This window comes from Brachyistius frenatus, unplaced genomic scaffold, assembly GCF_029030835.1.
Source record: "Brachyistius frenatus isolate BFR_SWC_R1_liver_20210118 unplaced genomic scaffold, ASM2903083v1 Contig_3, whole genome shotgun sequence".
Lineage (NCBI taxonomy): Eukaryota > Metazoa > Chordata > Actinopteri > Embiotocidae > Brachyistius > Brachyistius frenatus.
In genome coordinates, this window is record NW_027210602.1 from 8,605,520 (window position 1) to 8,735,716 (window position 130,197).

General features: G+C 41.8%; 5 protein-coding genes across 6 annotated transcripts; 4 read left to right on the forward strand and 1 right to left on the reverse strand.

Annotated features, from left to right (window-relative positions):
- Nucleotides 1-48,543: 48,543 nt before the first annotated feature.
- On the reverse strand, nt 48,544-76,688 carry tsc1b (TSC complex subunit 1b). Of its 2 annotated transcripts, none has more exons than XM_069705412.1 (22): nt 76,410-76,688; nt 70,808-71,023; nt 70,441-70,544; nt 68,353-68,505; nt 67,320-67,464; nt 66,781-66,935; nt 66,615-66,688; nt 66,340-66,518; nt 65,018-65,136; nt 63,422-63,587; nt 63,207-63,328; nt 62,632-62,725; nt 62,228-62,335; nt 60,295-60,964; nt 57,826-57,869; nt 55,858-56,024; nt 55,120-55,302; nt 54,876-54,986; nt 51,770-51,892; nt 51,069-51,256; nt 50,777-50,950; nt 48,544-49,532 (listed from the first exon to the last, which is right to left on the reverse strand). In XM_069705412.1, exons 2-22 carry the CDS (start codon nt 70,914-70,916, stop codon nt 48,836-48,838), a joined length of 3,885 nt encoding a protein of 1,294 aa, XP_069561513.1. In that variant the 5' UTR covers nt 70,917-71,023; nt 76,410-76,688; the 3' UTR covers nt 48,544-48,835. The 2 variants fall into 2 exon arrangements, with proteins under 2 accessions (XP_069561513.1, XP_069561504.1); XM_069705403.1 differs by having other exon boundaries at nt 48,544-49,550.
- Nucleotides 76,689-80,090: 3,402 nt separating this feature from the next.
- gfi1b (growth factor independent 1B transcription repressor) lies at nt 80,091-83,473 on the forward strand. The gene is made up of 7 exons (XM_069707184.1): nt 80,091-80,179; nt 80,595-80,695; nt 81,057-81,224; nt 81,312-81,541; nt 81,738-81,875; nt 82,421-82,586; nt 83,011-83,473. The coding sequence occupies exons 2-7, from the start codon at nt 80,602-80,604 to the stop codon at nt 83,187-83,189; spliced, it is 975 nt and encodes a 324-aa protein (XP_069563285.1). The 5' UTR covers nt 80,091-80,179; nt 80,595-80,601; the 3' UTR covers nt 83,190-83,473.
- A 6,736-nt stretch (nt 83,474-90,209) lies between these two features.
- On the forward strand, nt 90,210-95,149 carry gtf3c5 (general transcription factor IIIC, polypeptide 5). Its single transcript, XM_069705427.1, has 11 exons — nt 90,210-90,560; nt 91,202-91,400; nt 91,626-91,821; nt 91,915-92,098; nt 92,393-92,497; nt 92,856-92,970; nt 93,071-93,151; nt 93,468-93,556; nt 93,840-93,922; nt 94,241-94,383; nt 94,855-95,149. Exons 1-11 carry the CDS (start codon nt 90,363-90,365, stop codon nt 95,034-95,036), a joined length of 1,575 nt encoding a protein of 524 aa, XP_069561528.1. The 5' UTR covers nt 90,210-90,362; the 3' UTR covers nt 95,037-95,149.
- A 1,300-nt stretch (nt 95,150-96,449) lies between these two features.
- Nucleotides 96,450-107,783, forward strand: LOC138625650 (uncharacterized). Its single transcript, XM_069706703.1, has 22 exons — nt 96,450-96,515; nt 96,933-97,080; nt 97,272-97,391; nt 97,468-97,665; nt 97,774-97,904; nt 98,238-98,345; nt 98,457-98,571; nt 98,891-99,077; nt 99,237-99,440; nt 100,222-100,431; nt 100,551-100,722; nt 102,604-102,669; nt 103,631-103,778; nt 103,920-104,042; nt 104,137-104,334; nt 104,451-104,581; nt 104,864-104,971; nt 105,563-105,677; nt 105,863-106,049; nt 106,143-106,346; nt 107,278-107,487; nt 107,603-107,783. Exons 1-22 carry the CDS (start codon nt 96,450-96,452, stop codon nt 107,781-107,783), a joined length of 3,330 nt encoding a protein of 1,109 aa, XP_069562804.1.
- Nucleotides 107,784-108,757: 974 nt separating this feature from the next.
- On the forward strand, nt 108,758-121,437 carry LOC138624870 (cholesterol 7-desaturase nvd). The gene is made up of 7 exons (XM_069705440.1): nt 108,758-109,198; nt 115,114-115,302; nt 115,686-115,864; nt 116,131-116,256; nt 116,453-116,572; nt 118,333-118,509; nt 120,018-121,437. The coding sequence occupies exons 1-7, from the start codon at nt 108,793-108,795 to the stop codon at nt 120,177-120,179; spliced, it is 1,359 nt and encodes a 452-aa protein (XP_069561541.1). The 5' UTR covers nt 108,758-108,792; the 3' UTR covers nt 120,180-121,437.
- Nucleotides 121,438-130,197: the final 8,760 nt, after the last annotated feature.

The following is a 130,197-nucleotide window of genomic DNA, read 5'->3' on the forward strand; positions in this document are numbered from 1 at the left end:
GTAGTTTTTACTGCAAGTAAGTGGAAGTTACTCTGCTAGTCCTATTTTAGTGTGGGTTTTTTCTTTTTTTCTTTTTTGAGTGCAACAAATAATACACTCTGAATAATACATATTCTGGAAAAAACTCAACATACCTACTTTAATTGGCACTGTAAAACAATTTCCAAGCTCTGGGAGGAGGAGGAGGGTGTTGGTGCTCAGTCATTCTCTCAGATGAGGACTTCCGCTAATGTAAACGCAGAAAAGAAGCGGCGAGGCAGATGAGATGAGCAAGAGGCAGGAAGAAAGCGAAAAGTGTGCTTAAAAACCCAGCGCGTCCCTCCCGCGGGAACCGGTTGTAATGAGATTCAGCAGTAATGAGGGACAGAACATGGCGCCAGATGTGATTCTAATTCTAATCAAGGGGAGGAGGGTGGCGGTGATAGAGGGGGAGGAGGGGAGGGGGTTAGAGAGCATATTGTTAAATACAATTAACCCTTTTTTTCATATTTGAAGAGAACAAGGGTTGCGAGGAGGGGTTACAGGCTCAGCAGTACGTTCCCCGGCCCTCCCCTCGGCCCCGTCTTCTTCTTTGGGAAACATGGAGGTCGGCGGCCGGTGATCAAAGAGGAAGCTGGACCTGAGAGACTGGGCCAGCAGCAGAGCCTCCTCTCCACCACGGCCTCTCTCATCCCTTACATCCCCGGCCCGACAGAGGTGGGGTGGGGTCTGCCCTCCCTCTGGTGTCACTGGAGATGATAGCCTGCCCCGGGGCGAGGAGAGGGGAGGCAGCTCTGCTCCAAACACTCAGGAGATCATGAAAGGGAACCTTTTTACTTTATCTTTTTTTTTAAACCCACATTTCTCTGCTCAGTGGGGGCATTTATTGGCCCAGGACTCTGTGAAGAATCTGTATTTTTGTGGAAGAAAGGGATGTCTCCCATTTTACTAGAAAGTGAATCATTTATCACATCCTGTGCATTGCTGCAGGAAATGGATTGGACCAATGGTATAATTAGTTTAGTCTTACAGCTGCACAAGCCCGTCCCCGTTTTTAAATAAACAGCGGAAGGGCAGGAAGCAATACAAGTTACAATATCCTGTTTGAGTGAATTCTCTTTTTGTTCATTTACCTGCATTGACTTCTGCTGCACCGGCATGTAATCCATCCGGGGTCCACATGCTGAAAATGTCCTAATAAAACAGTAAAATAAGATACAAATTCATCAAACAAAAGAAGTTTTTCTTAAAACAACAAGACCAAATCCATAACACCGCGTGGTCATAAATATTACAAATACATGAGAATCAAACCAGGCACAGACGAATGCAACCCGGTATCACGCCGAAGCGTTTAATACACACACCAGTCAACTCGAGGACAATGAGTCACTACCATCTCGTGGACTGGCGGGTGTATTAGACGCTTTGCCGCAATACTAACCTTACTAAGAACAACAGACCCAGCTACATAAAAGTACTCAACTGTCCTTAAACTGTATTAAGACTGATGTAGGAAGACACATATATTCAGTCATAATATTTCACGTACTGTTTGGTAGTTGGTTCAAAAATGCCTTGTACGTCACTATGTTCGTAAGGTGATGGGTCGAGGGATTATAAGCGTTGCATATAAAAATACAGCTTTCCTCATGAAAACAAGCAGACCGGAAGAGGGAAAGCAATGCAGTCTTTTACATATCAATAACACTGATATGAATAACAATCTATTAACAATTGTTAAATTGTGAAAAAAAAAAAATCTTGCAAACCACTCAGACTAAGGCAGGTTACTTTTAAAATAAACACTACAACATTTACAAAGCTATAATTAACTTGGCTTGCTGTATTATGACTGAGGCAAGTAAATGTGTTTCCCAGAGGACTAACTATGTAACTATTGAACTTTGCTAGCCTACCATCAAGTAGATCTTAAGTTATATCGCATTTACTAGGCCAATAGCCCGATTTTGCAATAGAAATGAAGGTAAAAAATAATTTGTGGATCCATCCCGGAATTCCAAACTTTAATTGATTCTTCGTTGACTAACGCTACAGCCGTCCACCAAGTTTTCTGAAAATCGGCCGGTAGTTTTACCATAATCCTGTTGACGAACAATAACCTGGCTCCGTCCGCCTAGTGCTCACAGTATTTACTGTCTGGAAACCCTGTTCGCATGGAGGTTTACTCAGCCACTCTGAAGGGCGGACCAATCAGCAGCCGGTAGGGGTGGCTAAGTGTGATGACATTTCAGCATTTGTTAGAAAAGTTGGAAAACCATTGTTTTCCCTGCTCTCCTCCTATTATTCCCTTTACGATCTCTTGACTTTGTGTGTCAGACACGTGACAGAAATTTAGCTTTTTTGATGTAAAGTGAACTTCAAACCAACACGAATCCTCCTGATTGTGCCAAAACAGAACGACTTTGAGATCCCCCATGATTTGTGAATGAGCTGAGTGCAGCAACTAACTCCCACAGTTTAATTACAGAGTTGGTTAATTGAAAAGTGACAGCCCCTAAAAGCCTTGTAATTAGCTTTTTATCAGGCCTGGCTGCGGTAGGGTGGCAGTGTTTGGTGCCTCCGTGGCTGTCAGGTTTCTTTTTCTCAGCCTGGGGATTTTGTGCTTGGTGTATTGTTTGTCAAGTGGAAGTGGCTCCTCAGGTTGTAATGTTCCTGTCACTGATAGGTGGAGACCAGCACTGTTAGAGGTTAGCCGTGTTTGGTTGATCCTCCTCCCGCTTTAATGTAATAATCCGTCAAAGAGCATCTCCACTAGTAATTACCTGCTTCCCCTCCCTTTCTCTCCCACTGTCTTTGCTCTCAAGACTTCAAACAGGGGATTTTTTTTCTCTTTGCATACAATATTTATATCCTTTATGTCAGTGGCTGGAAGGCATAAAACATTCATGGCACCTTTTCACACCTTAATTTCATGTGATATTCCTTTTGTTTTGTTTAGACTAGATTTTGAACATGATATGTCCCACTGTATCCTCTCGAGGGTATCGATTCATTTTGTTGCTTCAGAATATTCCAATTTAGACGGAAAAACATGGCAGCTGCTTTGCTGCCGTAGACATGTGACTGCATCACCTGGCGGGATCACAACAATTTCCGGCTGACAGCTCTCACGGGTCTCCTGTTGATTCTTTTTACATTTTGTCACATTTCTGAAAAATGTTCCGGAGCAGTCTATAATAGGGTCATGTGCTGTTACAGTATACAGCTGTGGAGATTTATCTTTAAGTTAATATTTAATAGTTGAATTAGGGCGTTGTGGGCAACGTTGCAAAACCCTGCAGTCGCAGTGTTGGGGAGTAAATAGTTACATGTAACGGTGTTACGTAATTACTGGTGAAAAATGTATAAAAGTGTTACATCCAAGTATATTCTTCTCAGTAAAAAACTTATGCAGAACGTTAATTTTGTTGTTTTGCATTCTTTTCAGCACACAGGAATGACTTCTGTCTACGTCTAGATAGGCTCTACTCATTTGCCAGTGTGTGCTCACATTTTCAGCATTGTTCTTGATTGATTCTCTTTTTTTTTTATTTAAGGTGCCTCTCCTGCCAATCAAATCAATGTGCTATCAAGTCGCAACCGACTGTGACGTCATCCATTCGTTTTTTAAATGTTGTTTTGAAGCCTCAAGTTCGACATTCTGGCCATCACAATCTTGTTTTTTTTTTTTGGAGCCAGGAGTGACCATATTTGGACGAGCTGAGGAGGAGTGAGCGGCGGATCTGACTGGGAACCTGACGAAACTCTGCCCACCCACCTACAGCTGAAACTTGAACGCACCCAGGTCTGTCAATCAAACTGCCACGCCTCCAAACATACCTCTCTTTGAGGCCTAATATTTGGTAGATAATCCTTTTCAGATGGACCACCACAGCACTGAGAGAAACAGTGAATTTAGTGAATGACATAAAGCACTTGTGGACAAAAAAAATGCGTTTTAGAATGAGAGGTTTTTCGGAGCTAGATCCTAGTGGCCCACAGTGGTATTGCACTTGATGGCACTTCTGCTTTGGCTGCACTTTTCAGATCCGGAGTCTACGTCCATGTTTATATTCAGTCTATGGTTGCATTAACCTACCAGGCCGTGGTGTTTGGCCGTATCAACAGACCAGAACACTTTTTCTTGCTACAAATTATTGGAAAGAATATTCTAATTCTGAAATCATAACAGAGCTCCAACTTCAGCCTACTGTACAGTGTAAAGCTTCTTTACCTGCGGTGATTATGTGCTCAAAATCGAAATGCCTGACGTCAAACCTGAGGAAACCGCAGACAGTCACATAAAATAAACTACCTCCTGCCCTAAGATGTTAATTATGTGTGCTCAACACATTACAATCAAAAATAATCAAATGAAATAAGTTACATTACTTTGATGAAGTAATTGAAATATTTACAATGTACATTATCACATTTTTAACAAGGTAACTATTAAACTCTAACCTATTACATATCAAAAGTAGTCTTCCCAACAGTGGTGAGTCAGACTGCTGTATTAATGAATGTTGTTTGATGTAATCTTGTTCATTTGTGAGATAAGCCATAAACAGACATCCCTGTCTTGGTGAACAGAGTATTTCCAAATTGACAATTCTTCAATAAAAACCTACAACCAATCATCCGTGAACAATTGTATTCATTCGCCAATTCTTTATTAACTTTTTATAAGGCCTTCTCGAGGTTTAAAGTTTTCATCCGTCTCGTTCTGTGGTGTTGCAGCACATCAAAGAGCATATCCATAACAGTTTTAAAACAATGGTATTCATCTCGGTTCACTGGGAAATCATGGGATAAGTTTTGGGGATGGGTCATGATTTTCACATTTTTAAATAGTGTGAGTTAAGTTTGAGTTTACAGCTTTAGTGAGTCTTCGAGTTATAATTATACAATTCCCAGCAAATATCGAATATTATCTTTGTTTGAAATGACAGTAATGTCAAATAAATCAATCCTGTGATTGCCCAGCCCTACCTGACAAAACCCACTTCCTTTTCCCTCTATGCTAAATTTGGATGGGATCCAGACAGGAAGCCGATTGTCCCTCGGCTGTGAAAAAAACACGGCTGTCTGTAAAGTTTGGTCCCGAAAATACACCACAATAAACCCTTTGGTATCACAATAATCTGGAGTTGCGTCTGACTCCCTCCACGCCCCCACGAGGCTTAGCTCTTCTGTTTCGAAAGTCTTCTAAACTGAGCCGCATCCCCCCCAAACTTGTCACTGCTAATGAAGTCAGTATGCAGGGATGTCTTCCGCTCTCTCTGAACTGATGGGGTGAACACGGTTGTCTAACTGGTCGACTCGCCTCCAGCTCCCTGGGGGTTACTGGGGAGGGGGGGAGTGAAAGGGGGGTGGGCAGTGACCCGAGACCAGCAGAGGGGTCGTGCGAGGAGGATACAGGGGGGGGGGAGGTTGCATGTCCATCATTAGAGTCACTATTTGTTCGCAGCTTTAAGGGCACTGAAGTGGAACTAATACTGAACAGCAGAATGGACATGGAGAGGGAGGGCCACTTTTTACTGCTACATTAATTAAGCTCATTCCCAACACGCTCCCCGTCTCCTCTTGTTCGGCTGTAATGAAGTGGAGGGGCTGCATTGTGTGTACGGTTGGTTGAACCTTTTCTGATGTTTAGTACAACATCTCTCACTTTCAGAGGAGGGAAGTGACGGGAGAAGTGTTGTTTTTTTTTTTTTTTATCTCTACGTTCGTTTGTACAGTTTTAAAGTGCTAGTGCTTTTTCGTGTTTTCATTTTTAGACTTTAAACTTCTTCCATTTGCAACAAGAGTACTTTTATGAGGCACTATTAAATATTTGTACTTATATTAACGTTGAGTATTTTTTCCTTCCATTTAGATAATTGATTGTTTAAAATTGTAAAACTTTGCATCTAGGGTAAAAATCTTGAAATAGGCGATGACAGTGTTTCAGAATAAATAAACTGTTTTGCATATCAGGCGTTATGATAGTTGTTTTCAATGCATGACACGTCACAGAGGAGTGAAACTATTTTTCTCCAGCCGGGATATTTTCATGTTCGTAACTCAAAGTTACAATGTAATGTGTGCAAAAACCAAAATTGTGTGCAAACTGATTCGCCACAAAGGATTACCGACTGAAGGCATAATCAAAGATGGATTACCAACTGGGCAAAGCAGGCACCTGCCCCAGGGAACCCTGACCTTCAGTGGGCCTAAATGCTCCTGTTTCATTGTATGAGTTAGTTTGTAGTGATTTCATTATTTTCTCTGAGTGATGAAGAAGCAGATTTCCATACAAAAATCCCAGTTTAGCAACACTGGAATACAAATTTTGTTATTTGCTGAGTTGAGTTGACCTTTGTCAATCAAGTCTAATCTAAAGAACACTCATAAAACTTTCAATAAATAAGAACAAATAAAAATGTAGAATTTAAGTTTTAAAGGGCTTTAATAATGTAATTATTACAATTGTAGGAGCCTCAAGACAACCATCTTGAAGCTCAACCTGGCAGAGGGGCCCTGATTTAAAGTATAGTTTTAAGGCCTGTGTTATTTCAAGATGGTGCAATCTATAACGTAAAGAGCTGCTATCAGCTGTATCAGTCAGACTGTCTCCACTGAAAAGCAGCCCAATAAGAACTTTGTGGAAGCAGTTTTACACCCCATAGTTCCTCTTCATTATGAAAGCACCATCAGCAAAGGTTGAAGTGGGGTGACACAGTTACAGAGCATCTGATGTCACTGAGGGGAAAAGGTCAGAGTGAATGGGCATAATCATGTTTAGTACTGTAACTGTGATTTAACCGAACCTTTAAACTTTTACTAAATCTAACCCTGTTGTTTACCTAACTGACACCAAGGGATAACTGGGCTTCATTTCATTCTAATGGATTACATTCAGAACCTTTACGGTCATTGAAATTCTCATTGGATCTATAGTACAGGTCAAACTCCAAAAACACATGCTTAAAAATTGGATCTGGTCATAAGCCATGCCATCATACATACAGTCAGGTATGAGGGTTTACAAGTATCACGCTGAAAAGACGAGGAACTTCTTGGTCTAAAGGAGTGTTTTCCTGTCAAAATTGGACCTCCAGTTTTATGGACATTAACTATCAATGCCTCATCATATGCCAGCAATTTAAAGCCATGAGAGGAAATGGTTCCTTTGATACTTGAATGAATGCTACTGCTTTCAAATATATCCTGTTAACATATAATTCAGGACTTACTGCTACCTTTATGTAGAGGATTTAGTTCTTCTCAGTATAATGAGATCTGTGTGAAGTGTCTTTGAGTATGATTGATGGACAGTTATTTCTTTATTGCTTTTATTCAGGATTGAAACGCGGTATTTTCTGTTTTAACTCTAAGATGACAGCGATAAGCGAACAAAAAGCACTCCTGGCTCTGCATGAGGCCGTTTCGGCAGATCTTAAGTGAAACATACTGTTCAGCAGGCCTGCAAGACATCACGTAGTGTTCGTAAAATGCACAGGATGACGGATGTCTGTCTCCATCAGCGCCTGCACCGTGAAATGACAGCTCTCTGTTAACGGTGACAAGTCGGGTTCCAGCGGAGACAGATTGCCTTCAGGTGGCTCCATTTTCAAAATGTCTCCAAGAATGTGAAGCGCTTAACTTTCCTTTTGATGGCTGAAGGGCTCTCGGCGCCTTTTATTTTTCAGATTTCAGCAGTGAGAGGGAGTTGGAGGGGGGGGGCTCATTTGAGAGTTTGCTTTAATATCTGTCTTTCAGAGATCAGAGGGTGTCACGTTCTCACACCTCATTTCACAGCGTCGATCACAGGCCATGTAAAATTCCTTTATAAGTGTATTATGCAATATAATAGCAGGTTTGGGTGACATTTATCTGCCAAGGGGAGGAAGGCTATAGTTACAGACCTATTGCCTTTTACAAAAAGGATTTCATCACTCAGGGAATTGGTGAATTTCTCCCGTTTGTCGTGCGATTGCAGCTCATGACGGAAATTTGAAATGACCTTTATACCTTTCCAATCAGTATTTTCAACGTGCAAATAACTCCACCCTAAAGATGACATACAGCAAACACAAGATTTTGGGGAAAGACTTTCACAACAGTGACTTACTGTTCTAACACTGCCTGAGCAGTTGATCTAGATAATCTTCTGTGTGTCTTCATGGGAGTGGGAAATTATTTCAGGGCCTGGTTATGCAGAATTGGTAATGAGTATTTTTGTGTTTTTTTTAAAAGAAGGAAATACCGGTAATAACTATGTGCAAAACCATTAGAATGAATATTTATGTAGCTTGTTATGAAATATGCATTAAGTTGGTATAAAAAAAGACCAGCGAATGAGAATGGGGAGAGAGAGAGGGAGTGTGTTTACTTGTGTGTATTTGTGTGTTAAAATGTGGGGGGCGGGGGCCCTCATCACCTATTGCACAGGAGTACTGACAAAACCCCTGGATTGAATATCTGACATCTCTTAACAAAAGCAGCAGCAGTAGCATCATTCTGCCTTGTTTTTTCTCTGCCTCCACCACCTCTCTCTTTCTATTTCTCTCTGCCTCAGGTGATTCGAGTCCCTCCGTTCATCCGATCTCCACATCTCTCCCTCTTTCTCCACCTTTCATTCCCTCACTTCCCCTTCGTTCCATCTACCCAAATTAAGAAATTAATGAGGGATAGGTTCTTTACCAACTGCCCCCGCAATGTTTACCACTGATGAAATTATAATGTAGGCCCTGCTGTATTATTTATAAGCCAATTAGGGGAAGTGTTACTTGATTTGATGGGGAGCCGACACACAGAGTACATTTAACTAATGGAGACCAAGAGAGTAAAGGGAAGGAGGGGAGGGAGGACAGCTGAGGCGGACTATTCCGTACGATGCTCTAGGATTACGTGGCTAATTGCCCTGCTTTATCTGTCTGTCACGGATAGCTATGCATATTTTAGCGTTCCCAAAGACTTTGATTGTTTGCACTCGTGTTGGGGCTGTAACAAGTAGAGCAGAGGCCAGAGTGGAGTGTAGTTAAAAACTGGCAGCAGGGGAGGCAGGGGAGGGGTGGGGGACAGAGAGGAGGAGGAAGAGGAAGGGAAGTGGGTGGTGGTGGTGGTGGTGGGGACGAGGGGGGGGGGGGCGACCGTGCACCAAACTCACACACTGTGACAGGTGGAGGAAGAGTTTTGACAAGGGAGCAAAGGGGTGTCGAGGTGGGAAAATGTACCAGAAAAAAAAAAAAAAAAGAAGGTCTAAGCCGTTCATCGAGAGGCTGCAATTAGGTGGCAGCACAAACAGTAATTAATTTCACTTATTGTAGCTCCAAACCAAGCGCGGCTCGCTGACCTTTTCTGCATATTGTTAAAAATGATTTCAGAATTGTGTTCTCTGATTTGCATGGTTCGTTTGCACCACAGTACAGCAAAGCAGTGACATCGGAGGAGACAAAAATCTTGTCGGTGAAATGAGTGCAGCAGCAGCAGCAGCTGGAGAACCTGTGGCTGAAAACCAAAAACAGACTTACGCATGAGGTGGTTAGACAAATTGATTAGTTGGTTAAAGTATTATAATGAAGTGCCAACAATGTTCACAATAACAAAAAATTTGAAAAATTGCCAAACAAACAGCTTGTTACTCTTCTCAAATATGCAATTGTCTGCAGACTGAATGATTAATGGAAAACTAATTAACAGATCAATCGGCAGTGGAAACATTCTGGAATTGAAGCCCTATCGTGGTTACTCATAAAACAAACTCCAGGCCTCATAAATATTACAAAACAATAGCTGGTATTGATCCTGGAAATGTCCGTGCGCCGTATCCTGCAGAATATTTGATTGATTTTTGCACATTTCCTCTGGTCCTCCCGGGCAGGCCACAGGCCAAGACCCCCTGGCGCTGCATTCGACAGATCCTGGGGGAACCTGCTTAAACCCCTGGAGTGGAGCTCCGCGGAGCAACTCTGACTGATGAGCTTTTTGAAAGTTGATCAGACACTTATGCTAAGGAGGGGAAACTGGAGCAAAGGCATCCTTAATTATCTGATGAGGGGAAGCTTATCTGAACGGTTTCTTTTTCTCTCCTCTTTTATCCTGCCGGATCACATGGCAGATCTTTACATAACAAAAGAGCTGCCTGGCTGGCTCGCTCCATCCTGACCCGAGGACACTCCACATGTGTGAGTCCAGGTTCTGGTCTGAGGGCGATCCACAATAAGTCCCGGCTTAGTGTTACATAAAGCAACATATTCTGGAATTGTAATTATTCCTGAAATATTGTGAAATAAAGAGTTGAAGCCTGAGCATATTGGAGCATTTATGGGTCTTCTGCCTGCAATGAGTGTGTAATTAATTCACGATTAAAAGTATTAGTACAGGCTTTGTGTGGTGATTTATTTAAAGGCTGGTACTAATGCTGGCTCGGTTTCCTCCTTTAGGAAATGGGTAATAAGATCCGATGCCAGGCTTTCTTTAGCATCCCTCTCCACACACACACACACACACACACACACACATCCCATATTAGTGTGTCTCCTCGATTAGCCCACACATAGGCACAGGAGCCCTGTCACCACCACCGTCACAGTCACCATGTTAACTTATTCATCCCTGTTAAAGCCCATGTAACGGGATAGCTGTTAATTAATATAGCTGTCGGGTAAATGGTTGCCGCCGGACCATCGCCACCATCCATCAGTAACATAATCTCAGGGTTGTTTTCATGCCAGGCCTCAGGCTCAATTAAGATAATGCTATGCAAACGAGGTCTCTCGCCATTAGCCTCATCACTGAGGGGCCGTTAATGGCATAATTGGGGCACTCCAAAGAACAATTACCGTGGCACCTCCTCCCCACCTATGAGATCAGCAATCATCTGCGAGCATGACTGAGGAGTCACGAGTCGTGACCGCCGGGCGACGAGTCGTGGCTGCGGGTTGACCCAGAAGGTCCAACAGGAGCAGCTGGAGAACGCAGACATGACGGCTGGAGCCAAGACTGCAGGCCTGTGACCCGTCTGATGATCTGTAATTATCATAAAGCAGTGCAGTCACGCTCAAATACATGCAAGTGTTAGTATTATTAAATGACATGGAGAAAAACCAAAGATTTGTCTGAATAAAATCTGTCTTTGCGTCAAACAGTATGGTTTGTTCCGCTACAGGGTAAAAAATAATGTCAAGAACCTCATTGATCTGCACTATTTTCAATAACAAAGGCAAGGCCATTGGTGAATTCAGGGGCTACATCTTGTTAAAACATGCCTGTAATAATCAAACGAATTTAAGTAAAGCTGATATCACATGTAATTCAAGTCAGTTTTACAAGCAAATTTCAAATCAAGCAACTCTGTCTCTGAGAAATTGAGGGCGTTACCTGAAAACTGAAGAACTTGCATAGCAGACTACCATCACCCACCTGGGCTAAATCTTCCTGTACTTGAAACTGATTGTAAAGTTTGTAGACAGGTGTGTATCTGATGTCAGCATTTTGTTAATTCTGCATTATTCTGTTTGAATGGAAAAAAAATAATAAACAGATTAATTTTGTTTCCTATATACTATTATCATCATGGCATTACAACTAGCACGTATTTTCCTCTCAGTAAATAAGTAATAGGCTTATGTATAGATATTTTTTCAAACTGACTTGATTTTTTTCATCTGATGAATTTAAATCAAATACTTTGTCTCCTTGTGTGCCGTTTTACTTCTCTTTTGGTCCTTTTTCTTCTCCTATTGTGTAATGTGTGACGATAGCCAGCCTTAATTTCCTGTAATTGGACCGTAAGTCCGAACTGTCCAAAAACTGCTCTCAAATTGAAAACTAACCAAAACATGTTTCAGTTTGTTTGCACCATGCAATGGTCATGGTCGAACCAAAATGTAATCCTTTGTTCTGTCCCAGGCACCTTTAACACCTGCTGTTGTGGTTCACACCAAACTGAAAAGTCCAAAACCATGCACCAACCCAAGTATGTGTGAAAGTACCCTGAATCATCCAACTTATTTGTGACTTGCCAAATATGTTCTTTAATGACATATTTCATTGACAGAAATGTTATTAGAATACCAAATTTCGTTGCAATTACATTTTCCTAAAAAGGTATTTGCTGTTGCAGTTTAGTTGTAAAGAAATGTCATTTCTAAGAGATAAAGTTGAACCAAGTGTGTCAGGTCTCTGAATGTTGATCATAACTTTTATTTGCATCTGAACTCATCCGTGTCCGACGTGTTTTATGTAACAGAAAGCAGGTGCAATAATAAAGAATTCAAGAAGCACGGCCAATCGGGAGCTGTTGTTTAATGCGCCGACTAAGCCTTGGTCAAAACTTGAGACTTGAATGTTTTTGCTTTCAAGTCTTTAAAGAGTCAAATTTCAAAGTGAGTCAAGTCACGCAGCAGTCAAATCCAGGTCAAGTGTCAGGGGCATATTTAGTCTCGCCGAGTGCAAGTCTACAACTCTACATAACATGTTAAAACCTGACAGAAATGGTTTAGAACGTTTTTGTAGATGTCTAGAATACAAATTAGTGTCAACTGAATAGACATGACTAATTTAAATGCTGTCAAAGAAACGTAGCTTATTTTTAACCTTAGTGTCTAGTTGTATTTTGACCTAAAATCACCAAATCAAAGGCGGACTAATGAGGAGCTGGATATAAAATCAGAGAGTAAGAGGGGTTTTAAAAAGACGAGGATTGCTGGTGGCAGTGGTCCGATGTTGGTCCTGGAGTGGGGGAAGGAGGTTGGTGTTGGCAGAAAAATGTGGTTATGATGAAGGTCAGTGAGGGGGAGGGGGTCCGGTAATGAAGAGGTTTTTTGATGTGATGAGAAGGATTGAATAGAATTTGTTGCAGTACAGGGACGAGAGGGGTGACATGGTCTTGGATGATGGTGGGTGTTCAACCATAGTCCTGAATGTACTGTTGTTTATTGGTAAAAAGAGTTTGTGCCACTCTTCAGTTTCAAAACGCAAAAATATGCTAGTGGTTCTGGAAACATTGTCATATTCCTTCAAAACTTTCCTCCAAAACTGAGTTTCAAAATTAATTTAAGGTGAGAAACTGACACTGAATTTACTGTTTGAGGGTTTAACAAGGTGCAAAAGGTTACTGCAGCTTTAGAGACAGCAGTGTAAATGTTGTTTGACTAATCTGTGACTGGGTGGACTCAGTTCTAAAGTTTTATTCAGACTTAAATAAAATCATAAATCCAAATCATTTTTTTTTTGCTTTTTGCTTTGGAAGGGACGCTACTTTCCTGTCTTTGTTTATCTTTTCCTCTTCCTGCTTCACACTTCTAGTTGCAGACAGCCACAAAAATATAGGCCAGTCATTAAAATTGAGGCCAAATATTGTCCTATACAAGATTTAACATTAGTCATTTGAAAATTTCAAATAATTTGTAGGCGAGTAATAGTAGAGTGGAAGAACAGGCCCCAGAGTGTGACCATTTTGGTCTCGTCACAGAAACCGCGACTAAACATTTCCTTGGTTGCACTAGTGCGCCTGAAATTCTGCAGGTCTGGGTGTGCAGACATTTTTCTTTGAAAAAATATCTGAAACATATTTTCTGACCTACCCTTTGTCATTTTAGTGTCATACATCTGTCTGACATCACATCTGAGGAGAGAGAAGCACAGAGAGGGAGCCGGTCTGTGTTCGCAGTTGTGTTGAAGAGAAAGACCTTCACCGTTTGTGTGGTCTTGAAAGTTGTCGGCGCCGCTGGTGCTTCAGCTGCAGTGTGCAGGCTAACAGCTAACTGTGAACCAGCGCAGTGATTGAGTGGGCCGGTGAGAGAGCGGCGGCGTGGCTTCTCTCAGGACAGACCAGCCAACTGTCATTCCCAGGGCGGCAAATACTGCTGGTTTGTCGAAAACATTGGCAGAGACATAAGGTAACCTTTGGCGTCGTGACCACGCAGGTCAAAAAAAGGAGATCATGGGGTTTTGTAGAAAGGGTGACGACGTCCATGTCGAAGAGAAGGGAGGTCGGGAGTGAGGCTGGATGGAACAAACACAAGACTTTCAACCTAGAGACCAAAAACAGGACTCTCATCCAGGAGACTGGTGTTTGAGCCCATATAAAAAAAAGTTTAAAAAAAGTTAACATGGATTTCTACGTACATAGTGTAACGTGATGAACGTAACTTACATGATTAACGTAATGTTACTTTCATAAAAAAAATCTCTTATTCTAACCCAATCCATTATCTTTCGCTAACCCTACCCAAGCAGTTGTGTTGCCTAAACCTCAGCGACTGTGACATTTAACCAAAACCACAATCTTTTCCTCAACCTAACCATTACGTTTTTGTGGTGCGTAAAACGGAGGCACTTTGAGCGTTGTACGAGATGCCAAAGGGCACCTTGTGTGCATCTCTGAGTCGCCAGTGGGCAGTGACAAAATAACAGTAGTTGGTGTCTCCGGATGAGAATGGGTTGGATGGAGTTGCACTGATTGGCACAGAGCCTGGAGCGCAGTATAACCTGTGAATGTAGCTGTACGTGTACAGTATATTATGAGACACATTTAGTAATAAAAATAAACCATGCAGTCCTTCTAGCAAAGCGATCTAAAGCGCTGTAACGTTGCAATTAAGACAAAAAGAAATGAGAAGAGGCACAAAACGTCAATTCAAAAGGCCAATGCTGAATTCAACCTAAATTGACCAAGGATCCAAAAGTCAATTGATTTTAGCTGCATATTGTTCCATCAATTTTCTACAAAGAGAATTCTTCAGGATCCACCTGCCGTTGACTGCACATGTAACGGAATTTTAAGCTTTAACATTTTTTTAAGCTTACTTTTTATCAACAAATCAAATATTTGCCAAAACAGTTGTTAATCTTTTGCACCAATGATTCAACAAGGAGAATTTCTTATCCATCCAAACCTTGAAATTGTTCCAACTGTCAGTCACCCAACTCTGCGTATGTAGAGCTTTTAGCTCCAATCCATTGGACCCCAAAATGACCCCATTCATCTCAAAACTCTCGAGAATTACAAACTTAAAGGGCCATTTTGACCTAACTGAACTTTTTCACACTTTTGGCACCAGAACCAGCTAAAAGATCCACTTTTAGCCAGATGCTTATTCTGAAAAAATGTAGGACTAAATGTAAGATTCTGATTATAGCAAAAGTTTCATATCTCTCACACTGTGAACCTGCCATCCGAATTTGTACATTTCCGGGAGGCTTTGCGTGTGCTGAGTCACATTCCCACACATTTTCCTTCACAGCAGGTTTGTTATTGATTTGCAGGTTTTTCTGTCTTCAGCAGCAGAGACAAAAGCCACATCTCTGCAATACTGAGGCCCTTCCCATCTGTTGTCTGCTCACACCTCCACTTTGCTACATGACTCTCTCACGCACACACGCACACACGCACACACACACACACACACACACACACACACACACACACACACACACACACACACACACACACACACACACACACACACACACACACACACACACACACACACACACACACCATAGGCTGGCTTCAGCTCGAGCACTAGCTATAATGATTCCTCTGACACACATTGGGGCACATCATTCCACAGCACAGCACAGCTTTGCAGCTCAAGGCCTTTAAACCTCACTCACACTTTCCACGACCAAGACGCCCTCTGTTTATGTGTGTGTGTGTGTTTGTGTGTGTGTGTGTGTTCACGGCCATGGGGCTGAGCGGTGAGCGGCTCCTTGGGAATTTTAAGAGTCAAGCCCCCCTAAATCTTCTTGTTTCAACTTTAGAAAATCAATAGGATAAATATCCTGTTTGCCCCTCTTGTCCTCAGCCGCCCACCTCCAGCATGCTCAGGTTGCTGGAGCGGAGAATCTCGCTCTCACCTCAGGCTATGTTTAAAATAATCCCTGTTTTTTGAGCCCTGAATGGCCAAGGATCTCAGGTGCAGCTTTTTTTTTTTTTGTTGCTTTTTTTTTTTAAACAGGGAACAAGTACGAGAATCATGTTAACATATGCCATCAGAGAGCGCCACTGGCTAAGTCCTCCAATCGACCTGCTCGCTGTGTGATTAGGCTAGTGAAGCTGAGCCCGGCCCAGACACAGATCGAAGAGGGTACACTCTCAATATGGATGTGAGCCGCGCCTGCCGCAGCCACATCCAGCTGCTTCTATTGATTTCTTTGGCCCTCAATTATATAATAGAAGCTCTGTTCTGGATTTAAACTTAAATCACATAGTTTGGCGAGCGAGCATGTCCCATAAATCAAGAAAGCATTTTGACTCATATGAAATGGGATTTTTATCGACTGCGTTTGGCATCCCCCTCTGGAGAGATTTGCGTGACTACAGTGTGAATGTGCGATACAAAAGTGTAGATCTGTGGGGTTTTTTCTGTATGTGTGTGTTCCAGGTGATTGGACTAAAGACAAAAAGGCACTGACACAAAACTTTGGGTGTACAGTTCAGCAAGCCACAAGTCAAGCTCTCACAAATCTGTTGTGAAAAGCCCGTGGATTAGTTCTCCCAGTACACAGTTGACTCTTCTAATTGGAAGACATCCACTTTTTTATCCATTTGATCCATTGGCAACTTTGCTGTCATACATCCGTAACTCTTTATCCTTCCAGGCGTATCGGTATTGACAGGAAAAGGCAGGTTAGGAACCTCATTGTGAAAGAAAACCCAACTGGACACTTAGCCTGTTTCACGACAAAAATATTTTTCAACTCAGTCCAACAGTCACTTAAACTTCAGTACAGTCAGTTTTTGTTTTTTTGTTTTTACAATTCTTTCATCAATAACTGACCTGATCAATTTTAAATTTCTTTCACCATTGTATGTCCCGACATGTATGTTGCCATAGCTCAGGGGTTTTCCAGGAAAGCAACAGTGGTGGTAAACTACTGAGATGTTGGCCCATTTTATCAAGTGATCACTTTAGACAAGACAACTGACAAATTCATTCAAATCAATCAACAATTTTGGATTATTCTTTTGTTCAGACCAAAGACTTTGGTGAGAAGATTGGTGCAACGCTCATGTTTTTATGCTAAAATGACGCTGGAGATGGTTTGTTTGGCTTGATATTAAGACTAGAAACCGGTCATGTGACACTCCAAAGGTTTAAATCTACCTACCAGCAACACAGCTTACTAATTAACAAGTTATATTTTGTTAATTTAACAAAAGTCAGTGTAAAAGTGAAAAGCTGTAGCTTGACTGGAAGCTACAAGCTGTGTTGATCTTGTCATCTAATTCGCCACAAGAATATAAATAAGTAAATAAGCATATTTTAATTAAAATTTAAATATAATGTATTTGTTATGAGAAATGGAATGTCTGTTATTTTTCCATGCATTTTTTTTTATTTAATCAAAATATATTAACCAGTAGGATTTTTATAGAAACGGTGGGATTTGTCTGTGGTTTCCACCAGCAGATTGATACTTTGGGTTTTTGTAGTATGGGATGGCTTGTATTGGAATTTGGTAAAGACTTTCATTTTCCCCTCAGAATGAAAAATAGAAGTCACTGTAACGCTAATGACATTTTGTGATAATCAGCCAATTTTAGCATGCTAAGACACTGAGTAAATAATATACCTGCTTTGTCCATGTTAGTATTGTGAGCATAAGCTTTCAGTAAAAGCAGCACTGCGCATAAATGCAACCTCACAGAAATGCTAACATAGCTGGAGACTTTGATTTCGGACAACACTCGAGAAAAGTCTGTAACAGTGGGACTGCTTGTAGTGAGTTCAGAAAATACAATTGCAGATAATATCATCCCCATTTCCAGAAAAATTGGGACATTTTGTAAAGTGCAATAAAAGCAAGAATCTGTGATTTGTTAATTTTCTCATCTTTGTTTAACTGGCAAAAAATACCCCAAAAAATGATTCTCAAAGCTTTTACTGAGCCACTTAATTGTATTTTGTAAATATTAACAGATTTTTTTTTTTAGTTTGATGCTGGCAACACACAAAAATAAAATTAGGGAGTGAAATCACTGTGTTACATCAATTTAACTTTAATTACACATTTGATTCATTTTGAAACTAAGGAGAACTGTTGCAGTTTTGTTGGTGTCATTTTTGCCATTTCTTTGTCAGTACAAGACTTCAGCTGCTCAACAGTCCGTGGTCGCCTTCGTCTGATTCTCCTCTTCATGATGCTCCATTCATTTTAAATAGGAGACAGATGTGGACTGCAGGCAGGCCAGTCAAGCACACACACACACTCTCTCTATGAAACTACTCTGTTGTAGCATGTGCAGACTGAGGCCTGCCATTGTCTTGGGAAAAAAAATTCCCAGGAAAAGACATTGTGTTAATGGCACATGTTTTCTCCGAAGTTCCAATATTCACCTTTGGATCAGTGGTACCCTCAGACAAATGCAAGTCAGCCATGCTGTGGACACAGATACACCCTCATACCATGACAGATGATGGCTGTTGTACCTTTTGGTGATAAGTCTGGACGTTCTCTTTTCTATTTGGTATGGAGAACTAGACGACCGTTTTTCCTGAAAACAAGCTCAAACATCATCTGACCTCAGCACACGTTTCCACTGTTGTTCAGGCCATCTGAGGTGAACTTAGGCCCAAAGAACTCGGCAGGGTTGCTGTGTTGAAATGATGTATGGCTTTCGCTCTGCATGTTACAGTTTCAGGTTGCATTTCTTGATGCAGTGATGAACTGTGTAAAGTTCCCAAAGTAGTCCTGAGCTCATGTGGCTGTATTTATCCGAGGAGCATGATGGTTTGTCATTTCATGTCGTCAGAGGGCTCGAAGGTCACACACTCGACAGTGTTTTCCAGCTTCGACCTGCACAGAGTGAGATTTCTCTGGATTCTGTGAGTCTTTCTTCAGCGTTAAGTTCAGCAGATGGGGAAAGACCTGAAATATGTGCAACCTTATATTAACACATTTTATTTTTTAACTATGTGAGTTTTCTCACCAGTTGGGTACAAAGCGGTGAGCCACCCATCTTGGCTTGCAATGTCTGAGCTTTTAGTGCACACGCTCCTGTGAAACCCAATCATGACACCCTCACCTTTTACGAACTCACCTGCTTATTGTGGAATATTTCATAATGGTGCAACTTGAATATTCCATGAGCATTTCATTCGTTCATTACTTTTATCTCAACTTTATTTTGAGAGTGTAGCAGGAATCAAATTCTGAATTTGTTTATATTTACAAAATACAATTCAAATTGGTCAGTGAAAACATTTGGGAAGTTTTCTTTGTACTTTTCTCAGTTAAATACAAGTTTAAAAGAATTAACAAATCGCAGATTCTTGTTATTTTCCCAAAATCGGGTTTGTAGAAAGTGAAAATCACAAAATGAGCTGCTATTTATGCCCCAGTCAAGTAGCAAAGTTTAAAAGCATTTAAAGTTCAAATAGTATTTTAAAATCCAATTTTCACCTGGTATGTTACATTATTGATTTTTTTTTTACAATCATTTTTGGCCACTTTTTGAGTATTTAAATGCCAAAATGAGGAGCCCTCCAAATGCAGTATATTTGCAGTGAACAGACATTATTCCGACTCACTGTAACATCACATCATGCTGTTCATCAAGCCTAGTTGCATCACAGAGTGATATGACTGTCACTGTAAACCAAAGTATTTCATGCCCTATAGACCTGGTAAACTGACCCATCGTGCGCCACTCATGGAGCACAAACATCGACCTAATTTCAAGCTGCCTGTCCTTCCTGCAAACGAGAGCACCGTCATTATCACAGAGTGCCATCAGACACCTGGAGGAGGAGGACAGTGGAGAGACAGTGGCCAAGGATGGCTGGGGGTTCGGTTCTGTGGGAGGGGAGGGTAACCTGAGCCTCAGATGCTAATCTTGCTACGCTTGGGCATTTTGGGGGATAATTGTAGCCCTGGCAGAGCTCAGGTGATGATGCAGGCGATCCGCTGGAGTTAAGCCCCGTCGTACTTGCCAGTTTGCTCTTCTCCCCGTCACATGTCCTTCCCCCTCCGCTTGATCTTAATCTCTTTCTCCTTCCTATATTTTCCCCTCCTACCTCCATATGAATATTCCCCAGAACACCAGATAAACCAGCAGTAAAGAGGTGCTGGGGAAGGGTCGTGGGCGTAACTTTAGCTGGAGTAATGAGGCCTAATCCCCTGCTGACTGGGGCCTGTTTAAACAGCTCCTGGCTGAGCCACCCAGTAATGGAGTAATTAACCCTGGCGCCCTCTTCTGCCCAGCAGCTCTGGTCCTCCACCACGGACGCCCCTCGTATTTCCACTCCGATTTCATTCCTCCTTTGTCATTGTCCTGGATGTGATGCGGAGGAAGAAGGAAAAAAAAACAACAACATCAAATGATGGGGAATGAGCTGGAGACAGAGTGCAGAGTAATGCAATGCAACCCTTCTCTGACATTGTCTTTATAGTGACTTGTCTTTACGTGAGGAAGCATCATCATGCTGTGCTGTGAGAAGAAACGGGAACAGTTCAAGGTTCAAGGGTCATTATAATCGCAGGGAATCACTGGAGGCAGACGCGGCGTTCAGGTGCCAAACACACCTCCCTCCACTGATCTGATTTCCAGACAATCATACACGGCAGATTCTTTGCATTTGCTTTAGGTGGGCTCACGAAAACAATCAGCACAATCAAACAGCATACACTACACACAGGCATCCCATCAAGCCAATAGGAAAAGCCTTGTGTGTTCACGTCCACGGCCCTTGCTGTCTCTAGCCGGCTTAACGCAGAGAGGCGCTGAAGCGTTTGAAGTAAGCAGCCACCACACATTATGCCAGATGAAATGCTATCATGCGTGGTCGCTGAATGGTTTGTGTCATTAAGAGAATAAGGCAAACAGGGAGCCGAGTGCGCTCCGAACCTGCCTGCTCGCGCGCCTTTCTGAGGGGAAGGCAAGATTAAGGGGATGTTCAGAGGCTCTCGTCTGTCAAGACTTCAAAGATGCCATCGACACTCCTTGTTTCTGCCGACGCAGCGACCAAATCGCACACACTCTGCTGCCTCTGTGGCTGTCAAAGCTCCTCTGACATCCCCTTTATCAGGTATACAGGCTTTAATCCAGACACAGATAAATAAATCAACACAGAGGGGTCCCGCTCTTTCCAGCGCCTCCTGGTGGCAGGGTATCTGCACAGTCCAAAAAATATCAAGAAGTCGTTAGTTGTCTGCTGGGGACAACAAAGAAAGGCCAATTACTCGGTACAGAAAGGATAATTAATGCACTGCTGTCAAATACAGACAAGACAAGGAAAGAAGTGCATTAACCAATGAGCACTTCATTTTGTCTCCTGGCAGTCACGTCGGGTGATTCGGCGCAGATAACAAGCGAGAAATGAAATCAGCGGTGGCATCAAGGCGTACACTCGCCGAATTGGGCTCATCTCCTCCCGCACGCCTGCAATGATTTTCAAAGTCTATCTTTCAGTTTCTACAGGCAGAGAAATATGTTGCTTTGCACCTTTTTTTTTTTTTTTCTGAGCAGCAGAGATCCATTTTGACACCCCGTGCAACATCTCGAGCAGACAGATGAGAGGAGAACAGAGGAGTTTGAATTAGAGTTGACACGTCGACATGCAGGCAGACACGCCGCACATCACAGTCAGCCCTGCGCCGGGGTGTCGGGATGGACACATCAGTCTGTTTGGATACTGGCGAATCCTGAGAGTAAAAAAAAAAAAAAAAAAAAAAAACCCACCAGAGTGGAACTGCAGGAAGCAATCTGAGATATTGACAATGAAATAAATGCCAAGGAACAAACCAAAGAAGCAGCAGTGTGTATTCAATATGACTGCTTTAACTCGCGGAGAAGTTCCCAGGATGGAGGGGATAAAAAAACACGAGCTGGAGAGGCAGAGCGTTGTACCTGTCTCGGTGTGTTTCCGTTGGTTTCTTTTCATTTTATTTTAACAGCAAAAGCGAGGGAGACAGAGATCACCACAGCAGAAATATGATGTCTGAACTGAGAAGAGAGATCTGTTGCTCTATTGTTCTGTTTGTTTGTTTTGAAGACCAGTCTGGCAGAGGAAAACACATCCCTTTCAGAATACAAAAGATGCCTTAGAGGCAACATAAGTGAAGTTTTATGCTGATGACTGACTGTTTGACAAACATCGGGGGTGAAACTACAACTCTCTTCAGCGAGGAAGAAGGAAGAAGGCACAGGGAGAAAAAAAAAATAACAGGTACCTGGGTAATGTGTAAAAGGAAAAAAAAAAAAAAAAGAGGGAAAAAAAAAGGTGGTATGAAAAAAAATGAGGGAGAGAGAGGACAAAAAAAACTAATTTATATCCTATAAGAGGAATGTGAGGCACCCAGGGGGGCCCTGTAAGTTGTGAAAAATTAAAGGAGACGGATTCAAACTGTCCAATTTCCACATCAAACAAACCCTAGGCTCCATGCTCCTGGAGAGGCTGCCTCATATCCAACACATAGCCTCAGAAAAAGGTGCCCCCCCTCCATCCCCACCTCCACCCCCAGCCCCTCCTCTTCATCCCCTCCACGAGTCCACCACTGCAGCCGCTACGTTTTTTTCTACTTTATTTCATTTTGTGTTTTTTTTTTTTACTGGTGCTCTCCATTTCCTCAATAACCCTGCTCTCTAATTCCCCTAAGCACTGTACTGGTTACACTAGCCACTGTCTCTCCCCTGCCTAATTATACCCTTGTGAGTCTATTAATCAACTTGTGAATTATTTAAGAAGGAGAGCTCTTCTGCCTGTAACTGGCTTTGACACTGTGAAGGAGAGACGGAAAGGAGAAAGGCAGCGGGTAGGTGGTGGGGGGAGGCTAAAGCAAAAGGGGGGAGTGTGTGTGTGGGGAGGGGGTGAGGAAGGAGGGAGGGAAGGCGGTAGGTGGGTGGATGGAAAGAAGGAAGGGAGGAGAGAAAAAAGAAAAGGAAATGAAATGAAATGAAATGAAAAGAAAGAGGGAGATGGAATCAGGGTCTTCTCGCATCCGTCCCTGGAGGACCGGGCTGCCTCTGCAGCGCTGCACCCAGACGAGACAAAACCCCCATCAACATTCACCCTGTTTGTTTGTTTTTTTGTTGTTGTTGTTTTTTTTTCCGTGTGGTTTTTTTTTTCCTTCCCACCCTCTATTTCCATGCATAAGTTTTCATGATAAACAGGAAATTCATGAATATATGGAGTGTTGCAGTGAGAAATGGAGGAGTGTTTGTATGTGTGTGTGTGTGTGTGTGTGTGTGTGTGTGTGTGTGTGTGTGTGTGTGTGTGTGTGTGTGTGGAGGGGAGTGTGTGTGGGGGGAGGGGGCAGAGAGGTGAGGAAGAGAAAGAGGAGTGAACAGTCAAAGCCAAAGAGTGAGCTGAGACTGGGGGAGAATATATGTAGACAGCAGGATCCGCGCACACACACACACACACACACACACACACACACACACACACACACACACACACACACACACACACACACACGTTTATACATATGTACACGCACACACACACACGTTTATACATATGTACACGCACACACACAAAACCCGATGCAGTCACATACATTTACACACGCACACACGACCTCGCATTGCAGGCAAACCGGGGTCCTTCCGCTGTTTGACAGGAGGCAGCGTCTCCCCGGAGCAGCAGGTACGCGTGGCGATGATGATGATGATGACGGTTGTGGTTGTTAGCTTGTCGGAGTCTGTCCTCCTCCCGTTCCCCTGGTCCCTCCTGCTGCAGCCGCTCCTCATCAGTCGAGAGGAGAGGCCGACCCTTCTAATGACTCCCATCGACACTGACGGCCGCCATAAGCAGCCGGGGCAGGAAAAACACAAGCGTGAAAGTGAGATCATTATTATTTTCATAATGTTTTGTGCTCTCAGTTGGACCCCTTGGTGCATCGCTCGCTGCCCGCGGAATCGTAATGAACTCCAGTCTGAGGAGTGTTTGAGGGGCCGGAGAAAAGAAGTTTTCTTCAAAGACAGGCTAGCGGTTTAAAGGTCTATTTCACCCAAATCACACAATATTTGGGGTTATTTTTGCCCGAGGTTTGAAATATCTATCCTTAACAATGTAGTAAAGGCATATGGCCAGCTAGAAATCCAATCGGGGCCTTACTGCTGACAACCATTTGATAAGTGCCTAAACCTCTGCTATTGGGCCGCTCCAAAACATTATACTTATTCAGAAACAGTCAAAATGCGTCTATCATTTTGTACTGAAATGTATCAAAAGTTAGTAATGAAGCCAAAACTTGTTTAAACCTGAGTTTTTTTAGATATTGATTTCTGAGATTTGTGTCTTGACCCTCATTTAACCGATGAATGGAGGTGAATGGAATTTATTTTGTGGTTCTGAAAGCATTAACACATGAAACTGCAATATTATTTCTTCTTATTATAACTACATATTGACTGCTTTGTTTCAAATTGATGGCAATACAACATTGCAACACAGCCTTTGAGTACTGAAATCGAAACGAGCCTATTTATTCCGATCAGCTGGGTCTGACAAACATAAACGTGTTTTTGGTGCCTTTTGTTGATTTTAATAAATACACCATCGTAAAGTAACTTTTCTGATTCTGATTAGGAACTGTGAGATTAAATATTAAGTCAACAATATTTCAAATCTGACCTGTTTTGGTCACATGTTGGTTGATACCAAACAGACATTGACCACCTTCAGATCCAGTTTAAACAATGTTATCTTCTGCATTACCTTTAACTGAACTTTCAACACTGATCATGAACCATCTTTCCCTCCTCTCGCCGCTGACAGTGTTACATATGGATTATCCAAAGTACTGCTGTTTCCAGGAAAGAGATGTTTTATATATGATTTTTCAGCAGTATAACCACAGATGGAATTCCATTCACTTTCACTGTACTGGAGTACAGGCAGAAATCTCAGGGATGTATATCTCAAAACTTGGGCAAATAACACCAGAACTATCTTCATGGCTGGAAACCACAATGGGTAAGTGAGAACATGTTGGTTTTTTTTCTCCACATATTTATTGAGCAACGGAGCCTGTGGGCTGCACGATTGTGTGTTTTCAGGAAGAGTGTGCCCACTTTTTGTGTGACTATATATGTGTGTGTGTGTGTGTGTGTGTGTGTGTGTGTGTGTGTGTGTGTGTGTGTGTGTGTGTGTGTGTGTGTGTGTGTGTGTGTGTGTGTGTGTGTGTGTGTGTGTGTGTGTGTGTGTGTGTGTGTGTGTGTGTGTGTGTGTGTGTGTGTGTGAGTAGCCCATCTCATTAGGCCCGAGCAGTGCTGTTGTCTGCGGGGGTACGTACGTCCACATCGCTCCGTCTCTGTGGGATGTTTATTAAATTAATAAAAAGTTGCTCAAGGCGAGCTGTAGCGGGGAATGCCCAGGGCTCGGCCGTGATTGGCACTCTCCGCCGCCTTTGCGTTCTCTCCGGGGCCCGCCTGCGTTTGCTTTAACTAACTGGCCGTGACTGAGGAGAGCGGGCTGACATGAAGCCCCTCTCCCCTCTCCCTCTCTCTGCACTCCCCTCCTTTTCCTCCCATCTATCTCACCCCCTCGGCTGTCTGACTGGGCCCCTGCTTGCTTTGAATTGGGGGGTTACAGGAAACCAGTGAGAAGACTCAGTGAAACCTCCAGCCATTTCTTGTTTTGACAACGAATTACTGTTTAGCTAATTAATTTAAAAGTATCAATTAGCTAAACAGAATTTGGCCCAGTGGGTCCTGAACACACATCCTTACAAATAAGAGGACTGCATGGATGTAAAAGGGATGTTTGGGGGGCAAATTTGTCCTAAACTAATCTGTTTCTGAACACATTTGTAAGGACAAATTTGGTAAATGCTATCGCTGAGTTCTGATTTATTTATTTTTTTAAACTACAAACTGTAGCTTCAATATTTGTTCATCAGGTTTTAAAGTAAAATCCTCATTTAAATCACTCACTGTGTTTGTTGATTGGCCTGACTTCCTCAGTTACTGCTTTTTAAAGTAAAAGTAAAAGCTGAGCTCATGAGATTTAGGCTGGCTGTGGAAGTTTTATATCCAGATATCTGAACAGATTTGTTTTTAGAGCGTAGACTGACATGTGCGCTCTTCATCTGTCTCATTTACCTCAATTTGTAGCTTGTGTGTCTGGTGATGTGACGGTAACACCCGACTCCTCGGCCCCAGCAGCCTGTGGAGCAAAAGAGGACAGAGGTCATGGTGAGGGAACAATATCATCATCATCATCAGACCGACGGGGTGGAGGAGACTCCTGAAGAGGAAGATGAGTCTTGTTTGTTCAGGAAACAACAACAACAACAACAACAACAAATGTGTCATTATACAACCATTTCTCACTTCACACAAACACTTTATTTAGACTATCGGCATTATGTTCCAATTAAACACAAAAGAAAACTCTGGCATTTCAAACTCTTCAGAGAATCTGCATATCACCTTTCAGGAAAAAAAACAAAAAACAAAGGGAAAAATTAAAATATATTATCATCTTTTAAAAATCCTTTTAAAAATAAACAAGACAAACACAAACAAAACACAACAAAAAAGCCCCACTCTGTCTCCTTCACTTTATATCCCTCCGTCTATCTGGCTCCCTCCAGCTCGGCTGGGCGACTCTCTGAGGAGGAGGAGGAAGCCGAGAGAACTCATTTGCATATAAACTGTGAGAGGCAGGGATTGTCATCGGCGGCACATTAGACGCAAGGAGCGCGAAGGGAGAGGATTTTCATGTGCAAATTTCAGCCTCGCCAACTCTGCATTATTATTTCATCAGCGCCTAAGAAGGAAACCCCTCCGATCCCCAAACCCACGCCACCATCCCCATGGACACTTCAAGATTCAGACCAAATCCCCCCGTTGCGCCTCTTCCCCAGAAGGCCCCGCTACTGAGTAGCTGTTTACACCGGGGCCCACAACACAGGAGGAGTCAATCCGCCTCTGAGACGGGCGTGAGATCAGATGAGAGGGAGCTGCAGGAAGACGGAGCACATATACACCAGTTGTGACCAGCAATATTGGTGTTCCCTTGCATTAATTGCTTGTAAACTGCGAGGCTGGAGGCTTGCTGGCTTTCAAGTTTAAAAAGGAGATTACAGCCAATTAGCAAGTCCTCTGAAAACCCTTTACTGCCTGGGGAATAGCGGCTGATCCTTAATATGGGACAGCTGTGAGCAACAAAGGAACAGTGGCAGCGCTGCTTTTGAAAACACACTTGCAAACAGAGCACTTTCAAAACACACACACACACACACACACACACACACACACACACACACACACACACACACACACACACACACACACACACACACACACACACACACACACACGTCGCATATAATCTCACATGCAAACAAAAAGGAAACCTGATTGATAACAATAGCTGCAAAGAAGTGCTATTACAAGCATGAAAAATGAATGAGTGCAGATATGGAACCACGAAAACAGACACAAAGTAGGCACATGTTCCCAAAGTGACAAAACGGGAGCAGGCAGGGAGGTAAATATGTTTTAAAAGGTGAGGGGAAAACGTTTGTGGGTTGGGGAACGTATTTCATCCTTTTAAATCAATTTGTCAGCTTCTTCTTGGAGCCGCGTTACCAAAAGAGCCGAGTGTTTCGCTGTAAACTGCCATCTTTAATTTCTTTGTCTGACATGCTCCACTGTACCACGACACACCAGAGACCGAGCGTGAGGTGAGCAAAAGGTTCAAAGCCCAGATGGGAGCAGAGCCTGTGTACCCCAGAGCACCGTGGATTACCTCATTCACTCTCATGTCAAACAGAAGGCAGGAAGAGGAGGAACACAAGTCGAAAGATCTCCACAGGCTCCGTAATCTACAACGATTTATGCCGAGCCCCGCGACTCCCACATTACAAGCCGAGCTTGCTGATTTCCTTCTTCCTCTTTGTCTTTTCTCCTCATTTTTCATTCCACTTTCTGTCTGTTTTCTGTCTGTGTACCTTTCTGTCACGTTCGCTGTGCACCTGCACATCTTCAGCGACACCCCACCGCCGCCCTGCCATCTTCCTCCTTCTCCCTCGTCCCCGCACACACATTAGCTAAAGCAGCTGTCTGCCTACTATTGTGGCTTCAGGTAATGAGACTCAGATCCTCCATATGTAGGAAACAGCCTCACCTGAAAGAGTCTGTGAAATGTAAGTGTCTGAGATAGCTTCATTGTACCAAAAATGTTCTTTTTTTTGTTCCACAGTTAAATCTGTTCTTGTGTTAAAAAGAACATTTTTGCAAAAGCACGTCACTGAATTGTTCTCCTGCATTCAGAGGATTCTTTTCATTGACTTATCATTGAAAATGTTTGGAAATGTACTTCAGTAAAGTATTGTTAAAACCTTACCCTCCAACAGAAAAATTCAAATTACACTGAATACAAAGCAAACGGTAATATGAACAGAGTTTCCAGACTATAATCACTGGAATAAAAACAAGCTGTGAGCAATAGTCTGGTTGAGACAAGCTAATAAAACATATTCTTCTAAATTGAATACATGCAGGAGTTTTACCAACCTGTTCTAATCCCAGGACATCAAATCCACTGATATCTCATGTATATGAGCAAGGTGCCTTAGGTGTAGGCACCAAAAAGCTGGAGGACAGGTGTAGGAAAAAAAAGAATGGTTTCAGTTACATAAACATATTGTCATGCACCTTGCTTCATGAATGTTACATAAGTTAAATACAATATGTAAATTGTTAGTTAAAAGAAATCTATGTTGTCTTTTGTTTTTTTGTGGATTTGATCAATTCCTGTGTCGATCCCAACCTCCTCCCTACATGGACTTTGTCACTCTTTCCACTCCGTCACATGGCCTCCATCTTTGATCGGGTCGTCACGTGCCAAAGGGCGCCTATTATTTTTTAGAAAACAGCAGTATTTGAAGCCTCAGGAATGAGAACGGGCTGGTTTTGCCAGCCCTCTACCTTGGAGCTTGTCCTCTCCAGTGAAATGACAATGACCAGTTTACATGAAAAAAACAACCCTTTAATACCAAATCCACAAACCAAACTGACTATACTCAGTCACTATTGTCACTGACTGACACACGTGGTGACTGAGTACAGTTATTATGTTAGCCACGATGTTGTGTGATCGACAGCTCACTGAAGACAGAGACAATGACTAATGCTTACCGTTGCTGAGCGATTAACGGTATAACCAGTGGTGAACAATACAAAACCTGGAACGACCATCCAACTGGTTTTGTTCTTTGACCCTGAACAAAACTATTTCAAACACTGAAATTGTTTAAGACACATTTTCTTCTCTAATGTAACATTTCCTCGACAGTGATTGCAGATCAAAATGAATTGTTTTTTAACAGTCACATTATATATTCTGAAAGGCAATGGTAAATTACCTTCTGGTTATTTGAATATTGAACATAATGTGAGCAAACACCTAATATTTTTTTTATTCATATACCAATGAATACATTTGACTAAATTAACCCTAAATTTTGGAGGAAACATAACTGCTGCAACATGAAGAGCAACGTTCTTGTACTACACAGAAATCCTCTGGATTTGTTTGGGTTGAATGGTGGTTGTAGAAAGTTCAGGACTTTAGTTTTGGATTTTTAGACACACCCAATACATGTCCGAGCAATTAGATATAGACAAACAACACAATTTCTTTCCACTTCACTCACCTATTTTTCCAAATTTTGCATGCCAATCATATTGTACGAGTAGGTGTCCCGTGCTCTCGCTGTGCTCAGGGGAGTATTTGTTTATAGCGCGACCCTCTCAGGAAAGTCAACAGCTGTTTCCAGTCGGGCTTCGTGGCAACACCGCCATCCTTCAACATGATGGGTTTCGCCTTTTAATGCATCCCAGTTAACCACATCCTAATTAGAACTAATGACTCGCTCGTTAAAGAGCTCTGCAGCTAATTGGCACACTGAACTCCGAGCAGGGAAACACCACCAGGAGGTCAGGAATTAAAAAAATGATATGAAAGTTGTAAAACAGAGGGGGGTGGGGGCTGACCAGAGAATGCCGCTAACCTTCTTATCAAACTGCATTTTTAATTGGAGATAATCAATATTCAAGGCAACGGATTTACCACAGTTTATATATCCATCCTGGATCATAAATACTTAATGCTTTAAAAAAATCTGAAACCCCAACACTCCCAAATTTTTATTCCCCAAGTTTATGGCAATCTGGCAAATCAGATATTATTAATTATAAATTGAACTATTACAGCACACTTCAGAACCTCACGTTCACAAATTGCATCCACAACTGGGGTTGAACATGAATTTGCTCTCCTGATATTTCCGCGGCTCATATGCAAAGTCGCCGGGTCTGATTCGCATGCAGGGTCTGTTCTGCACCCTGAAGTTTCATTTAGATCAAAAAGACTCAAATAGACAGAGAATCACAGGGTATCCAGCATATCTGATCATCCCCCCTCCACACCTCACCTTGCATCTGAGCCGCACCCGAGACAATCTCATTAAATCAGAGATGTAAGAACCAGAGAGAGAAATATACAACAGGAGTAGTCCTCGCTGTTGTCTTCGCTGAAGATACGATGAATCCAGGCTGAGTGCTCAACAATCCTCCATGTTGGAGCGTTGAGGGGAGCGCTGGACACAAGTGGAAGCTTTGACAGTCACACCACATTAGTACAGTAACTGTAAAAAGGCCTTCCTGGGATTTGTTCCCCTAAAAATACTGTCATACCAGTGGAAGATGGAGCCTCTCAGGAGCTTGATTTGAAACCTTGCAGCCTGAGGACAAGGCAAGCAAAGGCATAAAATAAAAAAAAAAATAAAAAAAAATCATGCCCCCAAACCGCTCCTATTATAGACACAACACGGCAAACAGTGGAAAACAATAGAGTTATTTCAGCGCAGAGCAGAGCAGGACAGAGAGCGATGGCATCTTGGGGCAGAGGGCTGCAGGGCTGGGTGGGGGCCGCTCGGGCGGAGGTTGAAGGAGGGGTGCTCTAATGGGCTCGGGGAGGCTGGCGAGCCCTGCTGGAGGCCCACAGGAGGCCCTAGCCCGTGGTCTTGCCTTGGGCAGGCCTGCCACAGCAGCAGTCAGGTGGGCTGACAGACTGAGGGAGAGGAGGTCCTCCCCATGTGGCCTGCCATCACCCCACTCCCCCTCCCCTCCCTTTGCACAGATGTTCAGGGTTCGGGGAGCAACAAGCTGTGCAGAAACAAACAAAGACGGGGATTTAACATCTCCGAGCAGCGTCTGAGTGATACCTTTCACCGCCGTGCTCTATTTTAAGTGTTTTTTTTTTATTCAGACAGTTTAAAAGTTTTATTCAGATTAAAAGTTAAATGTTTACTCATGCAACATGGAGGAGACTGAAGTATGAGGTTTACTAATTAATGGTCATTTACAGGCGTGAATTAAACATTAACACAAGTGCTCACACGTATTAGTAACCAAGTTTGTGGAGTGTGTCAAAAATAGAAGAAAGGGCTGTGCACACACACACACACACACATCTTTTCTCTATGATGCGTTGCGGACTCACTCTGTACTTATACAGTCGACCTTTAGCCCCGGAGCTCCCTGAAGCCCCATCCATATTGCCCACTGTATGAGGTAAAGATCAGGGCGGCCCAGTCTGGACTCTCCCCTTCTGACCAGCGAGGCGTGTGAAGCCTCTGGCATGACTCTCAGCATGGGAAAAGTGGAGCTTTATCACCGCTACTCAAACATTCATCACACAGCCTCGGCTGCAGCACGCTCCAAAGGGAGACAATAGAGTCTCCATCAATTCCCATCAGAAGCTGCCGATTTAGGCAGAAGGTGGCGGAGGCAACTTCAAAGTTTTTTTTTTTTTTTTTTTTTTTTTTTTTTTTTGGGGGGGGGGGGCGGGTGGGGGGTCCTCAAAGAAGAAAAAGGAAAAGGAGAGGAGGGACAGTCGAGGAGGAACTGCTCTCTCCAGTCAGGAGGGAGGTCATTATCAGGCCATGTTTACGCCGGTACAGAGCACGCTGATGTGTGCTGCTGTTTTAACATTTGGAGAAGAGTACTGCAGCCATTACTGTAGGCAAAATAGTTTATGTTGCCGTGTGTGTGTGTGTGTGCGTGTGTGCGTGTTCGTGTGTGTGTGTGTGTGTGTGTGTGTGTGTGTGTGTGTGTGTGTGTGTGTGTGTGTGTGTGTGTGTTCGTGTGTGTGTGCGCGCGCTGCTCGGAAAGTCCACCGAGACGACACTTTAAAAGGTATTTGCATTATTTCTGCACAGAGAGGTGAAGGTCAGTGTTCCCCCAGCCAATCTCAACATCTTTGCACAAACAGCAAAATAAATACTTTATATAGTGCGGCATCAGGAGAATACACAGCAAAAATATCAGACTTAACGAGTCATTTGGTTTGTTATGGGCTCCTAAAACTGTCATTTCTTTTATAACAAACAAACAAACAACATCTGCCATCAAGGCTGCAATCATTTTTCTTGGCTACAGTAAACATGAGATTTTTTTTCAAGAATTTAGTTGACGCGAGCGAATTGATTCTCTGTGTTGTCCTGTTGAATATTAACAAGTGTTGGTAGAAAATTCTGGATACTGCACTCACCTGACTGACAGTGTTTTTCGAATTTAAGTACAACAACCGGCGTTGTCTCATTTCATGTATATATTTAATCAATTCCTGGTGGGGTCAGATGTTGCGATTCAACACGCGTAGCAACTAATGGCTTCAGTATAAATCTTTTATTTTTTTAATACCTGATCGAGATCCACGAAACGCTGCTTTTTCACGAATGTCAGAGCTGCTGATGTGTGTGGGAGTCCACTATCTTCATTCTCCCACCCACCTGTCTGCTGGGCTTGCAACAGAAACTGATATATACTGATTATGAGATTCATATTATAAGCTCATGATGAAGGGAAATGTACTGCATTATATATATCACATCTTTTTTATGTTAGTCTTGAATTTTTGTTTCTTTGGTAGATATAATCCATCTCTCCAAGATAATGCGATCTTGCCATCTCAATGCTTACTGTGATGCAAATCCAATTGATCTCCACAATATTTCCCGGGAGCTTGCAAGTTTTGCAAAATTCCAGTGATTTTTCACTTTTTGAAAAGTTTTCAATAGAAGCTCTGCTGACGACATTGTAGCACAAAGTAAGTCGTTCCAAACAAAACTTGCTTTATCAAAAAAAAAATGAAGTTTGCAGTACCCTTGGTATCATAAAAAGTGATTTCATGTCAAGAAAAAAAGGTACTATTTGGTTTTTTTTGTTTTTTAAAATTTTTGAATTCAAATTTCCTACAATTTAACCAAGAGTGCAATTTCTTTTTGCACTGCAAAGTTGTTTAATGTTCTGTATGAAGGGAGTTTACGATGCCTGACTAACAGCTAAAACGACCAGTGATCTGGCTGCTGGACAATCAGATCTCTGACTGGTCATAAAGTTTGGTTGGACGTCCATCAGTTTGAACAGCTCTGTGATCTGATTCCCCAAATGGCTTCCGTCAAAATATAAACTGGTCCAAACTGTAGTGACCTTGTTTTTATATAACGTCAGTATATTACATGTGACAAAAACAAACAAAAAAATCCAACAGTCTTATTGTCTGTTTCTCCATATTCTTCTTTCTTTCTTTCTTCCTTCCTGACAAGCGACTAATGCCGCCTTTCTTATGTTTTTTCGGTCAACAACGTTTGGGGTGAGTTCACTAAACACAGAGTTAATAAGATCGTATTGCGTCTGGCCTGCATTGCTGTTTTTGCTCTATATGGGCATTAAAAAAAACAAACAGCTGGAGTCATTTTCAGAATCAAGAACAGTTAAGAAGAATAAATGTGTTGTTATTTCCGAGCTGTTTACAGACGTGCTGTGCCTCTCCTGTATCTACAGACCAGTTAACCCATATTTCATAAACATACAGCGGGACTAGAAATAGAAAAACAAAGTCAAACTATGCCATATCAGCGATGTCAAGTGAAGTATGATGAAAATATTTGAATTGGAAATCTGGCAAAGTGACGATAACAACCTTGTGCACTCGCTCGGAAGGCGAGAAGAGGGTTAAGTGAACAAAGCCTTGAAAAAGAGTCCAATTCTCCAGCTCCTGCCCCAATCCTCGCAGTTACCCCCACAAAGTACACAAGAAAAAAGAAAATAGTATCATGCATATCATTCATTAGCAGCAAATAAAAGAAATTCTCTCTAATAGTGCCCCCAAATCCCCGAGCTCACAGCACCACGGAGCGGGGAACTAAAGAAATGGGGGAGAGAGATGCAAAAGGAAGCCGTCTCCCTCAAGTGCTTGTTAGGCCCAAATTATTATGGCGATGAATAATTTTAAAAATAAATAAGAAAATAAATAAATAAAAAAAGAAACATTTATAGATCTAAGTATTATCAGAGGAGCCGCGGGTCTGTTGCCAAGCTCTCTGGGCCCGTTTGAAATCCGCCTTTGTTTTTCACTTTGATCTTTAACTGCTAACCTATCCATTGCTTCACCTGATCCCCTGTTAGCGCTTCCTCACCCACTTCCTCCCGCTAAACTTTTTTCGTATGAGGCACGGCAACTGCCCGCACTAAGTGGTAATCATAATCGCATCATCATCATCCTCCTCGTCATTAACTTTCCCTTCTTTCGCAGCAGTAATTAACATACTGCACAGGGAGCAAGATTAGGCGGGAGGAAATGAATACAGAGCAACGCAGAGCAAAGAGATGAAGGAAGGAAGCCATGTTGGAGGAAGAAAGACAGAACGGAGACGAGAGAACGCTGCGACCAGCTTCCACTCCTCTCATCACTGTCTCTGATTTACTCCTTTGTTTTGTCTCTTTTCATCTCATTTCTTTTCCTCTTGCTTCCTCTCATCTACTTCCTGTATGACTTTGCTGCTCTTCCTTCCTCTCCTCTAATGTAATTTCCTTTCCTCGCTCCTTGTCTCCTCTCATCTACTTTCCCCTTCTTCTGTTTAATTTCAAACTCCTCTCATTTCATTTCCACTTCTATTTTCCTTCTTCCCTCCAGGTGTCCTCTTCTCTTATTCTGCCTTCTTTCCTTCCCTGTTGTTTCCTTATCTTTTATCTCTTCCTTTCTCTGCTCTCATTTTCTTTCTTTATTTCTTCTGTCTCCTCTTCCTGTGTTTCATTTCCTATTTCTTTCCTTGGATTCCTACTTCCTTGTATTTACTTTTCTCTGTCTTATTTCCTTTTCTTTCAAACTTTTCTCCTCAACATTTATTCTCCTTTCCTTCTACTTGCCTCCTCTTCTCTTCTCTTCTATCCATCTGGTTTTGTCTCATCAAATATAACTTCTTCCTCCACCCATTTCTTTTTGTCTTGTTTAATCTCCTCTTCCTCACATTTCCTTTTCTGTCAACTAATCCTGTCTAATTTGTGTTCCTCCACTTTTCTCGCCTTTTAATTCCTTTAATCTCACTTCCTGGTTCCTTCCCTCCTCTCTTTTTTTTTTTCTAAACACATTTTGTTTCCTCTGTAGTTTTCTCTTTTTGTGCCACTTGTTTCTTCTCATCTGGTTTCCTTTTGCACTTTCTTTTAAATTTCATCTCCACTTCCTGTTTCCTCATTTCCTTCTTTCTCATATCATTGTATATTTTCTTATCTTGTTGACTTTTTTCCTCTTCTCGTTTTCTTCTAGTTTCTACTTTCCCTTCATTTCCGCTCTTCTCATTTCATTTCATTTTATTTACCCCAATCAAGTTTTCTTAATATCATCATGATTTCTCTTTCATTTCCTTCCTCTCATCTAATTTTCTTTCCTTCCCCGTTTTTTCATTGACTTCCATGTCCTTCCCTCCTTTCCTTTCCCCTCATTTGCTTTTATCAAATGTTCTCTCCCTTTAATTTTGTATTTTTCTTCCTTCTTCACTTGCTCCCTCTTTTTTTCTCCAGGCTTTTTGGTTTCCTTCCATCTCATTTCTCACACTTCTTTTACTTTTTCTAGAATTTCATCTTCATTTTTTTCTCCTCATGCTATATTTCCCAACATTCCCCTTATTTCCTTCTTTGCGCTTTATTTTCTTTTTCTGTAATTTAATTTATTCTACTCTATCCATCTTGTCTAATGTATTTCCTCTTCCTCTCTTGTCATCTTGATTTTATTTTCATCTCCTTATTTCCTTGAGTATTATTTCCTTTCCTTGTGTCCTCCTGTCTGTTCCTTCCCATCCTCCTCCTCCTGAGGTTTCAGACCTCCACTAAAGGGACATCCCAACCTTGTGGTCTGTGCCTGCCCCCTGATTCGTATTTTAATGAAAATCATCCCAACATTCCGTCCTCACTGTACTCTTCCCCACCTCCCCACCTCTCATCCTCCCTGGTTCCCGTCCTCACCCCCTCTTCCCCCTTTGCTCCCTGAGCCCCTGAGTGGCTCGCTCGATTCCGTTTCATCACACATCAAACGGGCCTGACGCTCTCCACGCAGGGAGGACCCAGGGACTGCAACATCTGCACGGGGAAGCATATGTAGGGGGTTACTCCGGCGTCCGAGGGGGGGAGGGGGAGGGGGGCGGAGGGAGGACGCGCCGTGCTCTGAGCAGATGTCACCGGGACCCGAGCAGCAGGCTGGGGGGATGCCGCAGGGAAGGAGAGACGTAGCGAGGGAGCCACCCCTGCAGCCCAGCCTGGATGGGGAGGAGAGGGGAGATGAACCCGAGTCTCTCCAAACACTCCACCTCTGCTCCGCTCTCCTCTCACCTTGCAGCTCAGCTCCCCCTCCTGCTCCCCCCTTTGACAGTACAATTAGGTAATTAGTCACCTCGGCGCTAATAACCTAATCATTACTTGTCTGCGTGTGTTTCTCTCCATTTCAAAGTCAGTGTCCTCCACTGGCGCTCCCCAGGGTCCTGATGTAGAGGTGGAGGGGCAGAGGGGGCGTACAATTACCTTTGTCTGGCTACTCCCCGTGGCACAGAGAGAGCCAAGGCTCTGATCCCGACCAAAGCAGAGGCCCTTTTTAATGGAGACAGAGAGCCTGCTCTTTGGAGAGGGTCAAGATTGCTCTCACATCCATTAACACCGCAGCTATTTCATCACTGCCTCGTTCTGGCAGGCGGGAGCTGCAGGGGACTGTGATCAGCCTCCTTCGAGCACAGACGCTGACATTTCCCCAGTTAGTGAAAGTGGCAATCCGGAGCTTCCGCTGTCAATGAGTCATCAAAGGGCTTGTTTGAGAACAGCTGTTGACGTCAGTGCACTGCCACAAGCGTTAACCCTTGTTGAGATGTGAAGTTTCTCTTTTCAACTGCATGGGCATCATGCAGATCTCTAAGTTCACAGAAATGTTATCTGTCATCAAACAGGGATCATCTTCTGGCAGCATTTCTAAGAAGAATTTGGAAAGGTTGAGCAGAAAAATGAATATTAAAAATACCTTACTCTTTACATGGCTGCCCAACATTTTCCAAAGTGTACATGAAAAAAAAAAGGTGTTTTTAATTTTCCAAGAAGCGATTGAAATGCTTTCATTTCAACACAGTAAGAAGCTCAACTTAGAAACGTATGAAGCCTTTGACATCTAATTCTACTATTTGAGATTTATGTTATGATACGTTTAAAAAAAAAAAAAAAAAGGACTCCAGTCTTCACTTGGACTTGACTGCTGTCACTCAACTGAAGAGTACAGAGTCTGCAGCCACGCTAGTGACAGTGCACATGTGCTTATGTTTAGCAGGTATAATGTTGATTACATTGACCATCTTAGTTTAGTAGAAGGGAAACATTGTCTAATTAGTTGACCCTGCTGAACCTGTGATTAGCAACGTATTGGACAAACGGAAAATTCTGATGACAGCAAAAAATTCGAGCAGAACAATTGAAATAGTCAGCAGTAAGTTTGTGTGATTTGTAGTAAATGAGCTGAAATGTTCTCTAGACTTTTATTTGCCTTTCTTTTCAGAATATTTTTTTTAAATCTCCACATGCTACGGCATTCCCAGGAGTTCAGTCAAATCTGCCCATCTTTGCCAAGAAGGCGCCTTCATCCGTTCCTCATAATCTAGTCTCATGTTTTTCGGTTTTGAACGGTTTGGATCCCCCGCTGTGCTCGCAGCGACAGCCGTCGTGTCATCCTCTTTATTATTCAGGTTTCTTAGAGCCGAACAGCTGTTTTGCATGGCAGATTGAATCAGAGCTTGTCATGACTCCTGACACTCAGGTGACAGATAGAAGGACGGAGGTCTTATGCCACATTAAAACACACACGACTAGTTGCTCTTGGAAACTACTTGAGAATTGCAACAGACTCTAGTTTTTAAGTCTACTATGGGGGTTGTTAGTGTAAAATCCTCACAGTGTACATCTATACTTGTATATAAATTAAGTTTCACAATGAATAAAACATCGAAACTTCATGTGCGGAGTTTTTTAACCACAGGCAAGCGTCAAAGCGCATTGAGAGAAAATTAATCGTTGCAGCCACTAACAATATTCTCCTCCGTAACAAACTTCTCCAAATGGATTTCACAAGCAAATGTGTGGTAGGCAGCAGCCTTTATTAGACCGAGCTGAATGCATTGCTTTAGGTTGACGGCAAATTCGGTGCACTTTATCACGGTCTGGGTAATGAGAGATAACTTCCCTACGTCTGCGGGAAGCAAGTCCGGCACCACAACCCCCATGCATTTTTTATCAGCTGCAATTACTCAGAGCTTGTTGATATTTCCCATTCGTTTCATTTGGGAACATTTGCATCAGATAACCGGAGGCCTGCTGTAGGGCTAACCGAGCCATGCTGCAGTAAATTATAGGTCTCAGACTGGCGGACAACATAGCGGAGGATTTGCTAATGGCCAAGCTGCAGCACAAGAGGTCATCTGCTTCCTTTTGACATGTGTGTTGCTAACTCTCCTGGCAGAGTACAGCCCAAACTTATGAATGTTGTCTGTATTTGCTGCAAACTGTTTGCGATCAGTATAAACACACAGGAATTCTGTCTTTGGACCCATATGTCTGTTTGTTTGTTCGTATCTCAGCAACTACTCAACAGATTTTTGTGAAAGTTTGGCCCAAAGAATAACTAATTTGATTTTTGGTTCGTCTTTAAGAGTAGAAGAAACACTTTCCTCCAGATTGTTCCAGGTTCTAGATGAATCTAATGCTTTGGTAAATAGACTGCATGGCACTGGTAAATCAAAGTGCTTTATTGTGTGGCTCTTATTCCCCCACTCACACACAGTCGCACATCAGTGATGGCAGAGCTCTGGCAGGACATACTGAGCAACATGCGGGTTATTACCGAGGTCAATCTCAACCCAAGCTGACAGCTTCAGTAAACCGTAAACCTGCACTTATAGAGCGGTCTCAACGCGCTGCACAATTTGCTCCCCATTCACACACCAATGGTGACAGAGTTGCCATGCAAGGTGCTTGCCTACTATCAGGAGCAACTTGGAGTTCAGTGTCTTGCCCAAAGACACTTCGACATGTGCACATGAGGACCCGGGGATGGAACCACCAACCTTGCAATTAGTGGGAAATCCGCTCTTCCATCTGAGTCATTATAGTGTGGAAACCCTGTTCCCACGAAGGCTTGCTCAGCCACTCTAAAGGCCAGATGAATCAAGGACTTGTGGGGCTGGCTTACTGTGACAACATTGAAGTAGTTCAAACAGCGGTGGTAGACTTTCAGCAAACAACCTAAAGTATACAGTGGTTAATGCCGATTAGTAAAAGGCTGCCCTAAAGCTTTCAAAATGAACCAGAGGTCTACACAGATTAGGTTGCAAAGACTGGAAACAAACCTGAATGGAGTGTGTCCAGACTCATATATTCACACAGTGATGTTGGGTCTGGTAATACCAGGCTAGTACACATCGACTCCAAACAAACCTGCAACATTTGCACTAAAGTCACATGATGCAGTAGGAAGCCAAAAACAAGGAGTCTCCTAACATCCCCAAACAATATCTAAATATGCTGCACAAATCACTGCTGCTTCCACATTGTCTATCATTGTGTTTTTTTACACGCAGATTAAGATGAAAAATAACACATTTAGAGGATTGCGCAATGTTACGCAGAGGTTCAAACCCTCCGAGTGCTCTGTAAGTATTCCTGGTGTCCACTTAATGCAGTGTTTGCTGGACTCCTTGTTATCTTATGCATGAATGAATTTGGGATCGATCAGACGCCTCCCTGAAAGCATCGCCTGATCTTAAAATCTGAAGTGCCTAAAGCAGAATATATACAGCACATTGTGTATGCAACCAGTGACAAGTGGTCATAAGCCTGAAAATGGTCTGATAGTAATTTTAGAACTATTTTACGGTCTGTTTCTGTGCCATGCAGCACTTTGTCTCATCAATCCTAATTAGCGGCAGTTCTGCTCGATTAATGCGGCAGACCTGAGGTAGAGATGAAGGTCTGGATATCAATGTCTCGCTGACAGGACGGAGAAGATAAGAGCTGATTGACGGGCAGACTTCTGCCCTGATCAAGGTGCAGAGTCCAGGTTGGCTGCTGCCTGGTGTCTCAGATTTGTTGTAATTGACAGGTGCACAGAGACATTCGGGGGTCCTGGTGGAGCTCCGCGCCGTTTATGCAGATTAACACGTCAAAAGTACAAGTGAATAAATAAACTGGTACGCACGAATCAGGCATTTAGCCTGAGGGGATGCCATCATTAACAGATTAAACAAAGTGACTAATCACAAAAACAATCCACTTCAGAAGTGGAGGAAGTCAAAAGACGCCAAAGTTTGGGGGTAAAAAGCTAAGCCGTCTTAATTATTCAGCTATAGTCCAACAAAGATATGAATTTAAAATAAACAGAGCTCTGACAGATAATATTTTTAGTGTTTAACAGACACTATCGTTTTGATGAAAGATGAAACGCGCATCTACATTATCTAGATGTTGGCATTCAGGAGAATGGGATGTTTCTGACGCTCAAATTTCAAACTGACGCTGAGCTCGGAGGACGGGACTACAGGGACGGCACAAATTCCCAATGCAGAGAGGCAGCGTGGGTATCTGAGGGAGACGCCTCGCGGGAATACCGTGGGTCAGTCTAAAGAAAAAGGTGGGATAAGAGATAAGGAACAAACGAGACCCACGCAGGGAGTTATGACACTAAAAAGGAAATCCGGATTCCTTTGAAACCCAAATGAGCTGACGCGAGGTCCTCATTCCACACACACACACACACACGCCATGAATTGAATCCTTGGATGTTTGAGGACAAACCAGACACTGATGTTTTTCCATGGTGTTTATATACAGTAAGTCTATATGCACTGTATGTCGCTGAGCAGCCGTAACCTCAACTTCAACTTTCCTCGCTCCTGGACACAACTCAGCTGTAAACACAGCACTTCTCCTAAATTGGCCTAAAAGCGCCGCTGGTTTCCAGACATCCCTCCACGCGCTGCTGACACCAGCCTCCTTTGACCTTCACACCGAGCCGTGGCCCGAAACCTCAGCTATTGATTTTTCTAACAATCTGTTTACTCCTCGTCTGCACACTTTCCCAGCTGCTTGGAGAGCATCGTTTGCCCCGAGGCGATCAGCAGGGCTCAGCTTGTTCCAGTCTTTGATCATCGTTCAGCCAGCGGATTAACATATGCACACTCTCTTCCTCCCTTTGTCGCTGAGCTTGATAATAAATCTACAGCCCTCCTCTATCTCTCTCTCTCTCTCTCTCTCGCCCGCTCCAATATGGGACGAGCCATGAATCAATCACCCCGCTTTACGCCTCGTGTCCGACATGGATGCAAATCACAGAAGGATCTGCGGGTAAAGCTCTGCTTATTAAAACCCGACGCGTGACTCATTACGACGCGCTCATGCACATGCATGTCGCCAAGATGAACAGCAGGTAACACTCGTGAAATACAGCAACACTGGTGGAGATAAAACACAGACAGGCGAGATTAACCGATTTCTGAGACTATTATCTCAACAGAGGCCAAAAACTAAGCCTCACCCACTTTGCCAAAACTAAAAGAGAATCGAAAGCTAATGAAGTTAATTACCGAGTCATTGTGGGAGGTTAGAGCGTCGTCTAAAAGAGGCTTAATCTGAGGGAAACCGTGGTGCAGAGGCTCGAGTTCGTACCTGCCCTCGCTGTGCAGTAAGTGTACTAATTAAGGTTGGTTTGAGCCTACAACCATCCCAGTTAGCCCACTTAAAGGGCCAGGGCTTCTGGGGTTTACAACAAAACTGAGAAGGACTCTGCAAGTAGGACACTGAGTAAATATGTGTGAGCAGGGAGCAGAGCAAAGTGTGTGTATTTCCAGGTAGACAGGTGACTTTGTTTTTTCTTTCTCTGTCTTAAAAAGCAACCTATGTGGTTTCTCTAATGGCCACTGTTGAGACACGCCCTCACTCCCCGTTGCCTCTCTTATTTATTACGACCTAATTATATCAGTGTGTCAGCTAACGCAGCTCCTTGCCCTAAATGCCGCAATGCTCTCGTGGCTGAGCTCGTACTTGCAGACCTTATGTTTCCGAGCCGTGTACCATTTAACCACGACTCCTCCAGGCACACGGGGTTGCTCAGCCTAGACTTTTTTTTTTTTGTTTAACCGCTCGGCCCATCAAGAATGCAACGGACGATGCAGAGGAGCACATGCGGTGAATAGAAATACAGTAACAACATGAGCTCAGGACTGGCAGGAGGAGGAGGAGGAGGAGAAGAGAGTGAGTTTGGACAAGTTCCCCTCCTCATCATCAGCGTGTCGGCCTGAGCAGGCCTGCAAGGTGCCAGAGCTGGGGCCCTATCAAAAAAACAAAAAAACAACGAAACCTGGCTTGCAGGAGAAGACCCGTCCTCTCACCTCAGAAAAACAACAACCCCGCTCGCCCCGACAGCGAGACAATCAGCCGTGTGCTGCTCGGGGTGAGGCGGCGGTGACCCGGCGTGCCAAGATGAGGCCAGTTTCTACACATTGATGAGCGCTTTCACAGACATCAAACGGGAGTGCCACAGACCTCCCCACGACCTGCCTGCGCCGCCTTGTCTCCTGCTCTCTGCTTTTATTTGAGGTTGATACGGGCAGACGGATCGGCAAATATCGATCACGGCACGCTCGGTAAAATTCTCCCTCCGGGTTTTGAGAGGTGATTACGGGCCCTGGACCCAGCTGATGCAGACCGGGTGTGTGTATGTGTGCACGTTTAGGTCTCACCTAGCCCACCTCTCAGACAGGCTGAGGAGAGCAGCCCTGTATTCTTTGGTTCGAGTGTCTCCAATCCTCTGCAGAAGAGAGACATCTTTAAGAAAGAAAAAAAAAAACACACAAAAAAAAAACAACACCCAGATAGGCAGGCAGGCAGGCAGGCAAGCAGGCAGGCAGGCAGGCAGGCACACTGTACAACACAGAAAATAGGTTATAAAGCACGGAGAATAATGCATGTGAATCCCAATCATCGAAATTCAAATGATTTGGATGCTTCCCCAACCAGCCCTCCTCTCCTTGTCTGCCTTCTGTTGAGGCCTCGCAGCTCACCAATCGGAGTGGAGGGAAACAGGCTGCAGATTCAGAGGGTTTGCATTAGGAATGGCCCGTTATTAATTAAGCTTGTGGAGAAGAGTTTTTTGACAGCGGCTCCCGAGGCGCCGAGCGGTGTGGATCTTGGCGCTGACCTGGCCCAGCAGGGGTAGGAGCTGTGTCTTTGAGGTGGTGGTGGTGGTGGTGGGGGGAGCGGGGGTAGCGGGCTCGAATGGGTGGTGGGCGGGAGAGAAAGAGGAGGAAGGGGGGGTGCGGGGAGGCGGAGAGGGGGCGGGGGAGGCGGGGGTGGGGGCTGGCTCCATGCCGACAGCCAGGCCTGCCACGTCTGCGTGCCCGCTTTGAAGTGTCACCTTGAGGGAAGAGCCGATGGCCGGGAAGCCGGGAGGGCGGGAGCCGCGGAGAGGAGTGGCACGGTTGGCATTGCCAGACATGGTGCTTTAATATTGCATGGGCTCCCGTCCATCTCTGTACACACTCAGGACATTCCTTCTGCTTGATTTAGTTTGAAAGTAGATCTTGTTTTTTTTTTTTCTTTTTTTTTTTTTTCTTCTTCCTCTTCTTCTCTCCCCTCCTCTCTCGCCATGCTGTGTCTCGACACCTGTGCTGGTTTCGTGCTCGTTCCTGCCTGAACAAACGTCGGGTTCTGCAGTCAGAGGAACTTTTACAACTCCCTGCATTATGGAAGCTGACAGTGTTTCATTTGGCCTGCTGAGTGATGTCGAGCTGACGCATCTGGCTTATTATAGCTATTAAATTATCATACAGCAAAAATCATCTCCATTTTATCCTATCAAAGACTATATCTTGGACAGAAACAGTGACATTCTTTTTTTAATTTTTTTTTTTTTTAATTAGTGCATAGAGAATAAAATATGTTTCCATAAAAGAGCAATTGAATAAGGGTTTTCTGGAATTTACTTTTTTAAATATTGAAATAAGATTTAAAAGCACATTAAAAAAAAAATAGTCAGTTTACTGCTTAGGTGTTTAACATAGCGATTAAAAATAATAATAATAATAATGTGGAATTCAAGAATTATTCTGACTGACTTGACAGCACAAATATGTTATATTCTATGGACGTTTACACTCATGCCATCCCTGTCTTTTTCCCTTCTACCGTCGTGCAGCTTGAATCGACAACTTGAGACGACAATAATTGAAATCTGGCTTAGAAAATGAGACAAGATCATCTGAGACATTTTCTCTACTTGTGTATAAAATAAGACTGGCAGAAAGTACTTAATGAGAAGCACTTTCAGATTATTTTTTTGTGTGAGAATAAAATCGCTAAAGACCGGCGGACGGATAGTCGTGTGCCTTTGCCGGCCGACTTTCTACAAAATCTAAAAAGATATTCACTCAGTCGTTGCTAATTGCTAATGCTGCTTTCATCATTTCCTCAAATGCTGTCTTCCTTTATGAAAATGAAACCGTATCGCCTGGGACTAAACTTAAACTTTTATTATCTCTCTCCTGCCGTCGCTGCGCTCGCCTGACCTGCTGCCAGCACGGTTACAGCACGCGGCAGAGAATCAAACATGGCGTTAGTTTGAGGAGATGCATGAGAGGGAGTTTATCAACAGAGGCTGCGAGGAAGGAGGTGTTTTGAAGTGAGGAAAAACGTATTTAAAAAAACACTCACACTGCACGCACTTTCTACCCACTTTAACAACCGTCCCAGTTCACAAATAGCAGTTTTAACTCCCCTGATTAGCACTGACATCTGCAGCCTTTCATCTCTCCCTCCATCTTGTTTTTTTAATCAGATTAACCCAAACGGGCATCCTTTAATGGCCTCTTTTTTAGGAAAGCTGAAAGAAGAGAGATAATTAAAATAATTAAACCGCTGGGACCGGTCTGTGCGCGCTCATCTCCAGCTCTTTTCTTTTCTTCTTTCCTTTAAGTTTTGATTCTGCCTTGCTTACTGATTCAAGCAGCACAGAGAGAGAAAGACTCATCATCCTCACTTAATTGCATTAAGTTGACTCTCGGAGGTCCAATTTTTCCCTCAAAAACCAACAGCCAATGTAGGATGTGATCTTTAGGTGCATGTCAGCCATCTAAATGTGGAAGTAGAGGGGGGAGGGCATGTTTCTAAACAGCCTTTATGGAGCATATTTATTTAGTCAGTGAGTGTATTTTGCATAAGGCCGAAGATATAAAAAAAAAAAAGGGGGGGTGGGGGGTGGAGGGTGGTATCCTCTTTAATGATTATTTATTCATGGACTTTTAAGCTTTTAATGAGGACAAATGAAGCCGTTTTTCAGAGTGTCAGTATGTAGTATGCTTACCAAAAATATTCTTGTTTAGCATTTTCTTTTGCACTGCGTGTCCGTGAGGAATAAACACTAACATTTAAATATAACTAGGAGTTTGGAGAAAGACTTTTAAGATATCAGTTTATCTTGATCTTGCATAAATATCAAATTTCCCACAAGTTTTGATCAGACTGTGATGATGATGATTTATTAATTTTCAGTAATCCCTGTAATTGAAGCTAAATTGATTAAATGTAATTCATGACCACCGTTAAAAAAAAAAAAAAAAAAAAAGTGGATTATCGGAGTCTGGGTGTTTTTCAGAACGACAACTTTCTAATTTATTTCAAACTAAAACACACACTGTAACTTTATCAATCAGTGGCCTCCTGAACCTGACAAATATATGCTGCTTGATATCAATTATTCACTCCTGTGTAATTTATTCTCATTCATACAAACACACTTGTCATACGGTGGTATATTCTAACTTCTACACTGACAACTGATAGGAAAAAAGTAGGCTCTACCACGCCATCCGAGTTATCTTTTACATTATAGGTGTACATATCTGGAATATTATAATTACACGTCTTCAGATGAATTCAAACTTTACTTCCTGTCAAAAAGAATCTAATGAATTCTTGCATGAGGATTTTACTGAGAGCAACAGCCCCGACATCCTCCTCGGATTGCAACCCCGAACTTTACACAAGCTCGGATGTCTTCTCTCTCCCCCCCCCTCATACACTTCCACTTCATTCAGATCATTTTCACAGGGCTTCATTTCAAGTTGGCACAAAAAAAAAAAAAAAATGGGAAGAATCCCTTTGCTGGAAATACTTAAGATTTATATTTAAATTTTCATGGAATCTTTGAGAACATTGAGGAGCAATTTCACATTTGCACTGACATCTAATTTCTCAAGTACAGTCTGAAAGCACAAATTGCCAAGGATTCCCTATGTGCCCAATTATCCTGCATCAATTTCCTTGACCCTGCGGAATGCTGGTAAATTAATCATACCACTTTTTTTTTTTTCTTTTCTTTTTTCCCCTCTTTTTTTTTTGGACTCTCTCTCGTGCAATACATATGCACGCGTTTGATAAACTAATCATACTTGGTCGGAAATACAAAAAAATGATTCCGTCCCGGAAGCAGGATGAGAGTGAGCAGCAGCCAGGCCCAGGGAATTGGGAGCTGATAAAACACACACAGTCACATATGTACATACACAAACCACACACATTAAAAAAACAAAACAAAGAGAGAGAATACAAACACAAAATGACAAAATAACATTAGTGCAAAACTGTTTTTTCTACTATGATTATATTTGTATTTAGAAAAAAAAAAACTGAAATTAATGAATTGATACAACAGATTTAATTACATGAATCAAGTTGTTGAACTTTTGCTCTTGTGTTAGTTTTACTGTCTGCAGCCGTTTCTGGTTTTTCAGCAGTTGTGATATGACTATTTTACGTAAAATTACGTTATTTTGTGACAGACAATAAAGTTACTCTTATTTTCTCGCCAGGTAGCATTAAGTAAACTGAAATATTAAAGAAAAAAAAGAAATAGAATAAAAATAAAAATCTGCATTAATAGCCCTCTTTCTTAATATGATCAATACTGATGTCATATATTGACCCTAACAGTACCATTAACAGCCTAAACACGTGGATCATCTCTAATCATCAACTGTGTAACAGGACAACACCGGGCGGCCTCACCTGTTGATCCCAACGCGGCTCCAGAGACCGGTGCTGGTTTTTGGAGCAACAGTGTCCTCTGGTGGAAACAGGATAACAAACAAAAAGGAATACAAGTTAATGCAAAAAAAAAAAAAAAAGATACAGGGATATCCAATATCTGTGAGATACAATGCGTGTACCCGGTTTTTAGGATCAAAGATTTAAAATGATACGGGATATTAAAAACACGTCAGTAACCGTTGTCTGTGGGACAACATGATGTACGAGATGTTCAGACTTACAAAGACAAGAAAACGTGGTCAGACCGGTGAATTCAACGTGTCCTCAGGACCGTCCAGTGTCCTCAGGACCGTCCAGTCCAGTCACGTGTCCCCAGGACTGTCCAGTCACGTGTGTCCTCACCGACACTTAAAACCTAAATGACATGTTTTCATCGGTTTAGAGAACTTAAAACATTTCTTCAGAGGACAGGTCCTGTGCTTTATGTGTTGGTTAAGTTAGCCAAACTAAAACACTGGTTATGAAAACATTTACCTCGATATTTAAATGAGAGTTGACATTTTTGGCTTTGTTGTTCCAGGAGTTATCTTAGCTTAATTTAGCTTCGTGAAGAGCCTGGCTGACATTTTCACTGTTTAACCATCTTAAAACTTTGAACTGTCGCTTTTGCACACTTATAAGGAGCTGACATGTTAATTTGATCGTGTTTAGCAGGTGCCGACAGGTGGACAAACAAGGGTCGCTATCTGCTCTGCTCGCCCTGCTAAACTACTTTATCCCAAAATGTCCCTTAAAACAGCATTTTTTTTTTTTTTAAATAAATAAAATTGCCTCAATAAAATATAGAATGCAAATATCAAAAAGCTTCTGCTGCTTCAGACACATTTCATTCAGCACTTGAACGCACCGCGCTTTAATTACTGGCCTTTAACATCAGCTTGTTTTTTAAGTTGCAATTGTTATCGTTTTGAAAAGTGTTTGATACACAGTACTGATATTTATAGCCTTTCATGGCTCAACTGAAAAGATTATTTTCATCATTAATGAATCAGCTTATTATTTTCGAAATTAATTATTTCTGTCGAGCTTAAAGTACCATATTCAAGTATCTTATTTTGTCCAATGAAGAGTCCCGAAATCGAAGTGCAAGACAAAGAACACGTTTTGAAACATTCATCAGAAAAACAAAGCAAAACTCTGAATTATAGTGCAAAACATTGAAGACGATCTTTATTGTTCACAGTTAAACACAAGCCACTGCTTTAAGAACTTCCTTTTTAAGTCATTTTGTCCCAGATTCTCCAGCTCCGGTCAGAGTCCTGGTTTCCTCAGTTTGTGCTGATTGTACCTTCTGTCTTGGTTTGCTGTAGTTACTACGGTTGGCATTTAAAGTGGATTGTTGAACATGCTTTAGATAGCGAGGCAGAAGGAAATGACAGCAGGAGTTCCCGGTGGACAACAGGATTTATATGACTTTCAAAACCGGAGTTTACTTCAAATACTTCGGTAAAGAGGCGGCGACTGCGGCTGTTGTGTTTGTTGTTGTTGTTGTTGTTGTTGTTGCTGCTGCTGTTGTTGTTGTTGCTGCTGCTGCCGGGGCCGACCTGACCCCAGCTGACCCCTCCCTCCACCTGGCCCCGCCCCCGTTTTTCTGCGGGGACTTTCCTGGCTGGAGGCCCGCTGCTTGGGCTCAGACGGGGGCTCCTTGGTGGGCACAGTGAGAGGAGCAGCGGGGGCGGGCGAAGGTGCATCGCCGACGGGGGCAATATAACCCCGGCAGGGCGGCTCCACGCAGAGCTCAGTCTTGAGGCCGTGGGCGAGGCCGGCCAGGCGCGGCGACGGTTGTTCCTCGTCGCACTGACTCTCGCTCTTGTTGCGGAAGAGCTCGCGGGCCCTCATGCCCAGGAAGCTCTTGGCGCTGGGGTAGGAGCCCACGGTGAGCGGCGCGTCGGAGGAGGGCGGGGGTGCGAGTGGGTTGGCGTGGGGACAGGACGGGGAGGGCTCCACCAGCAGGGGCGGGGCCAGGTCCTGGCTGCCGTTGATGGAGTGGGCTGTTGACTTGGAAGAGTTGCTCGCCTTTGGTTGCCCTGGCGATAAAGTGCTGCCGTTACCCCGAGGGGAGTCGCGTGTTGGTCTGCTGTTCCTCTCCTCGTTGGTGCGAACTTTACTTGGTCCATCTGGCACCGTGACACTGTGGAGGGGAAAACGTCTCCATGTAAGGAAAGATTTATTTCAGAGTGATAGTTTTGAAAATAGTCGAGTTGTCTTTCATACAACTCCAGTGGTTGTATCAAAAAAACTAAATGTGCATTTACCCATTCTGACTTTATCATTATAAACACTAAAAACATCACTATTTCTAAATAACTACAACAGTTGTAACTCATCAGGTTTGACGGGTGTGTTCATTAACAAAATCACAGACTTTTTCCCCTCACAGCAGAAGTTATTTACTACTGCAAAGCCCGAGTAAACGTGCAAAGGATTATCTGATTTATGAATATGTTGATAATATACTATACTGATGCAGCAAATAAGATTAAACAACATGAACTCTTCGGCCACGTGAGCAGCTCTATAAGGCTGATCTGAGGACAGTGGTGCTCTGAAGTAAACGACGGCAGCATGCCAACATCTTCACTGTCAATACCAACACGTGAAGTTCAGCCGCATGCAATGTTTACCATGTTCCCCATCTTAGTTTTTTTTTTTTAAATGAAAAGCATGCCATTTCAGCTAATTATTTTGTACCATTATTATTTCCAAATCTGTGTTAAATTTTCCCAAAATTTGGAAAAGCCTGACCAGATAATAAATAAACACTTTAAAAAAAAACTTAACAACAAAACTTGCTCAGCTGTTAGAACTGGGAAAAGTCATGTAGATAGTTTTGATGCACTTCACAATGATTTTACATTCATTGGGCTTCGGTCACGCACATAATCTTTATAATGGTAGGATAACCCTGACAGCTGAGGTTGATGGGAATGTCATTTATTTTGGAGAAACTGAGAAATAAAAGTACTGCCCTGCAGTTGGCAATAAATTTAAACTGTAGGGGTCACTAAATTTATTACCATTAATTCTGAGAGGATAATGAAATATATGCAACTTCACAGCAAGCCACTGAACAGCTGTGGAGATAATTCAGTCTGAACCAAAGTGGCAAACATACATCACTGTCCCTACCATCTGCTGCTTGTATGGCTAAAAATGACAGAGCTATCCAGATAAATGCAAAATCTGCCGTTTTCTGGTGACTCTAAGATGCAAATCAACCAAATTAGCTGCATAATGCGTGAAAACTAAGTCATAAGCCAAATATGCGTCATCTTTGTAAAAAAAAAAAAAAAAAAAAAGTTTGCATAACTTTTATACTGTGTGTGTGAGATATAATATACAAAATAGTGTCAAAAAAGAAAACCGGAGCCTGACCTGGAGTCAGCAGGAGTGTGTGGGTCAGCTCTGCCCCCTGGTGGTGAGCTGCTGCAGGTGCCGGCAGGAGCCTCCATCTCTACTCTGCTGTAGAGCTGCAGGAGTTCAGTCTGCAGCAGCTGAGCGATTCTCCTCTGAGCCCGATACCTGCTGTCTGAGGCCTGCAGCTCCGCCCTGCGCAGAGAGAGAGACGAGCCAGGGACGAGGACAAAGACAAAGAAGGGACAAAGACAGTATGAAACCAGACACCGAGACAATGTGATGCGACAGCTGTAAAAGAGAAGAGACTCACTTTGCTTGGCATTTTACGTCTTCGAGGAACTTCTTTTGCTCTGCGATGAGGTGTTCTTTCTTGGAGAGGTGCGTCTCCAGCTCGGAAACTCTCTGCTGCCCCGCCTCCAGCTTCTGACCCTGAACCAGCAGATTCTGTCTCAGCGTCTCCACCTCCTTCCCGTAGGACATCTGCAGCATCTGGGTCTCCTGGGGGGAGGAAACATGTAAAGGCACAGATTGATGTTTGTGGAGACCTTTTGAAATGTACACTTAGCATAAATACTGTGCCAGCATCAACTGTACAACGGGATGTAGACCACTACATGGAACAGAAGTAACTTTGTGCATGTGTGGTGCTTGTGATGCTCAGGAGAGAGCTTGGGCCTGCGCCAGGCATGACTCCCGAGGTGAGGAGAAAAAAAACAACATGTGTCTCCATGTCTGAACCTGCCAGGATTTGTTAACGGTAAAACAAAATTCAACAACACGCTCTTTGGATTAACTTTCATATCACACAACTTCTACTCTTGATAGGTTATTGGTTGAGGAGGTGTGGCAGCAAACTCCCCCCCCCCCCAAAAAAAAAACACCTCAGTGGGACGGTTTGACTTGACACCCAACAAACCCAATTAGTGTCCCTCTTTTCACCTCAGTACGTCATCTCTGCAGTTCTCCGCATCACGCGCACACACACAAACGCGCGCTTCCTTCCTGTCGTACCTTTGTGTTATCGGCGCCTGCGTGCTGTAATTCCTGCATGGACAGCTTATGCGCTTCCCCGAGGAGCAGCAGCTGCTTGTTCAGGAAGCTCATCTGCTGCTGGGTGCTCTCGCTGTTGCTCAGCTGAAGGACAAACGAGACAAACAGTGACGACGGAGGGCAAAAGAGCCATTAGGCTAGAAATTAAAACCTGTCCAAAACTATCTGGGAATACATCAATGTTATACACGGCAGAATTAGTCTTGAACAATGTCGGTCAATTCATCAAAGTTTCAACAAAGTGATGAAAAAGGTCATGAAAATAATTCACATCACAAAGTTTTTCCTGTCTGAAGCTAATTTTACTGTGGCCAATTAAAAAAAACAAAAACATGTTACACTTTACCCTCAGCCTGTGAAATTATCTTAAGAATTCAATTCCCAGGCCAACAGATGTATGAAATATTGGTTTGATTTATTGGTCAAATATTATTAATGGCCAGTGAGTGAGAAAGTGAGCCCGACTGGTTCATGGTGTGTGAGGGTGTGTGTTGTGTGAGGGTGTGTGAAGGTTGTGGTGTGTGAGGGTGTGTGTTGTGTGAGGGTGTGTGAAGGTTGTGGTGTGTGAGGGTGGTGGTGGTGGTGTGAGGGTGTGTGTTGTGTGAGGGTGTGTGAAGGTTGTGGTGTGAGGGTGTGTGAAGGTTGTGTTGTGTGAGGGTGTGTGTTGTGTGAGGGTGGTGGTGTGAGGGTGTGGTGTGAGGGTGTGTGAAGGTTGTGGTGTGTGAGGGTGTGTGTTGTGTGAGGGTGGTGGTGTGAGGGTGTGTGAGGGTGGTGGTGTGAGGGTGTGTGAAGGTTGTGGTGTGTGAGGGTGTGTGTTGTGTGAGGGTGGTGGTGTGAGGGTGTGTGAGGGTGGTGGTGTGAGGGTGGTGTATAACAGTGAACAGAAGATCAGATTGAACGTATTGACTCAAGCTGATGACAACAATGTGCCAGTGAGGGAGATGGCGCATTGTTGAAGGAGCAGTGCGTAAGATCCTCTCCCAACAACTAGTCACCCACAGCAGCACGTTTACACTTCACACAGCAATATGGATCATATTCATTGCAAATTGTTCTTAAAAAAGAAATGTATCTCCGGTTAACGGTTTAGCTTTATTGGCTATGAATCCGAACATTAGTTGAGCTCTTATGGAGTTTTAGGCTGACATGAAGTACTTGACTTCTCTACCAGCAGTGAGTCTCTTCACATTGGGAGGAAGGAGGGAGGAGGGGGAGACGGGAGGAGGGAGGATGAGGGTGTGTGTGTGTGGGGGGGGAGGCAGAGAGCATGAGTGATGACACTGGGCTGTTAGCCAGGTTCAGACATATTAAAGGCTTTCACACTTTTAACTGGTCCAACAGTTGTTAAGAGGTTTTATCACTTTCTGCAGCCTACATACGAGTGACAAGGAGACATTAGTTTACATAGAGAATAAATAAACCAATTATACAAACAAATTTCTCATAAATGTGTGCATTTTTTATTCCAGAGATGGTGTAGAGCCTAATACTGTTGGTGTGTTGGAAAGAAATTCAGTATACATCTATAAATATATACCTATTTTCCTCTTTACAGTTATACATTCGTACAATTTATATGATCAGTTACTGGTGTGGGCTTCAGAGGTAATTTATTAAGGTCATTGTATATTTGTGCATCTAATTAAACTGAATGATGCTGTCTGCTTTGAAATGCCCGCTTCCTAAATCAGCAGTTGCGTGTTTGTCAGGATTTTGGTTCAGTCTGGGTCAGAGCAGGGAGGCAGACTTCAGACTAACCCCAGGAGGCAGAAAAACACCCAGACCTCCCGCGTCCCTGACCCAAAAATAAAGAGGGTGAGACTACATCTCCAAGGCAACCGAGCCCTGGGACAGGCTGCAGTCTGCAGACGGGTAGCAGGACGAGGACGGGGGCTCCCCGAGTCTGACCCAGCTGTCTGCCTTCCCACTTCTACCATTTAGAAAAGCAGGAGTGAGCACACAGAAATCGGTAACATTTAAATGAACAATACCGTCTTTCTGATTTACTGTAAAGCAGTTAGTCGTTAGAGGCAAAGCAATGCATGAATCGTGGCCACGTGGGTCTGTTAGCAAAGACATGTTGATCTCTGAATTTAAGCACCTGCCCAAACCGTGAAAGACAAAAGATTACGATAGAAGATGTGAAGTTAGTGGTGGACCAACAGGCCAACATTTATTTATATCCATCCGCCATTTCTGTGGTGGCATCTGGACTAAAGAACAACAAGCTAAAGAAGAGCAGCCACAATTACAATCAAATCTTGCGATAGTAACTGTCATTTTCTATGTCTTCTCAATTTCAGGGGAAATTATACAATGGAAATCTATTAGTAATGCAGCCTGCGAGAGAACTGAACACTCTTCCTCCTTCACATCCCTCCTTCATCACTGGGTGCAAATTCATTTACACAAGCAAAGAGTCAGGATCTGAATGTTATCAAAACAAACGCTTCCATGGGTCGGTGGGCCAAACTTTCATAACTTTATGGCAATGTCCGGAACGCTTCGGTAATATCAAACATTGAAAAACGTCTTGTCATTCAGTACCACATTTCGATAGCGAGGCTGCATCCACACCGACACGTTTGTATTTTGAGGTGTGAGGGAAACGGCAGTAAATTGTAGCATAACGCTCCAGTTTGCATGCGAGTGTGTTGAGGGGCATCTATAAGTTGTAGAGTGACTGATAATCTGCACGTGAGGCGTTTAGAGGACATCTGTTGAAGCTACAGAAAATAACCTGGGTTACACTCTCCCCCCTCTAACCGCATGAAAAGTACACATTTGTACAAAATGTGAATGGAAATTTCTTTTTGTTAATACGTTTTTTTTTATAAAACTGGTTTTGCAAGAAAAATGAATAGTTCATGAACCGGTGTTCAAAATCAAGGTATAAGAGATTTTTGAACAATAAACAGGCCTATACATAAGTATCTTGGTTTAAATGACATAACTCCATCAGCTAAACAGACCAATGAGAGTGTAAAGTCTGAATAGTGTTTTGAATAACAATCTCTCTCCATTTGACACTAATAAGATTGTGAGTTAAACCAGAGTATCTCTGTACCTTGATAGTCATCTGGTTGAGGAGGTGGCCGGTATGGCAGACCTTGTTGTTGGCCCTCTGAAGCTCCGCCTCCAGTTCATCCATCCTCTTCTGACACTCCTGCAACTTGCTCTGCAGACACACAACAGATTCAGATTCAATTATGTTATATCATATATGACCGATAGATTTCACTTGTAAAAAAAAAAAAAAAAAAAAAAAAAATGTATAGAGTGATGGTGTGAATGTGTGTGCCTGCGTGTACCTGCAGCTCCTGGTTCTTGGTGTAATAGTCATCGCGACCCTGCTGCAGCTGTCTGATCTGACTGTGCAGCCTGGTCACCACCGTCTCCCGGTCATCCCACAGCTGCCTGTACCGCTGCTGCTCCACCTGCAAGCTCTCCTTCAGAGACAGGATGTCCACGCTCTGCAGGCTTAACTGCCCCTTCTGCACAGACACACACACCACAACGCACACGCTTAGTACAAAATGAACAGAAGTTATCTAAACCAGAAACTCGGGAGTGAAAGATTTTTGAAACATTTGCAGAAAACGATTCGTTGTTTCAGCTGACTGCTGCGTGGATGTGACTCGGCTTTGTTTATATTTCATTGCTGGAGACAAAACAGCCTTCATGGCTTCTTTGTAACCGTCACTTGTTGAAGACTAATCCGTCTTTGTTGATCTCTGCTGCAAACCAAACATCTTCAGTTACATTTTCATTGTTATGTGCAGTAGATGACAGCCGACTGATTCGACAGCTGGCATTATGAAATGCTACAAATGCCTCGGTGATCACCGGATGTCTCTGAAGAATTCAGATGTGTTTCCTCCTCTCGCCGTTGTTCGAAATGAAAACAAACTGTTGAAGAACCAAACCAGTGAGCCCCCCCCCCCGTGTAAACAACAGCTTCACTACCCTTTGTCTAGTGAAATGCCGTTTTTGTTGAGAGGAAAGCTTCTGAAGGGTCAATCTGGGATAGTGAGCTCATGCAAACTTGCCATTGCATTGTTCTGCTCCTCCAGTGCAGTGGCGTTGATGATGCGTCGCAGGAGGCGTCGGTTGCGGACGGCGTGCTGCTCCCTCTTGTAGCGCTCGTACAGCAGCTGGTTGTGCAGCAGGAGCAGCTGGCTGCGCAGCGTGTGGAGCTCGTCCAGTGGAGCCGAGCCTGGGTCGGCCATGGTAATAAGAATAATAAAATTAACACACACACACACACTACTACAAATGAAACGAATTATTAACTACGTGTGCAACAGCATTGATAATGTCATCAAAACATAGTATCTGGCTGGACTGTTTATGAAATGGTAGAGAGCTTTTCATTTCATATCTGACCTTTGCATTTAAAATGAGAGCTTTTCATTTCAAAGGCTGGGACAAGCACCGGCAGGGATGTGGTCTCTAACAGACTGCAGTTATGTAGAAGGAGCTGAGCAGACATTTGCGCTTACGTGGCAGACGCATCCAAAAACTACTGTTGATAACTGTAGTTCCTGTGCTGTGACTACGATGAAGCTGACAGAGTTTAAGGAACTAGAAACAATAAAGACCATTTAGAAGAACATAAACCTCTTCTGACTTTTGCTTAATTAAGAGGGTCAGGAAAAACATGACGCATGTCGATTAAATAAACAAAAAATGGGTCTCGCTCAGGATCTGCTTTGAGAGAAACTTGACCAAATACAAGAAAAATATACTCAACAAAAACACAATTTTAGTTTTTGCATATTACATCAAATTAAACATCTTAATGAGCTTAATTAAAATCACCAGTGCAATCTGATGCAACAGCTCTGCCATAAATTCTACTTCTCTGAAGCCGGTACATTTTCAGTTTTTGCTGACACTGTCAGAAAGATGATGTTTGTACTTTATGTTAATTATTAGGGTGGAGTCGGAGGTTGCGGTGTACTGGACTACATCATATTGAAAATGTGCCTAATATTCTGTCTAACTACTATTTTTTGTGTAAGCAGCAGGTGGAAAAAAAGTTTTCAATTTCTTAAAGGAGGGATTTGAAAAAAGTGTTGCTTGAAGTCAGTAATGAAATCCAGACACTGAAATAGCACAAGTACTTCAAACTTTGGAAAATGATCCAACGCCCTGCTGAAATAGGAGTCTGTGGTGTTTGCGTTTCTTCTCACTTTCTGGAAAAGCTTTGGGCTAATTCCTGTAGCTACTACTAAATCTTATCACCTGGTCATTGGCTGAAAAATCCACCAAATTTCATTGTTAGTTACCAGAATATCTCTCAAACATATCAATTACACAGACAAACAGGATGGGAAGTAAAGCCATCCTGATAAAAGCAATGAGTCCTGCTGTCTACTGATAAAGCTTTTCTGAAGGTACCAACTGAGGAATCACAGAGTATTATTGACCCACATCAGATGTAATCAGCAGGTCTCTTGATTTAATTATGCTAACTTGAGGTTAACTATAAGGTATACAGCCTGATAGCCTCATAGGTTAACTATGAGGATACAGGACTTCGACATCCAGAGACTTTATGTCAGTCAGCCACAAGCAAATAGAGGAGTTTTGCTTTTAGGTGCAATTGATATTACATGACTTCCATCAGTCAACCAGGGGATCTTATTCAATTCAAGAGTTGCAATTACAAATTGGCAGAGACTTTTATTCCACTGCTCTATCTTGTTGTGAGGTGCAGCTTGAGAAAATTAGATTCTTGTGGCTTCACGTACAAAAAAAAAAAAAAGGAAAAACGACATCTCTAAAGTTCTGAATTTGAGCCGAGCAGGTTCTGCGTGACTGTGGGAACTCTGTGTTTTTGATAAACCTCAGTTGAACAAATTCCCATTCCAGCTCGATAACATTTTAACATGCTGCTCATGTCTCGGAGCTCGTGACAAATCACTAGTCATGCCTAAATAATGCTCCGTCTGCGGTCTTTATGAGAGCATCTTTTATCAGAGAACAGCTGTGTTGTGGTGAGAGTGCTTTACCTCCAAAGTGGGTCCAGTCAGCTGATTTACTAGGCAAAGGTAATCTGTGAAAGGAGAGAGAGTGAAAAACGGGTTGTAAAAATGAAGTGCTTGGCATTATTTTATCTCAAGCTTCCCCAATGTGATTCTATCAAACCAATCAAGAGCTGCTAAAGGAAACGCTGCAATCAATCTGATGTCAGCAAAGGGAAGAAAGTTCACTGCCTGGGTGAAAGGTGTTGAAAACGGCAGCAGACATAATGCCTTCCCCATATTTTAACATTGATGATTCTGTGATACAGAAAATATTAGAAAATTATCTTCTACAATATGTAAAGCGATATCTTTAAGAAGTAGTGAAGCCATACTGTAACATCCATAACCTTACAAGTTTAGTAAACGCTCAACATTATCAGACTATCTGAATTATTGTCTTTTCTAGCAAAGTATTATTACATTTTTGTATCAAAATATTGTGTTTAATAGTTCATGTCTCGGTAAAAGCAAAGTTTAAATGTAAAAACACAAAACAAAACCTGTCATACGCGACACCCTTAAAAGAACAATCTGACATCTTAGAAATATGCTCGTTGACTTTCTTTCCCACAAATAACACTGCAAGAGGCCAGTTAGCTTAGCACAAAGACTGGGAGCAAGGGGAAACGGCTAGCCTAGCTCTGTGCAACCGTAATAAAAATTGAGCACCTCTTAAGTCCAAAGTTGACCAACTTTAGAGTTCTCCCTCTCAATCAAAGTGTACATTCCCTGACTTTTACTGACTAAAAAGCTGAGATTCCAGGACCTGTAATGAACAGAAAAACATGCTGCTGTTGTGCTGAGCAGACAAGAAACAGCGACATTACTGTTAAAAACATCTCCTCCGTTTGAGCCGATACTGAAAGAATTAAATAATGTAAATCTAAATACTGGTTGCAAAGGCAAAGAAATTTGTCGAACTATAATTAATCGCAGTCTAATTAGCAACATTTTCAATTTCTGTCAGTGACCACTAATGCCACCAAACATACACATTGACAATTACTAGCTAACTAACGTAATAGCTACATACATGGAAACTATTTTGATAAAAACAAAAATTTAACATGCAAACAAAATTCCCCAATATTCCAATTATCTGACGGGAACAGTTTTTTAAATTCCCTGATATTCCCCCTACCCGTGGGAACCCTGTACATATCTCCAAGTTTGCAGCATGGTATTTCCAGGCCCAAATTCATTACATGTATTTACAAAAGGTCTGACGAGGTCTTGAGAATAGTTTCAGGGGGAGCCTGAAGTTTGTTTAAATTATACAAAAGCCAAAGAGTAATGCTAATTATACGGGGTTATATGTGAGGGTTCCTTTGTCTGGATGCTTATTAAAAGTATTTTTGAGTATTTGGTCAAATCATTAAGAATATTGTAAAGGAGAACTACTCTAAAATATTGGAAGATTTATTTTTTTGGGGAGGGGCAGGCGTCCCCCCCCCCCCACACACACACACACACATACTTCATTCCCTCCACTGACCGGTCTGACTCTGATGAAGACAGTAAATGTCGGGATGATGAGCGACTGAAATGAGTGAAGCCAGATTGTTCTGTGCCCGGCGCCGACTTCACTGACACTGTCTCTGCTGTTGTATTATTGGCTTGGAGGACCAGCCCACTCTGTGTGTGTGTGTGTGTGTGTGTGTGTGTGTGTGTGTGTGTGTGTGTGTGTGTGTGTGTGTGTGTGTGTGTGTGTGTGTGTGTGTGTGTGTGTGTGTGTGTGTGTGTGTGTGTGTGTGTGTGTGTGTGTGTGTGTGTGTGTGTGTGTGTGTGTGTGTGTAAGAGAGAAGAGAGGAGGGTGGTGGATCCTGAACAATGTCATACTTGTTCTAAACCGTGTTTCCTTTGGACTGCAGTAACAGACTGGAAACGACCCAGACAGGCTCTGCACAGTGAACAGCACGTTAAACACACTCCTGAGCTTCCTCAGTTTGATCAACATGCAGCTTCATACTGACGGAGCAAACAGCTCTGCCACAGCTACACAGTCCTCTATGCGTGTTATTTTCAGAGAAAAACAGGGATTTTTTTTTTTTTTTTTTAAATCTCCTTCAATAAATCTAAAACCTTGTCTTTTCGCAGGGTCACTCGGAGTTGAGAAATACACCCGTCAACTTTAGGTGGTTGCACACAATGAATACCCTGTTGACACGATGTGTACAGCAGCCGCTTCAGTTCCCCATGCGTGTCTTCACAGGATGTGTTCAGCCACAGTATGGAGTCTAGGTCACCCATGTTACGGCACCACTCGGGGTCCAATGCTCACTCACTGAGTTACAAGTGCGAGACTTTAAATCTAAAAGTTAAATTTTAACTTCTGCACATTTAGTGAAACTCTGGTAGAATTTAAGGTGGTAATAAAAACAGGAAAACAACCTTAAAAAAAAAAAAAAAAAAAACAGACAAACTGCAGATTTGAGTCAAAGTAGAGTCCCTCACCTCTTGAGAACTTTATCGTGGGTGTCACTCCCCTGCTGAACAAGGCGATCCAGCACCTCCAGTGGTGAAGCAGACATGACCCCTTCTTCTTCGCCGTCCTCCAACCCCTCCTCCCGCTGCAGCAGCCTCTCAATCGTCGCCTTGTGCACCGCCTCTGAAGTTTTTTGGCCCACAAAGAGCGAGGCTGCCCTGGGCAGAGCCAGGTCAAAAAACAACTCGTAGGGCACCGCGGCCGGGGTCTTGCTGCACGGGCTCGGAGAGAACATCCCGAACTTGCTCACCTCGTCATCGGGGGCGGAGGGGCTGCGGTGCAGGTGGTGATCGATGGGAGTGAAACATGACTGGAAGGACCAGGGCTGCTCGAGGCCGAGGGCTGAACCCCTGCTGTCTGCTCCTCCTGCTCCTCCCGCTGCTGCTCCTCCCCCCCGTCCTCCTTTTTCACAGCTAGAAATGCTGTTAATCACAGCGTTCTCTGCTTTGTCCGGTGTTGATACGGCGCGGTGGGTGTCCCGGGTGGGGCCTCCAGGCTGGGTGTTGGAGAGGGTCTTGTCTTGTGCCTGACAGCCAGTCAGAGTCTCAGTGGTGTGATAGAAAGGCGAGTCGAAGCCCCTGAGGCCCAACAGCTCCTGCTTATCTTCAGTGATCTTCAGCAGCTCCTCTGTGATGGCAGCTGCAGCAGAAACCACATACGGAGGATTGGGATGGAGTTAAACCTGCATGTTTACTCTGAATGCCAATGTCTGCTTAAATGTTTGTGAAATCATAAAGAGGTGCCAAATAACAGCAACACTGCATGAAAAACCTGCGGTTTCAGGACTCCTGGTTTTTTTTCCTGAAGAGGAATGAAATGTTTAAGTCTTAGCAGCTCCCCGCAGCGACAGAGCTTGTGCCATTTGGCAGATGCTTTTATTCAAAGTGGCTCACAGCAATGGAGGTGCATTTATTTTTAGTGCAAGTGGCTCAAATGGGATTTAAACCAATAACTGTGCAGAGCGAGATGAACACACAGGGATATAAACAGAGATGTGTTTGCATCCTGGATGTTTAGTCAAATGTAAATGAGCTCACACTTAACGAGAGAATCACTTTACATAATTAAAACTACCTTTTAATTCAAAACTTTTTGGTTCAGTGAAAACAAAATCTACCGACTCGTTCTGCTGTCAGAAAAGTATTTTAATAACGTCATTTCCCCCCCAAGATATTTTATCTCTACATCTCTTTACTATTTAAATGTTTTGTTGTGGAATATCCATATGTATTGCATAAAATCCAGAACTAATTGGTTGTATATGCAGGTACAATTCTATTTCATCTTCTTTTCACCTTTCTTTTCTTTGGTTGTAGATGTTAAAGCGATGTGTTTTTATCAAGTGGTAAACCATTTTAAAGGCTTGATTTCAGCTTTTTGGCCGTCGCCATCATGGTTTTTAATAACCATATATGGACGAGCTGTGGAGGAGCGAGGGAGGAATCTGACTGAGCACCAAATGACACTGTGCCCTGCCCACCTTTAGCAGAAACCTGACTGTACACCCCAAAGATAACTTTCCATGAGGCCTAAGATGTAATTAATTATGGATATATTTTCAGATGGACCACCAGAACTCTGATCAGGAGAGAATATAGCAGATGAAACCATACAGACGTGTGGAAAAAGTGGTTGACTTTATATTTCACAGGAGAAGTTTTGAATGGGAGTCTATGGAGCCAGAGGTTTTTTGGAACCAACCCCGAGTGGCCTTCACTGGTATTGCACTTAAAGGCACTTCCGCATTGGCCTCAATATTCAGACCTGGAGACTATGTCCTGCTAAATCACAGATTAGATTTGTTTTTCCAAGACTCACTCTGTGTAGAATGATTTGGATTTGTTGGATTATTTCATAGAAGACAATATGTGTCAGTCTGGCTACTACAAGTTGCATACTCACCCTCTTCCCTCTCTTTTTCTGTTCTCAGCTGGAGCTCCAGTTCCTGTTTCTTCATGAAGACCGACAGTTCTGTCAGAGTCATGGAGATGTTCTCCACAGCGCCTGCATCTGATGACAAAAATATATTAAAACTTTGGACGTGATATCAGAAAAATTAAGTGTCCAAAAAGCACAACCAGTAATACTACAATTACACCTCAGTTATGGTTTGATTATTAGAAGATGATCAAAATTTGCATTTTTAAAACTGGTTAAAAAAAATAAATCATATCAACAGAAACACTGGTAGTTATTACAGCTATTTTCACCCACAGACAGCTGTGAGGTTCCAAAAATAAGAACCCGTGAGGATTTAAATTTTTCAAATTGATGATAAATGACAAAAATTACTCCTCATGTCTAACCTTTGTTTGCGGCTACTTCAGCAGTCTTCTCTGTATCTCTCACTGGCTCCTGTCTCACCAGTGCAGGCTTACTGCTTTCTCCTTGTCGACGATCCTGAAAAGTCCCACAGTTAATCGTTTTATTATGTCATTATGATGTCATTCATTTATTGCAGGAAAAAAAATCTGTGGTTTTCCCCAGACAAAGACATGCAGATCTTATTATCCACCTATTTGAATGTGAGTGACAGTCACAGTTAGACCACATCTAATAAATCAGTTCACCTCCTGCTGTTTTCAACCAAGATCATTTTGAACTGACTGACATGTGTCATGTGTTTTTCCTGATCCTCTTAATTAAACAACAGAGGAAGAAGAATCCTGAACACTCATCCATAATAACATTCAGAAAAACAGCATACTGGTGATGAATAATGAAATAATAGAAGCATAAATATTGTAAGCATAAATTAAATCCACAAATGGGAAAGTATCCATCACAAACTTACCGTCAAGAAAATCTGTACAATTCTAAATCTGTATTTTTTTTTTTTTTTTAAAAGGACACATTTAACTACGGTGAGGAAAGAGCATACTTTTCTCGGGGGACTGGATTGGACTGTGTTGGCTGGAAAGGAGATGATGGGGAAGTCATCTGAAAGGGTAGGAGGGGGGGAGGAGGTGGCTGGAGTGCTGGAGGCAGGCGTTCCTTTCCCTCCTGCTCGGATCAAGAGAAATAAACCACAGAGCGTCACTCGGATACAACATTAAAAAAAACAAAGTAAGCCGATACGTTTGATGTGACCTGTACCCGATGTGCAGTGGAAGCGGCTGGGAAGGTGTGAGGCACTGTGGGACAGCTCTAAGTTGGGCGACATGCCCCTTGAGGAAGGGGGCGTGGCCATGCCACACAACGAGGAGGGGCTCCACAGAGGGTCCTTCCCCCCACAGGAAGAGTTGAGTTCACAGGTGGAGTTCTGCAAAGGAGACGAACCGACATGGATCCATCACAAATAAAAAGGAAGCTTGTTACATTTCACTGTACTTATAGGAATGTTTCCACATTTTGGGGAGTAGTTGCTTTCTTGCAGCAAGTTTGCTAAAAAAAAAAAAAAAAAAAATTAAAAAAAATCTCATGTCTACACACAACATATTACAGGCAGCGGTCAGTTAGCTTAGCGCAGCATGAAGAATGAAACTAGGGGGACACAGCCCGTCTAATTCTGTCCTGAAATTTGGACAAATCAAAACACCAGAACCTCCCATTACGCTCCATAAAGCCCCAACCTGTTGTTTTCACACTTCTGTTCTAAATTCAGATGAATAAATCAATTATATAACATGTTTATTAACTGGGCTAGCCGTTTCCCATCTGCTCCTAGTCTTCATATTAAGCTAACAACGCTTTCTGGTTATATTGAACAGACACATTTTCTAAAATGTCAAATTATTCCTTTAAATCGGATTAACTGCAATCTGCAATACATTGGTTATACATTTATGTTTTTCAACTTGAGAAATTCAATAGACATAAATTCATAATGATAATCATATGCATTCATATTTTAACACTGCTTGGTGTATGCAAACCCCTTTATATTTATGTGCCAAAGTTTTGAGATATTTGGACCAGAAACTTTAACCCCAGCACAATGCAGGTAAAGTGAATTTTGTTAGTGCTGCACAAAACAACTCTACAATCCATTCCGTTGCCAGATGAATGTTGGTGAATTGATCCTTTAAGAAAGCTCTGAAATCCAGAAATGTCCCTTATCGCTATACATTGATACACAAACATCAACTAAGCAGGTGGACATGGGAGCAGCGAGTTGGCATAAGATTCATTTTTTTCCCCCTAAAATGGCAGGTCTCTCGTGTTTGCCAGATTTTCCGTCTGTCTATGTCGGTGGGAGCCTAACGCAGAGACAAATCCTCTGACAGACCCCAGGGGGGCAGACAAACACCCAGACCCCTCCCTCGTGCGGCTGGCCCAAAGATAGAAAGGCAGAGACGGCATCTCCAAGGCAACCAACCCTTGGTTGTTTCTATGGAGAGGTGGCAGGATGAGGGTGGGGGGCACGAGCTGTAATTTCTGGAGCTTGACTCGACTGCCTGCCAGCTTCCTGACTTTAAAAGACTCGAAAACGTTGCTTTTTCTCCACATCTTTCAAAACGTGGAAGGTCGTAATTGTTCTGATTGAGGCCATTTGTGAGATTATTGGAGACGATCCACATCTGACGGGTGCAACATGGAGCGTAAACATGACCCTGTGTACAGCAGCTAGCAGCAAGCAGAAGCTTAACGACACGGTGCTCGGGTATTACCCTCTGATCATCAATTACTGACCGTTCCTGCGGACCGAACCACGATCGTGACAGCTTTTGATCGTGTTATGGATGGTGTTACCTGCCGTCTGGAGGTCTGTGGGCTGCGGTAGGAGGAATGTGTCCCTGAGAAGGGGGGCAAGGTCAGGGGCGGGGGTAGCGGCTGCCGTGGAGTCGAGAACGGGGTCGAAGAAGAGCTTCCTGTTGTCAAGAAGACAAACAGTCCGATCAGTCTACAAATGGATTCACACAGTAACCCTGAAGTCGCTCTCTGCACTCTGCGACAACATTGTTTGTTTTTGCCCTTTAAAACAGAGCGAAACCTCAACTTTTGATAGCAAAAATATAAACTGCATATACGAGCTCTAATTGAAAATTATTTTCATCGGTGTTTAGAATTTATACAGTTTTATATCAGGAACTATACATGCATCAAAATGTGGCCCAAAACAGTAATTTGACCTCACAGAAAACAGAACAGTTGGTCTACCACTGCCCCAAATGGTCAGTTTCTTTGTAGTATCGTGTTACTTTAGTGATGTTTTAACATGTTAACTTGTCAGAGAACAAACACCAAAGTCAGACAATAACACAGATTATGCAGCAGTTGACCAGCAGCCCCCGTGTCCCGCGAGGTCAAAATCACTGTTTGTTAAAGGAGTCTGGTGGCTTTGAAGAGTGTGAAAAGGTGCAGTGCTTCGTTGCAAAAGGCTGTCTGATGGCAAAGTAAAGTGGTGAAAATATTCTGCAGTTAAATAAGAGTTGGTTAAATAAAATATATTTTGTTGCCGACCCCAATAACAGCAGTACATAGCTTAGCTGCCAACCACTCGCTAGTCGACGTCTTTCCAGCGGAAAAAAAAAAAGCCCTGGAAAGTATTCCGTTCTTGGTGGAGCTCGACGATGGGTACTTCCTCTGGAGGGAGTCCCCACAACTGTTTGGTCTAAAAACACATCAACACTGCGCAAGTAATAACTGTTGTCATGTTCCTGCTGAATGTTGAATATCATGAAAAGATAAGAGACAAGAAAAATCTGTCTGAATTTTCTGAAGCACTTGGTATTCTCGAATTGAATTTGCAGGCTGCTGTGGGTTGTAACAAAGTGAATATTGCAGCATGCCAAGTACAAAGCCGTGTTCAATAATTTGGCAAATTTTAGTTTATCACGGATAGATACTGGTGTGTATATATCAGCCAACCATTATTGAGAAACTGAAAAACACAATTGCAAAAATATATTTGTCAGGCAGTCTATAAAAGAAGTTTTTTTTTCCTGGTGAAAAATATTCATTAGCAGATGTATGATCAGATTTTCTCTCAAATATGAATAACAATAGCATTCCTAAAAATCCAGCATCATTCGGGCTCAAAGCAGTTTGATGTGCATGAAGTGTTTTCTGACCGTAGCTGCTGTGGAGGTCTGTGTGAGGGCTGGAAGTGCAGTCTTGTGGTCGCAGGTGGATTTGGGGGTAAAAGTTCTCAGGCATGTTGGAGTAGCCCTCCTCACAGGAGGCCTCCTTGGGGTCGAGAGACACTTTGGCACATTCGATGACGATATCATGGATTTCATACTTTTTCCACCTACAGAGGAGCATTGCACCATTCGTCGAGAGGGATGCAGAAGAGAAGATAAAACGCCAAACGGTTCCTTTTCCAGGAAACAAGAATGAGACCTACCTGGTGGGGTCCAGCTCATGGTCCTTGGTTCCGGTCACCAGTTCTGGGTGTATACGGACGTGTTCAAGCATTGGCTGAAGGTCCAACACAAAATATTGTTAATAATCATTTGGCTACAAAACTTTGATAAAGAGCAACAAAGCTTTAGCAGCAACAAGATCCTCACCTTCACTACTTCCTCAAAGGTTTCCATGTTCTCCTTCATGCTGTAATGGGAGCGCAGGTAGGACACAAAGTTGCACGGGTACATGCCGTAGAGACGGTGGAAGAGTGAGTAGACGCTGGCGTGCAGGTGGATCAAGTAAACCTCTGAAACATGCCCTGAATGATAAACAAAAACAGAAACATGAATGCCAGGCAAACAAAGTTAACTTGCACAACAAAGAAAACAAGTTATCACATCTGGACAGTTAACCGTGTAGTTAGTAAGACTCTAAACGTCCTTCCAGAAGCCTCTGTTTGTTTAACTCTTTCATGTGTGATAATAAATAACACTAATAATAATAATAATAAATAATTCTAAAAATATCATCTTACTTCCCATCACAAAACTACACTTGAAGTCTGATGTAAAACAGTGTTTGGTCTTGAGCATTATGTCAGGGAGCTCAAGTCAAGTCATCCCCTTCAAAACAATGTCAAACTCTTTCAACCTCATGTAGCACCAACATATGTTGTCGTTGTTGTTGTGGTTGTTGTTCCTACCTGGATTCTTAAGGTTCCAGGACGCCAGACGACCAAAGATGTCAAAGTACTCCCACAGGTGTTGTTTCCCAGCTTGAGGGATCATCGGCAGCAGAGTGATCAGCACCAGCACCCCAGTTATGAGCACCACCACGTCCGTATCCGTCTAAGAGAAAAGTGTTCAAGTTTATGTTAACGATAAAATAAACACCCTTGAATTTGATGATGTTTATCGGGTTTATTGGTTCCCACGTCCCCCATCTCAATTTGGCATGTTAGCACGCCAACATTTGAGGATCAGAAGTACATACAAAGTGCAGCTGAGGCTGATGGGAACAGGGACAGTTTTGTAGATGTATGGCCAAAAGCAGAAACTATTGGACACATTGAATTTTGACATGATGACAGTGCGAAAAAAAAAAAGAGAATAAAATCAATAGTTCAGCAAAGCTATTACAATTCATCCTAAGGAGAAATTTATGCCTAAATAAAATTCTATGGAAATTCATCCAATAGTTGATGAAATATTTGAGTGTGGATCAGAGCAGTAGACTGACCACCCTGCTGCTAGCTAATCAACACGTTTGAGTAGCAGCACTGCAAACCTAACCTGTCCAGTTCGAGTGAAGAGGACCAACAGACAAAGCTAATCAATAACATACTGAGACACACTGGGAACGGCACACGGTCAGTGATGGACAGCATTTCATCTTTGGTCAGTAAAAACTGCATCTCCAATACACCTAGTTTTACAAAAAGGCCTGACCACCAGCTTCAAGGGTCAGAGCACATGAAAGAAATGCAAACAAATATGTGCGTCAAAAGCCGTTATTTGGTAGGCCTGTTGCTTTATGTGCTGCCACAACCTGGAAGGATAAAACATGATGAAATGTATCTTTAAAAGGAAGAGTCACGGAATATTACATAAACTCTTAACAGCAGCTGGATGACAAACCTGTAATCCATCCATCCATCCATCCATCCATCCATCCATCCATCCATCCGCACGCCCCTCAGCGTGTCTCAGTTCACAGAGTCATATCTGGGTCGTTACCTTTAGGCATTTGAGCAGCGACAGCAGCAGAGGGTATCGGGCGATCTTATGGATCCAGGACGGCTGCTTGCGGATTACATGGCCGAGCAGCGTGAGGGTGGGCAGCCGGCAGGCCTGTTTGGTCATACAGTCGTTCATCTTGTCTAGAAGGTGCTGTGGGGGGAGGGGGAGGAGAGGGGGTTAACTGTGTTTAAAGCTGCCTTTACACAAACACTGGATCGCCGAACCTATCGAGACGAGCTATATGTGACAATGCAAACGTCCGGATCAGTTGGGCCAGACATTAAACGGACTTTATCCTGCCAGCTGCCTTGTACAAAGTTTGTGTAATGCCCGATTGAGACCATGTGAATAGAGCAGGTGATCGTCTGGAGAATTTACATGTTGATGAAGTTTCTATCGTGTCTCATTCACACTCTACCAAGGTGCAAACTGTCACCTTTAACCCAACAGAGTATTTCCAATAGGTACTCTATGGATAGTAATCTCCTTCTCTGTGCTCCTTGTGTGTTCTTACATTTTTTGAAAAGATCTACTTTACGTAGATATACTGTTATGTGAGTAAATAACTGTATCCCATGGAAATTGTTGATTTTTGTTTCAACGTACAGTAGAAAGAAAGAAAACATTTGATCTACTTTAAAACAGCGGCTGCAGATTAAGGTGATACAGTTAAACAAATGACCAATACAACGGACAGTTTGTAGTTGTTTTCATCATTTCAAATACAATTAAAAGACATTTTAAAAAACCAGATCAATCACAAAGAAAAAAGTAACTACAGACCTGCACTTATATCCTCTTCACATCCATCCAACTATACATTAGGATTAGAAGCTCTTTAGGGAGTGACGTGTAGAAACGGTCTCATTTAAACCTCAGACACTTCTGGTCTGGTGTTCTCTTTGCTATTGAAGTGTGTGGTGTCATTACGCCGAGATCTAAAAAGAGCGCTCTGAAGCCTTCATAAAAAAAAATTAAAAAAACTGTGTGGATTCCTAAAATATGACAAGGGATTTCAAAAGATCTCCAAATTTATTCCACTGTGAGGAAAATCATCTACATGTGGCGACAAGATATGGAACAACTGTCAATTTGTCCAGGACTGTACTCCACAACAACTTTAAAAAAAAAACAGACTGTTTGATGAAAGAAGTCTGCATAACCCCAAAATTTCATCAAAGGATCTGCAGCTAATTCTTGCAGCATGCGATACATGTGTGAATAATCAGTAAGAGCTCGCACAAGTTATACCCTCATGGGAAGTGTGCCGAGAAAAAAAAAAAAGTTTTTGCCGTCCAAAAAGATCGAGACCAAAACTACCGTCTGCCAGTGAACATATAAGCAAATATCGTTTTGTCTTTTACACGGAAAAGTGGTCAAAAAACTAAACAAGCCAAATCAGTGACTGGTGGTCAATTAAGTAAAACTCCTGAAAGAAGTTATTTCTGCTAAAGGGGACAATACTTTTTTTTGTGCATATTTTCCATGTGGTTGTTTTTATGTATTTCACCTTTATCTGGAGGCACTGTTTCAAAGAGGATCAAATGTTTACTCCTCCAAATATGTCAAAACACCCAACAATTTGTACAGCGTGTACTTCATGTTTCACAACATGCGGTGTACAGTGCGCAGCATTTGAAACTGCAGAAAACATTAAATAACAGCAGAAATCAGCACTTTTAACTCTGACTTTTCTCATGCTGTTTTAATTAGAGTAAAATAACATGACGAAATACGACAGGAATAATGCCAATATCCTTAAAGCCCTACACATTAACAAATTCACAATGCATAGGTTACTATACAAACAAAAAAACAACAATGTGGAAGTTATTAAGAGCTGAGAGCTCATAGAATGCCTATTTCTTTTTAGTGTTTCCTGTTCCCCTAAATTCATTACATTTTAACACATTATATAATGAAAAATGATGAAACCCTACATACTGTCTATGGTTTGCACGATTAGAGCTTTGTGTTTTTAAAAAAATTTCTGATTCAAGAAGTATTATGGGTAAAGTCTCAGAGTTACATACTTACAATGTGGTGGTGATTAATAGTGTATAAATGAACGGGGTTGTTCCTCACCTTATCATGTGGCTCTCTGACAGAGGAGAGGATATGCATGGCCTGGGCGGAGTTGGTTTCTAAAAAGTAGTCCACAAGCCCGTTCAGCAGCATGGACCCTCGCTCTTCAAGGAAAAAAGGAAGCAGATTTGTTTCATGAGTTTGAAGTTTTTAGGGAAAGTTCATCCATCCATCCATCCATTATATATATATATATATATATATATATACACCCCCAAACTCCACACAGAACCCGGAACCTTTTTCGCTGTGAAGCGACAATGCTAACCACTGCACCCCTGTGCTGCCTTTCGGTGCAACTGGTGCAATCTTGATACACGATTCACAGCTGAGCACAGAAACCTGACATTAAACCAGGCAGACGTACCAGTGCTGAGCTGTTCGTTGATAAGGCCTCTGATCTCTTCTAGCTGGTGGAGGTCGGAGGTCTCCAGGAGTGGGAGGAGGTCCCCCACATTCGGCTGCTCCCTGGCCATGGTGGTGGCAGTGCTGGAGGTGGCGGCGGCGTCTTTCTCGCGGTGTCCGTCCCTGCTTGCCTGGAGGACTCCTGGGGCCCACCCACCAATACAGTCTCCAGGCACCTCTACATCACACCAAGACAAATGCACAAACATTTCCCAGAATTAGTTCGAGCTCTGATCTAGGATTAGTGCTCACGTGACAATAGTGACTCTGTAATGGGTTGCAGGCATTTCTCCTGGACAGAATAAATGGGAATGTTGCCTATAATGAAGGTGAGTGGACCCTCTTAAGATGTATCTAGAAATAATAGAAAAGAAAATGCAATTTAATGTTGTAATAGACGCATGAACACAATGTTTAGCTGTCAAGGTGTGAACATTTTTGTGGTGCCGAAACATCTTTCCCCTTACTTAGCAAAAAAGCTCTAAAAACATACTGTACACTACTTGTGAACCACCCAACAGCAGCCAGCCGGGCTATATATCCTTAATAAAAGAAATACCAGTGCCGATAACGTTACTAGGTTTTTTTTCCCCCAATACTAATTTTAGGATGTTTATGATAAGTATTACATTAAAAGTTACATTCCACATTACAGTACATATCTGTAGTTTTTCATGCAGTTCAGAAGCAGAAAGTGTAACATTGGTTATTGTCTGTAGCTAAAATTTACAGATAACACCAAGCAGATTATCACATGCTACACTTTCCAGATCTCCCCTAAACGCCTCACATCAAGGCTTTGAGTAGATGCTACAATTTACCGATGTTCTCCAAACACCTCAGATTGAGGGTATTGGCAGTACCTACCTCGGCAGCCGTGTACAAAGAAGCCTGCAGTCCCCAGTTACTGCAGCACATGCAACTCGGACAGATGTGCGGCCAAACATTAGTTTGAAAAGAGTGAAATAAAGCGATTTACTTCCGAGATATTGAAATTTGGCAATGAATGATAAGGCATTTTTTAATATCTCCTGTTGTCAAAGCTTTTTATTTAATCAGTCCTATATTCTGCAGAGATGTGCACATGCATCTGCGTTTGCAGCCAATAGGAACGCCCTCTTTCTGAAATGACCTGTGATTGGCAAGTCTTTGTTACAAGTTAGATTTTCTGAAACCCGAATACCTCATCTAACCTAGCTTTAATATTTATTAAGACACCTGGAAGATTAATATACTTGACTTGCCTTGTTGATAACATGTGTGCATATATACTGCATGTTTACTAAAGCTGCAATTATTATCAATTTGCAGCAATACTTTGGGGTGTAAAAACAGAAACTAAGCAAACACCATGACAACAAGACTTAAAGCTCAATAGTAAGTTATGCCATTGAGTGACTACATCATTTTGTCAAGCAAATGTTACTTTATGATGTCAGGAATGAAAACGTGAATGCTACGGTGAAGTTCATTTTCAGTGAGAACAGGCTTTTTTTTTTCCCCCAGCAGACATTGTGAATGGTCATGGTGGGGAGAACACGCGTGTTACTAATAACATTAATCAAGTGTTGCAGTGAGCCGTGACAGTTTCCCAACGAGCCAATCCGTTTTATTACTTCCACCTGAGCCTCTCTGACTGTGACCAGTCAAAATGGGAAAAGGGCCTGTACATTTTGAAAATGAAATCTTTTCTCAGGGAAGTAAAAACTTTTCCTCCTGAAAACACAGCAGTCTAAAGAACCAAGTTGACACCGGCCCATGATGTCCTACAGCCACCAGATAAGTGAAACACTCAACACTTAACCGTCAAAATCAAACCCGCAATGCAGGACAAACTGTGACTCTACGTTTCACTACCAGTCACAGCGCTCGGTTCACACGAGTTCAGAATACTACAACTGAACCACAAGCAGAATTAGACATAAACTGTCACACTCACTTAACCCCCTGTGGGACAAATGATGAAAAGTTCAGAGAACAGATTTGGAGCAGATTAACCAGCGTGATATATCCAAATATACAGCGTGGACCTTATCTGACCTCGCAGAAGAGAATCCATGTAAACCCTCCCCGTTTCCAATCAGGGCCTTCAAATGAAAAGTTTCATTCATGAAGTAGATTATATATTTATTATACCCCATAAAAAAAAAGTATGCTTTAAAAGCCCCAACCGGGTCTAATGTGTTTACCATTTCAGGTTATTAATCTGTTTATGCTGCCCGTGATACATTTAGGCTAGACGCTGAGTCAGTCATTCAAAGTGAAGGAGGCTGGGGGAGCTTTGCAAATCTCCATCTGAAAAACGGGCATAAATAATCCTGATAGGCAGGTTATTATCGTCAGGGTGTCTGCACCCAGCAGCTTATTCCCCAACAGCACCACAGATCTCATCAGCCCTCAAGATCTCATTTCAACACTTAGACCTCAACACCTCCTAATTTGGCCAACACTGCTTGTTTTTTTTTTTTTTTTTAAATAGTTCTCAGGGTATGAATTAGAAAACGAGTGCCGAATATTGAACCTTTCAACACGCAGGTCACGTGCAACGAAAACCAAGATAACAGGAGGTGATCTGTAGTGAGACCAGAAGACACGAGTCCATATCGAGGCATAAAAACACTGCCCTCCTGGAACAAACAGGACAGCATTAGTCTCTCCGGGATGTTGTCATTCACAGCAAATCAAAACAAGATGATAAACGTCCGCAGATGTTCCCATTTGTTGATTCGCAGTAGAAATCACAATTGTCTTCCTGTTATCAATTCGCTGCCGAGTCACGGGGCTGCGAGTCGGGAGGGGGTGTGGAAGGCAGATACAAACATGAGCGTCTTCGCAGGGACAGGTCGGACGCGTAAACATGAGCTGCCCCTCAGTGTGATCTCAGGCAGCTTGGGAATGCTCAGGAGCACACAAAGAAGCTTTATGCAGCCCGGGCGCTTCCATGTAAACACTGGAAATTACATTTGGCCTTGCGCGAGCTGCTACCAGCAGCCCTCTATTCTCCTGCGTGCATATTTAACGGCATAAAGGAGACAAACACCCCGTCTGAATAAATGATGATCGTCAAACCGAACTGATCAGGCCAGAGAGCAGATGGAAGCTTGTTGCAGAGGTTTACGGGACCAAACACAACCAACATCATCTCCAGTTTCATCCCTCTATCTGAAAGAAGATGCCCATCACAGTTTTCCAGATCTCAATGACCTAAAATTCCTTCTTTTGTTGCACTAAAGGTCAAAAGAGATTCAATTTTATGTATGGAAAAAAAATAATAGTTTTTTTCCCCCAATAACAAGTTAATCACATTACTTTCTTCCTGATTCATGTCATTTGCTCTATAAAAATGTCTTTGAATGCATTATTTTGTTTGACTCGCAGTGACAAAGATAACTATTTTAACATAACAGCAAATCCTAACATCTGAGAACACAAAATATTCAGCATTTCTTCGAAAAAATAAATGTATTGAAACAAACGATCAGTAGTTGCCAACTGATTTCGTCATACTCTGATTGATTAGCCAATTAATTGTTGCAGCTTTGTTCAATTTACCACGACATTTAAAACGGTAGCACATCTTCACATTTGAGAAGCTGAAACTTGAGTTTGTTTTGCATTTTAGCAAAGACAAAAATTATTAGTGGTTTCATTAAAACAAATATCGACTTCCGAGTCTATACATAAAATAAGGCTTCAAACTTGATGACATACAAATATAATTAATTCACAGATCAGAGAAAACTCTTTGCTTTGCAAAGTTACACGCTTTGTCAATGTGCAAAAAGTCCAATATGGTTATTTAGAAATAAGAAGGATAAAGAAGAAGTGATAGCACTGAAATGTGGCCACTTTTTTTATTTCTTGCATTTATTTTCCATCTGCACGATTGATGAAATTATGCAACAAAATTGTGGCTCACGATTAGGAATGAAAAAAAACAACCACAAAACACGCAAGAAAAACAAACTCTCCACAGTTCGGCTTGAAATGTCTCGGTGCCAGAAAACAAAACGAGCAGTGTGAGGACATCCAGGCGCTGAACGCTTGCGGTAAACTCCATTTATCTGAAACCAGCCTGCTCTCCTCAGAGGCAGTAAACACCTCAGGACCCCGAATTTAGATCAGAACTGACCCACGTTCTCTTTAAGAGGATGGATTTTTGCAAAAGCAAAAGAAAACAAAAGCCGGTTTATGTTATTCAGACTGCTGGTGATAAGAGGACCAATTAAATCTGCTTTACCTCCGAGATGTTTGTCAAATATTAGAACAAGATCGCCAGACCTACGGAGGAGGCAGGGCTGAGGCCGTTTACCGGAGGAGAGAAGTGGGCAATCTTAAACTGATCAGCAAGTCTAACAAGTCGTTTCTCCTACTTTAGAACTAAAATAAATAAATAAAAGGGTTTAGTATTTCGCCGCTTTTATTCCTGTAGCAGTGGAGACAGCTAAGAAAGAAAACAACAACAACAACAAGCACAGAATAAAGCTGAGACAGTATAACATGTCAGACACTTCTTTGATGTCTGGTCGGCCTTTTCTTTTTCTTTTTTTTGTTTTTTTAAATCCGTCTCCGGCCTCCCTGCTGCCAGATGCTCAGCGTGATCACAGATACCACGACGTGACAAACGAGCCACGAGACCGTCAAAGTGTTCGCAGAGGGGTCTCGAGCCGTGAAACGGGTGAGCCCCCCCTCCCCTCCCCCAGGTGTCCCGAGTGAGCCCCCCCCCCCCCCCCAGGTGTCCCGAGTGAGCCCCCCCCCCCCAGGTGTCCCGGGTGGCACGAGAGCCTGCGGGATGACGAGCCCGTGAAAATGAACACGTGCTTAAACAACAGGATGTGACAGCTGAGAATCAGAGTTACTTGCAGAGTAAAAGATTTAACAACAACAACAATAATAATAATAATAATAAATGTGGCTGCAAGACGTCTTACTGCACCGACATCCATCATTAAAGGCGTTCAATAAAACACGCAAAGCTCCTGATGGTCGCGCGTTGCAGTGACACGCATGAAGAGAGCAGAGCCGAGGCCGGACAGGCGGAGGACAGAGGACCGGGGACAGAGGACCGAGGCTGCAGCGGAGTGAGGAGGACTGACCAGCGGCTGCTGCCCGTCGTAAACAAGTCTCCGAGAGAACAATGGGCAGGGTTGGGTTTACTTTATCCGACCACACAAACATGAACGCGTCTGGCTCGGGTTGTTTTTTTACTGAGACAAACCGAGCACCGCTTGTACAAACTCGGATACAAACAAAAGATGGACATGTTAAAAAGCGGTGCACTAATAACCCCATCACCGGTGTCTCTCCACCACCACCACCACCACCACCCCCCCAAAAAAACAAGTCGGTCCCACCGCCGACAGCTAACGTTAGCCGGGAGCAGCGACCCGCACTCGGTCGGGATCCGTTTTCTGCGCGTCGGTCGCGTTCAATCGGCGGAGACGCGGGCGGGACCGCCGGCGTCCGCGGGACACAGGACGCACGCCTTGAGGTTCGCGGACAGGAAAGAACAAAAAAAAAAGCATTAGACGTTAAAAAATAAATAAAAAAGCGGACCTGTTTACCTGTTAGAGTAGCTGCACTGCACAGGGCGCCGCCATCTTGAACACCTCACAGCCCATCCCACCGCAATCAGCCTCCGCTGTCGGGCTGCATACAAACTAATCCCTCACATCAGCGCCGCGGCGCGTCCGCAGCTGCGACTTGTTTCAGCTCGTTCACGCAAACAAGCGTCTGGAAGTTTATTCAATGACCTCGAATAACGCCGAAGCGGTTGTTTGCATGCGCATCCGGACCCAATGCGTGGCTCTAGTGCAAAGCTAAGATTGTTTTTTTTGGGTTGTTTTTTTTTTCCCCATCTCCCCGTCGGTGGAAGGATGGAGAAGTGTGGGTAATGCGGTTTCGCGTGACCCACATGCGATAAGCGCACGCGCAAATTTGATTTTTTTTTTTTTTTTTTTTTTTCTTCCAGGTAGTGGGAACAATGATATGGAAGATCATTAATGCCAGAATAAAAAAAATATTTAAAAAAAAACCTTAATTCAAAAGTTACAAATGGAAAATAAAAAATGAACTGTGGGGCAGAAATTATGTTTTAGTTTTGTTTTGTTTTGTTTTGTTTTGTTTTTTTTACTTAAAATAATTTGAAACTGAGGCAAAAGTATAAGGGACAAGGTAATTGTTGCTGATAGATGGCAGATGATGATGGACACCTGCAGAAAATTACATGAACACATTTAACAACATGTTAGAGGGGGATGAGGAAGAGAACTGCCAGAGATGGTGAATGCATGCTGCGAGGCCTGCTGTCTGTTTTCATGGCTGCAAGTACAGCGATTACAATGATCACTTCAACTTGTGTCAACAGGGACAACATGTAAACGATTACTCTATTGTTGTTTTTTTTAGTCAAAATGTTCCAGGATGAAAACATAACACAAGGCTAGACAGAAAGTTGTTAACCCTGCTCGAAAAGTCGTTAGACGTCGCGAGATGACGGCATGCGCTACTGACGATTGATATATTTGATTTGAGCTGAGATCACTCAAAGAAAGTTGGAAACGATCGAATATCTGTTTTCATTTCATTTCACAAGGCGCCAAGTCACTGCTCCACCGACTGAACGGAAACAGTGAGGTGTGACTCTCGCTGACTCATGAGTAGAAAGCAGCAAACATTTGTCCAAACATCCTGTAGGTTTGTCACTCGGTGACTAAAATGGTCTGAAAAGTCACTAAATCTATCAATAAAGTTGCCAAATTGGTTATTTGTTAGCTGCCGCTATTTTAGCTACGGCTGACTGTCACGTCATCAGTAAAAGATCGAAGTGGTTTTCATTGTGAGTGGAGTGCAACAGAGTGTGTAAGTGGATTCACCATTTCACTCAGTTTTTAAAGTGATGCATTCAAATAGGCTGATGAATCTAAATGCAGAAACTGCAGGCAGCGGGACAAGATTTTGATGTTGGAAGTCCATTTTTTGGAGTCCATTAGAAGTCCATCACGTTGGAGCGGGCTTGGGTTGCTTTCAGCTGAACAGCGGGTATGGAGAGCAAAAGAGGCGGGAAGGAACTGGCTGCTGTCTGATGACGATTTAGCTGTAGGTTAGTGAGTCTTCTGTCAGGTAACAGAGTCTGCGAGGTGAAGTCCAACATGAGAGGAGTCAGCTGTAATCTTGTAGCGTTCCTTTGGATCCCGCTGTTGTAAATGTGAGCGCGGTGCATGTTTGAAAGCCAATAACACTTACGATTCAACCAAATGGAGAGTGTTTGTTATGTTTGATGTTAAAACATTAAATCAATACTGATTCACCAAATATCTAAAAGAGAATTAATGGTCTGCACTTGTAGAGCGCTTTATCACCTGACACTGTTTCCCATTCACACACACATTCACCAATGAGGCCGAGCTGCCATGCAAGATGCTCGTCATCAGGACACACACCTTCACATTCACACACCAACGGTTTGCCATCGGGAGCAACTTGGGGTTCAGTGTCTTGCCCAAGGACATTTAGAGATGTGGACAGGAGGAGCCGGGTATCGAACCACCAACCTTCTGATTAGTGGGCAACCCGTTCGACCATCACAGCCTCCCCAAATCATTGAAGTGGTATTTGATATTTTGACGCAGCGTCACACAAATTCACAACTGCAAATCAGAACCAGGTTTTTACAGACGCTTTATTTATGCCACATTTTGACAGCATACTTTTCTCAACATACAGCACATCCAACAATCAGCTGTAACCATTTATCCTTTGGAAGGTCATGGGAGTGTGTCCAGATCCCCGGTCAGTGGCAGGCCAGACTCGGAGACAAACAACCATTCATACTCACATTCACTCCACACAGAAGCGCCGGCCAGCTGTGAGGTGTCTTTGCAGCACTGCAGCCCTGTACAAGATGCACTTGTGCTTTGATAAAATCAGATAAATGTCCTAAATCCTTTTACCTTGTCACACTGACTGGATGTGTGTCCATGTTTATACATCCAGACCTCCAGCTGTGGTTCTGCAGTAGTATAACATGCTCCATCTAAAGGCAGTGAAAACAGCAGCAGCTTCAAGCCTGCAAACACAGATAGGAAGTGTAAAATGTATTTTATAGGCTATTACTCTTTCTATCGAGGTATATTTAAATGGTGACACTCAATCTTTTTTGTCCATATTAGCATGCAGAAATGCAGAAATAAACATAAATCAAACACGCAATACAAAACACAAAAGGGTTATTAAACATGTTGACTTTAATGGTGTTGAGAAATTCTGACTAGACCTTACCTTCATATTGTACGAGTGTTATATTTTGAATTAGTTTTCAACTTCCAAGTAAAATTTAATGTCCCCTAAAACTCAGTGGCAAGATTGCAGGTGCACAGATTGTCCACAAGATGTCGCACTTGAACTTCTTCCGTTTTACAAACTTTCGTCTCCACAAAGTGTTTCTCTCTCCTCGGTGGATTTTGGTGGGATTTCCTAATCTTCTTCTTCGTTTTAATTTTTTTTTTGAAATTTTTTTTCATTAAAATGTTCAAAACTGTTTATCCCCAAAAAATATTTTTTCGTCTTGAGTCATATAACTGGCCATTATTTCCTCCTACTCGTGTGACATTAAAACTGAAATCTGTCACGTCTGAATATTGGATATGCTCCTATAAAAATAGAAGGACAGAATCAATACGGTTAATCTCCTAGACTGGTTTGGTGTGTGTATCTTTGGAGGTGCTACAGTATTATAGGATCTGTATGGCCATTTAAATCCTGCACACAACACCGTCTTACAGCATTCGTGCTTCATGTAAATCCTGTAAATCAAACATTGTTTGTTTTTGAAATTCTTATTTTTATTTGTGCTTTTTTATCTTTCGATTTAAACTGATATTGCCCGTTTTTTAAAAATTGTAAAAATGATTGGGCTATTTTTGTTGATCAGCGCAAGCAGGCAGTTAATAGTACAAATCAATTAACCCTTGTTTAAGGCACTTAACCTAAATGCTTTGCTTTAAAAGTATATTTAGGAACTCATATTTGAGTGTTACACCCAAACTTATTTTTGTCTGTGTTTTGTATAACTGTCCCGAAGGCCCCGTGTTTTTTTAAGCAAATTTCCACCTGCAGTCCGGCCTTTCCATTGGTTGAAACCACAGTCAGATTCCCATGCGGAATTATCTGATTGAAAATCAGGGCGGGGAGAAGAAGACGGAGCAACAAGTGTGATGCTTTCACACTGCTTTGCTTTTCTAACTTTATACGGCAAGGATTTGGAGACGTTTCAGAGAACAAGGAAATATTTATTCTCGTTATTTCTGCGGGACGGAAAGCTGTTCAGTTAACGGTGAGTAGCTGCTGCCTGGAAAGCGAAACTTTTACCCATTTATAAAAAAATAGCATCATGTCAACTGTGAAATTATAGCCTATAAATTGTCCTAATTGAAATTATATATATATAAAAAAAAAAAAAATCGTTAGTGTTGTTAAACAATTTGAAGTAAATAACTTACATTAAAATATTTTGAGATAATGTTTTAGATAATCAAATGAAATTATGCCTACAAGAGAGTGATCCAATGAAATGGAAAATAGGTAAACAGGTCTATACATATACATTTATATATTTATACAGTTATAGATTAAGATAGCCGATTATGCACTTTTTGTGTGTTTTTGTTTACGACATTTGATTATATTTCGCTGTTTTAATGACATACATGCAATGTTATTATGTGACTAAGGCTTTTTTTCTGGTGTAGGATCAACATGCCTCGGTCATTTCTGGTGAAAAACAAAAGGTGCCCGTCTTATAATGTTCACCGGTCATATGAAGACGAGCCTGAGGCCCCAGTATCTACTGGTAAGGCTTGACAAAACAGATTAGTTTATCTGAATGTGTGAGGAAGGCAACGAATGAGATAATTAAATAACTGCTGCACTGTAACAGCCTTATATCGGAGATATCGGGTTTTGTTTAAGCTGCTTGCAGCTTTAAAAAAAAAAAAAAAAAAAAAAAAAAAAAAAGTTTTTCAGGCAAATGAAAATCACATGTTTTCGGTATTAATTGACTCTTAAAGTCTTGCATTAACCTATGTTTCCTATTTAAACATATTAGTGCGGCTACATGCAGGGTTCGGTTCTTATTCACTTGCTCTCTAATCACAGAGAAATGTATTTTGCTTGACTTAGTCACCCTTTATTTGATGTGGATTTCTCACCAGACTTTCAGACCACACATTCGTCAGACAGGCCCCAGTCTGAGGGACCGTCTTCCCCTGCAGATCGCTGCTCTCTTGAGAAGGAGGACACAGATCTAAAATGCTCCTTACCTGTTCACCTAGAGCCAACCAGACCTTCTGGGGCTCCCACACAGCCATATTACATAACTGGTGAGCTGTTAAAGCCAAAAACACTTTATATTTTGTATAATAGAGGTCAAATATGTTTTTTCTTTTCTCTCTTTGTGCACCCTCCAGAGCCTCACATGGCTGAGTTCCCACCTTTCTACAAGCCATCGTACACCTGGGAGCCGGTGTCTTCCCCCTATGAGCTCCGTCAGATGAGTTTCAGCCCCACGGTGCTGCAGCACGCCAGCAATCTGTACGGCAGCCACGTCAGCCGCAGCCCGCCGCCTCAGCAGCCTCTGGATTGCAGCACACACTACTCCCCCATCTCCAACACCTACCACTGCATCACCTGTGACAAGGTGGGCACCGTGTGTCAGCCTCACACCTGCACACAAAGATAAAAGTCAAATCAGTTTTTGTTTTTAATGGTTGTCGTGTAACTTTTCTTTTCATGTCACGAGTGCTCTTTCTCTTCGGTATATAAACCTATTCACTTAAAGTCTACATAAAACTGTGTAGACATATTTTTGACTGGATTTACTGATTGTGTTTCAGGTATTCTCAACGCCCCACGGACTGGAGGTCCACGTCAGGAGGTCGCACAGTGGAATGAGACCTTTTGGCTGCAGCATCTGTGGGAAAACCTTCGGTCACGCAGTCAGTCTGGAGCAGCACATGAATATCCACTCTCAGGTAAATCAGTGACTCTACAGTAAAGCAGGAATGATTTCAATGTAAAGGGGTAGTTCAGCGATTTAAACATTTTCTAACATTTGCAGAAAAGCTAGTACATATGTGTTCCCAAATTTGGATTAATCTTCAAAACTGCAGAATCCCATAATTCTCATAAGGTAGGTAGGTAGGTGTCTTATGGGAATTATGGGATTCTGCAGTTTTGAAGATTAATCCAAATTTGGGAACATAACGCACTACTCTTAATTTTTCAGGTTTTTTCCATTGATTTTGGATTATCTTACCCGAACATGAGAAAATAAATTTAGTTCACACATTAAGGTCAATCGATGAAAGAAAATAGGACGATAGAAAAAAGAAAATAATCGAATTTTAAAAGTAAAACCTGGGCAAACTCATGTGTTGATGAAGGCCATGTTTTATGATCAAAAGCTCCCAAACAGCCACTAAATAAATTGGAATGAGTTTCGAAGCCCAACTTCTCTGATGTATTACGTGTTCGCTGATGATTGTGCAACACTTTTTGTGCTTTTGTCCTCGATCAGGAAAAGAGTTTCGAGTGCAAGATGTGTGGGAAATCTTTCAAGCGCTCTTCCACTCTCTCCACGCACCTGCTCATCCACTCGGACACGAGGCCTTACCCCTGCCAGTACTGCGGGAAGAGGTTCCACCAGAAGTCTGACATGAAGAAGCACACATACATTCACACCGGTACACATCCTAAATAATTTACACCGGGTGGCTATATTTATGTTATACAACTATAAAACTGAAGCTGTCCATGACTTCTCTTGCTGTAACCATCTCCTTTTCAGGTGCATGCCGGAATTATTTCCAGGAGTAAGATAACTGCTGATAAATCAGAAAAAGAAGCTTCAACAAATATCCTGTTCATTTGCATATCGGGTTTTCCTGCTTGACATAGAGCCCTGTACAAGGAACCCTGTGTAGTTGATATTTGTTGCCTGTGTTTGACAAATCTGAACAATGACATGATTCTTCTCTAATGGACATACATGTGAACTTAATCTTTATGGCAAAAACACTGTTTTTAGCTATGACGGCAAACCTGATTTGGCAGAAACAGTGAAAAGGAAACTTCACCTGAAAATGATCTGTGCATTTTGTTTCCCAGGTGAGAAGCCCCACAAATGCCAAGTGTGTGGGAAAGCTTTCAGCCAGAGCTCCAACCTGATCACCCACAGCAGGAAACACACAGGCTTCAAGCCGTTTGGGTGTGACATTTGTTCCAAAGGCTTCCAGCGGAAGGTGGATCTCCGCAGGCACCACGAGAGCCAGCACGGCATGAAGTGAGCACGAAACCCGGGCTTATGTGTCTGTTCATGTGTCATAAATTTACATTAAAGCAATAAGTAATGTAATGTAAATAGTGGATGTTCTTTACCAATAAAGTTCAGGAATAAGAAAACTGTGAAGAGTAAAGAAATTGAGTAGTTGATAAAAATGTGTTTATTAATTTATTGGAAGATGTGTTTACATGACTGAATGGGAGATGTGCTCGTGTCATTTAGAGTCATTATTGTATAATATGTAAAATATGCTTGATTTGGTAAATGCTGAAATAAAGGATGATCTGAGAAGGAAAATATTTGGTCATTCTTGTAAAATAAAATGGAAAGAAATACAATCTACAATCCTTTGTCACTACAAGGTAAAACCGTGTTTGTCTACGATAAACACAGTAAACACTCTTTTTCTCCTTGTTCGCCTCTTTCTGTGTGTTTTACTGAGTCGCTCTCCTGCAAGAGCAGGATGTGGAATAATTATAGGACTATGGCCTCTGGTGGAAATCTCTCCTGGGCCCAGAGACAGTGTGCAGTGGAGTAATGTTGCATTCAAATATCACACCTGGAAATCATGCAAATCTGAGGCCAGAGAGCTATTTGGATAGTTGACTAGAAAGCGGCTGATGGAAAGTTAGAACCATGTGATACTGTTTGCCATCCTGTTTGACGCTCTGCAGTCTCAAGAGAGGCAAAAAGCAGCTCCATAATCTCAGTAAAAAAAAATCAGAATTACACAAACTGTCAGGCTGACCATAATACATTTTGGCACACACACCCTTGCATATATTCAGCGGAGCTGCTTGGCCTTCACAGTACATTGAGTCCAGTGGGATACAGAGATTAATAAGAGGCTGTGGAACAGGGATTGATTACTTAGCCGAACCGTCACCACACCCAGTCAGCCTGTTGGATTTACTTCAACAAACAAATGGCGACTCTAACGAAGACTCGCCTCCTTCCTCAAACAACAAAACCTGTTAGGACATTAAGCTGCTCAAGGCAAATCAAATCATCACCTGCGCCTTTTAAATCTGACAAGAACTGGAGGAACCACGGCCGGAACAGCAGATGTAACATGGACATTTTCTGAGTAGCTAGTGGTGGATGTGAATTGGAATCTACGAAAATTAGTCACCGAACGAGACCTTTGTTATCATCAAGAAGAGAAGAAGAAGAAGAAGGACTAATTAAATCATCCTTCTTGCCTCTTTTCAGGCCTTGGTGAAGGCATTACTTGGTCTGGAATTAGCTCATCGTGTTTAATGTTAACTAATGTTGGCAAACTAACAAAGACCCTGAACTAAGACTGTAACATAAATGTTGTAGCTACCTGCAAAATATTAACATTGTCACTGTGAGCACGATAGCATGATAATATTAAGCTGCTTTCATAATTTAACTCGAGCTAGTTGTTACGACGTGCCAAGTCGTGTGCAAGGCACGCTCTTTGTTCAAGTGGTTAATAAGTTAGAACACCGTTGCTCGAGCAATGGCAACATGCCAAAGAGGCTAATATTTCAGCAAGCTTGCAGGTAAGTAGTCCAGGAAATGCAAAGGCATCATGACAGAGGGAATGGATTAGGAAGTTGGGACATCAACACTTTCTATGGATGCATTATTTAAGGTATGAAGAAAAACTCTACGCGACTAAAATTAGAAATTTATTAGCTTCACATCCGATGAAAAATTAACTTCTGTTGACGTCAACAAACACGTCACAACTCGTGAACTCAGGCCTTCAAGAACAATTTTAACTCCGACTTTTTGAATGCCACGAGAAGGGGGGCTTTCCTTTGGATTCGACCCAAGAATCATGGCAAAACTTGATATAAACACGCCCATTCACGACAGAAAAACTTGAGATAGCTACGCAGCGATGTCTAGGTGTGTCAGTTGCACGTTTTGCTGTAGTTGACGCTTTGGCCTGTCGCAATTTCAAGGACAACGAAGCCCACTAAATGGTTTCAACCTTGTGACTTACAGGAGAACTTAACCATCAGCAAAACCACATGGTACATGGTAATAAACAACTAAAGTTGTTGTACATATTTTTGAATTGACCTGATAGACTGATAGAAGAATACTCGCTCCCAACTGTGCAACTAAAGATCATTGGCTTCTAGATATGATTCATTTCCAGGCTTCTGTTTCTTTGGCATAATTAGATAATCTACAAATTAAAAGGTGAGATCATACTTTAAAATGTAAAAGTATATGCTGTGTATTTTATGTCACTGCTGCAGAAATCAGTGTTTATAAAGGGATGAGAAGAGACTTACTGTCTGGCAAACAAATCTGAGGTCCCTATTTATGCAAAGTTTTTGTGACATTACCAAGGCAATAGGGTCTGTCGTAATCCTACAACAGTCAGACCTGCTGCTGTTGCACCCTGATGTGAGGAGACAGAGCGAATCAAAAATCCTGCACAGGTAACCAACAGATCATCTTGGGTGGGACTAAACAAACAGGACATGGGTCCTGAAAGGGGAGGGGCGCTGCTGTGTAGGTAGTCTAGGGGAAAATGGGGGAGGGGGGGGGTGAAGGAAATGTTGGTTATCTGCATGCACCTTCCTTCACGGATGTGCAGGTTGATGGGTGTCAGAAGCTTTACTCAGTGGAGACATTTTGATTTTATAACACAGTTCCCAGACAAAACAGTTGTCTGTGATTGGGGTGTTCATTGGTTGTCTAGTCTTTGTGAATTTGCATATCCGTGGTGCCTGAGGTGTTGTGGTATCCTAAATGCTACAAATGTACTGAACTTTCTCTCTGATGACTCAGCTTGTCTCAGGCCTCACCAGGAAGCAGTCAGAAATACTGTAATGAAATAGAGTTGGTTGGAAACTGCATGTAGGGGTGTGTAGAAATCCTGCACGTGTGTGCAGTCAACAACGTTATATTTTAACATGTTCTTTCATGAGTTCTAGTTCCTGCTTAAACAATCGTGTTAGAATCTGATACCAGAACAACACAGTCCACCAAACCTGTTCCATCCAACAAAGAACCAAACCAGTGAATAAAAAAAAAAAAATCAAGACTTGTCATAGATAAATTACACCTTAATGCAAATGCAACTTTACAGTATGGGCCTCTATCTCAGAGACAGTAAGATACAGAGTGTGGCGTCGAATTTGTCTTGCAAATTGGCTCTATGCAAATAAACCCTGGCCAGTTCTTTGGAAACACAGCAGGATGGAAGGATGGCTTAACATGCCAGACGCATCAATGACAGATTCATAGATGACGAACAGGGAGATCCCCGAGAAGTGTGGGGATCTGTAACTGTGTCAAAGGAATGTCACTGGAATCTGAATCATTATTTATTATTGAAACATACCGGTTACACCTTTTGTCACAAGTTGTTTCCCTAACTGGCTCGGTTTTGGACATGGACAACCATTCCCATTCCTCCTGTTTCTACATGCAATAGGATTTAGTTTCAGCCGATTGAGAGATTTAGGATTCGTCCATCCATTATCCACAGGTGAAGGCAGGGTACACCCTGGATAGGTCTCCACACCAACACAGAAAGACAGACAGAAACACATGCACACTTGCATTCACATCTACGGGCAATTTAGAATCACCAATCCATCCAACATCCATGTGTGGATTCATTGACGTCAACAGTACACAACAATTATATGACGTAAAAGAAGTATGAAAGCCCAAATATCAAATATTGGAAACTTTCTATAATTTGAATTCAGGATGTAGCTTTTAAAGAAGACTAATCTAAATTAGTGTTAATTAGTTCATTGATCAATTAGTGTTAAGTGTGAAAGCAGCAGAGGAAAGAGGTAAAAAAATTATGTAACGTAAAGTAAAGTAGGCCTAGAAATGAATTAATAGATGAAAATATATAATAGTGCATTGCAAGGAGCATCACTTAATCTTTTAAAGTGTTGTTAAGTGACAAAACCGTATTTTTAAATTATAATGATAAACACAAGAAAGCAATAGAACTGTGACATTTTCATAAAGTCAGTGCTGAATGACATGCCGGCGATCCATCGCTGACAGAGCAATCCAAATAGAAAAATAATCTGTCAGCAGATTTCCTCTGAATGACTGGACACAGGAAGGTGTTGTATGATCACAACCACTGCTGTCACACAGTGTGGGGGTGTGATACTATTCGATTGCCAGTGACACAGTGTTGCGGTCCTGTCTTCCCATAGATAAGTACAACAGTGACGTATGAATGGCCACACCTACAAAATATTATCCAAGAGTGATGAGAAAAAAACATCTTTAAACTTCTCATGTAGTTGTATTTTCTGGGACCTGCTCATTTAATTTACACGTAGGAAACAACATACTGCTTTTAAGTTACATTCAACCTGTCAGAATTATAAGTAGAGTCTAAAATACTGTAAATAAATTGTGATGTTTAATGGCGGTTTGTTCTCCTTGTCAACTTGTTTAACCTTTATTTATACTCGAGAAATCATTGAGGGTGACTCTCATTTACCATGACGTCGAGTCAATAACAAAGCAAATAAAAATAAAAATGGCAATAATCACAGTATTAAGGCAAACTAACATAGGTGAAATTGTACCACAATTTATCTAATAAATAGTTATTTAACTGTCAGATTAGGGAAGATAACCTAAAAGATGTATTAAAATCAGCAAAGATATAAAGTAAGAAAGTAATATAAGAAGCCTTAAAATATAAGATAGCTAACTATTTATGAAGTACTAGCTGACAATATAACGATCCTCACAAACAATTGTATTTTGTTGGAAAAGATTATTTTATTGGCATGTCTGTCTAGCCTGCTAAGTAAACATGTCAGTAGAGGTAACTGTTTAACTGTCTGGGACGTCCTGGTTTGGTATACACACCCAGAATAAATGTCTGATATACTGTACATGATGTTGCTCAATGATCATTTATTATCATGGATGTACTGTGTTGGTTTGCTGATGAAACTGAAATTCTAAAACTGAAATTTCCAAATTTTCCAGGAGGGCAGCAAAATAGACACTTTACTGAACTGGTTCTAGAAAATGAGAAAAAAAAACTACTGGAGTGCAGTGAAAGAAATCACTGATTGCAATCTCTCATTTTGACTACAGAAAATGACAAGACTTTGAGAGTGTGGCCTGATGTTTACATCACACATCCAAATATGACCATACATACAGATTTCCTCTCCAACTGATAAACAACCAGCTGCTGAGAAGGGTTGACAGGAGAAGGGATGTGCTGGGTGAGAAGTCAAACTGAGTGGTAGCAGAGGGGGGCCGGCCGTGAAATCTGTGGGCAGCAGGCTCCTCCAGAGTGAACCAGGCGGTGGAGGCTGTCTGATAACCTTATCACGGCTTCCCCACACTGCAACGGCTGGAACAGGCCTGCAGCGAGAAAGGGAGGAGTTGACAGGCCCTCAACCGAGATAGCACCAAGAGCTACATCCGATGGACGAGGGACCCCTGGAGAAAAAGAGGACAGAAAGACAGAACGATCAACAAAATCTTCACTTCACCACAACACAAAACAGATTGTCAGTCGGAGTCTTGTGTGTCTATTTTCCCCACCTCCTTACCCCTCCCACAAAACACAGACACATAACACTCACTGTGATAGAAGTTGTCCTTCCTTTAACTTAAATGTCATAGTAAGAAATGCACAGGACATTACTAATAATATTCATCATGGTTCTGTACCATTAATGGTTCTCATGTATGTCATCATTATTACAACTGTACATGATGACAGTTCAATGTCTGCAGTGAAAGAGATCTATTGTCTTCCGCAAATATAGTCATACATTTAATTTCTGTGTCTCCAGTACTGATGTCGACCCAAAAACGTCTTAGTGCAAAAGCTACAAGCAGGAGAAAACTGTCAACCCGCCAAGAGAACAGAACTTTTGAGCTTTTATGTGCAGTCGCCACCTGTGTGAAAAAACAACACACTGTGTATAACATACAGCTTTGGAGAACTTGGGAGTTGGGAATTTGGGATTTACTGCTTCTCTCCTGTAGGCAAGGTTCGACTAAATCTGTCCTTGCACTGGGGGCACACAGTGTTACCAACAGGTGAATCATATATATGTTGCAGTTCAGCATCCAGCACATGAGAATCTGCTGCAAAACAGCATCTCATTCTTAACTTGACCTCCATTAAGGGAGAATCTGTGCTGCATTTATACGTTAATATCAGAACAATTTGACATTTAATAAAAATATATTTTAGTATAATGTCAAATTGTCAAATAAAATGACAAAAGAAAAAAAAATTAAAGCCTTATAAACAACTCAAATTAAGGTGTGAAAATAAGATGGCTACATGATCACTGTTAAAATATTGTTAAGCCTTGTACTCCCTTAAAGGCACGAGAAAAGAAGACAAACCAGAATCAAAGTAAACAGGGACTCACATCAGACAATTATTGCCGAGACAACAGCATCTTAAATTACTGGGTAAACACAGAGGCACTGACTGTTTTCTTTCTTCTCTGAGGGGATGACAGTGTGTTGACAGTTTCTGGGAGGGACAGCCAGACAAATCATCTTTAAGGCCCTTCTGACAACACTGGATGTCTCCTTCTGACAATTCATATATAATTTTACCGGCTGTTTAAATATCCGGTGTTTAATATATACTAATTGATCCCTAACACAGACTTAGCATCCAAGAAGATTGAGTTACTTCTGCTGTTCAACTCTGATATTGTTTGGTTATACACCGCCATCATGAGGCCAAAAGCGGCACAGCAGCAGTGTATTGACCTTACTATTACCTGAGTTCTTCAAACATAGTCAGATGTTATTTTCATAATGCAAACCAGTATTGAACAATTTAATATTACTGAAATAAAATGCCTATTTCTATTTCTGACTGCCTGTATCACAACGTTGTTATGCATTTCATGACTTTGTAACATAGACAAATCTTAGTGGTGGACAAGAGTGTTTATTGTTCATATTAAAATGTTAATACATTTCTTTATGCATTTAGATGAGTTGTTAAGTCAACGCCTCGTTAGAGAACGCTTTTGTTCCGCGGAACTATATGCGTGCAGGTGTTTCCGACCGGCGTTATTTTGCACTTGGACACAGACTTCACGCAACCTCTTTCCGCGGATGTTGCGGGCGTTTTTGAACCGGGAACTTTTACCCACGTCCGGCGTGGTTTAACTTAAGTGCTCCTTAATTCAAAGGAACCGGTATGGAGGAGTCTAAGACGTTGAAGCTGGATTTTACTCTGAGAGAACTGAGTCTTTCCTGCCAGACTGAAGATGTGCCGGGCGGCTCGTCCACCGTGAAGCTGCGGGACAACAAGCTGGTGTGTGTGGAGTATCCGGCGGTGGTCAGCAGCGTGGGCGACATGCTGGAGACTCTGGGTGGGGAACAAACAGTGACCAAGGTCAGCGGGCTGCACTTCATCTCATCTCGAGTTTGTTACGGTGGGAATGAAGCAAACCTGCCTTTAAACTGCAACGCGCATATAAAGTGTAATTTGTCTACTTTTTTTTTTTTTTTTTAAACGTACATTAATCTCTACATTGTGATGTTCAGAATTTAAGTGACATTATAATAAGGAAGAAAAGGATAGCCCCCGAAGCCTTGTCGAGTAAATGTCGTGCTGTAACGATTAATCGATCAGTTAATTGGCCGAAAATGAATCGCCAGCTATTTTCATAATAGATTTATAATTTTGAGTTATTTCTTTCACTGACATAATTCCTTCATTTTCTAATTCCAGCATCTTAAATGTGAATATTTTCTGTTTCCTTACTCCTCCATGGTAGTAATCTGAATATATTTTGGTTGGGGACTGTTGATTGGAATAAAACATGACACTTTTGGCATGTTCTGACATTTTAAAGATAAAACAGCTACAATAATAATAATAATAATAATGATGGAAAAAGTAATCAACAGATTAATAAAAATACCCATTGAAGTGGGTATTTTGTGAGAAGTGAACTGACACCATCATTTTCTTCCAGCTGTAGTTAAACCTGCACGAACGATAACTGCCTTCATGTCTTGTTGATCCCGCAGACCTTCGCTCGCCCCAACAAGCGTCTCGAGCTGCGTTTCCGACCCCAGGACCCTTTCTGCCACTCTGTGTGTGGAAACCGCTTCCCGTCGAGCAACCTCCTCCTCAGAGTGCGACGGCGGGTGCGAAAGAAAGACCCCAAAGATGTTGAGATCCAAATGGATATAAAGGGAGTCATCGGAACAACGTACAAATTCCAAGGTTAGTGTGTGAAGTTGTTCAGTTTTCTTTTTTATTTCACTCTCGTCAATCATCAAGATTTTTTTTCTTGGGTCGTGAAAAGTAGATTTTTGTCTTTCTTCGTTAAACTCTGGATGATGAAGACATTATTTGAACATCTTGGTATCAAAGAAAATTACTGATTATTTTTTTTAAATAATGAATAAATGAGATTGCTTCTTCTGACTGCTTGTCTATTCTTTTCAGGGATGGCAGATTTTCAGTGCCTCGCTGTTCATTCAGAAGACGGAAAAGTCACGTCTTTGTACGAAAAAATCATCCTCCGCAAAACGGAGAATTATGAGTTCTTCGAGCAGCCCATGCCTTACTTTCTCCCCCCAGCCATCTTCTCCCGCCTTGACACCCCCGTGGATTATTTCTACCGGCCTGACATGTTTCAGAAGTCAGTAAGGGCTCCGGATGGATGAATTTAACAAGTCTATATCTTAAATTTCAGTATTATATTTTTAACATCTCTCCTCCGTTCTGTTTGTAGTCAGATGCCCATTATGAAGAAGAACTTCATCGGCGTGAATCGCTCCCGCCGGCCCCACAACGCCATTTTTGTCACCTTCATTGATCCCACCGTGCCCACCTCGTGCCTCGAGGCAGCCAAGGTCAACTGGACTCGAGTCTGCCTGAAGGATCACGACAAGCACACGGAAGAAAAAATGAAACAGGTTTGTGTGTCGCTGCGGTGATGGTCGCTGGCTCTCTGAAGCTCAACACCGCCTCTCATTTCTAGGAGAATATTCACCAGCGCAGGAAGAAGGAGGTGATGGCTGAGCTCAGCTCAGCTCAGGTTTTGTGCCTATGTTTGAATCCCTACTCACTCTGTGGAAACTTCATGGTGGGTTTTTTTTGGCTCACACCAAACAGATACTTCTGTTCCAGTTCTCTTTCCATTGGGGGAATGTATTTTTGACTCATTTTGGGCCTGTAATCTTATCTCAAGTGAAATGTTTTGTCCCTAGATGTTTGAGAGCCGGCCCATCTGGTCCCGAAACGCAGTCAAAGCCAATATCAACATCCACCCTGACAAACTGAAACTGCTGCTGCCCGTCTACGCCTACTACATGGTGAGCTGGGAGGTTATGTCATTTAGCTGCTGTATATTTGGGACAGTGAAATTTAAATGAAAACTAAGAGTTACACAAGTACCTGTAACAGTAACTGAAGAGAAATGTTTAAACATGGAAAATCTCGGTAGAAATAGATTCCAAAAAGAAATCTATTCATGTGTTTATGCATGTGAAGCTTATAACATTGTATATATTTTATTTAGACTGTGATGTTAAATATATAATTATTATTGTGTTGTCAGTGTTGTTGTTTCATCTCTGCATTTGTAGAGTGACTTTTACATTCTGTCCTCTCCTGTAACACAACAATGACATTTCCTAAATGTAAGTTAAAAGTCAGATAAACCTTTTTTAGGTGACTGGCCCGTGGAGAAGCTTGTGGGTGAGGCTGGGCTACGACCCCCGGAAGAGCGCCGATTCCAAGATATACCAGATGCTGGACTTCAGGATCCGCTGTAGCACCAAACACGGTGAGAGCTGAGCTCCAGTACATCAGCATTTTCTATCAAACTTTCTTCAGCAAAGCAGTTAACTAACTTTTTGTGGTCCTCTTTGTTTCCCCACTTTTAGGTTACTCACTGTCAGACATGCCAGTGAAAGCAAAGAGGAGCGCCCTGAACTACAGTCTGCCAATCACTTTTAACAAAGCAGGTAACGTACATTTAGACATATGTATGTGGTCCATTTAAATACATATATATTTAAATGTGACATGTTGTTCTGGCAAATGAGGAAACAGAAAGTTGTCGGTTTGCTGAATGTGTCCTTGTTAGTCGTGACAGTGACCCAGCACGCACAATACCTGGACTCTGAGCGGGAAGCAGCTAAACTTATCGTAAAAAGATATAAGGAAGTTCTGTCGACAGGCTAACCAGCTCACAGATGAGACAAATGTATTTAAATTCCATTAAACACACCCCGCGATGTTTGGCCAAGGTAAACTCACAACATGTTGTTTTTGTCCCAGGTCCTCAGCCAGCCAGTGTGATGGATCTTCCTGCTCAGGAGGGTCCGAGCTCCAGTCGAGATCCAGTTCCAATCACATACCAGCTAAAGGTCGGTGAAAGAAAAGGCATGACACAGCATTATTGGAGCTAACATGCTTCTTAGGCTCTTCTTGCATCATTGCACCTTTTGGTACTTTTGTAAAAGTGTGCATGTTGCCTGTATTTATTCAAATGGTTGTTTTTATAAATTCAATTCTGTGTGTAAACATTGAAATGCAGGAGGATACTAAGTGCTGTCTCACCTTTTCTGATACAGTCCATGATTTAAAGTTGAAGGCACTGGTCATCACATTGTCTTTTTGATGATGCTAACCTCAGTTTTACCTCCACAGGAGTCAGCCTACATTTTCAGAGAGGGCATGCTGCCTCCTCACAGACAGATGTTTTACCAGCTCTGTGATCTGAATGTGAAAAGGTACGTGAATACAATACTTCTGTTGTTTTTCATCTTGAGTGCTTTAGGTTCATCTAACTGATATCAGTATGTCTACAAGTGCGAGACAATTGTTATCTAAAGGTCATAACGTGTTCCAAATACAATTAAATGCAGTGTTTTACACTTTAAATTTAACATTATGTACCTGAAAATGTATCTCTAATTTGTTTTACCCCGACTGTTTGAAATGATTTAACTGGCTTTCCCACAAATTGTATGTTTTTCTATTTCCCGTGGCACAGAAAAAGACAAGCTCGTGATATTCATATATTTATGTGATTTGGTTTAACGCTCCAGTGTCAAAGACGTGATTGAACAGAACAGTGGTAAAGAGCAGCTATGTGACGAGCGTGACGGCTGGTGTGCTCTCGGGACCACGGACAAGCTGAGGGACATTATCTCAGTCATGATCAAGAAGGTCATCCGAGCACAGAAACCAGGTAAGGAAAAGGCCAGTCACAAAGTTAAAAAGAATTAAAAAAAGTTCCCCTCGGGGATTAATAAAGTAAATACCTACCTACCTAAGAGGGGGGGGGGGGATTTTTTAATGATTTTCTTTTTTTTTTTTTCACCTTGTGACCCCTCATATCGATCATCAGACCTCCTGATGTCCACATTTGAATCCAAACAGATATTTAATATTACACTAGACTGTCTTAAGAACTTCAACATTTGAACAAAGAATATGAGCTGATTGTTTTGAGAAGATTTGCCAACTAAAAGCCGTTAGAAGATGCTGGGGCTCAGAAACCCCCAAAGGATGTTGAGAGAAACCCTCAGTGAGAACATACATGATCTAACCTAGTCAATGAAACAGGATAGATAACAAAGAGGCAGCACTCTGACTTTTGTACAAAATAAACACTGATGAGCTTTTTGGTCTGTTAACTGATTTTATTTCTGTCCTTCAGCATTACCAGAACTTCCCAAAAGACGAAGACGCCGAGCACTAAGTGTAAAATCCCCAGTGAGCGATGTGGATGAAGAGGAGGATGAGAACAAGGAAGATGAAGAGGAGGATGAGGATGATGAATTTCTGCCATCAGAGGGAAGTGAAAATGAGATGGAGACAGAAATTCTTGATTACATGTAACAAAAGACAACCATGTTACTGACATGTTAATATTTTTGCATCATTCATTTGTGTAACATGTGAGATGTGATCTATTTAGTTAAATGTAAATAAAGAGTTAAACTATTTCTAAAGGTGTGTAAAAACGGCATCATCTGTGTTAGTGGACCGAGCAGCTTCTTGTTGTGTTTGTTTGAGGTGAAAATTTATCAAATGCAACACAACTTAATAGTTTCAGTGTCAGCATAAAGTTTGCCTTCAAATATGATCAAAAATGATCTCCCAGTTCTTTAGTTTGTGAATAACAATAGTAACTCGGAGTGAGATTCAGATTCTGTCAAACAGCTGTTTCAGCCGTGCTTGTTGCTGTGAACGATGTGATCTGGCATACCATGTGTGAACAAAGATACGGTGAAAATGGGAGCATGTCAAGACAAACGTGTTGTTATTGGGCAGATATATTTCCTCTTACTGGCTATAATGAAGTGAATTAAAGAAAATATTTCAAATCAAAACTAGTTGTAGGCCTATTGTCTATCTTAAGAACATTCAAGGGTTAACTTTTTGGACTGATTATGCAGTGAGAATTGGATTCCAGTTGGGCAGCTGTGTATACTCAGTAGATTTGGCTGCCTGATTGACAATGGCACAAAATCACCTCTGAAAGGTTGGTCATGCCCACGTTTTTAATTCATGAGGACCAAGGCTCCTCTGTTTGGTGGTATTTCAGATTTTTTTTTATCCAAGAGTTTCTTCTTGTCACCGTTTGTATTAACTTTTACATGCATCATTTTGAACTCATTAATACGACAAGACTATCTTCAAGCAAAACACATTAGTAGTGGCCATCTCTGATTGTCAAGACCCTGGAGAGTTTGTAGGCAAAGAAAACCTGCAACATAATCAAAAGGAAGTACTGAAGCATAAAACAAAGATGCGCCATTTCTCCCCCTAATATGTGTTAACACTATTTAACTTTTGGCTGTTTGGCTCCATGGAGAAAGAGTTAAAAGTACATCATAAGGAAAAGACCAGTCCAGCGGCGTGGCCATTCTTACAAAAGTTCATTTCGAGAGTCAGTTTCCATGAGCGTTTCACCTGCCATGACATTTTTGGGTGATTTTGTCTCACGGCTAAGAAAACCTACTGCTGCCACTTTCGCAGAACTGAAACTGTTCAGTCACTGCTGAAGCTACAAAAACTGTTTGTTCGACCACTACATGTCATTTTCATGTAGATGTTTAAAGTGCTTGAGGTAGTCCTCGGTGAAGTGCTGAGGAACGTGCAGTAGACAAAGGGGGTTAAATATGATGTGTTATGCAACAGTTGGAAACACAGGCCCCCAACACTGCACACTGGTCAGAGGCTGTTTAGGGGAGGGGTCTCCTTTATAAAAGTCAAGCTGACGATCAACATGGATCTCACACTTTGGTCATGAAGGTGATGCTGGGGATTTTGTTGGCTGTTGCTGCATTTCTGGAGACGGTCTCTGCGACCTCTGTAAGTGACACACCAAATTTATACTTCTCATGTATCTAGAAATATATTGTTTGTAAAGCAGTGCTCAGTATTTTTTAAATATCCTAAAGTTTTGTCTACAATCCAGCTACGATTCTTGAGCAAGAATAATAATTTGTTCATGTGTGCCACATTAATCACTGACAGATATAAAGTGTTGTGTTGGAACAAAGGTTTTCAAACAACCATACATTTTTTTTGTTATTATTTGTCAAATGTGTGATTTATTCAGACACTTTGTTTTCAAAATTTGCCAAAGTGAAACTAAGAATTTAAAACCTAAATGTGATGCGCTAAAATCCATCACTGCAGTAAGAACAAGTACTTTGGTCCATACAGTAATTTTTGATCGATGACATAAGTCCATCTCTTGCCTTTGTGTGTGCTTAATTCCTGTAGCTCGGTGTGGTGTACACAGAGGGAGGGATGGTGGAGGGCAAAAACATTCGTCTTGGATTCCGCCATCACATGGACATCTTCAAGGGGATTCCCTTCGCCGATATCCCTGGAAGGTTTGAGAAGCCAAAGCGTCACCCTGGCTGGGATGGTGGGTAGACAGACTGAGCTTCTCACCTACTGGATTTTGCCCCTTTAGCAATCATCGCCATAACTCCCAGGCAATTCTGTCCCCTTCCTTTTAACTTTAATTTAATTGGTTGAAAACGTTTTATCATCTAAAATGAGCATCCGTTTGATGCCAAATTGAACTGCTCTGCCATTGTGTGTGTCCCTGGTCAGGTGTTCTGAAGGCCACTGAATACAGGAAGAGATGCCTTCAGATTAACCTTCTCATGACTGACACCAGAGGCAGTGAGGACTGCCTGTATCTCAACATCTGGGTTCCTCAAGGCCGCTTAGGTAAGGACTGCCAGAAGCCGAGCAGTGTGCCATCAAAATTCGATCCCTACACTACAACGGTCTCATCGTCCTCTAGTATCCACCGATCTGGCCGTCATGGTCTGGATCTACGGAGGAGGCTTCTTGACTGGAGGCTCGATGGGGGCTAACTTCCTGAATAACTATCTGTACGACGGGCAGGAGATCGCAGACAGAGGGAACGTTATTGTGGTGACACTGGGGTATCGTGTGGGAACTCTGGGTTTCCTGAGCACTGGAGACTCTGGTTTGCCAGGTGGGTGATAAAACTGTACAGAGCCTGGTAAATGTGTGCTATTTTTAGAAATTGTTACAATACATGAGCAATTCTTCACGTGAATTAATTATGTTTGAACCTCCACAGGAAACTATGGTCTGTGGGACCAGCACGCTGCCATCGCCTGGGTGCACAGAAACATCCGCTCGTTTGGAGGAGACCCTGACAACATCACCCTCTTTGGAGAGTCTGCAGGTGCAGCTAGTGTTAGCTTCCAGGTGAGAGATTTGAGAGACGATGCACTTTGTAATTTTTAACAAATAACTTTATTCGTGGTCAATAAAACATGTTTTTGCAAGGCCCATTTGGTGTTGCCAGGCTGGTGTATATTATCCTCCTCTATGATAGTCACTAAAGAATTGATAATTTTACATGGTGGTCAATAGGAATTTACTTGCTTTGGGAGACAGTCTCAACTAGCCATTGGAGGTGCTGCAGTTTTTGGCACTTCCATATTGGCTTCATTTTTAAGCCCCAGAGGATTGAGTCAAATTCACCTTGATTTAAAGAACACACTAAAATATCTACTGTTTCTATCTGTCTACCTACAGACTCTCACTCCCCACAACAAAGGGATGATCAAGAGAGCCATCTCCCAGAGTGGGGTCGCCCTTTGCCCCTGGGCGGTCAACAAAAACTACCGCAGGTTCGCTGAAGAGGTACATCGCAGCTGCTCTCACTTTTTTGAAATAATTAACAGGATTTCTAAGATGTAACTTCAACTTCAGGGCTGGGAAATATTTAAAGATGATTTGAACCCACTCCCCCAGGTTGCTTTGAAGGTCAACTGCCCCACTGATGAGAGGATGGTTGCCTGTTTGAAGATGACTGATCCTGTGCAACTAACGATGGCAGGCAATTTCAAGATAGCTGGCTCCCCCGATCGTAAGGACTGTGCACCACACAGCTTAGTTTATGTTGTTTAAGACATTGTGTCAACATTTTCTACCAGAGCAGCGCATATGAAGTAAGCTTTTTTTTTTTGTTGCCTTGATCGGTAAACAAGTCAGAAGTTATACTGGTAGCATATTACAGGTGGCAGTTCCCACTAATTTGCTGATTCATCAAGCTCAGTCCGTCTCAGACCTAATTTATTGTCCATTAGATTTTGCCAAAAATGACAATGCCAGCCACACATTAAACACGAGCAACATCTGGTGTGGTATATAGTGAGATTTCCTGACTGAGTGCCTACATTTGTTAGACCCCATTGCGCTCAACTTGCTCCTGTCTGCTAACATCGATGGCGACTTCCTGCCGGATGAGCCTCATAACTTGTTCCACAATGCGGCTGAAATTGACTACATCGCTGGAATCAATGACATGGATGGACATCTCTTCACTGGTCTTGATGTTCCGTCGATCAACTCTCAACTGGTGGACACACCTATGTGAGTTCAAGCCATTTAATCTGTGTGAAAAGATATTTTCTAAATGGTTTCACTCAAATAAACATGCTGGCCTTTAGTTGGAATTGTAGAACCATTATTCGTTTTGGTGGCAGGTAGTTGTTTTAACACACCTCATTTTTCATCTCTTCCTGATTGCAGCGAGGATGTAAAGAGGCTCTTGGCTGCCTACACTAAGGATAAAGGCAAGGCTGGTATGGAAAGCGCCTACTCCACATACACCTCAAGCTGGGGAACGAATCCCAACAGGGAGACCATCAAGAAAACCGTCGTGGGGATTGGAACAGACTACATTTTCCTGGTTCCCACACAGGCTGCCCTTTATCGCCATGCTAACAACGCCACGTGAGAATAAGATCTTGCTATGCAGATGTTGCTGTCAGTTTATTCATAAGCACTTTTGTTCCACACATCGCTTTAGAAGATAGGGAATAAATATGGGTCCTAAAGTTTCTTTAAACTGCACGGTAGCCATTGTAGAATGCAAGGGAATAAGATTTATCCATTAAATTAAATATTTTTATGACGTTTTTTTCAAAGTATGAAATTCCCGTGATGTTTTCGTGGATAATTCAATCTTGAATGTGGTTTATACCTGTCTTTAAACACATTCGAGTGTGGATTAAATTAACAGCAAAGCAATAGACAAAATAAATGGTGACAATAGGATACATCAACCATTAAAAGAAACTTATTTTAACTTTAACTTGATTTCCTTAACCATTTAATGATAGAAAAATGAGGCAAATTAAAATATTCTATGATATTGTCACAGATATTATATTGAAACAATCATATATTAATTGTGACTTACAGTAAGATATAAGGATTTTCATTATTAATTAATTAAATAACTTTTAAAGAACCACTGGAAAGGTTAATAATTATTGTTGTGGCCTGTTTCAGCACTACTGACTGTTATATTTTGTGAGTTCGTAGCAAAAACCAGTATCAAGCATCAAAATAATTAGGTGCAAGACTTCAAATACTTTTCACTGGAAGACCTCTCTTAAATCTGCTGATTTCACATTCTCTCAAGATTTGCTAAGCTTTCAGTTTTTTAAATTTATTTCACTCATTGATGTAGTCATCTTCACATACCTGTTTCTTTCTTGTCACACCAAAGAACTGGAAGAACCTACTCCTACTTGTTCTCTGAGCCCAACCGTTTGGGTGGCATTACCACACCCTACCCCAGCTGGATGGGAGCTGACCATGCTGACGACCTGCAGTACGTCTTCGGAAAGCCTTTCTCCACACCACTGGGATACTGGCCCCGCTATCGTTACCTCTCCGGCTACATCATTGCCTACTGGACCAACTTTGCCAAAACTGGGTAAACTTCTGCAGACATGAAACAGAGGAGTATCACAGAAACACACTTGAATCAGACACTGAAATACAAAACTAAAACGCCGTCATTTTAGTTTCTCTTTCCTCTCGTTTTGCCCACAGAGATCCAAACAAAGGAGACCTGAAAGTGCCAGCTACCTGGCCCAAATTCACCAGCACTGGTCACCAGTACCTGGAGATACATTCTGACATGGACATGAACTATGTGAGAACGAAGCTGAGGACGCGAATGGTGCATTTCTGGACCAGTATCCTGCCCAACCTCCCCACAGTTGCCTCAGAATAAAGAGTTTAATTGCTATATCAACTTGTGGACGTGCAGATCTATTGTATACACCAGTATTGGTTCATGAAAAATAAATGGATTTCAGATACAAATACTATTTCCCTGGTCTTGTGTTTATATTTGCAATATACCCATATAGAACTATCCAAATTTACTGAGTAGTACCTGCGTTTTGGGGTTATCTCAGTGTTTTTGGCTCAGTAATGATAACTTCTTGAGGTCAGATCTTTTCTTAAAATAAGATTTTGGTTATATAATGCAAAAAAAATATTGTCTTTTTTACAGAAGTGTGTGTTAGCTTTCTAATCCAAAATCAAATCAAAGCAGACAATAAAAAAAAGTACTGAAAATGATGTATTTTAGCACATGGCTATTGCTGCTGCCTTCATGGACTCGTGAGCGAACAGTCAATACATGGGAAGTTGTCTGCATTGTATGCTATGTGTCTAAAAAAACAAACAGCAGAAGCAAAACAACATCCTTGAAGTTATGAAACACCTTCTCTAAAGAAATCCCGCCCCCCCCCCCCAAATGATTTGAAGCATGTGTTTTGGATTCAGTCTCTTTTCTCACTGTAAACAGCATTCAACCATGCTGAAATACAGCGCTGTTGTTTCAGAATAATGGACAGTGCTGTTTGCTGTCACAATTATGAATTAGATTTGAACCTCGTGGGTAGTGATGTGATTAAAAAAGTTAGAACTTCTAGAACAGCTCAGCTGTTTCATTTTCGCCATTGCATTGTTGAGCGAAAAAGCAGCTTACAAATATGGATGTAAGAATGTGGCTTAAAAATAAACAAAAGACCCCAGCAGAGGCCAGTAGTCCGGTTAGCAGAGGCAGCAATTATATCGCCGATCAGCCTGATCCCGAAGTTAATCTGCTACCTCCTCCTGCTGCAGGAAATGTTACCTGCTGGTGGCAAGGATGGTCAGAACAGGCCAACCGCCCACGAATGCTCCTGACGACCTTGTGACATAGACGTCAGCTCAGGTGCACCAATAATACCCTACTAGGTCTTTTAACAGAAGCTGGTTTATTGGAACAAAATTTTGTATTGGGTCCAGTGCCAATGATGACAAAGCCTTCACCCAAACCAGCTTTTGGAACTGGAAATTTGCAAAGGATATTGACCAGCTATAGTGACTATCATTGAGTTCCTTGTGTCATATCAGCAGCTGCTGAGAGGGATAATGGATGCTTTGGGTCAAGAGAGTGGTGGGTGGGTCTATTTTTTTTTACGGTGGAATACACACTGAGAAAAGACAAAGCCCCAGCCCAGGTATTTAGCACCATCTCCCAAAATGCCACCTACACTTCAAATGAAATCCAAAATGAAATGATAGCCCTCATGGTGACCAGTGAAATTATTAACCCTCGTGTTGTCCTTGGATCAAAATGACCCGCAGCTGTGTTCAACCAAGTTCTATTTTATTTTCATATTTTTTGGTATCATTGGTGACAAGGAGGCTGTGAGGGTTTCTTTAAAGAATGATCACCAATGATCCCAAAAAAATATAAAAATATAGAAATAAAATAGAACTTGGTTGAACACAGCTGCGGGTCATTTTGACCCGAGGACAACACGAGGGTTAAAGAAATAGAAAATACACGTTGAAGATGGACGGGACAAAGGATCCAATTGGTTGTGAGAATGTGTCAATTGTGCTCTGTTATCTGGACATAGCTGATAGTAATGGCCACAGCAGAGCACTGCAACATCAGCTCGGGTGGGCCTACCTCTACAAAGAGAAAAGGCTGTGTTATGTTTAAATTTATAGCTATTTAAAGTTTTTGACTGCAACTAGCTTGCCAAGATCAGTAATTACGGTGACATCCTGCCAAAGGAATAAAGTAATACTATTAAAGCTGCTTAAAATGGGAAGAAAGGTGGTGATATTTGGCCTCCAACCTCCGGTTTCATCAGCTGTGGAGGTTAAGGCCTTGGAATCGGGATGACCTTGAATCCGAATGCAATAATCTGCAAAAAGTAATTAAAGTGAAGTTATATATTCTGTGCAGATTATTTGTTTTTCCTGCCTTTGTCCAGCATTAGGCCTATTTTTTTCTATATTTAGAAAACCCATAGCAATAGTAATGGCCTCAATTTTCTTGAACATGCTTTTGTATCAAGTGCTGCTAACATATCCATCAGAGATGGCAGGGATTGTTCATTAGCCCACAAAATAAACAACCCAAATATTGTTTTTAGTTGCTTGCATAAATCAACTGTTCTACGACCAGTAACTACTGGTGATTGCAGAATAGTTACTTACTTATATCACAATAATGGGAGTGAGATGCATTCATGACCATTCATTTCAAAATCAATCATTTTCCAGTCTCAACAAATGTGTTGTCCAACCGACAGCTGCCCTGCAGAGGTGTGGGGTTATTTAAGGGTATTTATCTCAACTCAAACTGGCTGTTGTTTGCTGATCTGAGAATCAGTCCACCTGTGTCTGTGAGTCAGCAGCGGAGAAGGCTTCACTACCAACCTCACAAAGACTGCTGGGCTTTCTCTCCACATGGCAACAATACACACTTACACACTGCATGCTCTTTTTTTCATGGTTGGCACTAGGAAGGAATTATTTGTTCTACTTATATCAAAGAAAAAAAAAAAGCATAAAAAAATTACTTAATTTCACAAATCTGCTCTTGATGATTTCAGTTTACTTTCACATTCACGACACTAAAATGTTTCAAGGGAAAGTTAACATTTTTGCAAATCTGTCTAACACTAGCAAAACATAAAATATCTGCATCATTATGTTGCTATCTTTTTAAAAATGTCATAATTAACTGTCTGACTTTTAGGACTTTTAGAAACTTAGGAACATTAGGATCACTATTTTTATTGTCATTGAAGGTGAAAGTTGTTTTTTGTCTCTAGCTGGGCGTGGTCCAGACAGAGGGTGGCAGCGTTCAGGGACAAAATATCCCCCTCGGTCTTTTCCGCTCTGTGGATGTTTTCAAAGGAATTCCCTTCGCTGCCCAACCTGGAACCTTCGAGAAACCCAAACCTCACCCTGGATGGGACGGTGCGTTCAAAGACGACCAAACAGAGCTGAACATTTGCAGTATTTGCATTGAATAAATAGAAGCTTGAACATGTTGCTTGCACTATAAAATCCTCCCTAAATCCTTGGGAAGAAATTGTTTTGTATTATTTTTATCCCCAGGCATACTGAAGGCAACGAAGTTTGCCCAGAGATGTCTCCAGATCAGCATGCGTCAGACTTCATCCTTTGGTAGTGAAGACTGCCTTTACCTCAACATCTGGATTCCTTATGGACAACATGGTAGCTTTTGTGTTTTGATATATTAATCTTAAAAAATATGCATACACTAAGATGTGTTCTTTTGTATAATAAAAATGCAGCCCTTGATCCCCTCAAGTGTCATCAAATCTCCCAGTCATGATTTGGTTTTATGGAGGAGCCTTCATGGCCGGTGGCTCTATGGGGGAAAATTTTCTCAACAATTATCTGTACAGCGGTCAGGAAATAGCCAACAGAGGCAACGTCATTGTCGTGTCTGTGGGACACCGTGTGGGAACCCTGGGCTTCCTCAGCACAGGGGACTCAAGCTTACCTGGTAAGTACAATTAACAGGAATCATCAGAAATCCTGGACATTTTCCATTTCTTTCATTTTCTATATGGCAACATTAGTCACTGGAACTAAGTGACTCCCAATTTGTCACCATGACAGGAAACTATGGTCTGTGGGACCAGCACGCTGCCATCGCCTGGGTGCACAGAAACATTCGCTCGTTTGGAGGAGACCCTGACAACATCACCCTCTTTGGAGAGTCTGCAGGTGCAGCTAGTGTTAGCTTCCAGGTGAGAGATTTGAGAGATGATGCACTTTGTAATTTTTAACTAATGACTTTATTAGTGGTCAATAAAATATATTTTTGCAAGACCCATTTGGTGTCTTTCAAAAAAGACAAAAATGCATTAATTCAAACCACCTTTTACTGATAGGTTTTATTAATAAGAGTGAGTGAGTTTAAGATCTGAAAATTGCTATTTAATCATCATTTCTTTCATTTGGCAAGTTGACAAATAAACACAATTAAATCAAATATTCTTTTAATACTGTGTGTATATGTTCCAACACAGAGTCTCACTCCCCACAACAAAGGGTTGATCAAGCGAGCCATCTCCCAGAGTGGGGTTGCCTTCTGCCCCTGGGCTTTCAGGAAAAACCCACGCAAGATTGCAGTGGAGGTACGTCATTATCAACTCAACCCTGTTATGAAGTCCTGGTACTTTTGTGTGACCTCCTCATAAAATGTGACAATTTTAAGGCCACAATTAGAAGTGCCGGAAATGTTTCAGGTAACTCTTTTGGTTTTCCATAAGTTTAATGCTTTATCTCAGTCTCACTGCTCTTAGCAGCCGTTTTTATTTGGATCAGGCTGTAAAACAACACTTCCTGCTCAGCACATAAAACCGACAAGGTTTGCGAATAGCTGGTGAACAAAGTGGAAAATATTTTTAACACCTAAAAGGAGACTAAATATTGGACTTACCTTTATCAGATGGACACAAATGAACGCTAATTTTGCTCTTATCTGTTAGATACGAAAAAGGCCTTGTTGGATAGCATCATAATGTTATAATATGTCAAATGGAAAGAGGAAAACATGAAAAAAAATCAAATTAATAATGAAAGTTAATGTCAGTAGAATATCCTGTATGCTATTCGACTTAATCAACGCATTATCACTTGGTGTAAAGGGGGAAATGTTTGGGGGGGATGAATATCCTGTAATTTGTTCAATTTAATCTATGCATTATCAAATACCACCTGCTCAGGTTGCTGAGAAAGTCGACTGCCCCACTGATGACAGCATGGTGGCCTGCCTGAAATCAGTTGATGCTAAGACCCTCACCATGGCTTCTCCCCGCATCCAACAAGGCTCTCCAGACTGTGAGCATCATTTCCTGTGAATGGAACAATAGATCAGAAGATCTTAAGCTAAATGTAACTCATTTAGGATGTATGAAAAATACAAACAGTATTCACAAAAGTGTGTGCATAGACAAACTACTAATATCATGTAAAAAAGAAAATGCCCATAATCTGCCACCTCATTGTATCCTTTTCGATCTCAGATCCCGGTGTGAACAACCTGCTTCTGTCTCCTGTCGTTGATGGAGACTTCCTCCCTGATCAACCCAGCAACTTGTTTCACAACGCTGCTGAGATAGACTACCTTGCAGGAGTTAATGACATGGATGGACACCTATTCACCTCACAAGATATTCCTTCCATTGGTAACAAGAACCAAGAGACTCCTGTGTAAGTCTGGTCTGTCTTCTGAGGAAAAAGGCAACTAAACCGTGAGAGCACGTCTTTTCATTAACAGAGCTCTCTGTCTTTTTTCCATTGCAGAGAAGATGTAAAGAGGCTCCTTGCTGCTTATACCAAAGAAAAAGGGAAAGCTGCTTTGGAGATTGCCTTTGCTGAATACTCATCCAATTGGGGATCAACACCCAGCCAGGAGACAATCAAGAGAACTGCTGTGGACATTGGGACTGACTACATATTCCTGGCTCCCATACAGACTGACATTTACCTGCATGCTGCTCTCGCCACGTGAGACTAACGGCTTGATTCCCTCACCTAAAAACAGCCAACTGCTGTTTGATTTGTTTTGACATCTACAGTACCACCTGTTAGAAATACTTGTGACAGTAGTGTCAGCAGTTATTTAGATAACAGTTTTGTTAGATGTTTTGGCAGCAGGGACAGTGTTCAATGTCTAAACTGAGCTGGCACTGGACATACAACTGTAAATATCCCACCTGATATATCATGGAAAGGCATGCAATACACATGCCAGTTCACTAGAGGGCAGCATGTCAGTGTCACACCAGCAAAAAACACATGGTTAGAGTTTGGAGAAAATAAAACATGTGGTTCGGGTTACAAGGAAAAACATTACGTGGCTAGGGTCACAAAAAAAGAAAACCCCACAAAAAAAAAACACCTGGTTAGAGTTGGGGGGGGGGGGGGGGATTACATGGTTAGGTTAGACTAAAAGAAACGACTAAAAATTTGGGTTAAAACAAACACAGAGTTAGAGTTAGAAAAAGAAACAAACACGTGATTTGGGTTGGCCTATCTGCTCAGAAGAATTCCACATCACCTTCTCTCAGACTGCAATACTGGCCTCCAGGGTAAAATCTGTGATTTATGACATATGTCATGTGACGTGCGTTTATTTATCATATCAAGGTGGTGCCAACCGTTTCAAAGATGCGCTACCCATTAATGGACTGGCAGGTGTATTACTTGCTTTGCTGTGATACTGGGCTGAAATATCACATTCACAGAGAGCCATTGTCAAAGTCCCACATTTGAATTAATGACCTGCCACAGATGACGTTATACTCAAATTAACAAAATCACACTTTACTAACTTAAAGTCAAGATTCTTTTCATTTGTTAGGGCAAGAGTTGAAAGATAATGTGATTGACTGTAGTGTTTTAGGACAGACTAAACACATTGTGATGTTTTTAACAGGTCTGGACGTACTTACTCCTACCGACTATCTGAGCCCAGTTTAATGGCCGGACCAGGCAAACCCTACAATGACTGGGTAGGAGCCGACCACGCCGATGACCTTCAGTACGTGTTCGGAAAACCCTTCACCACACCGAAGGCTTATGGGGACAGACACCGAGATCTGTCTGGCTACATGATCGCTTACTGGACTAACTTTGCCAGAACTGGGTAACAAACACAAGATCACAACATTTGAACTGCTTGAGGCTGGTTTAACAGAACATTACTACAAAAACGAATAGATATGATCCCAAACGTTTTCTTCCTGTATTTATTTTCACAGAAACCCTAACAAAGGGAACCTGAAGGTGCCGGTGACTTGGCCTGAATTTACCAGTGAACACCAGTTCCTGGACATCAGTGCGAAGATGAATGAAAGCTCCATCGGGAAAGAAATGAGGCTCCGATTTGTTAACCTTTGGATGAGCACCTTTCCCAGCCTCCCATCAACAGATGTTCAGTAATCCGTATTCAGTTTAAATACGACACATATTAATACAAATAAGATCATGTGTCCAAAAAAAACTCTTGGCTGTGGATTGTATGTTTCAACCTGATAACTGTCAGAGGAGGTGGCTTTGAAATCATTAGCAGTGGATGTTTGAAGAAAGAATCAGGTAATTATAGGATATCAGATAAGAATCTTACATTCAGATCTGTATCGCAGCACACAGGCCGACAGAAAATTGTTTATAAATTGTTTGTAAATTATATCTGTCAATAAAAAAACTGTCACAAGCAGCAACTTCAGGAGAGGGGAGACTTTCTTAAACTTTTGCTGCCTCATTACTATGAAAAATAAAAAGCAGATCAATGACCACTTATTTAGAAATTTAGGCGTGTTTCTAGTTCAACAGCTAGATTGAACAGTGAATCTGAGATCTCTGGATTTCTGATTCTCAAGAGCATTATTTAACTGAAGGCCACAAGAGGGCGTATGCAGCACATGACTGGTCAGGCTACAGGTTCAGCATAGATCTGGCAATATGACCCAAATCTTTGCACTTATACCACATCTTGACCAATAAGTATTTTTAATTGAAAAAAATAAGCAACATACGAACTAAAAATTAAAATGCACTCATGGAACTGGGGACACCAGCTCACACACTGACCTACAGTAACTGTTGTGCAGTTACTCAGTGTGTTGTAGTAATCAATTGTGAGAATTCAGATCAGCTAACACTGTCAATACACACTTTACCCGCTGTGTGGTCAAATGTCGGTGGACATAACCATCCTGGTTTAGGCCCAGACAATGATATTTTAAACAATAGTGTTGACCCATCCCCTCAGACAAAGACAAGCCTATAAATAAAGGGTTGTTGAGTGTTTCAGAAAACACCGGGTGTGGCTTAGATTTCTGTCCAGTGTCAATGCGCTCAACTCTGTTCTTTATAAAGTAACCCTGACACTTTGCAAGTGAGCAGAAGGTGTCGACACTAATTTAAATCCGCAGAGGACAGTCGGGAAATGTGCAGTGCAAAGACGGCTGCTGTCATTGCATTGGCAGTAGGTGCAATGCTTGCCACACGAGCCGGAGACCCCCTGGAGTCAGAGGGCAGCGGGTACCTGATATGGAGCGAAACGAGGCTGCACGATGCTGCAGCGCGGGCTCTTCTCTGCCTCATCGCAGGGCTGTCCCCTCTCGCCATGCTCTGGCTGTACCGGCTGATCTTTTGCCCCCTGGAGCTGCTCCGGGCGCTCGATGATGTGGGCTACATCATCGAGGACGGGCGCAGCAGAGCGCAGGCTGCAAACGACGTCCGACGCAGGAGGAAGATCGGAGAGCTGCCTCCGGTCTACCCGAACGGCTGGTACCGGGTGGTGGACTCACACCTGCTGGAGAGGGGCGAGGTCAAAAATGTCTCTGTTCTAGGTATGATTAATAGATAGTCTATTGCATTCATACTTTGAATAGATAATATGCCATATTGTGTATATAATAATAATAATAATGATGATAATAATAACTTTATTCCTATAGTGCTTTTCAAAAACAAGTTACAAAGCGCTTTACATACATTTAAAACACAATGTGCAACAGTATAAAATATAATGATAAAATACAACAAAAATAAAACAGACAGTGAATCAATAAAAAGGCGGTCAACAAAAGTAAAGTCTAAAATAATTAGTTTTTAAGAGTGATTTAAAAGAAAACTGCAGGTCGTTCCATAACTGAGGGGCCCGAACAGAAAACGCCTGGCCACCTTTAGTTTTATGGTTAGTTCGGGCATGGCCAAGAACGACCTACCAGAGGATCTCAGGTTGCATGTATGCTCCTAAGGGAACAGGAGGTCTGCTATATATTTAGGCGACAGCCCCCTGCCAGTCTTACTGTTTCTAGGTTATTGGGGGATAGGAATTACCTAATTTTGACCTTTGCAAAAAATGGGAGTTTAGAGATTGGCCGGGAATGATTCAGTGTCAGGATCGAGTGTAGTGTTTTTTAAGAAAAGGCTGTACAACTGCTGTTGCCATCCTCACTACTTGATTGACATTTTTTTTGTCAAATTCTCAATTTGTTCAGGTCTGTATATATTGGCATATAACGTCAATGATCCTGATGCCCTGATACAAAATCAAGTTATTGTGTGTGGGTCCTGTTAGAGCCCGCGGTAAATTAAAAGTATCAACTAGCTTTAAGAAGGCTTTGGTTAAGGCATTGTCAGGACAGCAGACATGGATGTTAAACTCACCTAAAATCAGGGTAGTTTGGTATTTTGGCACGATGATGGAAAGCAGCTCATCAAATTAATTAATAAAACCAGATGATTTTGGCGGTCTGTAGACTAAAATACACAAAGTTTCAATAGGATCTCTTAGGAGAAAACACAGGTACTCAAACAATGAGAATATGCCCAGGTCAATCACTGAGCATTTGAAGCAGTTTTTGTAGAACACTGCCACACCGCCTCCCCTGACTGAGTCTCTGGGCTTGTTTAAAAAATGAGAAGCCAGGAGGTGATGTTTCTACCTACTCTATGTGACAGTATCATCTATGGCCAAACATAAAAAGGTCAATGTTGTTAGAGGTAATAAGATCATTCAAAATAAAAAGTTTTGTTCACTAATGACCGTACATTAAGGAAGCTGAAATTAACTGGCATAGGAAGGGAGGTAGATGCTGAATGTGATTGACACTGAATAGGAATCAGAACCTTAAAATTGTTGGATCTAAGGGATGGAGGGTTTATTTGTACATGCTTGAATTGCAAGTAAAAGTTTGGTAAATGAGGCCAGCAGTTGGTAAAAGGCCCCCAAGTAGATAAATTAAAGTACGATGTCTGAACTATAAAGACAGGGTAGGTAAGGTGATCACCAGGTGATGCTGGAGATGCAGAACCAGACTTTATTATCCTGCACCTGACCACGAGAGTCTTTTTCACCACTGTTTAAAATATAAAGTTTGAAATGCTGCCTCTCCTGGTTTATTTGAACTTTGGATCAAAGGTAAAAGCTAATCAGAAATGTGTTGTAGTCCTAATAGGGACACATTTCTTCCGGTCTTCTGTGGACAAGAGTTCTCTCATTTATTGGGTTGCTGCAAAGGTTTAACTCAGATTTCATGATGACACCAAGATTTTATACTCAGATGTTATTGGAGGTTGTAGCCACAAGTGTCCTTAAACAAGATGAGGATCCCCAGGTTGGATTAATTGACCAGGGGTTTACTCCATTTTGGGTTTACAATGTATTTATTAGACATTATTATTAATAATGGATATATCATCAATATTGGGCTGCAACTAATAATCTTTTTCACTACCGAAGAATCTGTTAGTTATTTACTCAATTAATGAACTAATTGTTTGGTCTTTAAAGTGTCCGAAAATGGTGAAAATAGTTCACTAGTGTTTCTTAAGGTGCCCGAGATAAAGCCTGAAAAGCCTTTAGTTATCAGAGAATTTACATTTTTCTTAATTAAAACATGACTGATTAATCAATTGTCAAAATAGTAGGCACTGATTTAATTTTTATCATGTAAGTGGTTGATTAATCAACTAATTGTTGCAGCTCTATGTGAATATGTAATCAAACCTTCACTTTTAAAAAGCTGGTAAAATCATTGTTACTTAAGAATTTACAATTTGATAAATAAACAGAACTCAAAATTGTTACAAATACATTTTTGTCATTTCACTTATCATTTTTTTTAATCTTTAGATTACTCATATGTTTTGGATGCATGGGGAACTTACATCAACAGTGGAGATCAGAAGGGGTTCAGCAAGAAATGTTTGAACCAGGGCCCCCCGTGGGAGGTTAATCCAGCCATGTCCTTCAGGGTTACTCAGGGTTACCTTCTCTCAATAATCAAGAGCTGAATTTCCAAAAGGTAGTCATGTAGATGTGGAATATGTCACACAAATCAGTTACCAAAGCTCAATAACATTCAACATAATCAAAATATTAAGGAAACTATGTCTTACTAAAAGCTTTCATCAAATAAAGAATAAACAGCACATTTGTAGTTCTTTAGGTTTTATTGGCCACTGCTGTCCTCTCCACAACCCCAATGTTGGCCAGCTCAACAGGGCTTTGTTGCCACGATAGAAGAGACAAGCTTATATTACAAAGTTGTATTGGTATTCAGAGTATAAATATACATTTCAAACACAATGGCCAAGTCTTTGTTAGGGTAGTTAACGCGTTAGGGTGCTTAGTAACTTTAGTGACAGCTTTCTTTTGGAACAAAAGCTCAAACACAAGCTTTGACCTGCGTGTTTGAATTTCAAGGTGTCATTGAGGCAGACGTAATGGTTACTTTTACATATAGAATCAACACATAGAGGCAAAGAGGTTATTTACTTGATCAGTTTTTGTGCCAATAATTTTCTTATTTATTCTTTTAACCAACTTGTATTTGTGTCAATAAAATACAAATACACAGTATTATAATTTCAGAGGAATCATCTTCTGATTGTTTATAGCCTTTTGCTGTTCCTAATAACAGAATAAATTGGTTATTTGCAGCAAAATCTTCATTTGAAAACATGAAGTTTAACCTTCCTCAGTCAATTTTTTGCTAATGTTGATCATATTATATCATGAAGATCTGTCTCTAATATCAATTCTGATGTATGAGCATGAGCTGACTGCTTTGATTCAGTGTTTACTGTAAATGGAGAGGTTTCTCTAGGATCAATAATGACAACCTCATCACTGACAGCTTAGACGCTTTCCCTGTGTCACATATACTGTATGTGTCCGTGCTGTAGCAGCCCAAAGTTTAAATGTATTTCATGCTGTGATTTATCGCTAATTTAATCAAATATGTGTTTCGCATTTTTAATTTGTTTCCTGGGTCTTGATATGCCGTGGCACTGTTTGATCTCTTCAGAGAGTTTCTTTGAGTTTGAGTTGAAAAAGGTTTCAAAGAGCGTGCAGAGCTTTCATCTGTCACATCGCATGCCGTAAATCCACCAACAAACAGCATATGAAAGGTTTCATACCTGACAAAGATCCTGAGTGAGACTGATTCAGTGCATAGTTGGAACTAATTGTCATCTTTAGCACCAATTGGATCTATAAGCTATTCCTTCAATTGGCTGATTGAATTTTTAAGATATGAAAATAAGATCAGAGAATATATCAACAAAAGTTTCCATAGCCCGGAGGGATGTCTTCAGATTACTTGTTTTGTGTGAACAACAGTCCAAAATCCAAATATTAAAAAAAAAAAAGCATCAAATCTACTCATCTCACAGTAAATCTTTTGGTATTTTTCCTTGATAAATAACTGGTACTGCAAACAATCTGAACTGTGTTTCATTTTCTAATGACTAATTCATTCATCAGATCATTTTTGACGAAACAATTCCAACTCACGGGCCTCTTACTAGCTTTTTTCAGAGCTTTCAGTTGGGTTTTAGAGTAACTTGAAGTGGTACAGTAACAGCTACTGAGCTCGTATCAACATCTCCATGACAACGGATCAAAGCCAATTGAAGAATGTGTGAATATTTGCGACCATTTCCACAGTCAAGAATTACTGTAAGACTGTGTAACATTTTAAATGATTGAAGTTAACTGAAGTTCTCGATCACACGTTGGTTGACCGTACTTTGGATATCTTACTGTGAGCGCCAGTGTGGCAGCTTTGTAGAACTCCTACACACTACAAGTGTGATGCAGAGCCCTGGTTGCCAATATGGGAACGAGTGATTGCCAGAGAACCACCAGGGCGTGTTGGCATGCTGGAAAACACTATTTAGAGTGCAGAATGTTTTCCTAGAAAAAAAAACATGCATACTTCGATGTCCATGATGCTCAGTATGTACAGTAGATACATTTTGTTTTACTTCTGTGTTTCTCCCTGCAGTCCCTGAAATAATTATGCTGACCCAAATGTAGACCTTGGTGTCTGTGCAGGATCTGCATCCTGCTGTAATCTGCTGCTGCAGTGTCACCCTCCTAACTTTTCTCTGCTATCATCCGTTTACATCATATATAAAGTTTCACCTCGTGCGTCTTTTCCCTTGCGCTCCTCTCATACGTTATGCTGTGGTTGAGTTCTGCCTCACTACAGCCTGGGGGCAGCAGTGCGGTGCTGTGTCACTCCTCATTTGGAGGAGCCTTATTTTGGATTTCTTAGAATTCTGTAGTACCCTGACTCAGCACTGGTGGAGCTTTCTCAGTGGTTACTCTAAACCACAGTTGCCCAGCTTGCACAAATCCTGATTCAATCTGAGCACTGCTGAAAGTCCATATGTGAGCTAAAAGTCAGGCCAAATGCAGGAGATATTCCAGATGTGGTGTCTGAATTCAGTGTGCACACCAGAAAGACAAACAGGGGGATACAGGTGACAAAGGCAACATAAGCATTTAAATATCTGTTTGAAGCCACTATGTGAGGGATCTGAACATTTGTGATTTTGGTGCCCCCTAGTGTTAGTATTATAAAATACATTGGGGTAGATATTGATGTGCATTGAACCCCCAACACAACATGCATAGACTCCAACAACTTTCCCTGTAAATTACCTCAATTCCTACAAACATCTAAACATGTTAAAATCGCATACAAATTCTTCCATCAGAGGCTTTAATGATTCATGAAACAATAACAAAAGTTGTTATTTATTAGTTACTCTCACAAAGACATGCGTTAGAAGAAGTGAGATTTAGCATAGTATTAATAATCTGTGGAAATATTTCACCGGTTTATTACTGGGAGGATTTGGATGTTTTTCTATCTATCATCACAGTACATTGACAAATGCACATTCAGCTTGTTTGTCAGTGTCTCGCCTCAAAATTTGCTCAATTGGGTGACAAGGAAAATGTTCTAAGAAATATGCTGCATGGGCTGCATGCTTGTTGTTCCTTCCTCTAATGTACTGCACAGTAACATTGCATTTCTCTCTGTAGCTTTGCAGCCTGGGTCACTATATACTGACTTCTAATTGTATGAAATGTAAAATGAGTCATCATTTTGTCTGTTTTTAAAATCCAGATGACCAATACGTTTTTTTTCCCACAATCTTCATTACTGGCAGCTCATTTCAGACCGTGTTTTAAAACCCTGACTCTACTTTTCATTCATGACATTCATGAAGCACTTTGAGCTTTACTTGTATGAAAGGTGGGATACATCCATCCATCCATTATCTATACCCGCTTTATCCTGAACAGGGTCACGGGGGGGGGGAGGGGGCTGGAGCCTATCCCAGCTCACATTGGGCAAAGGCAGGGTTCACCCTGGACAGATCGCCAGTCCATCACAGGGCCAGGTGGTATACAAATAAAATGTATTATTATTATTATTATTATTCTTCATCTGTCTAGGTGAGCAGTTGGCTGTGTTTCGGGGCCAGGATGGGAAGGCCTACGTGCTCGATGCCTACTGCCCTCACCTGGGTGCCAACCTGGCTGTGGGAGGACGGGTGTTGGGAAGTTGCATCGAGTGCCCATTTCACGGATGGCAGTTTCAGGGGGACGATGGCAAGTGTGTGAAAGTTCCCTATTCAGAAAAAGGTATGAAATGAAGGTCATGTCCAAGGGATGGCAATGTCATTCTACTAAAAGCACGTCACATGGAGGAAATCACTTGCTGTTATTATATGTCTCAGTGTCATGGAACCTTGACAGAAAATAATTCACAGTTTTAAACAAAAAAGGTTCCTGAAGGTGATTATTTGCTGATGAATTTGCTGGTTATATCCTCTGGGGACCAGGGATATGTTCAGTAAATGACCTAAGATATCATGTAATTTAACAAATCAATACACGAGCATTATTTGTTGGTCGTAGACAGCACTGTTAGGAGAATAAAAAAAACAACAACCAAAAAACATGTCCCTGTATACAGTACATCCTGATTAATGTGGCTATGATTCTGATTTTCATTTGTCCTTCAGTGCCAGAGTTCGCCAACGTGCGCTGCTGGCCCTGCTGCGAGGTCAACAGGCAGGTGCTGGTTTGGTTTCACTGCGATGGAGACGAACCTCAGTGGGCCGTCCCTGAGCAGCAGGAGATTACAACGGGCCAGTGGGTCTATCGGGGGAGAACTGAGCATTTCATCAACGCTCACATAGAGGTAGGTGAACGCGTGTTTGGATGTGTTTTTATGTCTGCAGAATGAAAATGATGTTGTTCGTTTGACGATGAAAAGATGTTTTGTCGTTAACATAAATGATCGGCACAGTTTAGGCAGACATCACTGAGTACACAGGAGGGAGGGAAAAGGAGCATCCCGTAACTGTTTCCTTTGAATCCTCAGAAGAGCCGCTTTCTGTGATGCACATAAACACAGAATCAAACTGGGATCACGAGGATGTGTCATGTTTCTTCCCTTTCATGTAGGAGATTCCTGAAAATGCAGCAGACTTGGCTCACCTGGCTCACCTGCACACCCCCGGCATCGTCAGCGGAGTCGATCTGCGATACACCAACAGCAAAACCTGGGAATTTTTGCGACATGACTGGAAGGTAAAGCTTTTCTGAACTAAAAAAAAATTAAACTAAATGAGACGTTCTTTTACATCTGTGCCAGTTTTACTTTGTTTTATTCTAATTAGCAAATATTAGCACGCTAACATACTGAACATCATTACCTGCTCATTTCTTATAGTGAGCTTGATGGTTTTAGTAACCAATATCTGTATGTTATCTGTGTTTCTTTCAGGCTCAATGGGAACCAGAGTCAAAGCCCAACAAGCATTGTTCTCAGATGTTGGTGAAACATGCGCTCAGTGTGTTCGGATGTCACTGGCCTCTGCTGGATGTTCATGTTGTGGCCAGACAGGTACATAGAAAGGTCAAAGGAGGAATGCTGTTTGCTCATTAATTCAAAGTTACAGACAAATGAATGATCTCATCTATAATTCTGTTAAAATTAAAAGGGATTTCACTTACTTAAATACGGCTCAGACCTGTGTTTCTTTAGATGGCTTTCAGTTTAGATAAGAAGTAAAGCCTGTCATGGCTTCTGGCTGTTTTGAAGAAACAAAGCTATAAGGAGTTATAGTCAAAACACAGCAGGTTTACTGAAACAACGTGGAGATAAAAGGACATTGACTGCATATGTTTACTTCACACCCTCCTACAGAAACGACACAGTGGGTTGATACCCAATGACTTTCCATAATGACGTACAGTATATGAGCCAAATGGTTTGTGAACGGCTATTTTGAAGCCTGGCGTCTGGCCTCTTAGTCATCACTTTCTTGTTTTTTTTGGAGCCTAAAGTACCAATATTTGGACGGTCCTTCAGACATCCCTCTCTTTGAGGCCTGACTTATTATGGGATTAGTTTTAGAAGAATCAACTGAACACTGATCAGAAGGGGGTGATTTAGACAATGACACCATGATGGCTTGTGGAAAAAATGTATTGACTTTGTATTTAATGAGAGAATTTGAATGGGATTCTGTTGGAGCCAAAGTTTTTTTTTTTTTGGAGCCAGCCCCTAGTGACGCTCAGTGGTATTGCGCTTCAAAGCACTTCCACATTGGCTTTACTTTTGAGACCGGGAGACCACGTCCATTTTTAAATCAGGTCTATCTTGTGTGTTCAGACCAAATGCGAAGCGAATGTCCTTTGGTTTGACTTTGTTGCTCCACGGGACTAATTTACTTCACATTTGGTCTGAACACGGTGTGTGACGTGAGCATTTTTAAGCGCCTTCTACAGGACCATAACATCTTCACACCTCATTTGACATTTGGAGAGTGCCAGCAACAGGTATGCTATACCTTTGTTGTCATGGTAACAACAGTAAACATGTACTTAACATTGTGAAATTGTCATAGTTAAAACCACTTGGTTAGGTTTAGGAAAAGATCATGTTTTGTGGGGGATCAACTATGTTTGTGACTGCTCCTGTCATAATTAGCACAATCACTAGAGATCACAATAACTAAATATAGTTTGCTTTACAGACTTCAACAACAGACCAATGTTGTCATTTTTGGTATGAGGATGGGCTTGATAAAACTGTTTTTTTACAAAACCAGCTGGACTAAAAATCTCCAATCATCGCCAATGTGGATCACTGGTAGCCTGATCAGTATTGCAATAGGAGAGAAATGCTGATGCAAAAACACACACTATTCTTTAGTTGGCCAACGATTGTGCAGTTTGTGCCTTTTTATCTTGCCTGGTTGAATAATTGGACCCTGAAGCCACTACTCTCATACAACCCGATACAAATGTTGCTGGCGGGGTATAGTTTCTCTAATACAGGCAGGAAAGGGCGGTCAGCAGCATTATTGGGCTCAACCATGCGTGTAACTGCATTTTCCTAAATGACTGGCAGGTCTGATCAACAAACTGTTGCTTTTTACACATGAAATATTATGTAAAAGGAGCTTAATGTTAAATGACACAAAATATATTTGATTTAACTGCTAATAAATGTAAATAATGAATCAATCCTTATTGCATAAACATACATAACAGTCTTGTCAATAACCTCAAATAATGCACACCTCTGTACATGTTTGCATCCAGTATTTCCATATATGAATAAGGAGGTTTGAATTATGACACGTCTGTATGTTTCAGGTGGGTCCAGGAGTGGTGTTCCTGCTGTTCAACCACAGTTTCTTGGGCTGCGGTGTAATCATGCATTGTGTTACTCCAGTTGAGCCTCTGCTGCAGTGTGTGTCTCACATTATCTTTTACCAGTCGAACATCCCACCTCTGGTGCCCAAATTCATCCTCAAAGCAGAATGCATTCAGGTACGATCACTGTACCAGACTGTAGTCTTCAGATGTTCGCATACTGTTTGTGCTGCCACTCCACTGTTATACTGTGCTATCTGAATAAATAAGTAAATTGTCTTTTAGCTTATTGTTCACTTGGTTATAGCAGCAGCAGGCTGTTGTGAGGTGGGATCCAAATGTTCTGAGACTGTTGCTGTTGTGCCTGCACAGATTGCAGCACAGTAATGTGCACGGGGAAGCAGTGACTTACACGAGCAAGTATTCCAAGTTACGTTGCTTGATCAACATCGGTACCCGTGTTAAACCTATTTTTGTGAGGAGTGGTCTGGTTGTGTCTCCAGTTTCTCCATGAACTTGAGCAGAGATCAAGATACAATTTTGACTTGCGACAAGACAATCGTCGCTCCCAGACTCCCCTACTGACTAGTTTTGGCGCCCTGCAACTTCTTTATGCTTCCAAATATGTTACACAAAAGTTTTAGGTCCATGGTGACATCGCAATTAAGTCAGTGGCCACAAAAACTAGGTTACACAGGTTCTGGTGTTGATAAATCGATGTAACTCGGAGTACTTACCCACAGAAGTTATTTCTTTGTCCTGGTTCATGCACACTCATGCGCAACAGGAGCAGTCATGGAACTTTTTGATTGCACCTTGTATACGTTTTTTTTTGGGTGTAGACATCACAACTATTATCGTTAATGTTAATAATTTATTATTGCTCTGATATGGAGAGTTCACAGAGTGCATTTGACTCCCACTCTGCCTTTGGTTTAATTCTGCTTCCACGTTGTCAACAGAAGTGACACCACACAGTCACAGAAGAGGTGTCAATAGTCCTCATTAAACTTGATAATTAGCTGAGTGGTGAAGAAACACAGTCACTGTTGTTTTAACAGACAGGAAAACGTATAATTTGGCTCAAAATGTAAACTACAGTTTAATGCCCCAGAGTGGGTGCCCACTAAAACTACCTGAGAAATTCAACCATAATAAGTGTATTAGTTTTTAAAGATAAAGTTGATGAAACACGAAGACACAAGATAGAGGCTTTCCATCTTCAAAGAATGTATTCTTTATTTAATTATTTTGTCTTTGTGTTTCTCCATGTTGTACTGACACCAGAGAAAACTCATTTTAGAAGACCGTTCGAGACAGGCAGTTTGTACTAAAATGCCAAATCTCAGCAGCTGGAGTTACTGTACAGTGACATTTAATCAACAACACTTCACAGTAAAATCCCTGCTGAGAAATTATAATAATTGAATGCAGTGAGACAGCAGTACGGTTATTATTATTTAATTTTTGGTCCTACTTAAGTGAAAATCTTGTCTTGCTTGATTATCAAATGCTCCGAGGAAGTAAATTAGGTTAGTGGATGAGTGGAGAAGTATGAAAATACACATTTCCTATGAGGTGAATCACGTTTCTCAATATAAATCAATATTCTGGGCTTTTTGAGGCTCATTTACAATCCTGTCCAGTGACCCTCTGCTGTTTTTTTTTTAAATTTTTGTGTCCAGTTTGAGCGCGACGTGATGATCTGGAACAATAAGAAGTATGTCTCCAAGCCTCTCCTGGTGAAGGAGGATTCAGCCATCCAGAAGCACCGGCGCTGGTTCAGTCAGTTTTACAGCGAGAACAGCCCACGGCTGCAGTACCAGCGCAACACTTTGGACTTCTGACCTTCCTGAACTGCTGGTAGAGGGCTCAGCAGAGAATACGTCAGGTCAGGGTGGACATTAATCAGACGACTCAGAGAAAGGTGTCCACCATTGATTTTATTCTGTCACGTGTAATAAATTACAGGGGGGAAGGAGGCCTGAATTCACCTTCCTGTGAAGGGGCAATGCATTCTTTTAAAGCCTGAGCTCTTCCTTATTAAACTGTGTAAACTTCCTTTCATTAAAGAGGATGCTATGAATTTAAAGTCTCATATAGCCAAGTGGCTGAAGGAGACTCTTCTCTGAAATACAAACATAGTTTTTTTTTTTGTTCAAGGAGCTTATTACAACCCACAGTTCAATTTAAAGTTAAGAGACCTCTCGCAGTCACATAAATAATGATAATCCGGTGTCATGAAGAAGTGACGTAGTTCAAATTACATCTATATTATGTACGTTTTTCATTGTTAGCAGGAGGCGTGTTGGGTGGATACTTCAACACAGCAGCAGACTTCCTGGATACCGCTGTTCACTTTGTGTTCCAAAATACAAGTAGGTACAGTTTTTTAAAGCCTTGTTTACTGTTGCTATGACGGTGGAGGTTGCATAACTTAAAGGAAGTAGTAACTTCAATGCACGACACGGTGCCATAATTTAAATTTAAGCCATTATCTTTCCCGAGCCCAAGTGGATTTTGTGCCTAAATGGGGCGCTAATTTATGGAACACTCCTTTGGGTCATATTTGAGGGTCGGAACAAAACAAAATAAACATGGTCGTATGGGTTGGAGGACTCGTTGGCCTGAAGTATTGACTGAGTGAATTCAACTCATAAATATGAAATTCTGATGAACCAAGCAAAACAAGCAATACTGAGACCCCCATACTTTCTTTATTATAACTTTAACAAGACCACTAAATTGTCAAAACCTTTTTCCTCTGCACTGTTATAATTACATATATACCTCTATTTTTCTCAAACACTAAGCCTTGTGATTGAGTTCCTTTTTCAGCTGATGTGTGTTCCTTAAATCTTGAATGTGTAATCACCTGAATTTGTAATCACCTCCGCCTGTGCCTCAGCCGCAGGTGTGTTTGGTTTTTGTTCGCTATCTCAGATTACTCATCAGTCCGCTGCAGCAGTGACATCTTATAGGAGCACTCCACCATTTGTTGCCTGATCTCTCAGACTTATAGTATTACATAGGACTGACAAGACTTTTAGTAAGTGCCATTAAACTGCTGAGTGCATGTATTGCATGCAGCTCTGAATGACACTTTTAACTAACATGCAGTCATATGATCTGTTGTTCATATACAGTACAAATATATACTGTATATAAATGTTCAACTATTCCGCTAACACACGCTTGATAATACGTCAGTTAAATAATAATATGTCAGTTAAATAATAATATGTCAGTTAAAGTGGAAACAAATAATGGAGTGATCCTTTGAATGTGATTAGATAATGATTGTGAAATTATAATACACAGATCCAAATTGAATATTATGTAAAGAAAATGTCCCTACACTTCAATTGAACTGAATAAGACACTGGCTGTTTTCACACCTGAAAGTCTGAACCAAGTTTCATGTTTTTGTTGTACACATTGTTTACATTTGAGCCATTAGTTTGGAGGCCCGCTGAAGAGCTTCACATGACATACCAACATCCTGCCATCATCACGTATGGGCGTCTCTCTGTACCTGTCATTGATTAGTGTGTAGATGGGTGTGCGTCGGATATCGGCATGTGGTCAATTCAGCTGGTATAATTTTCTTTTTGAATGGAAAAAAATGACCGACTAGATTAATTTGAATTGGGACTATATTACTATTGTCATGGCATTACCGTCAGCCTTATTTTTCTCTCTGAAAATAAGTTATTATTTCAAGTTGGCTTTTGATTTCTTTATCAGACCAAATTACAATGAAATAATCCTCTCCCCATGTGCAACCATGGTGCATTTTTACTTCTCTTTCTGTTCATTTGCTTCTTCTGTTGTTAAATGGGTGACGATTCCCTCAACTCAATTTCCTGTAATTTGTCTGTCAGTATGATCCATTGAAATAGTGCTTTCACACTGCAAACAAACCAAACCAAGGTTCTCTTTGATGTAGACCAAGTCCACCTCATTTAGTGGGACTGAATTCTGGTCCTCTAATCTGGACCGTGATCCGAGGCGCCTGCTATTTTGCTTTGGACCAAACAGAAAAGTCCGATCAAACAAGGTAGATGTGAAAGCACCCAGAGGCTCTAATAAAGATGGCCATTATTGCAAGTATGGGAAAACAATTACACTTCTACACATCAATAGCTATATTTTTACTTTTGATTTTGTCCCCTGGAGATGGATTCATTGGAGAGGTGTCATAAATGTGTTCTTTTTACATCTTTACAACAACAACATGCATTTTAAACTTTTATTTTTGTTAACCTAGTCTGGATGCACATTGTTGACATGTTCCTGATGCAATTGTTGTTGACTACAATAATGTGAGGCTTTATTAATGCAACTGCACCTGATTGTAAACATGACAACAGTGTAAAGGCGAGGATGTTCAGCTGTCCGTGGTGATGGACCTGTTTATATTTTAATTTCCGTTATGGTCAGATGGTCCCAGAAAAGAGATTACATTTCAAAACAAACAGCAATGTTAAAATGCACAATACCTCCTCCAAATACCACGAGCTGCTCTCTGCTTCTTCTCAATATTGAAATGTATTTTTATAAGTGGCTAATCTACAGATGTAATGTTTATTTAAATATGCACAGTAAATCTGTCTCCTCTGCTCTGATGTGCTTGCTCATGCATTTCTGAACTGGCAAATGCTTTCCGTTGCACTGAATATGTTAACATGTTAAATTGAGCGTAATTAGTGAAATGTTCACTGCACTACTTGGCCCATGGCCCTTCACTGAGGCTCACGTTATTGGTTAACGCTCCTTATGTGTGAATGTACTTTTCTTATCGTTTGTGGTGGGCGAGAAGGATGCTGCCTTTGTTACACTCAGCTATTATATCAACAATTGTCCCTCTTGAGCTTTGCTCAGGAAGGAAGTAGACTTGCCGTAATGAGGAGGCATATTGAGCTTGTGTTCGGGCTGTGTTGCGTGTATCGGACAGAAACGTCCTTTTGCTTTGAAGGATGGCTGAAGGAACAGTCTGAGGAAGAACGTGCTTTTACAGTGGAGGAAAAATCACCTGCTAAATAAAAAGACGACTCGTCTCACAGTTGCATACACAATAAAGACGATGAGGGCGACTCAGTCATACGGCCTCTGCTTCAGCACAAACATCAGGGCAACTGTGATGAGAATCACAAAGCAGACACGCAAACAGCGACAGATGGGGCTGACCAAAAGACATCTGTTCCACAAGAGCTGTAATTGGCTGGCAGGGATCAGGCTGCAGTGGAAGTGTCAGGACTTAGTGCAGTGACAGCAGTCAGCACGAGTGGCCCATCTGCAGCTGGCTGTTTTCCTTGCATGGAGATCCTCGCACCACCTTCATCCACATCCACACTCTGTGGAACCACTGAACGAGTGGGCCCACTCCAGACACCAGCCGACTTCAGTGCACTTTCTGTCAACAGACCACCTCGTTCCTGCAGTGAGGGATCTGGAAACTTCAGGAGCAATTTTACTACGAGCCCGGACCGGGTCATTGCCATCTGTCTAGGTGCTGAACTTCAGCCTGTCTCAGCGTCACCGTTATGTTGGTTCACTTTGATGGAGAGGCAGCTGGAGGCTCACACACTCACAGAAACGAGTGTAGATGCTGCATCAAATCTTGAACTACCAGTCAGCTATTTTTCATATGCTTTAAAGGTCACATTTCAATTTCTTTTTGATAAAGCAATTCTGGATGTGTGAAAGTGTGATACTGTTAACGTGTAAAAACACTCAATCCAGAGGTAACTGCAGTCAGCCCGTATTCAGCAACTGTGCCACTGGGAGAGAGAGGCTTAAGAGAGGAGGTGTAAAAATATGTGAACTATTATTTATTTATTTGTGGTCACACGGCGAGTAGGGGATGTCGACTATGACGTGGGGTGTTCTGACAGGGGCGGAGCTACACAGATCTGCCACCTCAACCGCTTAAAAGCATGGAGAGAGGCGGAGTCTGTATCTGTGGTGTCTGCAGTATCCCAGAGAGGAGCTGGGACCAGAGGTTCCAAAGTCCACCAATCCTGCCTCGCTCCCTTGTGACGCCCATCTCTCCGGGACCCAGAGAACAGACGTCGCCCAGTTGCAAAAGTAGTTTGTTGACGTGTTGTCCCTCCTGCCTCCTGCATGAACCTCATAGTGAGCCCTGCTTATCCAACCTTTAACTCATCTACAAGGACTGCGGGCTTTTTCAATAGTAATATTTCAATACATCCACATCTAAACCCCTGCCAACCACAATCGCGTAACCTGCAGTTACAAATCCTACCACACTTTCTTCGCCATGGAATCCGGCAACGTCTCCACTTGTTCCTGCTTGCACTCCCCCTTTCATCATGTTGGATTTTATTCCGACTTCTTTTACAGGCCACTCCCTCCAGCCGTCTTTCCCCCAAACAAAAGAGTAGCAGATCACCTTATCATGATTATGGTCTGATGGGCTTCCAAGCTGCTCCACACCCGTCACAACTCCCAAGAGGCTTAGCCATCACTTCTTTCTTAGGAAGGCTTTTTGGGGATCTGTGAGGCCCGAGATCCGCAGTGGATTCTCAATTTAGCCTTCCCCAAACCGCAGTGTCTTATCCAGTTCCAATGCATTCCTTCATATCATAATCAATAATTTCTGATCATACTTAATTGAGGTGGTGGTCCTCGCTCGCAAATTGCTTTTAGTATAATGAGTTTATTGAAACTCATTTATTAAGGCCTAAATTGCAGCCCTTTGCAATCATTGGAAAAATGATTGAGGACACATGCACATGAAGAATAATTTTCTAATCCTCTAAACGTTTATCGTAGAACATTTCTAAAGCAACTGTACAACTGACATGAACCAGTCTGTTATCAGTTTGTTAACCTCTGACTTCTGTCTTCTTTGAGGAGTGACATATGCTTTGTAGGATTCGATGCTCCGGATAATGGAGGTTGGACTTTGGATCAAAACTTCTCATATCTTTCTGGATCCCATATTGACCTATTTCTCATCAGAACAGCTCGGATGCTCTGTACGGCTACTACTGCGTATTCTTAGCAACAAAGACCCAGCTTGATGTGCTTTCATAGCGCACATGAAGGAAACGTGTCCCTACAATCAAAAAGAGAGTGCTGATTGAAGCTGGAATTGAGATGCCTCTGGACTTGTTTCTTTTTTCTTTTTTTGTTGTTGTTGTTGATCCACTCCCAAATGTGCTACTATGCAGCTCTGGACAAATTACATATTTTGATGAATTTTGGAGCGAAGTAATAAAAGCAAAAGATTACCTCTGCAGCAAACATGAAATAGTGATAATTGCCTCAATTTTCTTTAAATGCATTCATTAACTTTAAAAAAAAAAAAAAAAAAAAAAAAAAAAGTCATTACACACCACAACATAAATTGTGGTGTTCTTTTTTTTTTTTCTTTTTTTTTTTGTCTCATTAGTTGAATTGTTAAAGGGAACTCCCTGTGTACAGGTTGTTTTATGCCTGGAGCATTTTGTATTTTAATACAAAGTTAAAGTTTGGGCACCCCACTATAACAATACTTTCCCGTTTTATCTGAACGTTTTCTTGTCCTCACCTCCCCGTACATGCCATTTCTTAATGACACTTTGGTGGAAACTACAAACAGGAAGGGGTGTGATATCTTTTCAGCTTCACCCTGAGCGTTATTTTCAGAGGATATATCCAAGCCTAGAAATTCACCTGACAATTGCACTTCTTAACTTGCCATTTCAGCCTTTATGAAAATTAATTCATGGGGTGCATAACACAAAATTAATAATATTGTTGCTTCACTTTGCATTCAGGTCAAGTGTTCTGAGGGGCGGACCAATCAGTGACCAGTGGGGTGGCTCAGTGTGTTTGTGTTAGTATGTACATACTACATACATACAGTATGTAGTTGGTGTGGTAGAGCTAGATAAAGTGATATGAACAGTTGTAGCAAATATCGAGGAATTGAAGCTGATCAGGACTAATGCCTAAACTTAAAATAAGAGGTTGAAAAGCTTGTTTACGGACATGTTGGTTTTGCACTTTGCTCACATTGGGGTTGTTGTTTCAACTTGGTGAGTTTCAGCACACAATATACTTCATATGGTGGTCAATGCGGATTTGTTAAATGCTGCTTCAAAAGTTTCCAAATTAACCTGTGGTCCACGTCCATTAGGATGCAACGACTGGTAACAATCCTCAATGGCCGACCCATATATTCATGCAGTGAATTTAGATCTGATACAACCAGGCTAATTAACCCTCGTGTTGTCCTTGGGTGAAAATGACCCGCAGCTGTGTTCAACCAAGTTCTATTTTATTTCTATATTTTTATATTTTTTGGGATCATTGGTCATCATTCTTTAAAGAAACCCTCACAGCCTCCTTGTCCCCAATGATCCCCAAAAAATATGAAAATAAAATAGAACTTGGTTGAACACAGCTGCGGGTCATTTTGACCCGAGGACAACACGAGGGTTAATATGTCAACAAAAATGGTAGATATCTTTGATGATGTTTTCAAGAGTTAAGGCTCCTACTATCATTGAATGACTGGTTGTAAATGAAAATTCTAATGCCAGAGATAAAGAAACACAACTCTCAAACATATAAAAAATAGATTACTCACATTAATTATAAATATACTGAGTAATAGCAGCTTATTCTGTTTCAAAATGGTGAGGTGCATAAAAAGTTTATCACGTAATAAAGTGAAGGGTTTTAATCACAGTGCACACATACTGTTTGTATTCCATATAATTTATGTGAAGTGTTATATTACATAAAGCAAAATAAAATTAGATGTTTTCCTGACATCGAATCCAGATTCTCTATAGACTTGTTGGACTGTCTCAATTACAGAGACACCAATTTGGAGCTAGCAGGCTGCTCTAATGGGAAATGAAAAATGTATCCCTGTTGATCAAGCCTGTTAGGAGTAAAGCTGGCATCTAAAATCCAGAAGAGTCCGTGAGTCTGCAGCATGAATGCTTCAGTTCGGCGATGGGATAAGCAAGCAAGGGAGCACGAAGGGGGCAGTGCATCTATAATTTATGCAAGGACTTCACACTACATGAGGAACACATCAGATAGGCAGGCATCCATCTGCAGATGACTCATTGAGGCAATCCATTTCCAAGGCTTCCTCAGCTCAGTTTATGTCAAAGTGCTGGCAGAGCATGACCTGTTTTGCTTCGCGTTGCAATCAAATAATGTGGGTTCCATGTTTCAGACGTCCAACAAGTATGGAACTTTTTAAAATGCTCCTCCATGTATTAAAGAAACCCACACATGTAATTTATGGTACAGTTCATCTCGCCTTTCAACATGTTCAAGAAAATGTGTCCTGAAAAATGCACTCATCTGATGCAAAGACTAACACAAGCAGCCGAAGACACGCAGTTTGCAGATAAATGCTGCTGTCATGCTAAGCGCTAAAGTTTGTGGGAGTGCAAAGTGTGACATGCTCGGCTGTCTGTTTCCTCTGTCGCGCCCACTTTGCGTGTTTCATACATGGGTGATTTATCAATTACAGGCTGTTCCATTGAAATAGGCTACATTTATTTTTTTTAATTGCTTGATGTAGACATATTCCACCAGTGTGATGACATGTATTTTGGTATTAACCTAAACACACCTGGTTTTAAAACTGACACACGCACACAAACTAACTTGTGGCCTTGCAGAAGACTGTGTGGGTGTTGAGTCTGTATTACTTCTGTGTGGGTGGACGGCTCAAAGTGTGCTCAAGAGTGTGTCAGTGTGTGTGGATTAGCGTGCATGTGTGCATGCTTAAGTTTAAAAGTCTGTGATGATCTTTGTGTGCTCGGCGGCCCATACTTATTTTTGTGCACTGGACTCACTAAGCTGGAGTGTCTTCATAGGACTCCGTGTTGAGTTGCTCCAGCAGCAAACAAGCCAACTTATTATATAATGGCTGCAGAGCAGATTGATCCGGCTTTATTGATGTGCGAGTGGGCTGGAGAGGCACAGGAGGGCTTGTAGTGAGTGGCCCTCACGCCATCAGGGCCATCCGATAAATGGTGTGTTTAATACAAAATGCGTGGCAGTTATGATGAGACGGGAAGGCAATCATTAGGTTTCCTCTTCAACATGATTGTTTTTTTTCACAATTCTGGACTCAACCACACAAACAGTGTCGGTGTCTTAGTAACCGTACTTATTCTCCTTTCTCCTTGAAAGGTTTGCATCGAAGCTATTCAAACTCTGGTCCATGGGCTGGATATGGCCCGTTTGAAATTTTATTTGGCCAACAAGATGTCTGTCTGTACACTGTTTCACTGTTTTTACCTTTATCTCATATCGACCTGCTGGAAGCACCTCAGGTCTGCATGAGATGGTATAAACAGGCCAAAACTGTTTTAATAAATTCAGCTTGTACAACGTATTTTGCTGTCTGAAATTGATACCCCTGAGACTTCCACATTTGGTCATTTTCATATTTCAGGTAAACTGACGGATTATATACTACTTTATAACCTAAGTATGTGCCCATCTTTTTACTTGAAAAAACTCAAAAAGAATAAAAAAAAAACAACAGCCAAAACAATAGAGTTGACTAGTTTTTCTGGTAAACGTATATTTGTAGAGCTCCTTTTCTGTTTTTTCTTCTCCTATCCTGAAGTAAATTAATGTGACCTGAACTGCAAGTGGAAATAATGTGTTCATTTATGTTGAAGTGAGGTCACATTTTTTCTTCATGTGAAAAATAATCTGAAATACATGTATCATGTATGCACTGTATCTGTTCATTTAATACAACAATTTAAAAAAAAAAAATTTTTGCCTTGCTATTTAGATTTTCCTGCTGAATATCCCCTTTAACAGTGTAGGCATACACTAGACAGTTTTGTCTAAAGTTATTAAAAAAAAAAATTGAAATGAAATTACCAAATCATGTTTGAGATGAGCTCGTTTTGGAAGCACACAGCCAGCAGCTGATGAATGTGAATTTCTTCTGCCTTGTGATTAATTTATCAGCCTACTGCAACAGAGAGACGCCACAGTGTTGTGTGACTTAGAATTCAGAGCACTGTTCAAATGCTGGCCTCATTTCAAAACACCTTTTCCAATGGTAGGAAGTGTTGATATTAATACGTGGAGTGAACACACCAAAGCACGTGCGCAAACACCCCCTCGGGGTGAATATCATTTATCTATTAATAATAATTACAAAAAAAAAAAAAAAAAAAAAAAAAAGGATAAACGGCTGTTTGAATACTTGAGTCTTCTTGACTAAATTTATTTTTTTATCTTTTGATTTTTGTGTACACGGTTGTAGTCGCAGTGATTTATCTCGACGTTTCCTGCTGATAAATAAACTCACTGTCGGCTTGCCAGAGAATATTTCCTCCGTGTAAAGATCTCCATCGTGTTGTATAAAAAGCTTGTTTCCTAGGTAACCGGGAGGTTGACTCTGCTCATGTCTTTAGCTGCAGGGATGCTCCCAACAGTCTTAAACAGAGGGGTCAGGGATTATACAACATCCACAGTATCCACAGTCTGTTTTTTTTTGTTGTATTCCGCACACACACGATTTAAGACGCAGGCCAGGCGGGTCCGCTCCTGCTCAACTGTAAAACGGATGGCTCTGACACCGCATGTGATTAATGAGCTGTCCACCGAGGTCCGTCCACTTTACACAGAGAGCAACACGACAGATCAAGACTCCTCAGTTTGCAGGATAATAAGCCCGTGTCCTTGGCTCAACTCTGACCTGGTACCCGTTTGAAAAAAAAAAAAAAAAAAAACTCCCTCCCCCTTCCCCTCTATTGAACCGCGAGGCTCTCATTTCAGATCACACGCACCAACAAAGCCCATATCCCCTAATGTGAATGAATTGATCATCCTATCCATACCCTCCAGGTATGT

Coding starts and splice junctions, on each gene's coding strand:
- LOC138624870 (XM_069705440.1), top strand. CDS start 108,793: ATGTGCAGTGCAAAGACGGCTGCTGTCATTGCATTGGCAGTAGGTGCA. Junction 109,199..115,113: donor CAAAAATGTCTCTGTTCTAG/GTATGATTAATA, acceptor TCATCTGTCTAG/GTGAGCAGTTGGCTGTGTTT. Junction 116,257..116,452: donor TTTTGCGACATGACTGGAAG/GTAAAGCTTTTC, acceptor TGTTTCTTTCAG/GCTCAATGGGAACCAGAGTC.
- LOC138625650 (XM_069706703.1), top strand. CDS start 96,450: ATGAAGGTGATGCTGGGGATTTTGTTGGCTGTTGCTGCATTTCTGGAG. Junction 100,432..100,550: donor ACCAACTTTGCCAAAACTGG/GTAAACTTCTGC, acceptor TTTTGCCCACAG/AGATCCAAACAAAGGAGACC. Junction 104,582..104,863: donor CAGCTAGTGTTAGCTTCCAG/GTGAGAGATTTG, acceptor GTTCCAACACAG/AGTCTCACTCCCCACAACAA.
- gtf3c5 (XM_069705427.1), top strand. CDS start 90,363: ATGGAGGAGTCTAAGACGTTGAAGCTGGATTTTACTCTGAGAGAACTG. Junction 92,498..92,855: donor CCGTCTACGCCTACTACATG/GTGAGCTGGGAG, acceptor AACCTTTTTTAG/GTGACTGGCCCGTGGAGAAG. Junction 93,923..94,240: donor TGTGATCTGAATGTGAAAAG/GTACGTGAATAC, acceptor TTAACGCTCCAG/TGTCAAAGACGTGATTGAAC.
- gfi1b (XM_069707184.1), top strand. CDS start 80,602: ATGCCTCGGTCATTTCTGGTGAAAAACAAAAGGTGCCCGTCTTATAAT. Junction 81,542..81,737: donor ACTGCATCACCTGTGACAAG/GTGGGCACCGTG, acceptor ATTGTGTTTCAG/GTATTCTCAACGCCCCACGG. Junction 81,876..82,420: donor ACATGAATATCCACTCTCAG/GTAAATCAGTGA, acceptor GTCCTCGATCAG/GAAAAGAGTTTCGAGTGCAA.
- tsc1b (XM_069705403.1), bottom strand. CDS start 70,916: ATGGCCAGGGAGCAGCCGAATGTGGGGGACCTCCTCCCACTCCTGGAG. Junction 57,870..60,294: donor CACGATAAAGTTCTCAAGAG/GTGAGGGACTCT, acceptor CTCCTTTCACAG/ATTACCTTTGCCTAGTAAAT. Junction 56,025..57,825: donor TGACTGGACCCACTTTGGAG/GTAAAGCACTCT, acceptor TGGCCGACCCAG/GCTCGGCTCCACTGGACGAG.